General features: G+C 41.5%; 2 protein-coding genes across 5 annotated transcripts; both read right to left on the bottom strand.

The window, feature by feature from the left end:
• Nucleotides 1–35,757: 35,757 nt before the first annotated feature.
• LOC140187064 (E3 ubiquitin/ISG15 ligase TRIM25-like) lies at nucleotides 35,758–82,982 on the bottom strand. 4 transcript variants are annotated; one of them, XM_072241985.1, is made up of 12 exons: nucleotides 82,576–82,982; nucleotides 81,631–82,282; nucleotides 70,625–70,720; nucleotides 70,306–70,536; nucleotides 69,325–69,496; nucleotides 58,019–58,123; nucleotides 56,020–56,106; nucleotides 51,173–51,283; nucleotides 47,932–48,023; nucleotides 46,719–46,806; nucleotides 45,321–45,451; nucleotides 35,758–41,458 (listed from the first exon to the last, which is right to left on the bottom strand). In XM_072241985.1, exons 2-12 carry the CDS (start codon nucleotides 82,204–82,206, stop codon nucleotides 41,360–41,362), a joined length of 1,788 nt encoding a protein of 595 aa, XP_072098086.1. In that variant the 5' UTR covers nucleotides 82,207–82,282; nucleotides 82,576–82,982; the 3' UTR covers nucleotides 35,758–41,359. The 4 variants fall into 4 exon arrangements, with proteins under 4 accessions (XP_072098086.1, XP_072098087.1, XP_072098089.1 ...); XM_072241986.1 differs by having other exon boundaries at nucleotides 82,917–82,979; XM_072241988.1 differs by lacking the exons at nucleotides 35,758–41,458; nucleotides 46,719–46,806 and having other exon boundaries at nucleotides 45,335–45,451.
• A 25,549-nt stretch (nucleotides 82,983–108,531) lies between these two features.
• LOC140187170 (tripartite motif-containing protein 16-like protein) lies at nucleotides 108,532–128,535 on the bottom strand. The gene is made up of 6 exons (XM_072242188.1): nucleotides 127,768–128,535; nucleotides 121,853–121,948; nucleotides 120,612–120,845; nucleotides 118,371–118,542; nucleotides 113,767–113,862; nucleotides 108,532–109,094 (listed from the first exon to the last, which is right to left on the bottom strand). The coding sequence occupies exons 1-6, from the start codon at nucleotides 128,533–128,535 to the stop codon at nucleotides 108,532–108,534; spliced, it is 1,929 nt and encodes a 642-aa protein (XP_072098289.1).
• Nucleotides 128,536–144,179: the final 15,644 nt, after the last annotated feature.

Here is a 144,179-nt window from a genome sequence, read left to right as displayed (position 1 = left end):
GACTAACTTCACCAATATTTATAATAGTATAAAAATAATTTTTCATAACTTTGAAAAATATTTTATAGATAATATTAATTTAATATTAGTATGAGAAGGCTGTCATAAATTTGTTGCTGCTTGCTCTGCAGCATTCTAAACATTTCCATTACTACTGACAGAAGTTTTTAAAAAAAGCTTTTCTTTTCCTTTGCTCTTGAGAGAATTGTCCTCAAAATGTTTCCGTCATCTTTATGTGCATAACCCATGTGAACAAGTAAGGAAAAGAGTATCCCCAGTACATTTATAATTAAGTCCAGTCATATTCTCCTTTGAACTTTAGAGATGTCTCACAAGATAGAGATCAAGAACTTGGTCTTGATTTCTTCTATTTAAGCCAATGGCAATTGGACTGATTGCTCTGTAAACTAAAGATTAAATCAGGAATTATATACATCTGCCTGATGCAGATACTCACTAGACATATTCATTGATCTATTGACAGCGTACTGTTCTAACTTGAGAATACCATGTTTTGAAAGTTCCTGTTCTCAGGCCTAGCCAGGCTTTTGATTTCTGGAATAAAGTTTCCAAAAATACAGAGTATTCTCCAGAGCACACTTCATTATTACATATCCATTCAGGGACTACATTAAAATCCATTGATTTTATTTTTTTTCATGTAAGGTGGCCTTTTAAGAAATGTTTTGCTCACACAGAAGTAATGAAATACTTGGATTATTTTACAAGTCTCCTTTATGTTCCTAGAAAATATTGTGCACTATTTTCTGGCAATGAATTCTCCTATCCCTTTGACTTCCAAGTTCTCTGGGTCGGCAGATATTATATATGAAACAGATGACCTGTACTTTAGTAAGTAAGGTTAAGGCATGATATTTCTCTTCTGCACTACACTCTGAAAGATTTGTCTGTTTTATTCCATTGGGGTTATAAGCAAGGTAAAATGTTTCCATTTAAATTTGATGCCAGTCAGAAAAGTTTTATGCTAGAACAGGGATTCCCAGCCAGAGGTTCACAGGCCCCTTGGTTAAAGGTAGGTGTCCATAGTATAAAAAAGTTGGAAACTCCTGTGCTAGAAGAAAAGAGATATCTTTACTATTTCTATCCAAAAGGATTAATGGTATAGTTTTCGAAACACAATCCCCTGAAAAGATAAGTAAGTATCCTGATTTGGAAATCTTCCTCTATAATCTGGAAGTACTAAAAACCTCAGATTCATTTTTATGTCTTACCTAAAATGGATAAGGCTGCACAGGCAGGGTGATTAATGTGGTTGCTTCTCCAGAGTATATATGTCACATCCAATTAGTTCTCAACTGCAATCAGCACCCTGTGTCTGCCTCCCTTTTATTTGGTTTCCAAGTGCAGAGAGGCTGGTAATTTACATAGGTGGGGCGCAAGTGGAACAGGTCAAAAGCTTTAAGTTCCTCGAGGTCAATATCACAAGTGACCTGACTTGGTCCACCCAAGCAGAGTTCACTGCCAAGAAGGCCCACCAGCGCCTTTACTTCCTGAGAAAACTAAAGAAATTTGGCCTGTCCCCTAAAACCCTCATTAATTTTTATAGATGCACCATAGAAAGCATTCTTCTAGGGTGCATCACAACCTGGTATGGAAGTTGTCCTGTCCAAAACCGAAAGAAGCTGCAGAAAATCGTGAACACGGCACAGCACATCGCACAAACCAATCTTCCGTCCGTGGACTCACTTTACACCACACACTGTCGAAGCAGTGCTGCCAGGATAATCAAGGACACGACCCACCCTACCAACAGACTTTTCGTCCCTTTTCCCTCCGGGAGAAGGTTCAGGAGCTTGAAGACTCGTACGGCCAGATTTGGGAGCAGCTTCTTTCCAGCTGTGATAAGACTGCTGAACGGATCCTGACCCAGATCTGGGCTGTACCCTCCAAATATCTGGACCTGCCTCTCGGTTTTTTTGCACTACCTTACTTCCCACTTTTCTACTTTCTATTTATGCTTTATAATTTAAGTTTTTAATATTTACTAATTTTAACTATTTTTAATATCTTTAATATTTAATATTTGTAATCCAGGGAGTGTGAAGTGCAGAATCAAATATCGCTGCGATGATTGTACGTTCTAGTACCAATTCTTTGGTGACAATAAAGTATAAAGTATGAAGTTCACCCAACGCGTACTTAAACCCAAATCTGAAAAACTGCTGGATTTGAGATGGAAGTATTAGAAGAGGGAAGGGTAAAGCAGAAGACTGATGTTGAATCTTAAAATCCTATTCAATATTTCAAAAAACAAAAGGAAAATCAAAGTAAAAGCACAATATTTCCATGTCTCCTGCAAACAGAAATTGGACCTACCAATAACAACATTAACTATTTTTAAATACAGGCAGTTTCACTTTAGTATTTCACAGAATAAATGGAGGCTAGAAGTATCATTTGGGCCATATTTGACAGCAACCACACAGAGTTTAAGGTTTTCATTTTGGATAATACAACTGATTCCTCCATTGTGGGCATTCTGATCTGGTCCATCTAACATGAATTTTTTGGTCATTTTCACCATTGGTTTGGAGAGCTCATCTATTAATTTAATACTTAACCCTATCACCAATCTTTACAGGGAAGGGAGGTTACAATCTGCAGAACCTAGAAAAAAAAAATCAGCTATAACTACTTAATCCAATGTCAATACAATAAATGTCTTTGCTGTCTTACGAGGCAGTAAAAGTAATTAATCAATTTAAATACTGAACTTAATTTCAGCCTAGAACTTGCTATTCAACTCATACGCGTACATGTCTAATGGGCACTCTAATTTTACCTGTAAACATGTCTAGAGAAAAATATTACATATTCCCTCTTCATGACACTGTCCATGGAAAATACACGAACAGTCATAGTGACCTTTCCCACGGATGACACAACCCTGGACCCATTTCAGATGTATGCATTCTCTGGGAAAATGTTAACTTGAACCCTTGTTTTCAGAAGGCTCAATTGATTTCAATTTTGCTGGCAATAAAGTGCTAGGGATAGCATGGAATAGTAACAAGAATGATGAATAAGACCCCATACTCCCAGCTGACACACAATAACTTGTTGGAAATTGAACAGTTTGGTGAAAATATAGACCCACTCTGCTATGTGTCCTGATATGTCCCATAAACAACATTCTCCCAATGTTTAATTATATTAATTGGCCAAATGGGCAAGGAATTGTAGAATACTGACTACATGAAGCTTGCTGTAAGCATGATTTAACATCTTCATGAAGACAAGTTAGTTGAATCAAGATGCTAAGACAATGCAGAAAATACAACTGTTATTAGTTTCCCTGATATATTTCTCTGGATAAAACCCCAGCAATCTGAAAAAGAATAATTGCAGGAAAGATGGAGCCCATTTTATTGATCAAACTGATTCCACAAATTCCTTTCGAGTTTTGGCATTCCAGCACCCTTGGTGGGAGAGAGCAGTGTGAGACTTTTCACTAGTACAAATTTGTTTCTTGGCAGTCTTTGAATTCAAAGATACAGAGTGTGTGAAGTCATCCCACTGGTGTAATAAAATGTGCTTCTTACGATGTCGAGTTTCTGGTTAAATTGGCGGGGGAAGACTGTTTTCCATTTCAAGTGCACAGATCTGATCCAACTGTATGAAAAGAATATTCAATTTCCTAGCACTCTCATTCCCCCTTCAATAAGCATTACAGTATTTGCATAGCAAAGCATTGTTAAACAATATATAATTTGGGCTGGCTCACGTTGATTTTAAAGTTTTCAGCAAACACAAATGTTTCATTTTATTACATCCAGAAAAAGTATATCTGCTCAGATCCTACACCTTATTATTTACTGCAAGGCTCAAGATGTCACTCTCCTGGTTTTTGTCTACTTTTAAATTATCAGACCATTTTTCAAATGTTCAGCACTGAGAAACGAGTAAAGCTGATCAGAGGATCTGAACTACAGCCCACAGATATCCTCTCCATAAATTAATTTTATTTTATTAGATGGAGAAGGCATCACAGCCACTGGGGCCAGGGGTTGGGGAGGGTTGAATTGTTTGTAAGGGCTCCAGCAGAGAAATAAGCATCAGAAACATTGGTGTGGATGAACATTCAGTTACTTTGTTGGATTACGTTTGGACACTGGGGAATATTTATGCAGGGTCATCGCATGGCACATGAAATGAATGGGGTGGTATTCCAGAGACGTTAGAGAGATTCCGTGGAAGATGAAGCTATTTTTTGGATAAATAGTCTCTGTTTTTTCCGTGCTTCCTGATATCATCAATCCAAAAAGCCCACATGGAATACCAGCAACAAATCTTCACAAGCTGTCTTCCAGACCTCTCAATGGGAACTCTTCCTCAACACTACAGGAATTCAGATAGAGGATTAAGCATTACATGTGGCATCAGACATGAGCACTAGGACCTTGCAAAGAGTCCAGTCTTATCTCTGCTATTCTAAAACAAATACCCAGAGTCTCTGATGCTCTTGGTAACAATCAGGATAAGCTCTTCAATTCAAATTTGCTGTGCTCAAAATCTGCCACACATAAATACTTAAACATTTATGAAATATGAATGCAGGTTTTCAGCCGAAGAATGAAGCCTTTTTTCGTTTTAACATAGCTAATCACACTTTCTTCCATTTAGAATGAGCTGAGCGATCGGCACTGACAGAATTTTTCTTCCTTAAAAGTCTCCTCTGCTCACTCATGCTTCAGTTTCAATCTCAACTCTGCCTCTTACAGAATGGAAATGGCTTGCTAAGTAAAATTATAGTGAGAGATTAAAGATTAAAGATTAAACATTAGTTTTGTTTTGTCACGTGCACATTGAAACATCGAAACATACATTGAAATGCGCTGTTTGCATCAAAGACCAACGCAGTCCGAGGATGTGCTGGGAGATAACATGCCTCTGGTGCCAGTATAGCATGCCCACAGCTTACCACCATAACCCTTACATCTTTGGAATGTCGGAGGAAACCAGAACATCTGGAGGAAACCCACATGGTCATGGGAGAAAGTTCAAACTCCTTACAGAAAGCAGCAGGAATTAGTACAGTAAAGTATTGTGCCAACTACCCCATTACTGTGCTGCCCAACAAGCCCTTCTCTCAGACTTGAAACGTTGCTACAATTGGATTCATTTGCACCATATTTTTGTGTTCTCTATATTCTTGCTTCTAGGGTTAATAAAGCACCCATTTAAAATTGAGTGTCTGAGACTGCGTGGATCGTGAATTCCAGAACATTTGTTTTGGCTCTGCACAGGGCCAGCGCTCAGGAAGAGTATGGACACTTGCCAAGATGCACAGAGGTGTGAAACACTCTCTTTGGAAGCCAGCACCATAATTTTCAATGGTCACTGCCATCTGTGAGCCATTCATGCAGAAGACATTCTTCATAGAGCTTTTTAAGGGTGAATTAATGAGGCCTCTCTGAGCAGATTACTGTTGGGAAACTTTCTCCGCTTCTCCTCGCACCAGCCCCCATTTTAGCAAGGTACTTCTTCATCCAAGCATGCGCACTTCAACCAGAACCCAGTCCAATGATCTTCCTTCTGGTGTAACCCAGCGTAATTCCTACACTAATACCCCCAAACACTGTCCCACCCCATTCCTCACGAAATGACCATACCTTCTCAACAGCAAACCCTAACCGATACCCTGTCCAGTGTGACCCACCATGACTGGCAATCACATCCCCTGTAGCCCACCACCATTTGTTGGAGCCAGCCTTCACTCTAACTTGTCTAGTTATGTGCCCATCACATATCCCCAATCTCTCTCCACTATGACACCATCACATATCCCCAATCTCTCTCCACTATGGTTGCCTCACCCCAGCCTTATCTTATTTCCTTTACATATTCTGTACTGAGGAGCCAGGCATCAGACCAGTTCAGCGGTACACGGGGGCCTTAAAGGTTAAGCAACTGAATTTCCAGGCATTAAACTCCAGGACAAAGTCCTTACTGGCTGCAGCCAAATGACTGTTCATTTTGCCATTGCATTGAACAGATTTTGGGCTCTGGTCTCCTCACCTAGTGACCCATAATAAATCTGCAGCAGCAACAGGTCTCTCCAGCTGAGAATTGTACATCTAGGCACATTATTGGAACAAATTAAATTCTATATGTTGGACCTGGTGACCTTAGAAAGGGAATCGTAACAGGAGGGTTTGCTCAATCTGACCTGCCAGCCCTTAGAATCACAGAGTTATTTATTAAAGAACAGGCCCTTCGGCCCATTGTGTCTGCACTAACCACTTAGCATCTTTTTACAATAAATCCACAGTAATTTTTTTTTAATACTTCCTACATTCTCATCTACTTCCTCAAAATTCTAACACACATCTTAATACTTGGGGCAATTTAATCGGCCAATTAAAGCACCAGTCAACATGTCTCTTGCAATTGGGAGGAAACCCATATTGTTACAGGGAAAACATTCAAACTCCACACAGAGGGTACTGGGCATTAGTTTTGAATCTGGGCTGTTGGAGCTGTGAGATATGGCTGCTTTGTTGGTGTGGCATTTAGCGAAGTGAAAATGTTAAAGATGCAAGGTTTCAAGCCAATACATCAACAGTTCCTTTTCCTCCCACGGATGCTATGTTCCACATTCTTCCAGCAGAGCATTTGCTGCTCCAGTATGTTAAAACTGGGCGTCAGAAACCACCATTTAGAAAGCAAGGGCAAGGCGTCTCTCTGTCACAGGGTGAATGCGCTGTTGGAGGGAATCATTACTGAGGGAGAAAGTGGATGAGGCCCGATGCTTCCTGTGTGGTCAACAGAGAAGTCCTTTCATTCTTGGGCCAGAGCAAAATAAAGCCAAAACTAATTACCTCATTTCCACTTATGCTGACTGCTGTTCATGGGGTGGCCACATCAACTCTGTCCATCGGTGGACGTTGCATAGATGATGTCATATTCAAAGAGAGCTCCACTATTTTACGGCCATGGGTAGCTAAGTTGCCTGTTGAGTTCTAACACTCCCCATTCCCACACCACAATTCCTCCAGCTTTTTTCTCCAGGACCCCCAACCATTAAAATAAAATCTTTTCACATATTTTTGTGATTTGTTTTTCTCTCTTTCCCACTATTATCCACCTCTACCCTATATTCAAGACCAATAAACCTTTCCTCCTTGGCCTCACAATGAAGCACGATGTATTACGAGCAGTTCTGCAATCAAAGCACCCAAGCGGATTTTGTTCTATCAGTAGTAATTGTTTTTCTTGCTATAATTACCCTTCTTATTCCCAGATTTGAGGTTATTTCATTTATTGTTCATGCAATAAAACGTCTGCAGAAAACACTGCACAGACCCATTCCACACACGAAACTTATCTCTGTAATTGCTCGAGGGAAATGTGCATTCCATGCAGATTTATCAAAGAGCTTCCACTCTCCTCAGTTCTTCCTATCAGCACCGATAAATTGGAAGCTGCCTAGGAAAAATAATTACCTTGTTTGCAGATAAATGTTAGACTCCCACCTTCTGGTGATGGTGCTGTTTGTATTAACTACTTTCATTTCAGGCGACAACGAGAGAGAGAGAACACAGCATGTTAAAATCCATGACAGGATTATCATTAACAGAGCGTATCATACTGTCCCAGCTGAAGAGTTTATTTTAACCTTCCTTCAAATGGGAAATATGTAGACAAATCATACTTTTATTCCACCTTTGACAACAGTTTTTGTCTTGCAGAAGATCAGCTCAAATTTCAGAGTGAGAAAAGTATCTGTAGTTCTGAGTTTATCCGTAAAGAATCATCAAACAAGTATCACAGAGAATGAGTGTTTTAATGATAAGAGGTCCTCCATCTATACAACGTGCTTCTGAAAAATTTCATTATGGGATCATTCAGTTTCCAAGAGTTCCTGTGCTTCATTAATTTAGTGGACGGGAGGAATTGTAATTGTTTCATCTTTTTCTTTTCCATATCCCTGCCAAAGAAAAACATACATAAAAATTGGATCCATCTCAGTTACATGAAACGATTGAATTGTTGCTTGGCTTCACCCTTTTCAATTATGCCATAGGACTGAGTTGGAATCACCCTTAGCAACCAACAAGATGCTGGAAGTACTCAATGACTCAGACAGCGTCTTTGGAAGAAAATGGACAATTAGCATTTTGGGTCTTGATTACTTAATTATTTAGTTATTATTTTTGGGAGAACAGATCCAACAACCAGACTGTACCAAAGTTTCTGACCTTAGTTGAGGAAGTAATGAGAATTAGAATCAAGTTTAATATCACTAACATATGCCGAGAAATTTGTTGTTCTGTGGCAGCTGTTCAATGCAATACACAAAAATAATAATTATATATATTGGGTTGGTTCATTGTTCATTTAGAAATCTTATGGTACGGGGAAGAATATGTTACTAAAACATTGTGTGTGCTTCTTCAGGCTCCTGTGCCTCCTCCCCAATGAGAAGAAGGCATGTTCTTGGTGATGGGAGTCCTTAATGATAGATGCCAGCTTTTTGACACATCACCTTTTTGAAGATATCCTTGATGCTGGGGAGACTAGTGTCAATGATGGAGATGTCTGAATTTGCAACCCTCTACAATTTTTTCCAATCCTGTGCAATGGCCCCTCCATATCAGGAAGTGATGCAACCAGGTGCATGCTCTCCATGGTATAGTGCATATGTAGAAATATGCCAGGCTCTTGTGTTTTCATTCCATGTCTTCTCAATTTTGTCACATGGTGTGAGCAGAATTATCTGCAGCTTAATGTGAAAAAGACTAAGGAGCTGGTGGTAGACCTGAGGAGAGCTAAGGTACCAGTGACCCCTGTTTCCATCTAGGGGGTCAGTGTGGACATGGTGGAGGATTACAAATACCTGGGGATACGAATTGACAATAAACTGGACTGGTCTAAGAACACTGAGGCTGTCTACAAGAAGGGTCAGAGCCGTCTCTATTTCCTGAGGAGACTGAGGTCCTTTAACATCTGCCGGACGATGCTGAGGATGTTCTACGAGTCTGTGGTGGCCAGTGCTATCATGTTTGCTGTTGTGTGCTGGGGCAGCAGGCTGAAGGTAGCAGACACCAACAGAATCAACAAACTCATCCGTAAGGCCAGTGATGTTGTGGGGATGGAACTGGACTCTCTGACGGTGGTGTCTGAAAAGAGGATGCTGTCTAAGTTGCATGCCAGCTTGGTCAATGTCTCCCATCCACTACCTAATGTACTGGTTGGGCACAGGAGTACATTCAGCCAGAGACTCATTCCACCGAGATGCAACACAGAGCATCATAAGAAGTCATTCCTGCCCGTGGCCATCAAACTTTACAACTAACAACAAACAACAGGAATTCTGCAGATGCTGGAAATTCAAGCAACACACATTTACAACTCCTCCCTTGGAGGGTCAGACACCCTGAGCCGATAGGCTGGTCCTGGACTTATTTCATAATTTACCGGCATAATTTACGTAATACTATTTAACTATTTATTACTATTTTCTATTACTATTCTATTACTATTTACTATTTCTATGACTATTACTATTTACTATTTACTAATAGTAATATTACTATTACTATTTCTATTACTATTTATTACTTATGGTGCAACTGTAACGAAAACCAATTTCCCCCAGGATCAATAAAGTATGACTATGACTATCTCCTAATGAAATATAGCTGCTGATGTGCCTTCTTTGTAATTGAATCAATTTACTAGGCACAGAATAATTCTTCAGTGATGTTGAAACCCAGGAACTTGAACGTGATCATCCTTTCCACTGCTGATTCCTCAGTGACTGGTATGTGTTCCCCCAACTTCCCCTTCCTGAGGTCCACAATCAGTTCCTTGGTTTTACTGTTGTTGAGTGCAAGGTTGTTGTTGCAATGTCACTTAACCAACTGATCTATCTCACTATGAGTTGTTACATTTAACACTGTTATTACTGGAATGTGATATTGGCATGGAGGAAGACAACAGGACAAATCACATCCCATCCCTGATTTCAATTCATTTATGTCTACTTACAAAATCATGCAGGTTTCAGTAGTAGACAAAATTGGATTGAATTTGTTGTGCAAAGGCTACTGTGTTAATTGCTTGTGATCAGAATGAAGCTAAGAGAATCTGGAGAGGATGTGTAAGATAGTACAGTCAAAAGGGAGAATATCCTTGTAAGAAATGTCTTGAATTTCAATCTGTTTCAAATCATGTGAGTTTGAGCTTGGGTTGCAAACATCTTTCTTTGATCAGTGTTCAAGAACATCTATTTGGATTTTATACCAATTTTACAAATGATGCAATCGCATTCGTTAATTCCAAAACCCTTAATGGAAAACTAAAATAATTCTCAAATCCCATCCAACATCTCATATAGTATATGGTACACTTTAGATTATATCATCATAATGATGAAACTAGTATCCAGAATCTTGGATGACAATCTGTAAGCATAAACTCAAATCCTACTATGGCAGGTGAAGAATTTAAAATTAAAAAAAAGATAAACCTGGATTTAGAAGCTATTTAATGGGAATGATGGCCTTGAACCTAGCATTTTGTTGTGAAAACACAAGCAGCTTAGTCTTGACAAACAGAATCAGATTTAATGTCATCAGCATATGTCGTGAAATTTGTTAACTTCGTGGCAGCAGTACAACACAATACATATTAATATAGGGGACAAAAAGTAAATCAATTACAGTAAGTGTGTGTGTATGTGTGTGTGTGTGTGTGTGTGTATTAAATAGTTATATTAAAAATAGTGCAAAAACAAAAATAAAAAAGTAGTGAGTTAGTGTTCATGGGTTTAATGTCCATTTAGGAATTGGATAGCAGAATGAAAGAAATTGTTCCTGAATCACTGAGTGTGTACCTTCCAGCTTCTGTACCTCCTTCCTGATGGTAACAATGAGAAGAGGGCATGTCTTCAGTAATGGCGGAGAAGGAAAATTTCAATCTCTTCTCAGATATTCTCTGTATGACACCGGACCAACAACAATGTAACTAATGCTTAACTGCCCTCAAAGTGGATTAACAATCCACTTAAATTCAGGGCAATGAGGAGTTTGCAAGAAATACTGACCAGCCAATCTAGTCCACATGTTATGAATGAACAAAGCACAGCAGTCTTTCTATTGTTGGCTCTTCTTTTCAAAAAAGTAAATTCATCAGTCAAATTCCCCACTTTTAGTAACACATTCAGTCTCAGCAAGTTCAATTTTCCATGGAAAAGTATTACGCAGCTCTGAAGTCATTGCCTTCAATTCCATAAACAGTACAGGAGGGACAGGCAGTCTGTGGAGTTTACAGCTCCAAAACCACATTGACTCAAATTCTGTTATTTACTGAGAAAAAGCGTTCCCCAATAATATTGAGATTTCTGTTAGTTTACTGGTAAATGGGGCTCTGTATAATGTTATGATGAAAGTATAGTTGATTTAAGTCTACTCATACTTTGTACTTCACAATGCTCCAAAGAATAATAAATCCAATGAATTGAAATTATTTAAGCTTTTAATTCAATATTTTATCCCTTTTATGATTTCAATCTAAGAATATACCAAACAAGCACATGGTATATTTATATAGAACTGTTACATCTGGTACTGTGCCCCCTTCCAGCTCTGCCTCCCTCCCTGATGAGCTCAATTACTTCTAAGCTCGTTTTGACTGAGAGAACAAGGATGTCACCCTCAAAGCGGATCTCCCACCTGGTGAACTGCCTCCCTCACTTTCCATCTCTGATATTTGTGCCACCCTGAGCAGGGTGAATTTATGGAAGGCAGCTGGTCTGGATGGAATACCTGGCTATGTGCTCAGAGACTGTGCAGGGCAGTTGGCCGGGGTCTTCACGGACATTTTTAATCTGTCCCTGGCCCAGGCAGTTGTCCCCACAAGCTTCAAGATCACCACCATTGTGCCAGTGCCGAAGCATTCCACTGCCATGGGCCTGAATGACTTCCGCCCAGTTGCACTCACCCCCATCATTGCAAAGTGCTTTGAGAGACTGATTCTATCACATCTGAAATCCTGTCTGCCCATTACCCTGGACCTCCATCAATTTGCCTATCGCACCAACAGGTCAACAGAGGACACCATCTCCACAGCACTTCTCTCTGCCCTGACCCACCTGAACAGCCCCAACTCTTACGTCAGAATGCTGTTCATTGACTTTAGTTCGGCATTCAATACTGTGATCCCCTCCAAGCTGATCGCCAAACTTCGCCAGCTTGGTATCAGCTCATCCCTCTGCAATTGGACCTTGGACTTTCTGACTAACAGACCCCAATCAGTTAAGTTAGACAACCTCTCCTCACCCTGAACATTGGCGTGCCTCAAGGCTGTGTGCTGAGCCCTCTTCTGTACTCCCTTTTCACCTATGACTGCGTTCCTGTATATGGTTCTAACTTCATAATCAAGTTCGCAGATGACACCACGGTGGCTGGCCTGATCAGAGGGCATGACGAGACGGCCTACAGGGATGAGGTCCAGCACCTGGCCACGTGGTGTACCGACAACAACCTGGCCCTCAACACCCAGAAGACCAAGATCATTGTTAACTTCAGGCATGCCAGGAGCCACACTCACGTCCCCATCTACATCAACAGAGCTGTACTGGAGCATGTATCAAGCTTCAAATTCCTTGGTGTCCACATTTCCGAGGATCTCATCTGGTTCCTGAACTCCTCCATCCTGATCAAAAAGACGCAATAGCGCCTTTATTTCCTGCGGAGCATCAAGAAAGCTCACCTCTGTCCCAGGATACTGAACGGACTTTTACCACTGTACCATTGAGAGCATAGTCACCAACTGCATCTCAGTGTGGTATGGCAATTGTCCTGTATCGGACCGCAAAACACTCCAGCGTGTGGTGAAAACTGCCCAGCGGATTATCGGCACCCAATTGCCCAACATTGAGAACATCTACCATAAACGCTGCCTGGGTAGGGCGAAAAGCATTATCAAGGATGCATCTCACTCTAACCATGGACTTTTTACTCTCCTCCCATCTGGTAGGTGCTAGAGGAGCCTCCGCTCCTGCACCAGCAGGCACAGGAAGAGCTTCTTCCCTGAGGCTGTGACCCTGCTGAACCTCACATCACAGCACTAAGCAGTATTGCACCCATATTGCACTGTCTCAGTACTTCTATATTTGTGTGCTGTAGCACTTGTTTTTTATTCGCAGTTATTTTGTAAATAACACTATTCTTTGCATTTCTGGTTAGATGCTAACTGCATTTCATTGGCTTTGTATCTGTACTCAGTACAGTGACAATAAAGTTGAATCTAATCTAATCTACATTATTGCCCAAGTAATAATGCAAACTCCCAGTGCTGGCCTGGAAATTTGTACTCTGAAACATTTCAATGGTGTTGGTGAAACTAATCATCAGCTGTTTACATCCAATTACAAATAACTTGTTGGAGAGAAAAGTCCAACTGGGTTCTATTTCTTTTCACATTATTAACAAATGTAGGTATTTGCTCTCAGCTTCTGCTTGGGTGTGCTACCAAGAGGTCCATTGTCCAATACTTGCAGAGCATGGACGCTCTCCTCAGTGCAGTCTTCAATATTATTCTTCAGTCAACATCACAAAAACAGGTTATTTGAACATGAACATATACCTATTTTAAGGAACTTGTTGTGGGAAAATTTGCAGCTGGATTTCCTCCACTATAACAGTTTTTAATTTCCTTTGTTGTGAACTGTTTGATGTTTTATTGACGTGAATGGCCTGCATTAATGCAACCTCCTCCCTTCTTTCAATAAACAGAAATCCTGGTGAGGGGAATAAAATGATGAAAAAGATCCCCAGCAGTTTTAAAATGTATAAATATTGTCCTACGGCTCAAATGTTCAACATGATGTTTTGACAAGCCTATCAAAATGAGAAAATACTGATTTTTCCTAGATGATTACGGAGTTGTTGAAATGAATAGAGGCATAATCATCGTCTCATTGGTTCCTATAACTTCCTTTATGCAGTCATCTCAACCAAGGTCCTTTCATACATTCAGGGAAATGAGATTCTATAATCAACATGAAAATGATTTGAATAATAAAAGCTACAAATTTTTTCAACACTAAACCTTATTGTTATCAGTACTAGTTTTGATTATAATTTCCCGTACAAGTTTAGATCCTCAAACGAATGACAAAATCTGGACATGTTCCTCATCCAATCTAGTCCAATATCACTGGCTCTACCTTTTAAAGCAGAAATAATTAAACCACTCTGTCAAAAGGATTGTCTGAGAATACAGCTTCATTTTATGCTTTGATGATCTCAATCCTACAGTGCCATGTGCCTGTGCCTGCTTTTAGGAACTTTATTTTGTTTATTCACAGAACGTTGTCACCACTGGCAATGACAACATCTATTGTCTATCTCTCAGTGCCTCTGAACTGGGAGCAGAGTTAAGAGTCAATCACACTGATGAATTTAGGATCACAAGTAGACCAGAACACCAATGGATTTCCTTCTCTGAAGAACACTTGTGAACCAACAGCTTTTCTTTACATTTCAGTATAGCTTCATGTTTTTTTCTAAATGAGACAAGTTCTTTAAAAAAGCTACAATTATGTTTAATTATTTTAATTTAAAATCTTATGTTGCCGTGGTGGGATTCAAACATAGGTTTTTGGAATAATGGTCCAAAACTCTAGTTATTAGCCCAGTAGCTAAACTATACCTTTTTTTGAATTGGACTACTTGCCTGTCTTACAAATCGTATTCTTAAACCAATCCAAGGCATGTAATCTTCCTCCTCACTTCCATTGCCAGATCTTTCAATTTAGTTATGAGTTCAATTGGACTAGAGTCATGTCCGACCACATTGTTGCATTCTTAGTATTTTTTAAATGTTTCTTGGTCTGGGAAGATAGGATAGTTTTATTAAAATGGCTTCAAATAACTGGAACAGGCCAGATAAAAGCGTGAAGTGAGCACCACTTCTTTGACTTGACTGTTACCCTTTGTAGCTACAGTTCTGTGCCATTGCATACACTATGGCTTTATTCAAGTCTCACTCCCAATGCAGAACACAGGTCATTTTTCACTGAACCTCTTCAGAAAAGAAAGGTTTTTCTTTTGGCCAAGAACTTCATACACATAAATTTTGCCTTGACCTCAATGACATAAAACTGTTAGTACCCACTGGATGCTGATAAAACACAATTAATTGCCAGAAAAAAAATGCTACAGTGAACAACCTTTAATGTTAATCTATTTTTAACACACAATAAACTTTACTCCAAGCTTCTCAGCTTTGCTTATGTTCAACATCTGCTTATGCAATTTTCCAAGTTCCTTCTTTCAAGTATTTTATTTAAGCTGAAGCTTAAATTACAACAAAGATCTACCATCATTCCACGTTTTATAAAGAAAACACCACACTTTATATTTCTAAGCAGAATCAACTTGCATTTATATAGTGCCTGTAAGAACAGGAAATGAAGCAATTGTATTTGACATTGAACTATACAGATAGATTTTGGTATCGTCAACAAAATGTTGCTTTATAGAAAATCAAAAAAAAAACTGCAAATCCTGGAAGTCTGAACTAAAGACACAAAAATGCTGGAAGCATTTAGCAGATAAGAAAGTATGTGTGGAAAATGATTCTGAAATCAGAAGAGCAAAAGGGTGCTAGTGCAGGACTCACTAAAGTTTAACTAGCATGTTGAGTTGCAAATATAATGTTAGCATTCATTTTAAGAGGACTATACTGTAAAGAGTATTCTGTATACTGTAAGAGCAAGGATGTAACGTTGAGGCTTTATAAGGTGTTGGTCAGATGACATTTAGAGTATTGTGAGCTGTTTTGGGCCCCAGACCTAGGAACGGATATGCCAACATTGGAGAGGGACCTGAGGAGGTTTACGAGAGTGATCGCAACTATGTAAGCTATGTAAGGGTTACCTATGGGGAGCATTTGATGGCTCACAGCCTGCACTCACTGGAGTTTAGAAGGATTGTGTGGGGGGGGGGGGGGGGAAATCTCATTGAAACCTACCAAATACTGAAAGGTCCAGATTGAGTGAGTGGACCTGGAGAGGATGTTTCCAGTAGTGGGAGAGTCAAGGACCAGAAGGTACAGCCTTAGAATAGAAGGCCATTCCTTTAGAAAAGAGGTAAGGATGAATTTCTTTAGCCAGAGAGTGGTGAAGCTGAGAAATATATTGTCACAGAGGCTGTGGAGGCTGAGTCACTGGATATATTTAAAGCAGAGTTTGTTAGATTCTTGATTAGTAAGGGCATCAAAGGTGACAGGGAGATGGCAGGAGAATGAAGCTGAGAAGGAAAATAAATTATCCATGTTTCAATGGCAGTGCAGACTTGATGGGCTGAATGGCCTAATTCTGCTCCTATATTTTATGGTCTTTGGTCTTAAAAGAAACTGAGTTATAATTTCTGATCAAAGACCCTCATTTTAAATTGCGAAGGAGAGGAAACAGTGATTGCCAGGGGTGACGAGGGGGAAGAGATGGATAAAATATTGAGAATATCTCAGATAAGGTGAGTCCATGATTGCATGGGGATGATGTGTAAATTAACAACATCCAGTCAACAGGTTAACAAAATACAAGAGACTTCCGTTGCTGGATTCTGGAGCATCATATAAAACTCCAGAGGGTTGTCAATTTCCCTCCGTAGATGGTGCCTGACCCACTGAATTCCTCCAGGGTTTTGAGTGTTGTAACGGGTTAATGAGGGCAGTTGGAGAAAGAGAACAGAGCAGGGCTGTCGTACATGTCTATAGTTCAGTCTGTGCCAATGGAGAGAGAAAAACTGAATCAATTACACGGGAGGACTAGCCAATTCAAAGAGAAGCAGAGAAAGCAAGATTAGTATAGCCTAACATCCTGGTCATGTGCAATGCAGATAAACCTATCAGTTCAAATACAAAGCAAGATTAGCATAGTCTGACCTGCTGGACATACCTCACACCTCTGCATTTCACAACTTTTACATTACTTCACTTCTGTTCTTGCCTTTTGAAACCTTGATTTTATAGCTTATATAGTTTACTCAACCTGTTTTCTCTCTTTCCCAATTCTAATGAAAGGTCTTTGACCAGAATCACTTTTCTCTTTCCACAGATACTATCTAACACACTGAGAGTTTCCAGCATTTTCTAATTTTATTCATTTTTTTAAACAAAAAGAAATCAATTGCTAAGTGAGTGAGGTGTAGAAGCAGAGAGAATAACGTTGATTGTGGTCTGCGGAACGAAAGTTTAGTCATTAATTGTGGAGCAGACTTAACCAGGATGTACAAAAAGATAAATCCAGAGATTTTGATGGGATATCAATTCTTGCAGAGTTCTAAAAATGGAGAGGGATAAACTTGTGGGATTTGATGGAAGTTTTTACACGTTCTGAAAGGTACTCAGTTTACCACCTCCCCTGACAGAGCATTATTCCCTCACCAGTTTCCTGCGTTGCACGCTTAAGTCACTGCAGCAGGACCTGAGGCAATAACCTTTTGAGGAGGGTGATATCAACAACCTTACACTATGCTGCAGGAGGTCTGGGGGCATCTAATGTTTTCCAAGTAAAACACTCCTCGCCCATTAGAGGAATGGATTTTCTATTTTGAAGGAACCTTACACTTGGTGAAAAGTTTTATAATAACCCCAGTCTCCAGGATTTTCAATGAAGGTCTCGGCCTTTGGCCCATAACACAGCCCCAACACACTGGTTTTCATATCCACCAGAGTGCTTAATGTTCACCGGGCGACTACCTGATGTTTCACCAAATGGCCCAAGTTCTTAGAATGCTTACATAAATCAGCACTGGAGGCATCAATGTGTCTGAACCATTTCAGTTTTTGTTAGATCTAAAACCACCTGTTAGAATATTACAACCACATAAAACAACTGCATCATTAAAGTGGAACCATATCCACACCACAGCCTCTGCCATTTTATACTCAAAATATAGAGTTTGTACTTGAAAGGACGCTATGAGTTTGAAAATCCCACCCCGTCCCTCACCTCTAGACTTGACTGCTATTCCTAAAGCAGTAAATCAGACCAATTTTCCTAAACAAAATAGCATTTACTTCTATAGATTGCAACCAGGACATTAATGACACTTCAGCGATTTATTGTATCATAAATACACATCATAAAAATAAAAATTGTTGGGGTGTTGTCGCTCCCAATTTATTTATTGTCTCATTAGGTTTGGATGCCTTTGTTCTTGACATTACTCTCTGGGTCTTGTGGAAACCTGATACTTCTCACCCGTCACTTAACCATATAAATGCTTTTGAATAAAGCAAGTGCCACCCGCTGTGTAGGAGGTGATTTCAGATATCAGTTCAATGTGTTGTTTCTATTCACTGTGCAAGGTGTCCCCACTCATAAAGAATCACCACATGAGGGAGAGTTCAGCTATCAAAAAAACATCCAGTTCTAGTTGACACTGGGAGTGCCCTGTGCTTGTCTCCAGAATTACTAAAACTGCAACTAATCCTTCTTTCTTAGAAATTGTAGATTTGACTCTAGTGACAGTGGAAGTTACTGGAAACCTCCAATCAACAGTCTACCTGGCACTAGTGGTCACTTGCCAATTCTATGTCCTGGGTAATTTGCGTCTGAACCTTCAAGGTCTCCTACCAATAATGTATGTCACACCTTCTGCATTCATTTACTGTCAGCCAGATTCAGTTGGAAGCAATTTTACTTCTGACTCAGGAGACACAAGAGACTTTAGGTGCTGGAATATGGATCAAAATCTATTTTTCAATCCAGATCTCAACCCAAAATGTTGACAGTCCATTTTTCTCCACAGATGCTGCCTGATCAGCTGAGTTCCTCCAGCTGGTATTTTGTATTTCCGACAGACTGCTTCAGATCTCTGAAAAGAAAAACTCATGTTAAAGCCAAAACAAAAAACAGAACAATATCTATAATGGTGGATCTATGAACAGATGAGTGTGGTCCCAAGTGTTTTACACACTCCTTCTCTGCTCCATTCAGCACCTGTCCACTTGATTCATCATCATCATCATGTGATATGTCGGAAGATGTGGGCAATCATGGTCTTCCATCTGCCTTTAATCTGAGGTTCTAACAAACTTTTCAAACATTTTGCCTGTCCAACCCTTGATGCAACTCACAAATACAATGCACTGTCGACTGTGGCTTTTTCTTTCATCAGTTTTTCCCCCTCACAGCAAAATGTCTGAGCTTCTCTTTTCTCAGTACATGTCTCAGAAATTCCAGCCGCCTTTTCCTGGTTGATATCAGCTCTCTTCTTATTCTGGCTTTTCACAACACGTCCTCATTTGTTACTCTGTCCTTCCACGATATTTCCATCATTCTTCTCAAAAAACACATTTCTGCAGCTTTGTGTCTTCCTTCATTTTGCTTTGATATTGTCCAACATTTGCTTCCATATATTAGTGTGGAATGAACGTAGCACCCCAACACTCTGTGTTTCGTACCCATAGAAATTGTGTTATTCGTTAACATCTTGCTCAAATGCTCATATATTCATCAATCCTGATCCTCTTTCTATTTTCATTATTAACCCCACTGTCAGATGTTATCGTGCTCCCTGAGTAATTGAACTTCATTGCCCACTTTCAGTTTGCATTTTTGTATTTCTTTTTTCTTTCTGATAACCATACATTCCGTGGTCTTGGAGTTGATAGTCAATCGTCTCTTTGCGCTTTCTTTGGTGACTTTATCTAGTATTTCTTGGAGCCTCTATTTAGAAGTAGCTATCAGCACTGTTTTCTGCATGTCATAGGTTATTCAAATCATCAAATTTCACCAATTATCATGCCAAAAATATTGCTAATTTCTCTTAGAATCTTCTTGCTATAAAGGTTGAATAGGTCGGATGAGAGAACACAACCCTGTCTGACTCCCCTCTTAATCTGGCCACTTTATTACCATCTACAAAATATACTAATCAAGTGGCATTAATGTAGCATCAGAAAGCTACCACAAGGTGGGATCATTCTTTTGCACTGTGTAGCTGTGGGCCAGTTCCTCAAACGGGCACAGGCTTTGATACCTTACATTTGGTTTTGTATGCTGTTTTTCTGTAACCAGAAAAATAACGATCACTTCCAACATGTGCTATAATAAGAGCATACATAGTCAGTCTGAAGGCATGAGGACTACAGAGGCAAAAGGTCTTGCATCCACGAACACTGCTTGACCCAATGAGTTTTTCCAACATTCTACGTTCAGCGGCGAGGCTTTAATTCAAGGTTGTTGCAAACCATTAGAATGTTAACTCAACCCCCCCACCCTTGGCTACTTCTTTATTGGCCCAGTCTCGGGGTACTCCATTCCTAACTTTATTTAAGTTCTAACTACTTACAATTGTGAATTGAACACATATGCAGCCAAATTAATGTTAGGGTACTCAAGACTTCAGGATCCTTTTAGAGAACAGGGCAAGAAACAGATGTTTCATCAACTCGAAGAGTAAAGCCAATTACTAAGTCAGCTAAGCCTTGAGACTGGATTAAATTCAAACCTGATATGCACTTTGATACGGCTTACATCTTTGGAATTCAGCTCTTTCATTACCACTGCTAATCACTACCATTATGCCTGTTATGTTCTCTTGCACAGTTGTGTGGTAGCTGGCAATAATAGACGCACAATGCAACATGCTGCAAGGTACAACAAACGGGGTCAGATGCCAAGAAGACGGAGTGGATGGGGGATGGGAGGGTGGGGGCTTGCCTGAAAAATAATTAATTTTTCTCCAAAGATCTCTGCACTGCTTATAATCCTGGAGCCAAGAAGGGATTCAGATATAGCAGATTATTTGTGTTTTCAAACAATGTAGATCCAGTTTTCTTATTTTCTTTTTTTGGCTTTTAAAGTTACAAAGAAAAGCAGACTTTAACCTTGCTGATGCTGTAAGTACGGTTGCAACGATCATAAAAGGTAACTTAATGACAGGGCAGCTCTGGTAGCTAGAAAAAAAATCTGGTGGTGTTACAAGACAGCTGTCATCTTAAACCCAAGCTAATCCTGCAGTGTTGGCCGAGAGCTGACTACACTGGGAAGAGCACTGAATGCCACATGGAGCAATTGCGCCACCTACAGGTAATAGCTGTGAAGGAGGATGGAAATGTCTAAACAACAGGAATAACAATGCATCATAATGCTGAAGGGAAAAAAAACAGGAGGGGTCGGGGGAATATATGTAAAAAGTAAGATAAATAATGGCTGTATTAAAAAGACAATGATTATGCTCAGAAGTGGGAGAAGTAATTGCTATATCAAAACACTGGATAAGATAACCCCAGCCCCAAACCCAATTGTTCTGGAAACATAAGAGACTACAGATGTTGGATTTTGGACCCACAAACAATCTGCTGGAAGAATTCAATGGTTCGGACAGCATCTGTGGGAGGAAATGAATTGTCAACATTTCAGATCAAAACCGTGAATCAATCCTTTGCTCCCACAAATGCTGCCTGGCCTACGGAGATCCTCCAGCAGATTGTTTGTTACTCTAATTATCCTATCAAATACTTCAATGATATTATGGATTATGCATTTCAACTTTATCAAAAAACAGTCATGATACTTGTGTATAGCTAATGCAAATCAGGAAGTATGTCAAAGGTGCACCGTATTTACAACATACATTTAGACAGAAGATGCCAGACATGTATAATGTCAATACTTCTGTGCAGCCAGACACACTGAAGCAGAATGTAATTGAAGGGGGTTGTTTTGACAGTAGTCTAAAGAATTGTAAGCTTATCTGGCCTGCTGAGGAATCTGATCAGTTCCTTTCTGATTTTCTCAGTTCACAACCAGCAACTCCATCAGCATTAAAGTCCCCAGCCAACACTCCCACCACAGTGGTCTTCCCAGCCAATCTCTCCCTCTGTTCTAGACCCTGAACCCATTCAGCAATCTAATTCAGCACTGCTACCACACCACACCACCCAAACCTCTTAGCACAACACCAAAATTTGATCTGTCTTCAAGACACACAGCCCTACTACTGTTCATCTCTCTGTCAATGCCCTACTTCAATCCACTCGGCGGACCCTTCATCCACCCCCCCCCCCCCCAAGCTGACATGAAGCTCAGTTGTTTTCCTCCTTTGGCTTTGGACTGGGTGAGATGGTGAAGGAAAGGCCTTTGTAAGCTCAGAGGCTGCAGGACCCATTCCTTAGTAGCTGATTTCTTCATCTTATCTGATTTAGTCTGTCCAGGGTAGTCACACATAAGTGACAGAGGCTCCCTCCCAATGCTGCGTTATGTGTTCAGGCATTGTATAATTCCCAGCCTGCTGAATGCTGTTTCTCTTTCTGAGAAAGGGGAGGATAAAGATGTTAAAAAATTTGAAGCACAAAAAGTAAAGGCTGGAACAAGGTCTACAAAATCTGAAAGGCACATTCAAATTCCCAGAGGAGCTTATAAACAGCCTGATGGTCCATAACAACCACATTGCCATTATAACAAACAAGTGCAGCAACTAACACAAAACAGATCACTGTATCACTCTTCAGTCTTTAACTCTTGTACTGTATTTTAGTCCAAATCCCTCAAATTGTCCCTTTAAATTTACAGGCTAATTTCCAAACAGATTTTCCTGGGGAAAGGAAACATTTGCTGAGATCTCTCAGGTTTGCAACCCATGATTTTTCCAAACAGGTGAATTAATCAACGGAAAATTAAGTTACTCGGGCTGACAATATCCTGAAATAGGGCTTACTTATATGTACCACCCCGTAGTGCAAGCAGCCAGTCAGAAATCAATGTTATATTCTTCTCTTTTTCTAAAGCTGAGTGAATTCAATTTGAAATTATGTTTTTGACCTGGGATTTGTTGGCAGAGGCAAAGGCATTCTGTTACAAACTGTCAGCATTTACCCACATTAACACTAAAGTTTGAGACTTCAATATATGTCACCACATACAACCCTGAGATTCATTTTCCTGCAGGCATACTCAGCAAATCTAGAGAATAGTAACTGGAACAGGATCAATGAAAGATCAGTTAGAGCATAGAAGAAAACAAACTGTGCAACTGCAAATATAAATAAATAGCAATAAATAACGAGAGCAGGAAATAACTAAATAAAGAGTCCTTAAGTGATGTTCCCACAAGCAGATCACTGGTTGTGAGAACATCTCAATAGATGGGCAGGTGAGTGTAGTTATCTCATTTTGTTCAGGAGCTTGATGGATGAGGATTAGTAACTGTTCTTGAACCTGGTGTGATGAGTCCTGGGGCTCTTGTGCCTTCAACCTGATGGCAGCATCAAGAAACGAACATTGCCTGGGTGGTGAGGATTTTTGATGATGGATGCTGCTTTCCTACAGCAATGTTTCATGTAGATGTGCTCAGTGGTTGGGAGGGCTTTACCCATGATGTACTGGGCTGAATCCGCTACCTTTTGTGGGATTTTCCATTCAAAGACATTAGTGCTTAAATGCCAGGCTGTGATGCAACCAGTCAATATACTCTCCACCACACATCTATAGAAGTTTTTGATGTTATGCTAAATGTCTGCAGACTCCTGAGGAAGTAGAAACGCTGTTGAGCTTTCTTTGCAATTATATTATAAGATGGGTCCAGAACACATCTTCTGATACAGTAACACTTGGGAATTTAAAGTTACTGATTCTCTCCAACTCTGATCCTCCGATGATTTCTGGCTTAGGCCTCTGGTTTCCCTCTCCTGAAGTCTGTAATCAGTTCCTCGGTCTTGCTGAGGAGTGAGAGGTTGCTGTTATGATGCCACTCAGCCAACCACCTGTGTGGTCATTCATCATCACCTTAGATACAGGGATTTGTGAAAGGTAAATCATGTTTGATACAGTTCCCTGATAGAAGGACAGGGTTGATGGAAGGGAACCTGTAGATGTACAGGTAGTCCATTTTAGATTTCCAGGAGGCATTTGATAAGGTAAGTCATAAAACTGTTGCAAAAGAGCCCATGGTATCAGTGACGATTAACATAATTGAAGACTTGTTATCATACAGATGACTCAGAATAAAAGAGTTATTTTCAGACTGTTAAAAAGTGGCTAGTAGAGTGCCTCAAGATTTTGATTGTCAATTATTAAATAACCATATTTACTGACAAGGAAGAGGAAGTTGATGATAGTACTAAAAGTTACATACGTGGATAGAGCGTTGGCTGATTGGCAGGAAACAGAAAGTGGGAATAAAGGGATCCTATTCTGGTTGGCTGCCGGTTACCAGTGGTCTTCCGCAGGGATCAGTGTTGGGGCCGCTTCTTTTTACATTGTACATCAACGATTTGGATTATGGAATAGATGGCTTTGTGGCTAAGTTTGCTGACGATACGAAGATAGGTGGAGGGGCCGGTAGTGCTGAGGAAACGGAGAGTCTGCAGAGAGACTTGGACAGATTGGAAGAATGGGCAGAGAAGTGGCAAATGAAGTACAATGTTGGAAAGTGTATGGTTATGCACTTTGGCAGGAAAATTAAACGGGCAGACTATTATTTAAATGGGGAAAGAATTCAAAGTTCTGAGATGCAACGGGACTTGGGAGTCCTGGTACAGGATACCCTTAAAGTTAACCTCCAGGTTGAGTCAGTAGTGAAGAAGGCAAATGCAATGTTGGCATTCATTTCTAGAGGAATAGAGTATAGGAGCAGGGATGTGATGTTGAGGCTCTATAAGGCGCTGGTAAAACCTCACTTGGAGTACTGTGGACAGTTTTGGTCTTATTAAGAAAGGATGTGCTGATGTTGGAGAGGGTACAGAGAAGATTCACTAGAATGATTCCGGGAATGAGAGGGTTAACATATGAGGAACGTTTGTCCGCTCTTGGACTGTATTCCTTGGAGTTTAGAAGAATGAGGGAAAACCTCATAGAAACATTTCGAATGTTAAAAGGCATGGACAGAGTGGATGTGGGAAAGTTGTTTCCCATGATGGGGGAGTCTAGTACGAGAGGGCATGACTTAAGGATTGAAGGGCGCCCATTCAGAACAGAAATGCAAAGACATTTTTTTAGTCAGAGGGTGGTGAATCTATGGAATTTGTTGCCACGGGCAGCAGTGGAGACCAAGGCAGAGATTGATAGGTATCTGAGTAGCCAGGGCATCAAAGGTTATGGTGAGAAGGCAGGGGAGTGGGACTAAATAGGAGAAAATGGATCAGCTCATGATAAAATGGCGGAGCAGACTCGATGGGCCGAATGGCCTACCTCTGCTCCTTTGTCTTATGATCTTATGGTCTAAAATAAATGAGAGGGAGCATACTGCTTTGAGGAAATTTGGGCATACATCAAGCTGTAAATAGGTTCAGTGGAAAAGGCTTTGGCTAAAGGAACAATGTGGAAAAGTGTGAGGTCATACATTTTGATAAGAGAAATCAGAAAACTATTATCTAAGTGGAGATATATTGCAAAAGTACAGAGTACAGATGGATCTAAGTGTTCTTGTGCATGAAACACTAAACATTCCAGGCAGATACAGCAGGAAATTAAGAATGCAAATTACAGATAGGCCTTTATGGTGTGGTCACATCTGAAGTCTGTGAAGAAAATATATATTAGCATTGGAGGAAGTCTGAAAGAGTTTTGAGTGATTTCTGAGAGGATTATCTTACTGTAAATGGTTTTAAAAGTAATATCTGTATTCTGTGGATTGGTTCCTCAAGGTTGTTATAGCTGGGAGTGGTTGTGGGGACAAGCTCCCACTACCTTTTAAATGATGCCAGTGGCATGGGCCTCAAATAGCCTCTGACAACCAAGTCCAACTCCTGGCCTTCACGCGTGGCTTAGCTACTAAGCCCAGCAGAACCATTTCAATTGACAGAAAGGGCAAAGGCTGATTACCGGCACCTTAAAACCAGTCACTTGGAGCAAATGGGCTCATCAGCCGTGGTTGGCAGCTCATCAAGGAGAAGGAAAACTCTGATCTCAAACCTCTGCTGCCTTGAGCCTATACCCAATCATGGGGAAGGCTTCGGGAGTAAACCCCAAGGGAAAAATCCAGAACTGGTGAGTCTAAAACAGTTTTACATTGAGTGCAATGCTGACGGGCAACTCCTGCAATGCTGCTGGCCGCAAACTGTATCGGTCTCTGCCATCCCTTTGTGTTCATCAGATGCATGGAGAGGGAGAGCTTGCTACACGGGCAACAGCTAGCTCTCCACATCGTACTGCCCAGGCTTGTGTATCCAGACAGCTAGTATGCAATATCCATGATCAAATCTGACTGATAGAGGCCCCACTCACTCACTTACATTCTATAGATTTCAGAAAAAATTAAGAATGATTAAGAAATTAAAAAGAATTCTAAGGGGACATGAGAGGGCAGATGTTATGGTGATTCATTCATGAAAAGTTACTCAAAGAAGGGGCTTAGTTACAAGAGGAAGTCAAGATTTATAAAAAATCAAATGGAAATTTTTCTCACAGTGGGTAGTGAATCTCTCAAATGTTCTTCATTACTAGGTTGTGAGGTAGATAAAAGAGAAAATATGTCTTTGAAAAATGTGGGAATTGAGAATTACATGGAATAAGCACAGAAGAGGAACTGGGATGTGGCAGGATGAGCTTGAGAAAGCCAGATGGCCTGACTTGCTTCTATCTTCATGTGTACACTCAACAATGCAGTCCAGCTGGAAAGAACAAACCTGTTCAAAATTCCCAGGAATTTAACTGAGAATTTCTGTCACGTTAGACCTGGGACAGGAACCACAATTCAATTTTTTTTTTTGTTTAACTACAGGTTACCTTCCCATTTGACTTTTATGCCATAATCAAAAATGAAACTCAGGCGCCATCAGGCAGGCCTTCCTTTATTTCCTTTTGAAGCCATTCATCTCTCATAGATTTCTCCACTGATGGACACAATAGGTGCAGTGTCCTTATCCTCCAGTGGAAGACAGGTTAAAAGCTGTGGGGTAGTCCATCTCTCTCTGCAGGTTTCAAGTGTTGCAGTGCTGCCCTGTTTCGCCATGTCAGAGCAACAGCAGAGGTACAAAACTGATTTAGGTTTTCCAGGTGATGATTTCCCCCTCCATTCATGCAGGAAGCTGCTCATCAAAAAGTAAACATCTACAGACACTGGAAATCTAAGATAAAAACCAAACATGGTGGAAATACGTAACAACTCATGTCTACACTGACCACACCATCAAGGATGGTACACGGTGCCTGCTCTAGTCCATCTGGGTGGTCACGGTGGCAGTACTGTGTGTCTGTGTTTTCACTGGGATGCAACATTTTAAGTGCTTACTGCTTGATTGGTCACAACTCCCCAACTACTGGTGATACTCTTCTGGCAAAAACATAAGTCATTGATGTTTGTATTTATTTATGTATTGAGATACAGCATGGAATAGGCCATTTCAGCCCTTCGAGCCACACTGCCCAGCAATCTCCCAATTTAATCCTAGTGCAATCATGGGACAATTTACAATGACCAATTAACCTACCAACCAGTACATCTTTGGATTGTGGGAGGAAACCAGGAGAAAAGCCACACAGTCATGGGGAGATGTACAGATTCCTTACAGACAGCAGTGGGAATTGAACCCAGATCATCTATACTGTGAAGCATTGTGCTAACCACAAAGCTACCTTAAGTGATACATAATGTGAAGGCTGTTAAAGACTGGATTTCCAAAATCAAGATAAAATTTAACTTCAGAGTTCCAGAAGAAAATAGTTGAGGAAATGAAATCTCACTTCTGCAGAAGGTAAATTATACTAGAAGTTTAAAAAAACACTAACTTTTCCTGGCCTTATTTAACTCTGTAAATAACTTGATTATACTTTCCCTGCCATTCATTCATTTTTTTCTATTTCCCTATATAGGTTGCAACTTTAAGCGATCAATTAATGAATCTGATGTCGCTGAACTCCTACGCATTCTGTTATTAAATTACACTTCCAACAAAGTTTACTACAAAAAAATGCAATCTAAATGATGGAGGGGAAGAAAATCAAATCCAAGGAATCCCACCAACTCCCCACTCACTTCAACAAATTCCAAACCAATGCTAAGAAATTTATGTTCCCATTAGTCCACAGTTCTCTGGTGGAGACACAAAAACTATCTTCTTCTTCCTTTGGATATTTAAACTGAAGTCCTGGCAGATGTTTAAAGTCATTGTAAATGATGGCATTCCACTGTTTCAAAGAAGAGCTGTAAAGTTGTCACTGGTATCCTATTCAATAATTATTGCCCAACTAACATCACCTAAACTATTATTGAGTCATTATTGTAGTCAGTGACAGCTTTTCCTATACTACATTGTAGCTACATTTCATAAGTACAAAATTGATCATAGAGCACTTAGAGATAATATGAAAGGGATGTCAATGGTGATAAATAAGTACGTTTTATTTCTTCCCCACCGAACTTTCCTAATCATTTTTCGATAAACAAGCTAAAAACTCTCAGTCACTGAACCTGACAGCCCCTAGGGTTTAAAAAAAATATAAAATGAGATCAATACATTCCAAATGACAAATACATTTTCGTTTGTTGAGAGCAGCGCTTACTGAAAAGTAGTTGGGATGTAAGAGGTGGAAGAGTTGCTTAATTTCAAATCATGCTCAAAGCCATCAGCAGAAAAATTCAGCTCTCTGACAAAAATTTGAATGCTTTGAATATTTAATATTAATAAATTCTGTATTTACTTTCAATTAATTTGATAAAGTGTTCAGTGTCTTAAACTATAAATCAAGTAAACAAGGTCTGGGGATTTCTATCTAACTTTTTCTGTGGAGTTGCCTATTGAGATAGTTAAGCCAAGTCCTGAAGTCTACAAGAAAGATGAATGTTTTGCACAGGTTAATCATACTAGACCTGCCAGGAATAAACTATGTTACATAATATTTGACTCAAAGTAAAGTATATTGAACCATATGCAGTTGAAACATGAAGAGCATTGAAGTTTGATTGAATGCAAATAATAAGCCTGGCCCAAATGTATTGCCAGAACAAAATGAGGCTATAAACTGTCACTTTCTGTTCAGTCTGTCTACTTGCACTCTGATTTATACCATGGGTGGTTACAACATGTGTTAGTACTTACCCTAAATAAATCATTCCAGGGAGCAAACTGTATTTACTAGCCTGCTCCCAAACCTGGCATATTTTTCACCCACAACCTGCCAAGATTTTTTTTTTAATTTGATGTTTTATCTTCCAACTATCTTACATTTTTGAGACCATGCCAGCATTTTGTGAGCAAGAAGGAAAATGACTGATTGCAAAACAAGTTGTTTGCTTGTGACTTCATGTGAATTCCAGTCAGCTTTCCACACTTCACCGGCATTGAAGTTGCAATTTCAAAGGCTAACTGTGGATTCATAAGTTTCTGGAACTTCAGGTGGCCAAGGATCGCATTGAGGACCTGGTGAATGAGATGACATTTGGTTTTGTTCAACTCACTGATCCTCTGAGGGGCAGTAATAGAGCAGGGAAGCGAGGTGTGACAACTCAGCCAGGCAGGGAATTGGAATCAACGAGTGTTGAGTTGGAATTCATTCAGAATGGATGCAATTGGGCAGTACGGGCTCACTGGGCTGGAAGGACCAGTTACCAAGCTGTACCTCTAAATAAAAATTAAGACTTGCTTAGCTATGCTAGTGCAAAACAATCAACAACAGAGTACACAGAGGCCGGCAATGATAGCTGAAGCTGATATTCTGCTACTTGTTCTATCATTTTCTGGTCTAGATTCATGTTGGCAGGAACCTCCAGAGTGCTTATTTTTAAGCTCTTTTCTTAATATGTTATTCATATGTAGGGTTCTCAGTTATATTAGCCGGACTGTTAACTGTTAATCACTTATCACCAAAATGGCTTCTCGTACTGTTAACTGCTGAGCAAGGGGTTCTCTGTAACAGCAATGTTTGGGTTATACAATGTGATAATGGAAATTGTATTCATTTGCTAGCCAATGAAAGTTATGTTATGTTAACTTGAATATGTGTGCTGAGTTGAGGAGCATGGGCTTTTTCAGGAGGCGAACAGAGAGGACGGATATGTGGGGAATGGACAGCGGTTCCAGGGCGGCGGATACCGGACCTCGGGGGTTCGGATGGTGACCAGAGTCCTGGAAGGACGTTGTGGATGGAATCAGAGGCGTGAGCTCCAACGTATTAAAATATTATGGGCACAAGACTGATAAGTTACTTATGTGGTGCCTTTTCTTTTAGTTGTTGCTATTAAACCATCACCAAAATCTGCTATAAAGTATAATTCTTTACTCGCACTTGGTATATTGTTTCATATTTGTGTCGTGGCTGATCATTGGGTGCCTCACACCATATCCGCACCAAAGCATTTGCACTGTTTGACGGGGTCGATGGCTGTTCACCCTAGGCAACGGGAGTCAGTTGGGGTAAAGGCTGTTACACATAAAATACAGTTATATGCACATAACATGGTGTTAACATAGGTGGGAGGAGGAGAGAGAAGCAGCGCGCCGTGCGTGCACAGCCCTCCGATGAAAAATGATATCGTATCTGTTAAATAGGGGCCGTGGACAATTCTGATTTGATGGAGATGGATGTGAAAGCACAGAAGAACATCTGGAAAAATTTCTGAAACGCTCGTTCGCTGCTGTCATCACTGTGTGGTCAGGAATCTTTCGGAGGGAAGGCCTCAAAATCCCCATCTTTGCCTGCTGTTGGCAACCTAGAAGGTCGTCGAATCATTCGGATAGAGATGGCGCTCAGTACTCGGTGTCGGAGAGCTGATCAGAGCTCCAAGTTTTCAGATGACTCAGAGTCGGACCGTGGTTGGGCATGGCAGGGAGAGTTTTTCTTCCTTCTCTCCGTCTGCATGAGATGTGGAACATTTGAGAGACTTTGAACTTTTACCGTGCTCATGGACTTCTTCATCAAGTTATGGTATTGTTGCACTATTGTAACTATATGTTATAATTATGTGGTTTTGTTAGTTTTTTTCAGTCTTGGTCTGTCCTGTGTTTTGTGATATCACACCGGAGGAAATATTGTATCATTTCTTAATGCATGCATTGCTAAATGACAATAAGAGAGGACTGCATGTCTTCATAATCTAACTTCATTCACTGTGCCAAGCATATCATGAGATTCATGTACAACATATCAACATGCCTAATGCACCAATCCCAAGCAATCCACCAGCTTTAAGTTTCAAAGATTATTTCCCAGGATCCAGTCTCTCAGCATTGTTTGGCGGGACTCCTCAATATTGCCTTCCCCATAGAAACCTTGTGATGGCTGCAATAAGCTTCAGTAGAAAGGTACCAATCTGCAGCATTCAGTTACAAACAACTCCTTCAACTGGAAGACCAACAAGTTTCAGGCAGACCAAAATCTATTCTTTGCCGAGCTGATGATCTTCCAGCAGCAAATGTCTGCCTCAGTCTGTGTCACTAGGAACAGCCCACAGAACCGTGTTACTCAGCTGCTTGTTATGAACCTCAGCAAGGCCCATTGCACCTCTTTTTGGTCTACAAAGAGGTTGTTGAACGCAAGATATTCTGCAGATGCTGGAAATCCAGAACAAGATACAAAGTGCTGGAGGAACTCAGCAGGTCAGCAGCTTCTGCAAAGGAGAACAAACAATCAACATTTTGGGCCGAGACACTAGAACAGAAGGCGGAAGAAGCCAGAATAATAAGATTGTGGAAGAAGGAGCACAGTACAAACTGCCAGGTGATAGGTGAAGCCAGGTAAGAGGGAAGGATGGTGAATGGGAGAGGGGAGTGAAGTGAGAAGTTGGGAGGTGATAGGTGGAAGAGGTAAAGGGCTGAAGAAGAAATGTGACAGGACAGAAGAGTAGACCATAGGTGAAAAAAGGAGAAGGGACACCAGAGAGAGGTGATGGGCTGATGAGAAGAGGAGGGGTAAGCAGGGAGCCAGAATGGGGAATTGAAAATGAAAGAGGAAAAAATTACCAGAAATTAGAGAAATTTATGTTCATACACTCATGTTAAAGATTACCCACACACACTTTGAGGTTCTTCTCCAATTTGAGAGTGGCCTCATTAAGGCAGTAGAGGAGGCCATGGATCGAATGGGAATGGGAAGGAGAATTAAAATGGGCAGTAACGGGACAATTTTGCCTGTTGTGACGGCGTGAAGGTGCTTGACAAAGCCATCTCGCAATCTACGATAGATCTCACTAAAGTTGAGGAGCACTGAATGACCCTAACAACCTCACAAGTAAAGTGTTGCTTCACCTGGAGGGACTGTTTGGAGCCCTGAATGGTGGTCAGGGAGGAGGTGTAGGGGCAAGTGCAGCTCTTATCTTGCTTGCTGGGATAAATGGCAGAAGGGAGATTGGTGGGGAGGATCTCTGGGGATAAGGGAGTCATGAAGAGCAATCCCTGCAGAAAGTGGTATGTTGGGGGTGAGGAGCAGGGAAAGATGTGTTTAGTGGTAGGATCCTGTTGAAGATAGCAGAAGTTACAGAGAATGATCTGCTGGATGCAGAGGTTCATGGAGCGATAGGTAAGAACAAGAGGAACTCAATCCCTGTTGTGGTATCAGGGACATGGTGTGGGGGCAGATATCTGGGAAGAGATTGATGACTGTTTCATCCTCACCACAGTCACTTCAAGGGCAATATGTAATGAAAATTCCATCTATGCAAAGGATCTGAAATGGACTGTCCTGCCCAACGGACAAGTCAGATCTTAGTGCTTGTTTGAAAGTTCTAGTGGCATTCGACCAAATAACTTCAGTAAGTTGCTTAAAGAACCACCTGGCAGAATCCTATCCCTTTGGTTCTTGAGCAAGTTCTATACAGACCACTGATAAATTGCCATGTGGGAAAAGGTGTTTCTTTGTGCCACCATTTCTTCAAAGGGTAGATGATGGGGCACAGTAGAACTGAATGGAATATGTGCTGTGGTATGGGCCTCGGCACATAGGAATGCTTGGTTTTCGTGTATACAGACTTCAGGTATATGATCATACAGCAAAAGGTGGCCATCAGAATGATGGTGACCCTGCATATATTTTTCCTTCCATTCTCTGGAGTTGAGAGGAGGGTTGGGGGATACTATTGGACCATAGGATGTAGGAGCAGAAACGGATGCTGGATACTTACCCTAGACAAGGGCCCTTTTCTAGTCAGAACTAGAACTAGGTTTTAGGCAGGAATCTTTTGGATACAACTGCTCCACATGGTCATCAGTTATGCAGAACAAATTGTGAGGAAATGGAAAGCTTCCTGATCCAATCTGATACAGGTGAAGCCCTCTGTATTGGTTGTGTGCTGCATTAAGCCTTTTGCCTAGTCCATCAGGAAGATATGGGCACAAGAGGAAGTGAATGTGGGAGTCTGTCCTGACATTCAAATTCTAGAAATATTCCTCCTTAAAGTTAGAACTCCATTCACTGTGGAAGTGTCACAAGTAGCCTTTTGCAACACTACTCAGTAATTTAGAAACACACAATACTGACATTCATAAATAGAACACATGCCTACATTAACTAGTTTCAATCAAAAGAACTATAAATCCTGCAAAAAGAAACTTACATAGATAGACCCTCGAGGCACAAATCTGCACTAAGATGGTGCTGAAAGGAGGCATGCGTTTGATTTATTTATTAATGATCACAGGAGTCCATTATATTTATTAAAATCCATTCCCCGCCATAGTGAGAATCAACTTAATAAAGTGCAGTTTCTCAGCCTTAGAGATGCATCTCCAAATGAGGCTTACAGAACCATAGAAGTTCAGGTACTTGTTAAAGTAACCAGACACAAAGGTGAACAAATTTCTGATGGCCTAGTGTACCATGAGCAGGATCAATAGCTGCACTGCATCAGGAGGAACCCTTGAATCCACTTCACAAAAGGGGACTCTCCTTCAATCGTTTCTTGAGGAAACAATTCAGTACTAATCCCACCCATGTGTTTTGTAGCTGAAATAGTCCATTCTTCAACAAAACTTTTCACTTGGTGAGTAACATGGAGAAATGATCAATGACATTACTTTAATAAGAAACCATCAGCTCCTACGCCTCGAGTTTCACTAAAGACTAGAATCTTAATTGGAATAGTTGGCAATGTGACAGCAGTTTCGAGGACGGGGTCACTTCCTAAAAGATTGTCACGTACAATACACAATCGAGTCCACCACTCTATTTTCTCTACAACCATGACTGTGGCTAGGCACAGCTCAAATGCCATCTATAAATTTGCTGATAATGCAACTGCTGTTGGCAGAATTTCAGATAGCGATGAGAGGGCCTACAGAAGTAAGATAAATCAGCTAGTTGAGTGGTGTTGCAATACTCAATGCCAGTAAGACCAAAGAACTGACTGTGGACTTCAGAAAGGGTAAGATGAGGGAACACACACCAGTCCTCATAGGAGGATCAGAAGTGGAAAGCGTAAGCAATTTCGAGTTTCTGGGTGCTAATATCTCTGTGGATCTATCCTGGGCCCAAAATATCAATGGAACTACAAAGAAGGCACGACAGCAGCTATATTTCAATATGGGTCTGAGGAGATTTGGTAAGTCACCAAAGACACTCACTAATTTCTGTATGTAGAGAGAATTTTAACTGGCTGCATCACCGTGTGGTATGGAGGGGCTACTGCACAGGATCAAAATAAGCTACACAGAGTTGTAAACTTAGTCAGCTCCATCATGGGCACTAGTGTCCATAGTATCCAGGACACCTTCAAGGAGCAATGCTTCTAAAAGGCGGCTTCCACCATTAATGATTGCACTTCCTTGGCCTTAACATGCACCTCAAAATGATAGCTACAGACAAAGTTAGGTTCCTCAATCGTGAAATTATTCTAGGTAATCAGTCTACTTGACCAATGGTGGTCATACCCAGTATCCAACAATGACAGGAAACCTGTGCAGATTTTAAAAGCAAAAAAGCCATTGCACCGGGGCGGATCCACTCTCTTAACCCTGGAAATCCAGGTCCAGTGGTATGAGTAGTCGTCACAAGCTGGGGTCTTCTTTGGTTGCAGTGGATGACCATGATTTCTTCTGTACCTCATCATGCCCTGCACTCCCCAAAGAACATTACAGAACTGCATTCCAGGCCATGGGATCTCACTATTGAGCTGTTTGGGCAGTACCCTATCCACATCAATAACTGGATTCTACATTTCAGTGGTATGCAGTTAAACAAGTTGCTGGGGTCCCTTCAGCAGCATCTCCTAAACCAATAGGTAAGAGCACCAAGTGAAGGGAACCCATCAAATTCTCTACCAAGTTATGCACTAATCCAACGTGATTATACATTACCATTCCCTCTTTTGCCAAGGAATTAAAGTCTTTGAATTCTCTACCTGAAGCTTTGTTCAGGCATTTTCACCACATGGACTACAGTGGTACAAGATGGCTCACTTGGTTCTTTGTCACCTATGCTCACACATCACCCCATCAACTCCCAGTATCTGTAGACATCTCCACCCTTCCTTCCCCCACCTGACTCTATCTACTTATCAAACACTCTCCTGGCTCCACCTATCACTTGCCAGCTATTTCCACCCCCACTCCCACCTTTTTTTTACTGGCTATCTCTCCTTTGTAAAGATGAAGCATCTCAACATAAAATATCGACTGTCCATTTCCTTCCATACTGCCTGATCTGTGTTCCTCCAGCAGCACATTTATGTTTGCACGCAGGAAGGTGGCTCAATTCAACTTCTCAAAGTACATAGACATTAACCAGCTTTACAACAATGACAAAATCCTCAGAATAGCTGGGGCTGTAGGAGGGAGTGATGAAGTGTCATCCTTTGTAATTGGAAGTTCTCCTCTCAGCTTACAGTAAATGACAACTTGAAATTTTAAAATGTAGATTTAATTTCAAATTAAATGACAATTCATATAAACACCCCACAACAGACAATTTACAATTAAATAAACACAGTTTGCTGTATGATTTTCCCTATCATTAACCTTTTCCCTGACCATACCATTATACAAATTTTTATGGAACAAGATGGTTACTAGAAAGATTTGGTCTGATATTTTAAGTGAAGATAAGAGACATAGTACTGTAATAGCACACAAATATTTCAAACTTTCTTTTAAAGATGAACATGTTTTTGTAAAGATAATAAATGATGGCTTATTATTCAAAACTATAAAGTGTCAAGTCAATAAGTGAGTTGCATATCCCAGTCACCCAGAAGAGTCAATGACTGAGACTGCTTATCTGGAACTCATGAAACAGAGTTATGAGACCTCCATTAAGTTTTTAGTCCATGTACGGATATTCACACAAAAAAGCATTTACAGATGTCCTGCAAGAAAAAGCTGATAAATTGCCTGATACAAGAAAATATCCAAATGAAATTGGGTGAGTTTGTTTTTAAAAATGGAAATCAGAAAATGAGCAATTTTTACAGCTTCCACCTTCACCCCATATCAGAGTTGTCAAGAACTGAACTGGCAGTGATGCAGAACAGAAAACTCAATTGGAAAAAGCTAAGATTCCTACCCAAGGCTAATCTATAAAATATCTTGAAGTCATAATATTGTAGCTGAGGTAGCAGAGTTACAAGTAGTTCACTTATGTTTCTAATTCACATTAGCAAACAGACTCAGAAGTAATGAACAGACAGACAATACCAAAATGATAAAAGTCAGAACTTGTGCGAGTTAACTTTAACAAGTATAGCACCTAGGGAAAGGAAACACATAGTATTATTATTCAATAGATCTTATAACAGCTGAGCATTACTCAAAATACAATTTTGAGATACACTGAACTAAACATTCATGTCCATTCACAGCAATGCTCGAAGAAAGTAAACTTGAATCAAAATCAAAATAGAAGGTGGTATTAATAAAAATAGAAAATGTTAGAAATACTCAGCATATTAGACAACAATAGAATTAACACTTCTGGTTAATAGGGTAGAGACTAGTATAAACTAAACAAATGACTATGTCGACAGATCAGATGTAATTAACAATCCTTCACACTCTCTTTGAGAAATCACCACCAAATTTTCTTCCTAAAAGGTTGCTAGCTATGCTACCAGTTGTGTCAGGATAGAGGGACCAATTGAATGAGTGTGTCAGTAACTAACTTCTGGAGCACGCATAGCCTATAAACTCTGTGGACTACGCACTGTGATCAGTCTTCAGTACTTTCAGAAGCTACCTAGTCATGTTTTCAGAATGTGTTGCTTTAGATAACGTTAAAAACGCAATGTATTCCTTTTGCACAGATTAGCCACATGAAGATCACAGGCTTCATCTTGGAGCTCCAAATTCCATTGGTGAGGGAGAAAAAGAGTATTGTATGACCAGTAACACTCTGGATGTGCATCTGATACTGGAAAATGACTAGTGGATCAACACAATTGGATACTAATGTGCCTTGGGCAGTTAACCTGAAATAAGCTTGAATTCAACTTATACTGTGTTAAATAAACTGTTCCATGGTCTCTGCTTAAAAATAGCATTAAATCAATTTGTAAACTTCTGTGTACTGGAGGGTGATGCAATCAATTATGCCAACAGTTTAAAATAAATAATGTCTTACAGTTTTCAAAAATATGTGCATACATTAAAAAGTCCCATTTTGAAGATAGATTCCTTGGAGAGATGAATGCCAATATGGGAAATGTAAAAGACATTAGTTTTTTTTCCATTAAGTTCCAACACTTCAGCCATGCTCTCTTCTTGCTGCTGCCATCAGGGAGAAGAGCCTCAGGACTCACGGGACCAGGATCAAGAACAGTTACTACCCCTCAACCATCGGGCTCTTGAATAAAAGGGGATAACTACACTCACCTGCCCCATCATTAAGGTGTTTCCCACAACCAATCACTTTAAGGACTCTTTATTGCATTATCTCATATTTCATTATTTATTGCTATTTATTTATATTTGCATTTGCACAGTTTGCTGTCTTCTGCACTCTGGTTGATCTTTCATTGATCCTGCAAGAGCTACTACTCTATAGATTTGCTGAGCATGCTCACAGGAAAGTGAATCTCAGGACTGTGTATGGTGACATATATGTACTTAGACAATAACATTTACTTTGAACAATTCTATTTTAATGCTGTAAATAAGAATGAAGATTTTTTAAAAACCCTGCCCTGAGCCACATTAATTGTCATGAATGACCCTGGCATGTTGCCTGCCAGGTGCCAGGGTCAGGGATGTCTTGGATCAGATCCACGGCATTCCAAAAGGGGAGCGTGAGCGGACAGAAGTCCTGGTACATATTGGCACCAATCACATAGGTGAAGAAGTCCTGAAGGAAGATTTTAGGGAGCAAGGAAAAAACATGAATAGCAAGACCTCCAGAGTAGTAATCTATGGATTGCTGCCTGTGTCACACGCCAACAAGGGTAAGAATAGGATGATCTGGCACATGAGTACATGGCTGTGGAACTGTTGCAGGGGACAAGGATTCAGATTTCTGGATGATTGGGATCATTTCTGGGAAAGGTACAACCTGCACAAAAGGAATGGATTACACCTGAACCCGAGGACGACCAATAGCGGTGGGCAGGTTTGCCAGAGCTACTCGGGAAGGTTTAAACTAATTTGTCAGGGAAATTGGAACTAGAGTGATAAGGCTGAGGATGGGGTAGTTGGTTTACAACAGAAAAAGTGTGTAGTGAGACTGCTAGCAAGGGGAGGCGGGCAAAATTGCAGTCAATGGGATGAGCTGCGATACAAAAGGGGGACAAAATCCAAAAGCGTGATGAATACAGCACTAAAGTTGTTCCAGCTGAATGCACGCAGTATACAGAATAAGGTACATGAACATGTAGCACAGTTACAGATTGGCATGTATGACATTGTGGGCATCACTAAATCATGGCTGAAAGAAGATTATAGCTGGGAGCTTAATGTCCAAGGATACATATTGTATCGAACGGACAGGCGGATAGGCAGAGGGGATGGGGTGGCTCTGTTGTAAAAAAAAATGAAATCAAATCCTTAGAAAGAGGTGACATAGGATCAGAAGGTGCAGAATCGTCATGGATAGAGTTAAGAAGCTGCAAGAGTAAAAAGACCCTGATGGGAGTTATATACAGACCTCTGAACAGTAGCAAAGATGTGGTCTACAAATTACAGAGGATAGAAAATGCATGACAAAAGGGCAATGTTACGATAATCATGTTGGGATTTCAATATGCAGGTATATTGTGAAAATCAGGTCAGGTCAGTGCTGGATCCCAAGAAGGGGAATTTGTAGAATACCTGCAGGATGGCTTTTAAGAGCAGCTCATGGTACAGCCACCTAGGGGATCAGCTGTTTTGGAATGGGTGTTTGCAATGAACCGGAATTATAGAGCTTAAGGTAAATGAACTCTTAGGGGCCAGTGATAGAATTCACCCTGCAATTTGAGAAGGAGAAGCTAAAAACAGATGTATCAGTATTACAGTGGAGTAAAGGGATTACAGAATTGAGAGAGTAGCTGGTTAAAGTTGATTGTAAGGGGACACTAGCAGTAATGATGGCAGAGCAACATGACTGGAATTTCTGGAAACAATTCGGAAGGCACAGGATTGATACATCCTAACGAGGAATTCTAAATGCAGGATGATGCAACTGTGGCTGACAAGCTAAGTCAAAGCCAGCATAAAAACCAAAAGGGAGGGCATATAAAGGAGCAAATATATGTGAGAAGTTAGAGGATTGGGAAGCTTTTAAAAACCAGCAGAAGGCAACTAAAAAGTCATAAAGAAGCAAACAAGTATATCAAAAGATTTTTCAGATTTATAAAGTGTAAAAGAAAGGCAAGAGTAGATATAAATTGCATATGTCATACCGCTCTTCAAGAAGGGAGAGAGGCAGAAGAAAGTAAAATAAAGGCCAACTAGTCTGACCTCAGTGGTTGGGAAGGTGTTGGAGTCGATTGCTTAGGGTGTTGTTTCGGGATACCTGGAGGCACATGATAAAATAGGCTGAAGTTAGCATGGCTTCCTTAAGAGAAAGTCTTACCTGACAAATCTGCTGGAATTCTTTAAAAAAATAATAAGTAGGATAGACAAAGCAGAATCGATGGATGTTGTGTATTTGGATTTTCAGAAGGCCTTTGACAAGGTCCCACAAGTTAAGGGCCTATGGTATTACAGGAAAGATACCAACAAGGATACAGCATTGGCTGATTGGCAGGAGGCAAAGGGTTGGAATAAAGGGAGCTTTTTCTGGTTGGCTGCCAGTGACCAGTGGTGTTCCATGGGGCTCTGTGTTGGGACCGCTTCTTTTTACATTAGGTCAATAATTTAGATGGTGCAAAAGATGGCTTTGTGGCCAAGTTTGCAGTTGATATGAAGAAAGTAGTGTTGAGAAAGTAGAGAGGCAACAGAAGGACTTAAACAGATTAGGAGAATGGGCAAAGAAGTGGCAGTTGGAATACAGTCTCGGGAAGTGTATGGTCATGCAGTTTCGTAGAAGAAATAAAAGCATAAACTATTTTCTAAGTGGAGAGAAGATTCAAAAATCTGAATTGCAAAGGGAGTTGGGAGTCCTCCTGCAGGATTCCTTAAAGATTAATTTGCAGGTTGAGTCAGTGGTGAGGCAGGCAAATGTAATGTTAGCGTTCATTTCAAGAGGACTAGAATATAAAAGCAAGACTGCAATGTTGAGGCTTTATAAGACACTGGTGAGGCCTTACTTGGAGAACTGTGAACAGTTTTAAGCCCTTATCTAGGAATGGATGTGCTGACATTGGAGACGGTTTAAAGGAGGTTCACAAAAATGATTCCAGGATTGAAAGGGTTATCATATCAGGAGCATTTGATGCCTCTGGGCCTGTAATCACTGGAATTCAGAAGAATGAAGGAGGAGGGGGATCTCAATGAGGGAATTCTTTGGCCAGAGAGGGGTGAATCTGTGGAATTTGTTGCCACAGGCAGCTGTGGAGGCCAAGTCATGGAGTATACTTAAGGCAGAGGTTGACAGATTCTTGACTGATCAGAGCATGAAGGGATGTGGGGAGAAGGCAGGAGATTGGGGCTGGAAGAGAAATGAACAGGCATGATGAAATGGCAGAACAGGCTCGATGGGCCAAATGGCCTAATTTTTCTCCTATATTTTATTGTCTTATGAATAAGAGACCCAGAAAGTAAACATTCGCTGGTGCATCACATCAACAATCCCATTACAAGTCCTTCTCGCAGCTTTTTCTCCATAAGAATGAGACCTCTGCACTAAGCAATTCTAGACTATGGGCAACTTTTGTGGAGTGGTGGCCAAAGTCATCTGGCTTCAGACTTCACTTAAACCCTCCCTGAACTATCCAATATCTGTACGTGCTGGTTTCAAAATTGAGTCCTAGCAATAAGCCACCAATGTGATCATCAATTCTTTCATGCGGGCCTTACTGTAAACTGAACACACAGCAGCTACTTGATGCAGATTGGGCCACTGTAATTGGTGATGCAAGTCCCATCTGTTTGCTGCTCCTTATTTCTTCTGTTTTGTGGTAGATCTGGCCATGTTATTTTTCTGAAGGAAGTCCTTCCGAGCCTGATGTCTCTGTAGAACAGCTATAGCTTCATCAACCTATTTCCAGCCAGAGACCACAGAGAAAATAAACAAGGTGAGCAGAGCAACAAACTGATTGCAGTTACGTAATTTTCACAATTAAAATGCTACTTAAGTACTTTAACCATTACACCATGTTTCTGTGTGTAAATATAAAAATCTGAATGGTTTCAAAAAACTTGAGTGCACAACCAGCTGACAGGAAACGAACCACTATCACCAGCTTGATCACTTTGAACTACATGGCACTCTTTTGTTCCATTTGTGTTCCTTCTGTAAAAAGCTAAGTATAATTTATGGTTAATTTATGACTGTTCTGCGAACACTGCTTTTATGATACTCCGAGTCTGTAATCCTACTGCAAGTAAGCTTTTCACTTGTGCATATGACAATAAACTCAACTTTGATCATCACTGCTGATCTTCAAAAAGAGTCAACATACTTTGAAGCTCTTGGTATCTCCTAGAGTTTACCTGATGCAAAATGCATCAGCTCTACAACAATCATTCACAGCTCACCTCCCAATAAACTGCAAATGTTGACCAAAGTAACTTTGGGCAACAAAGGTTTTGCTTTCTGAATACTTCTGGGTGTATCGTATGGATTTTGAGCTGCTGATCATGAAAATTGCCATGAAATTTCCCTATCACACACTTTTTTGAAATCACCTAAATTTGTTATTTCAATTCATAATTCAAGTCAGAATAACTGATGCCAAGATTAAGGAAGGCATTTTTGTTGGTCCGCAAATCAACCAATTCATCAACAACAGGCAATTAGAAGAACTTCTAGTGGGAATGGAGAAACTCGTGTAGAAAGCATTCAAAGATATTACTGAAAATTTTCTTGGCGACTAGAGAGCATCAAACTATGTGCAGGTGGTTGACAATATGCTTCAAGCATACAGAACCATGAATTGCAACATATCACTAAAGATTCATTTTCTGCATTCCCATTTAGGATTCTTCCCTGAAAATCTTGGCACTGTCAGTGGTGAGCATGGTGAAAGTTTTCATGAGGACATTGTGGTCAAGACAACTGGAATTCATCAATGCTGGCTGATTATTGTTGGACACTTAAGCGAGGAGGCCACAGACACTAAGAACGAATGAAAATCATCAGCACCGTTTTGCAATTAAATGCATTATATTCACTAAATTTAATTTCTTGTTCTCTAAGTTCCTATGGTGACACAAATAGTCTGAAATTATATTTGTAATTCAGCTTCAAGCAGTCCATCATAAACAAAAAAAATTCCTGAGGCAGCAACACTTTTGAAAAAAATTATCCAGTGTAAACAATAAAATAACCAAAATGCATCAGGTCTAAAGAGTAAAAGAAAGCACGCTATGAATGCATCAAAATGTTCTTCCCAATAAGGTTCACAAGCCAGGCTAAATATTCACTTCACAACTAAATATTCATATACAAATTTCCTTCATTGGAAACATTATAATGTGCATTGAGCCTATCAAAGTTCGTTTTTTCACACGCCACATTATGCACAGTTAAGTATATTTAAGCATACCTGTGTATATTAAAAGCAAAATTACCATGGTAACCAATGCAGAAATAGGTTTAATGGTTTTTAATATTTAAGATGCAACTTGACTGAAAATCTCAAACAACATTATTACGATCTATTTCACAGGTTATTTTTTCCCCCTAGCAAAGTACTTGATGTTTTGAATGAGATCTTGGGCTAGACATGATATTAAAAATATTATGCTGGGAGTCAAGGTACATACACTTAGTGGCCAATTTATTAGGTGTCCGTTGTACCTAATAAAGTAGCCACTCAGTGTATGTTCATGGTCTTCTGCTGCGATAGCCCATCCACTTCAAGGTTCAACGTGTTGTACATTCAGAGACGCTCTTCTGCACACTACTGTAATTGTTATTTGAGTTACTGTCAGCTTGAACCATTCTCCTGGCCATTCTCCTCTGACCTCTCTCATTGACAAGGCATTTTCACCCACAGAAATGCCACTGATTGGATTTTTTTTTTTTGGTTTTCACACCATTTTCTGTAAACTCTAGAGACTGTTGTGCATAAACATCCCAGGAGATCAGCAGTTTCTGTGATACTCAAGCCACCTGTCTGGCACTAACAATCATTTCACAGTCAAAGTCACTTAGATGACATTTCTTCCCAATTCTGGTATCTGGTATGACAAACAACTGAGCCTCTTGACCATGCCTGCATGCTTTTATGCATTGAGTTGCTAACTAAATATTTGCATTAACAAGCAGGACAAAGGTACACCTGATAAAGTGGCCACTGAGTGTATATTCCAGAAACTAATTTCAGTTCATTAAGTTATATATTACAGCTGATAAGAACATTTTCTACTTTCTGCTTCCCTATTTTTTTTAAGAATACTCTTAATGCAGACACAAGTCTATGATAGAAGCAATAAGAAATTTCTTTATCCAGGCATTTAAATGGAAAGAGAAGGAAATCAGAAACTTGAGAGTTCTTGGTTCAGGATTCCTTAAAAGTTAGCTTGCAGTTGAGTTGGTAGTGAGAAAGGCAAATGCAATGTTAGCATTCTTTTTGAGAGGACTAAAATATAAAACAGCTCTGTAGCTCAAGATTGATAGATCCTTGATTGGTAATGGGATTGAGGGTTACAGGCAGAAGCCAAGAGAATAGGATTGAAAAAAAAACTCTACTGTGATGAAATGGTGGAGGAAATGGATGCATTTCAGCTATGACAGGGTTTGCAGACAATTACTTCCTGTAACATCATTAATGGTTATGGTGCTTCACTCCCTGACGAGCTGAATGCCTTTTACGCAAACGTAGGAAAAGAGAACAAAAATATACCTGTGCAGTGGGGAGAAAATGAAGACGGGTCACCTGCACTGTAAAGCATTGTGCTAACCACTATGCTACTGTGCCACCCCACCCTAACAAAGAGGGAGGGGGAGAGAAGAATAAGAAAGACAAAAATTGGCATGTTGGAAAATTGCAAAACTTGTCTCTTCATTACCTCCTTGGAAAAGCATTGTATAAGAATAGGACCAGAATTAGGCCATTTGGCCCAATGAGTCTGCTTCAGTTCAAGTCTGAAATACTAAATGATATTTTCTTCAAACTGGAGGACTGGCATTTACCCAGCTCTGCATTGTAATATACTAGGAGAATAAATGATAATACGTTTATTAGAGAAGTGAACCAACAATCATTGTTTTAAAAAAAAACAATTCACAGAACTGAGTCAAGACATCACTTGTAAATCAATCTAAAACATAGACCCAGAGTAAAAAAAGGTTCAAGTGTCTTGAAGAAAGCAGTTACATATGGAACCTGTAATACCTGTGACTGCTGCATATATGTAAAACAGTCTTTCAAAGAGGGAACCTAGTTTGGTGTACGATGTTACCAGACTTCAATAAAGAGATGATACATAATTTGCAGCTGCTGCCGTTTCAGAGTTTATTTACTATAAGTTCACAGGCCAGCTTTGTGTTATTTGTGCACAATGGGCCAAGAAATACTTACACTAGAAAATCTGCAAATGCTGGTTGCTATAATACACTTCCCTAGTTTAGTCTTAAATCCTGAGATTATCATTCCTGTCATCCTCAGGGAGTTTAATACACTAAAATACGCTAAGAATTGCATGCTTTATAACATGCTCTTAAGTTGGCTACAAGTTCTTCATTTCATTTTAATTCTTAAAATAAAATATTCCTTTGCTTTGTAATATGTTATTTTCTGTATCTTCAAGTCCAAAATTGATTTTCTCATACAATGTTGCACAAAATTACTAACAATTTCTTTATTTTGGTAATACTTTCTCCATTGAAGATTCTAAGTACAAAAGGTTTTGCCTTTTAGATTTTAAGTTTTAAAAATTCATTCCAGTATTACCTTTGAGCGGAGAGAATCTGAGCTTTCCAAGTAATGCAGCAGTTCCAAGTTATCCATCTCCAACAACATCCCAGTGAGCTTTCCCGCCAGGGAAGGGTGCATAACATGGATTAACTTGTAAAGCCGTTCGCCTGAAAATAAATGCACAGAAAAGAATGCTAAAGGATGTTAGCTTAAACAAGTTAGACTGTCCAATGAGCAAGATAGCTTGCTCTCTCACATAAGAGTTCCATTAGCTGATAAATAACAAATAAGGGTGCACGGTGTTAAGGTAAAACAAGGCAGAATTCAGATTTGGAAGCAGCTGAAGACAGTTGATCTAGGTCAATATGGCAAGGAACTCTTGCAACAATATCAAAAGGCTGAGATAACCGATCCCCAACAGCTACCGACAGACATTTTCCTCATGAAAGGCACAACTCCAACTCATGTTTATCAACATTAGTTTTACTAAGGCATCCTGGCAATAAATCCAGTCAAACGCTCCCTTCGTAAAGGATGGTTACTCTGACCTCATTCAAAGAATTAATCTCTTTGCTCCATGTCTGGAGAAAAAACTGAAATGAGAACTGAAACCAAGTGTCTTGTAAAATCCAAGCTGAGCATTAGTGAGAAGATTTTGACAAGTGGATTCAATGAGCCCAATGGCCTAATTCTACTCCTACGTCTTATGAGTAAGTTCTCCTTGGTGGCCCTGTCCATAACACTGGGACCAGGTTGAATCTGACCTTCTTTTCATAGACTGAGCAATATTTCATCCTGTTGGATACATTTTCATACTATAACTGTAGTGGAAAACCTTGGCTGGAGGTATTATTAAAATTTAAGCTCAAGTCTTCAGTGTTACAGCATATTCTGGAGATATGCAATATAGCACATATTAATTTCAACAGCAACCACTCTTCAGATCTACATATGGATTGTAGGTTGAATTTAAAATGCAGCTCAGAGCAATGGTCTTCCTAAAGCTGCATTTTAAAGTAATTTGCAGAGCAGGAAACACCCAACTGACTGAGATGTCTGCATATGCATGAATGTAATCAACACTCATTGACCAAAGATTCTGTATAGACATGAATACAACTTGGAGACAATACAATTAACACTACTTTTGGACATGTTGGTGGGAAAATCCAGATATTTAAAAAATTACATGTAACTGAAAAGAAGACTTATGAAGGCATTGTAGCTACAGAAATTGTCCTTTGTCCTTTAACATATAAAAATGTGCTGTAATACTGGATTCCTCTCCCTCGGGTATAGTCTGAAGTTTAGTGAAGTAAGGGAATAAACTGACATGGAGGTTAATGGCGTAGGACCTATCTAAATGATATTTTTCTGTCCTATCAGTTACTATATTAACAAAGCTTAATCCATGAATAACTAAATCTCACATACCCAAGAGTTGTTTCTGTTCCTTCATGGGGAGTCCTGAAAGCACGGTGGCTGTGAGAGGCTCGTCTTCCTTAGCAGACGTCCTTGAATACTGTATGAAAATACAGTGAGAAGATACAAGCAATAGAAATCTGGGATTATGGACCCACTCCACTACAGAGATCTTTCCTTTAGCAAATGCCCTTTGTGTGGGGATGCATCTTCACCAAAAATCAAGATTTTTTTTCTTTTAATAATGCTTTTTGGAATATAATTGACAACAGGTGATACATCTTATTAATGTACATCACTTCGTAGTATCCAGGATATCTTCATGGAGTGATGCCTCAAAATGCGGCGTCCATGATTAAGGACTCCCAATACCCAGGTCATGCCTTGTTCTCATTGGTACCATGAGGAAGGAGGTACAGAATCCTGAAGGCACACACTTAATGATTCAGGAACAGCTTCTTTCCCTCTGCCACCCGATTTCTGAATGGACACTGAACCCACGAACACTACCTCACAACATTTTTATTTCCATTTCTGCACTACTTATTCAAGTTAACTATTAAATATCTATATTAACCCCCAATTCTGAATCGGATTCTTCTTCTGTCTGTAAAGACACTGTTTATCAACAAAGATCCATTTCCAGTTATAATGTTTCTATGCACCACCCTAAGCTGAAGTGTAAGTTTACAATAAAGATTGTCATGTATAACATTATGCTGTAATACACCCTCTACCAGGACCAAAATGTAGCACTTCAATTTGTTTAACCCCGTAGTTCTTCAGATGACATTGCTATACATAACCAAAGTAAGTGTAGTGTTTATCACGTAGATAAAATAGTAAAATTAGAGTTAGATGAAACAATTTTAAAAGGTGCTGGAAAAACCCAAATCCACAATAGCCTTAATAGAATGTTTAAAGGTGACTCTCCTTTTTAGAACTGGTGATCGATCAGCCATGAGGAAAAAGGTACACCTTAAGAGCTTGTATCATTGCTGGCACAGTTTGGCCCATCATAGTTATCCTCCATTATACAGCAATTTCTTACTGACATAAATCCATGTTGCACCGTTGGTTAACAAACTAGTTTCAAAACAAAGGCAAATGAGAACACTCAAGGACTGCAGTTCCAAGTAAAGAAGTTAATAAATATTATGGCAATAGTAGAATAAAATTAAAATATTTATATTTCAGTAGCATGCTTAAAAGATAGTGTTCATACCTGATATCTAACCCGATTTGATGCTGGCATTGATGGTACGACAGGACGAGCACTGCATGGAGCAATGGCACATCGGCTACCCATTATGACACCTGAAATATAAAATGTTTGCAATATTACATTCTATTTAACTAATTGTTTTCTTTTTATGATTCATGGGAATATTTCTGAGAGTTATTAATACTTGCTTAATTTTATATCCTGCGTCACTAAGCATGGCATGAACTTCAAGCATAAATAACATTTTCAGAAATCTATTTACGTCACTGGATAATGCTTCTGACTGCCAAATGCAATGTTCCTTTAACTTTCAGATACAAACAGACTGTCCCACATGTGACCATTCTTCAGAAAAGTTAGGTACATGCACTCAGTGACCACTTCATTAGATATACCTAATGCCTGTTCATTAATGCAAATATCTAATCAGCCAATCATATGGCAGCAACTTAATGCATAAAAGCATGCAGACGTGGTCAAGAGGTTCAGTTGTTGCTCAGACCAAATATCAGAATGGGGAAGAAATGTGATCAAAGTGACTTCGTCTGTGGATTGATTCTTGGTGCAAATAGGGTAGTTTGAGTATCTCTGGTGATCAGTAGTTTCTGAGATTTTCATGCACAACAGTCCCTAGAGTTTACAGAGAATGGTGTGAGAATCAACAAAACATCTAGTGAGCGGCAGTTCTGTGGGCAAAAACATCTTGTTAATGAGGGTGGTCAGAGAAGAATAGCCAGATTGGTTCAAGCTGATAGAAAGGCAACAGTAATTCAGATAACCACATGTTAACTAAAATAACCATGTTACAACAGTGGATGGGTTACACCAGCAGAAGACCATGAACATACACTCAGTGGCCACTTGATTATGTATAGGAGGTACATAATAAATTGGCCAGAGTGTATTTTTATGGCAAATATTTCTTTAAACAGTTCATGCACATACTTGTAATGAAGTTCATCAAAGCCCAAGAAACATTATGAATTGATATGACATCAACCTCCACAAGGTGCTTCATGTGATTAAGAAAAGGGCAAATTTTCTGAGACCCAAAAATTATTAGCCATTTGCTTCAGTGTCAATAGTGTCTCTGCAGCCCAGCTACACTGGAGCACAGGCAGGTTTGTCACCCAGTATGAGTGGATAGCAAAGTTCTCAACATTCAGGCCCATTTGCTGTCATTGTAATTTAACGTTTGTAAATGCCTAACATTCACAAGGGACCTGTCAAAATATTAATATTTTGATATATAAAATAATCTGAATATCAATTTACAACAATGAAACTAATTAAGTGACAATGTTATTGTTCTGCTGGCAATGGACTTCGCCAATTCATACGAATTGAGGCTGCTTTGTTTAAGCTGGATTTAACTAGAATTCAGCCAGCCACAACAGAGGGGGGGAGCAGTTAATATTTCAGGTTTGGGCCTCTTTCTCAGCTCTGATGGAGGGCCCCAGACCCGAAACATTAACTGTTTCTCTTCCCAAAGATGTTGTCTGACCTGCTGAGTTTTTCCCCAATGTTTTATGTTTATTTCAGCATTTGTATTTTTGTTCACTTTTTATAGAAGTTGGTCATTTATTCTAGCCATATTTTTTCCATCAGACATTTATGAAATTCAAATTCCCCTTCAAAGTTCCCTTCATTTTGATTCTGGTTCTTTACCAATCACCTTAAAAATCTGCTCTCTAGTTTCAGCCCTACAGCTTTGGTATCCTGAAAGATCATGCTTAGCAAGTTGAGGAATTCTAAATCAAGCAGTTGTTGCAAACTTGTTCCGAGATTCTATTCTTCAGTGATAAAGCTAATCATGAGTTTTGAAATGTTAGCTAAAGAATCACTAGGATGTTCCATCAACAAAATAGTCAGCTGCAGTTGCACCACAGCTCCACAGTGAAATGAACCCTGTACAAACTCACTGAACAACGTAGCAGAGGTCAGTTAGCCCATGGTTCCCCTAGCACTGCTCACTAAGGAAACTACTCAATCCTCTCCCTGTGGCATCACTTCCCTACCCTGTCCCCAGGTCTTGCAAACATTGCCTTTCGAATTGTTATCCAATTTAGCACTAGACCTGAAGGCATTACTCTGATGCATAATACATTCCACATCAAAACAACCTCTTGGGCAGAACTTTTCTCTTCGTCTTGCCCCTGTACAGTAATTTAATTTTCTCTCATTAGATCTTTCCATCAATTGAACTAATTCCATTCGTCTGAAGGTTTTCAATGCTCTGCATGATTTTGAATACCTCTATGAACTCTCCTTTCTCTGCTCTGGGAGAGGAGATCTACAGTTAAGGATATGTGAAGAGAAGTACATTGGGAACATACAAAAAGTTAGAAACAGCTTCAGTGCAAGGATCTCAGCGGGTTGTGGGGATCTTTAGAAATAGAGCTGGGCGCTTTCCAGTCTCTTATGCTTTCCATTTAAAATTTTTCCTGTTAGAATTTTTTTTCTTTTGTCAGCAAGGACAATATGACAAGGTAACATTTGTACCTCAAGATGATTTCGAGTTTTAATCCGACTCAAGATACTTAACGACATAAACTAGGCTGATAACTCAATGCAATTCTGAAGAGGGTCAGCAGTGTAGAAAGTATTAATTTTTCATGAATATTTAAAATCAAATCTGCAACTCTTTTCTTATGTGTATGCAATAAATCACAGGACGCCACTCCAAGGAATAGCAAAGAAGGACCCATCAGCCACCACCGCTCTAACCTCATTATGATCAGATTAACTTATTATCACATACATTCAGGTGCAATTAAGTATCTTGCTCACTTGAAGCTCAGGGTGAATGGGATACTGCATGTGGTAATAATAAATAGAGACGAGCGAAGAGCAGATTGGTGGATGGGAATGCAATCTGTCGTAGTGCAAAGAAAACTCAAGTAATAATAATAGAAGAGATAGAACTAAGAATTGAAAAAAGCAGGAAGGAGATGTGAAAGCAATGATAGGTTCAGAAATCAGAGACCAGTTGGAAGAAAGCTGTTCCTGAGTCTGGGGTCCTCACCACGACAGGAATTATTGATAATATTTGTATGGATATTAAATGGGAGCTTGCCATGTGCAAATGGGTTGCTGTGATTCTTGAGTTATAACAGCAACTACATTTTAAAAGTATTTCATTAGGGTGTTTAAGATGTTGAGAAAGGTGTTATATAAATGCAAGTCTTTCACTGTGTGTTCATTGTGCTTCATTCCCCACACCAAATCCTTCCACCCTTACCCTTTTGTTGACTGGCCGAGAGTCCTCTGAAACTGAGAACGTTTGTAGCCGAGGCTGGAGGTGGCCAAGACATGAGCCTGTCAGCATTGGTTGGCAAGGGCTGGAAAGATGCTGAGAAACAAAAAACGTGTACTATTAGCAATGCTCCCCTTAAATAATTTTAGAGACAAAAATAATTTTCAACATTGGCAAAGTATAGTCAAGTACATTTAAGAAAAAGAATATAAAAGGTGGTTAAAATCTGTTAATAAAGCTTCCTCATGAACAATAGCAGAGACGCTCCTTGCTATCTGTCAAAACGATGGTGAAATACTGTTCACTGTATTATAGTTCATCAAAATTGCAAAGCAGGTATGTGTTTATGTAATTTCCACAAAATTCATACCAAAATGCTGCATTTCACATTAAAACAACTTTGTCTCCCAGGAGAATGGCAATTTGCTTTATTTACATAAGCGCTATGGAGGTTATAAATTTGTACGTAAAATTTTCAACCCAAAGTACATTTCTGGCCATGTATGGAGATTTTTAAGGCTTTTTTCTCCCCATTTACAAAAAAGAGAAAATCTGCAAATGCTGGAAATCCAAGCAACACACACAAAATGCTGGAGGAACTCAGCATTGGTAAAAGAGACAGAAGGTCATGGAAGAAAGAAAAAGGGGGAAGGAGCACCAGAGAGACAGGATGGGCAGGCAAGGAGATAAGGTGACCACCCACTTTAATTACACTTCCCTTTCCCATTCCGATATGTCCATCCATGAACTTCTCTACAGTCGTGATGAGGCCACGCTTTGGTTAGAGGAACAACACCTTATATTTCGTCTGGGTAGCCTCCAGCCTGATGGCATGAACATCGACTTCTCTAACTTCCAGTAATGCCCCCCAAACACCCACCCCTCCATTTCCCATCCCCTTTTCCTTCTCTCACCTCACCTACTTGCCCTGCCCCTCATCAGCTCCCTCTGGTGCTCCTTCCCTCTTTTTCTTTCTTCCATGGCTTTCTGTCTCTTTCACCAATCAACTTCCCAGCTCTTTACTTCATCCCTCCCTGTCCAGGTTTCACCTATCACCTGGTGGTTCTCTCTCCCATCCCCCCACCTTTTAAATCCACTCCTCAGCTTTTTTTCTCCAGCCCTGCCGAAGGGTTTCCGCCCGAAACAACTGCACTTTTTTCCCACAGATGCTGCCTGGCCTGCGGAGTTCCTCTGGCACTTTGTGTTTGCTTCCTTTTCATTTCCCTTTATTAGGAATTGCACTGTAGCTTTTGTAAATTAATCAATTTATTCCATCAGAGTACACAATATTTAGATGAAAAAAATTGTAATAATTTCAATCAAATATTCTGAAATGCGAGGATAGATGGTTTAATGTTTGTTTGTTTGTTTATTGATTTAGATACAGCACTGCACAGGCCCTTCCGGCCCTTTGAGCCACGTCGCCCAGCAATCCCGAATCACAGGACAATTTACAATGACCAATTAACCTACCAACCGGAACATCTTTGGACTGTGGGAGGAAACCGGAGTACCCAGAGGAAACCACGAGGTCATGGGGAGAACGTACAAACTCCTTACAGGCAGCGGTGGGAAATAACCCAGTATCACCTGTACTGTAAAGCATTGTGCTAACCACTACGCTACCACACCAAGATTTTAAGTAATCCTCATGTATAAAGTACTTGACGATTGAAAAAGTACCTTTTAAAAACACACAATATATGGAAGCCAAGTTATTGGGTATACTTAAGGCAGAGGTTGATAGGTTCTTGATTAGTCAGGGCATTAAGGGGCATGGGGAGAAGGCAGGAGATTAGGGCTGTGAGGAAAAAATGGATCAGCCATGAAGAAATAGCAGAGTAGCCTTGATGGGCCAAATGGCCTAATTCTGCTCCTATATCTTATGGTCATATATCCACTTTCAAAGTAGGGTCCAGGTTCAAAAGTTTGCCCATCTTAAAGGTACAGTGAATTCTGGTTAATTGGGCCATTGGTTAATCGGGGCAGCTACTTATTTGGAGCAACCCCTGAAGAACAAAAACTAATCAAGAAAATAGCCAGGATTCCCTTTGTTTATTTAGGACAATGCTTAATTGGAACAGGAGATTGCTGACGAACAGATTCTAACTAGTGTCAATCCCGTGCACTTGTGCATGGCCATTAGACACAGCACCATGCTTCAAGTAAACAGTTTTTAAATACCACCTGTTTGTGTTCAAAACACAGGGATTCTTCTCATTGATAGTTGATGAGAAATAAACAGTAAGACAATTCAGAACTGTTTTGCTCACTGCAGTTTCAGGGAACGAAAAGAAAACAATTTCACTACTTCAACAAGTTAGAAATTATGGAGAATTTGAAGGTATCCACAATCATCTTGAATGTAACAACGAAAGTGAAAATTTGGAGGATGCGATCATCGACAGCTTTGTTTGAAAGCAGCCCATTACTTGTACTAGGTGTCTGCGCTGACTTTGTTCATTTACAGTCAAAAGAACAAGACATGGATGAATTCCTCATTGTTAACTCTTAGGAACTAATGCACAGTTTTATAGTACTGGCAGTGTTCTAATTTGTTCTGCATTTTATTTTATGCATAATTTGTTACTCTGTTTCTCTTTTTTAATACCCTTTTAACTATTTCCATGAAATTTTGGCTAATTAGGGCAGCCACTTAATTGGCCAAAATATACTAGTCCCTTTGTGTCTCAATTAACTGGAAACCACTATATATCCCCATGAAACACATTCATTAGTTGAACAGTAGGCAGTATTCTTTTTCAATCAAGGGATGTGGGCTTCGCAGGCTGAGCCAGTATTTAATTGTCCATCCCTAGTTGCCCTTAAGGAGGTGGTGGTAAGCTGCCTTCTTGAGAAGCTGCAGTGCTTGAGTTGAGTGTGTTGTATGCCTACAATGCAGTTTGGGAGCTCCAAGATTTTGGTAAAAACCATGAAGGAACAGCAAGATATAAATAAGTGAGATATGGTGTAGCTGGGACGACTACATCAAAACGAATGAGGGAATGTGGGTATTTAAAGGAAAACTAGCATTGATACCCAGATCAAGACCCGAAATTCAAAAACAATTCATAGGTTTCTATTAAAAAATACCACGATAGAAGGCTATTGTGCCAAACCTGCTAGATAGCAAATTTTAAGGACGATATATTGTTAGAATCAGGGAGAATTAATAACTTCTAGAACTCAAGTTCAATATAAATCATATTATTGTGCTGTTTCAATAATTACATTTATTTTATTAAAATAAAGGTAGTTATTTAGTTGAAATAACACCTTTCAGTCTCTAACACAAACAAGAGAGAAGGTACTTGAACAATTACAGTATACTTTCTTCATTATATACTGTGCGTCATGCTCCCCCTCAAGACTCATTCTTTCCAAGTTAAATCTCTCTTTAGGTTCTACTGGAAACAGTGATACACGGGAGCTACTAAGCACTCTCTGAAATCTGAGATACTCGTTATAAAGTTGCATTTAAATTCTCTTTTGAGGTTCCATATGAAAAGCATTGGACACATTGGTGGTGTTTGTGTATGAACGCACTATGCAATGATGTATGTTATGTCCCATACTTCACACAATAACATGACATAAAGTGATGGAAAGTATAATTCTTCCCTGCTCCTTGGGACCATAGATCAACATTTTTAATCAATACTTTAACAGTAAGCACATCTGTGTTATTATGCAGAAAGTCACAAGTGACAGTAGAAAAACAAATGAGAGTATAAAATGATGGTGTACTGCTGTATAAAACAGAAATACAAAAATGAAAAATTCAAGTAAAGCATTAATCTTCTGGTTTTGATATAAAGGGAACTTTTTTATTTGAATATATTATGATTTAATTGGGTTCTCTATTCAGCAATATTGTTTGCAGATTTGTGAATAAAAGTACATTTTATTGAAGAGAATAGAGTATGTAACTATAACCATTAGATAAACCATGTCTGTAGTACATATTTAAGAAACAATATGCTGTATTGGAGGCAGAACAGAAAAATGTTATTACTTTGGTTCTTGAGCTGTCTTATGAGGAAAGATTAAGCATGTTGGGCCATTACTTGTTGAAGTTTAAACAGGGAAGGTGATGTTACTGAAATATAAAAGTTTCTGATGGGTCTTGACAGGATAGTGCTCAGAAAATGCATCCCTCACAGCAGAAAGTGAAAATGGAGGACAGTGCTACAAAATAAAAAGATGACCACTGAATATAGAGACAAGGAAGAATTTCTTCATAAAGGGTTAATGAATCACTGGCATTCTGTACCCAGAGAGCTGTAGCAACTGTAAGTCTCTATCTAATTAAGACCGAGATGAAGAGATGTTTTACCCATTGGGGTGGAAAAGGGTGGTTCACAGGACAGGAAAAATCTCCTGAATAGGACAAGAGGACAAATGACTGCACCTGTTTTTCATTTTAAGTTTATATGCCTTGATGCTTTTATACAATTTGCTCCTTTTATTTTCTATTTCACTAGTGCTCTCAAAGTAAAGCTAAATGCCAATTTGACATTTTCCATACCAACAATTATGTTGTCCATGGCAGTGAACCAATTTAATTCAGAAATAAAAAATGGTTGTTCAAGTATAAATTTCATACTCGTCAAGGAGTAAACCAAGATTATTGAAAATCAATTGAGATTGAGATTGCAAGAATGAAAGCAATCTTTATATTCACCGTGATAATTTGGATTCAAACCCACCTCCCACAAGAGAAAGGCTAACATTTTGCTGTCAGGATGACCTTCTCTACACTTGCTCCATATCTTTGATAGCAGGATACGTGCATTTAATTTACCCCCAATAATAAATGAAGACCTTCTTACCATTTAGCTGTGAAGTGCCCACTGCCCAAAGATCTGGTGAGAGCATTAATGACTGTTGAATAGGATTCAGCAGGGACTGGAAATCAGCTGCAACAGAAAAAGGTATCCCTGTCTGTTACTACTTATAAGGCTTCAAAAAAAAACTCAGGTTCAATTTAAAAGAAAACATAATTCCTGAATCAGTGATGAGAAATACAATAGTTTGGGTTATAAGTATTTTAATGTTATAACTGCAATTTCTCAACAAATTTTTGCCCACTGGGATTTGCTATTTACTAGTTTTGGCACTCCAGGTGAGGGATGAAGAAACAAGATTTATTGAAGCAGTTCACTGCAGATGGAATGAAGGCAGCATTTAAAATCCATAAATTATGGACTTACAGTCTACTATCTATATCGAATACTATGACAATTGATATGATATGGAAAATGAAGCTGAAATATTGATGCTCCATGTTGCAAGTCAAGAAGTCAGTAGATACAAAACTAAGATGATACACTACCATTACACTATGAAACGTGATAATTGTTTGATTGCTTCAATCTAATGGAAGGTAAACAACTGAAGTTCTTTCATACTTTTTGGATGCTGGCAGCCTACAATCATTTCTATCGCTTTCTATTTTAGTGCCATTTGCCTGCTACTGACTGGTGCCTCTCTCACTCTTGCTCACTGCTCCGGAGGAAGGTGCCTGCATTTGATCGGTCTTGCTCTCCCTCTCGCTCATTGCTGCCGGGGTGTTGGGTTTTAGGTAAGGTTTAATTGATGTGGTTTGTGGACTGAACTCTGTAATTCATGCTATGGTTTGTTTCTTGTTGCTCCTTTTTTACTAGCTATTTTGTTTGATTTTGATTGGAGCAGAAAGGCTCCACGGCCTGCAATCAACGAGTAACAGCACTAGATTGAACTGAACTGAGCTGAAACTGAACATTCCTGGACTCTTTCGTTAACCTTGTGGTTTGACGTTTTAGATTCTGTGTTTTGCACCCCTTTGTTGCCATTTGCACGATCTGCTCTTTTTTTTTGCACATTGGAGGTTTTATGTTTTTCTTTGAACAGGTTCCATGGCTTTCTTTGCTTCATAGTTGTCTGTGGAGAGACGAATCTCAGGGTTGTATACTACATACATACTCTGATAATAAATGTACTTTGAATCATGAATCTTCTAATTCCTTGTTACATCATTAAATCTGCTCGTTACCAAGAGGTACAATAAATGGGCTATGACATAATAACTGGAAAAAAATAGGAAAACTAAAAACAAAATTAAGGAAAAGCTATAACAACCTTGCACTCAACATCAGTAAGGGCAAGGAATTGATGAAGGGTAAGTCTAGAGAACACACACTAGACCACTCAACATTTTAGGAGCAGTTTCATCCCCTCTGCCATCTGATTTCTGAATGGACAATGAACCCATGGACACTACCTCAATATTTTTTTTCCGATCTTTTTTTGCTCTCCTTTTGCACTACTTAGTTAACGTAACTTTTAAAAAAATATAATTCTTATTGTAATTTATAATTTTTCTTAATTATTATGTATTACAATGTACTGCTGTAACAACAAACCATGACATAAGCCAGTAATATTAATTCATATCATGAATAAATTCATAAGCTGTTATAAACAAATTAATAAAATCATTCACAACAATAAGGCAGAGAGATCATTAAAGTTGGATGGGTTTGTTGAACATAGATGTACTTTTGAAATAAACCAAATGGCATATCCACTACGTAAAAGACAAATACTACTCTCAGTCGTACAAACCAGTGAAACAATACACTTTTAAGAACCTGCTGAGTTCCTCCAGCACTTCGTGCGTTGCTTCACACTTTTACAAAATAGTCGGTGTGTTGCTTCACACTTTTACAAAATAGTCAGTGTGTTGCTTCACACTTTTAAGAAATAGGCGTGCACATGTTCTCACAATATTCATCCTCTTATATAATATCGTGCTCTTCGGTGTCATATATTCCATAATAGGTTTCTTACCAGTTATTAAGGAGTTTGGAATTGGACAAAAGCCCTGAGGACAGGATGACATTAGAGGTTGAGAAGTGCTGCAAGGGGTAGCAGTTGGCATCGACTGAAGGTCAACTGGAACAGGAAATATGAGTTAAATGGGAAACAGGCAAATTATTATTTTACATAAAAATACTCCAAAATAGCATAAAACACCTATTATATGCCATTACGTTGGAAAACGCTGTACTCTGCCTCCTCAGTGGGCAGGCCCAAGAACTGGCATGAACTAAAACTTCATACTTGAACTGAATGATATCATGCAAGCTTGAAAGCCCACAATACACCCATTAAGCTGGAGGAACTCAGCAGGCCGGCAGCATCTATGGAAAAAAGTACAGTCGAGGTTTTGAAATGTCGACTGTTCTTTTTTCCCATAGATGGTGCCCGGCCTAATGTGTTCCTCCAGCATTTTGTGTGTGTTGCTTGGATTTCCAGCATCTGCAGATTCTCTCTTGTTTGTGATTTGAATACACTCATTATGTTGCTAGTAAATGAAAACAGCTCCAGATATGTACTGAATATTACTGATCACAATATCACTACAGATAAAGGAAACAAATACAAGATGATTACTTAGGTTCCTTTAATATTAGAGAATGTACACAGTATACAGCCTGAAATTGGTACTCTTCACAGACATCCATGAAACAAGAGATCCCATAGACTGAATGATAGAGCATCGAAACCCTGAAACCCCCCCCCTCCCCCTACCCTAATTATGAAACTAATATCCTATCTGGGTCAGCAAACATCCTTCAGAAAAATCTAGTACCTTTACCCAGTTTGTCCTTTATCACTCAAGGCCAACATTAATTTGGCTGACTCAAAACTGCCCTATAAAATGACCTAGCAAGTCAGCATGACAAATCTAACAGGATTTTAACCACAAGGACAACAGTAATTCAATGCAATGGTTTACTTCCACGTACTCGAAGTCCAATTATTTAATAAATAACTGGTTTCAAAAAAACATTCAATTCAATCAACGTCCTGAAATTCACCATTTTAAATTATTTCTTCTCTTAAATGATACCAATGTTTTGCTTCTTCATTTTCTGTGTTTTATTCTGACCTACTCTATCTTAGCTTTCACCTGCCAGCTTATACTCCTTCCTGTCACTCCACCTTCTTATTCTTGTTTCTGCCCCCTTCCTTTATAGTCCCGATGAAGGGTCTCAGCCCAACACAACAGCTCTCATGTTAAGTATTTACATATATGAACTTTCAATATTTTAATTCTCATTTAAACCCTTGTCCAAAGAAGAATGGGGTGTGGGAGGGGAAAATCTCACTGAAACCTGTTGGATATTGAAAGGCCGAGATAGAGTGAATTCGAAGAGGATGCTTCCTGTGGTGGAGGAGTCTAGGACCAGAGGGCACAGCCTCAGAATAGAAGGACATCCCATTAGAACAGAGATGAGGAGGAATTTCTTCAGTCAAAGGGTGCTGAATCTGTGGGATGCAGTGCCACAGATAGCTGTGGAGGCCAAGTCATTGAGCATATTTAAAGCAGAGCTTGATTGGTTCTTGATTAGTAAGGGTGTCAAAGGTTAAGCAAAGAAGGTAGGAGAATGAGTTTTAGAGGGATAATAAATTGGCCATATCGGAATGGCAGAGCAGAGTTGACAGACAAAATGACCTAATTCTATTCCCATGTCTTTCTCTTTTGATTTAAACCCAGATAAGTGTGAGGTGGTTCATTTTGGCAGGCCAAATACGATGACAGAATATAGTATTAATGGTAAGACTGTTGGCAATGTGGAGGATCAGAGGGATCTTGGGGTCCGACTCCATAGGACACTCAAGGCTGCTCCGCAGGTTGACCCTGTGGTTAAGAAAGCATACGGTACATTGGCCTTCATCAATTGTGGGATTGAGTTTAGGAGCTGAGAGATAATGTTGCAGCTATATAGGGCCCTGGTCAGACCACACTTGGGAGTACCATGCTCAGTTCTGGTCGCCTCACAAGGACATAGAAACCAGAGAAAGGATGCAGAGGAGATTTACAAGGATGTTGCCTGGATTGGGGAGCATGCCTTATGAGAATAGGTTGAGTGAACTCGGCCTTTTTTTCCTTGGAGCAATGGAAGATGAGAGGTGACCTGATAGAGGTGTATAAAATGATGAGAGGCATTGATCGGGTGGATAGTCAGAGGCTTTTTCCCAGGGCTGAAATGGCTAGCATGAGAGGGCAGTTTTAAGGTGCTTGGAAGTAGGTACAGAGGAGATACCAGGAGCAAGTTTTTTTGTTTTTTTTTTTACGCGGGGAGTGGTGAGTGCATGGAATGGGCTGCCAGCGATGGCAGTGGAGGCAGATATGATAGGTTCTTTTAAGAGACTCCTGGACAGGTATATGGAGCTCAGAAAAATAGAGGGCTATGGGTAACCCTAGGTAATTTCTCAGGTAAGGACATATTCGGCACAGCTTTGTGGGCCAAAGGGCCTGTATTGTGCTGTAGGTTTTCCATGTTTCTATTCTCTGTCAATGTCGTATCCAGTTTATGATTTCCATAAACCGGCATCGTGCAAATTTTTCACAACAGCCCCATGAGTCCTAATGGAATGAAAATATGAGCCTATTGTTGCTTTTGTTATATTGTGATCATTGTTTAGTACCGATTTTTTTCTGTACTTTTGAGGGTACTAAATGGTGAAATCCCCGCTCTATAGACCACACAAAAAAAAATCATCATATGCACTTCCCATCTTACAACCATTACTGAAATCAGGTTATTATCATAATTCTCTACACTAGAGATCAACTAATTTCTCTTCTCCGCTCTTCCTCTTGTGCACAAACGGTGCAATCCTTTCTCAGAATTAGGACTGGTAGCATAGGTGCAGCCTGAGCTGATTGCTGCACTTTGATCTCTTCAATAAATGGAACAACATGACTTGGTCAACAATGGTGGTAGAGCCAGAAACTCGTGTAACTATTAAGCTTATGAAACTATTTCCAATTAGGTTTTGAATTTGACTAATTTAATCGTTAGAAATCCCAATGCGCATTAAGAGAGAGATAAATTATTAGTTACTAAACCTGCCAAGAACTACATAATAAGTATTAGCCATTTAACACTCAAGATCTTAATGGCTTAAGACAAAGCTAACACTTCCAAAATTCTTCCATTCACTTTCCAATGTCCTTTTCATTACTTTGTATCTAAATGACAACTTCAGTCCTACCCCAGGCCCCTTCATTGAATTGAAATTAAAAATGTCATCGTGCACAATTGAGACAGGATACTGGTCTGTAAACCGGCCAAAATTTAAACGTATATTCTCCATTCAATTCAATTTTGTGCACCAGTGTTGCTTGTCAATGAGATGATATTTCTGATCTGCACTGACTGCAGTTTCCTAATGATAAAGTCAAGGATCCAGTTGCAGAGGGAGATACTGAAACCCAGGTTTTAGAGCATGTTGATTAGTACTGAGGATATGATGGTGTTGAGCATGGAGCTGTAATCAATAAACAGCAGCATGACGTAGGAATTGCGATTGTCCAGATGATCCAAGGCCAAGTGGACAGTCAGAGAAATCTGCTTTAGACCTATTCAAGGTTCTTTTGAAGACCGTGACCTGGAGTTACACTCTGACTTCGGGAATGGGATCCAGTCTCGGGGCCTCACAACTGGCCGCTTTTTGATATCCCAAGGATGTGGCCTGGAAGGCGAGCGTGCCTTCAGGGTTCCGGATCTTCATGGCTCTAGAGACGTGCTGATTCTAGGCCGGTGCCCCTGACTGAAGTGTCGCGGGTGAACGCGGAACATCGGGAGCAGCGGGTTAGCTGCCGGGGGTTGTGTGTCCGGAGAGCTGCCTTTCTGGTGCCGACTCTCTGGGCACAGAGTTCGGAAAAAGTGACACAACAGACTTCTAACATCAAAAATCAGCGAGTTGTTTGTTATGCCTCCCCTCTCGCTGTGTAAAGGCCACAGCAGATTTTACTACGAAGATAAATTTGAAAAAGAAATTGCGACATTTGACACCAGTGATGAGCTGGATGTCCGACTGATCCAGCCCAGGCAGCTGTCTGTCCCAGCAACAGGGTGGAAGCTGAACTACCCGGTGCGCCACGTTACCCCAGAAACGTCAGGGACGGCACAACAGCAAGAGGCGCAACTCCTGGGTCAACACTGCCCTGATGAAGAGGTAAAGGGACACAAGAATAGAATGTCTTCAGCTATCTGTACGTCACTCGCAGGGAGGGAGTTACATTGTTTCTACGTCACAGGTAGACAGGGTGGTGAAGAAGGCTTCTGGCACACTAGGAGTTTACATTTCAGTTGTACAAGACATTGGTAAGGGTGCATCTTAAGTACAATCGATTCCAGTCCAATTAATTGGCTGCCCAATTAGCCAGTTTCATGGAAAAAAGTAAAAAAAAGACAAACTGAGTAACAAATTATGTATTTAAATAAAATGCACAACAAATTAGAACACAGTACTATAAAACTGTGTATTAGTTCCCAATAGTTATTGACGAAGGAATTCATCCAGTGTATGCAATGAACAAGTAGTAAAATGGATTCAGCAGTGGCTGGATGGGAGACGCCAGAGAGTAGTGGTGGATAACGGTTTGTCAGATTGGAGGCCGGTGACTAGTGGTGTGCCTCAGGGATCTGTACTGGGTCCAATGTTGTTTGTCATGTATATTAATGATCTGGATGATGGGGTGGTAAATTGGATTAGTAAATATGCAGATGATACTAAAATAGGTGGAGTTGTGGATAATGAAGTAGGTTTTCAAAGCTTGCAGAGAGATTTAGGCCAGTAAGAACAGTGGGCTGAAAGATGGCAGATGGAGTTTAATGCTGATAAGTGTGAGGTGCTACATTTTGGTAGGACTAATCAAAATAGGACATACATGGTAAATGGTAGGGCATTGAAGAATGCAGCAGAACAGAGGGATCTAGGAATAATGGTGCATAGTTCCCTGAAGGTGGAATCTCATGTGGATAGGGTGGTGAAGAAAGCTTTTAGTATGCTGGCCTTTATAAATCAGAGCATTGAGTATAGGAGTTGGGACATAATGTTGAAATTGTACAAGGCATTGGTAAGGCCAAATTTGGAGTATTGTGTACAGTTCTGGTCACCGAATTATAGGAAAGATGTCAACAAAATAGAGAGAGTACAGAAAAGATTTACTAGAATGTTACCTGTGTTTCATCTCATAAGTTACAGAGAAAGGTTGAACAAGTTGGGTCTTCATTCTTTGGAGCGTAGAAGGTTGAGGGGGGACTTGATAGAGGTATTTTAAGTTATGAGGGGGATAGATAGAGTTGACGTGGATAGGCTTTTTCCATTGAGAGTGGGAGAGATCCAAACAAGAGGACATGAGTTGAGAGTTAAAGGGCAAAAGTTTAGGGGTAATATGAGGGGGAACATCTTTACTCAGAGTGGTAGCTGTGTGGAACGAGCTTCCAGCAGAAGTGGTTGAGGCAGGTTCGATGTTGTCATTTAAAGTTAAATTGGACAGCTATATGGACAGGAAAGGAATGGAGGGTTATGGGCTGAGTGCAGGTCGGTGGGACTAGGTGAGAATAAGAGTTCGGCACGGACTAGAAGGGCCGAGATGGCCTGTTTCCGTGCTGTAATTGTTATATGGTTTTATATGGAAACGGGGACACCTCCCTTTCCCATATTAGGGAGAGAGAGAGAGAACTGTGGTATGTCAAATTATCAGGTGAACAACTAGTTTTTGGAATACTGCAAGTCAGTGTCTTTATTGATGCTTGAGTGCTCACTGGAGGGTGCTGATGTTTTTTGCTGGTGGGGAGTGGGGGGCATTGCCTTGTTGCCGCTTGTGCGTGGCAGGGGGAAGCTGGGGAAACTTTGGTGTTCTAGCGTTTTAACTATTGTTCATTCTTTGGGGCACTCCTCTGTTTTCGTAGTTACTTGCGAAGAAAAAGAATTTCAGGATGTATATTGTATACATTTCTTTGACATTAAATGTATCTGCTGACCTACCTATTGTGATAGGCAGATTGCAGCAGGTCCACATCCTTGAGCACACAGGAACTGATTGTGGCTACGACCAACCTCTCAAAGCACTTCATCACAGTAGATGTGACTGCAACTGGGCGAAAGTCATTGAGGCTGCTCACTTCGTTCTTCCTACACACTGGTATGATTGTTGTCCTTTTGAAGCAGATGAGAAACTCTGCTACAGCAGTGAGATTGAAAATGTCCTTGAACACTACCACCAGTTGGCCAGCAGAGATTTTCAGTGCCCTACCAGGTATACCATCCGGGCCTAACATCTTGCAAGGGTTCACCCTCATGAAAGGTATTCTGACGTGATGGAAATCACAGGGTCACCAGTTGTTGCAGGAATTCCCACAGGTGTAGTTTTATTCTCCATTTCAAAGCATGCATAAAAGGTGCTTAGCTCATCTGGGAGTGAGGCATCACAACCATTCAAGTTAGGTTTCACACTTCGTAGGAAGTAATGGCCTGTAAACCCTGCCAGAGCTGCTGTGCATCCGATTCCATCTCTAACTTCAATCAGAATTGTTTTCTTGCTCTTAAAAAAGCCTTTCGAAGGTCGAATCTGGATTCCTTGTATAGTTCTGGATCACCGGTCTTGAATGCTACAGATCTAGCCCTCAGCAGACTACGAATCTCCCGGCTCATACACGGCTTTTGTTGTGGGTACGTCCAGAATGTTCTGGAAGCCGCACACTCATCCACATAGGTCTTAATGAAGTTGGTGACAACTGTAGCATATTCATTCAGATTAGAGATGAATCCCTGAATATTGTCCAGTCCACTGACTCAAAGCAGTACTGTAGTACTCCTTTGCCTCCCTTGACCATCCCTTCTCGGTCCTCACCACTGGTGCTGTGGTCTTTAACATTTTACAGCAAAACATCTGCTTTGTTTGATCTGTTGGCACTAATTCCCAATTGATGGGATGAGTAAATGTTCACAAGAGTTTTATCCCACTACACTGACTTAATTTTTAAAGCACTTTAGAACACACCAGAATTTCCAGACAGACACCTTCAGGAATAATATGCAAGAGAAAGAGAGAGGTGGAGAGTGGCCAGTGAAGGAGTGGAGCTTTGAGGCGGAGGACGCGCTTGCTCCCAGTGAGGTAAGGCCAGGTAAGTTTCTTTAATTAATTTAATTAACTTAGGAGTAGTTAATGGAGGCAGTAGATAGGGCAGTCCAGTGCTCCGATTGTAGGATGTGGGAAGTCAGGGACAGCACAATTGTCTCTGATGGCTATACCTGCAAAAGTCCATCCACCTACAGTTCCTGTCAAACCGAGTTCAGAAACTGGAGCTGGAGATGGATGAACTTCGGATCATTCGGGAGGCAGAGGCAGTAATAGATCGAAGGTTTAGGGAGACAGTCACCCCTAAAAGTCAGGAGACAGGTAAGTGGGTGACTATCAGGAGAGGGAAGGGAAACAGACAGAAAGAGCAGAGCACCCTTGTGGCCGTTCCCATCAACAATAAGTTTACTGTTTTGGATACTGTTGGTGGGGACGACATACCAGAGACAAGTTGTAGTGGTCGTGTCTCTGACACCGAGACGGGACCCTCAGCTCAGAAAGAAAGGAGGGAAAAGAGGAGAGCAGTAGTGATAGGGGATTCAATAGTTAAGGGGACAGATAAGAGGTTCTGTGGGAGAGATCGAGATTCCCGGATGGTCTGTTGCCTCCCTGGTGCCAGGGTCCGCGATATCGTGGATCGAGTTCTCAGTATTCTCAGGAGAGAGGGTGAGCAGCCAGATGTCGTGGTCCATGTGGGGACCAATGACATAGATAAGAGTAGGAATGAGGTCCTGAAGAAGGAATATAGGGAGTTAGGAAAGAAGTTAAAAAGCAGGACCTCAAGGGTGGTAATCTTGGGATTGCTGCCTGTGCCACAAGACAGAGAGAATAGGAACAGGAAGTTATGGCAGATGAATGTGTGGCTGAAGAGTTGGTACAGGGGACAGGGGTTCAGATTTCTGTATCATCGGGATTTCTTCTGGTAAAGGTCTGACCTGTACAAAAAGGACGGGCTGCACCTGAACTGGAAAGGGACCAATATCCTGGCGGGCAGGTTTGCTAGACCAGTTGGGGAGGGTTTAAACTAGTTTGGCAGAGAGATGGGAATCAGAATGTGAGTGTAGAGATTAAGGTAGAAGGACAAGGGTATGATGCTATGTGTTCTGAGTTGGTGAGGAAGGACAAGCAGGGGACAAAACATAAATGTAGCCAGTTAGAGGGGTTGAAATGTGTCCATTTCAACAATAGAAGTATTAGGAATAAACGGGATGAACTTAGAGCATGGATCAATATGCGGAACTACGATGTTGTGGACGTTACTGAAATTTGGCTGCAGGAAGGGCAGGATTGGCTGATGCAGATACTGGGGTTTAGATGTTTTAAAAGGAATAGGATGGGAGGTAGAAAGGTGGGGGGAGTAGCATTACTGGTCAGGAATAGCATCACGGCTATAGAAAGGGAGGACGCTGCAGAGGGAGTGACCACTGAGTCGGTGTGGGTGGAAGTCAGAATAGGAAGGGATCATTCAATGTGCTGGGAGTAGTCTATAGGCCCCCAAATAGCCCCCAGGACACCAAGGAGCAGATAAGCAGGCAGATTTTAGAATGGTGCAGGAAATACAGGGTTGTAGTTATGGTGATTTCAATTTCCCTCATATTGACTGGCACCTCCTGACTGTAAGGGGAATAGATGGGGCTGAATTTGTCAGGTGTGTTCAACAAGGATTCCTGACACAGTACGTGGACCAGCCGACAAGAGGAGAGGCCATACTGGATTTAGTTTTGGGTAATGAACCTGGTCAGGTGGCAGACCTCTTGGTGGGGGAGCATTTTGGTGAGAGTGACCACAATTCCCTTAGCTTCAGCATAGCTATGGAAAAGGATAAAAACAGACAAAATGGGAAAGTGCTTAACTAGGGAAGGGCTAACTATGAAGGGATGAGGCAGGAACTAGCAAGAGTAAATTGGAAACAGATGTTCAACAGTGAAAGCACAGAAGTAATGTGAGGGAAGTTTAAGGACCACTTGTGCTGGGTTTAGGATAGGTTTGTCCCACTGAGACAAGGAAAAAATGGTAGGAAAAGGGAACCGTGGCTGACGAAACACGTGAGGCAACTTGTCAAGAGGAAGAAGGAAGCATATGTAAGATATAAGAAGCAGGAAGCAGGAGGGGCTCATGAGAATTATAGGGTAGCCAGGAAGGAGCTTAAGAAAGGACTTAGGAGAGCTCAAAGGCGGCACGAAAAGACCTTGGCAGGTAGGATTAAGGAGAACCCCAAGGCGTTCCATGTGTATGTGAAGAACAGAAGGATGACAAGAATGAAGGTGGGGCTACTAAAGGATAAAGAAGGCAACATGTGCCTGGAGGCGGGGGAGGTTGGGGAGGTCCTAAATGAATACTTTGCTTCAGTATTCACAAGAGAAAAGGACCTTAATCAGGGTGACGTTGAAATAGAACAGGCCTGTGTGCTGGACAATGTGGAGATTAAGGAAAAAGTGTTGGATCTTCTTAAAAACATCAAGGTTGATAATTCCCCAGGGCCGGATGTGATATACCCCAGGTTGCTGTGGGAAGTGAGAGAAGAGATAGCTGGAGAGGTAGCTAAGATCTTTGAATCCTCTTTGGCTGCAGGGGAGGTGCCGGAGGATTGGAGAATGGCAAATGTAGTTCCCTTGTTTAAAAAAGGTAATAGGGAGAATCCTGGGAATTATAGACTGGTGAGTCTTCCGTCGGTGGTATGCAAACTATTGGAAAGGATTCTTAAGGATAGGGTCTACAAGCATTTGGAGAAGTACAGTCTACTCAAGGATAGTCAACATGGCTTTGTGAAGGGAAGGTTGTACCTCACGAACCTAATTGAGTTTTTTGAAGAGGTAACAAAAGAAATTGATGAGGATAGGGCAATGGATATGGTCTACATGGATTTTAGCAAGGGATTTACAAGGTTCCCCATGAGAGACTCATCCAGAAAGTCATGAGGCATGGGATCAGTGGAACTTTGGCTATTTGAATAAAAGATTGGCTTGCAGGAAGAAAGCAGAGGGTAGTAGTGGAAGGAAAGTATTCTGCCTGGAGGTCAGTGACTTAGTGGAGTGCCGCAAGGATCTGTCCTGGAACCCCTGCTCTTTGTGATTTTTATAAATGACCTGGATGATGAGGTGGAAGGATGGGTGAGTTTGCGGATGACACGAAGATTGGAGGAGTTGTGGATGGAGCTGTAGGTTGTCGAAGGTTACAATAAGATATAGACAGGATGCAGAGCTGGGCAGAAAAGTGACAGATGGAGTTCAATTTGGGTAAGTGTGAGGTGATGCATTTTGGAAGGACAAACCAGAAGGCTGAGTACAGGGTTAATGGTCGGTTACTTAAGAGTGTGGATGAACAGAAGGACCTTGGGATTCAAATCCATACATCCCTCAAGGTCGCTGCACAGGTTGATAGGATAGTTAAGAAGGCCTGTGGGATGCTAGGATTCATTAATTGGGGGATTGAGTTCAAGAGTAGAGAGGTCATGTTGCAACTCTACAAACCTCTGGTGAGACCACTTGTGTGTTCAGTTCTGGTCACCTCATTATAGGAAGGATGTGGAAGCTATGGAGAGGGTGCAGAGGAGATTTACCAGGATGTTGCCTGGACTGGAAAACAAGTCTTATGAGGCAAGGTTAGCAGAGCTGGGACTTTTTTTCTTTGGAGCGTAGAAGGATGAGAGGGGACTTGATAGAGGTCTACAAGATTATGAGAGGCATAGATAGGGTGGATAACCAGTACCTGTTTCCCAGGGCACAAACCGCAAACACCAGAGGGCATATGTACAAAGTTAATGGAGGGAAATTTAGGGGAGACATCAGAGGTAACTTGTTGTTGTTGTTGTGTGTGTTTTTTTTTACACAGAGGGTTGTGGGTGCCTGGAATGACTTGCCAGGAATGGTGGAGGAGGCTAAAAATTAGGGGTATTTAAGAGCCTCTTAGACAGGCACATGGATGAAAGAAAAATAGAGGGTTACGGGGTAGTGTGGGTTTAGTACTTTTTTTTAAAAGGAATATATGGGTCGGTACAACATCGAGGGCTGAAGGGCCTGTACTGTGCTGTGGTGTTCTAGTGTTCCAGGGGTGAGGGATTGAAAGATCACTGCGAACGAAATAGATTTGACTGTAATCTGCCAACACTCAACATGGAGACTGGTCGTCCTTATTGGAAGGCTCATGGAATGCAATCAACACCTTCCGAGGAGAAAGAGATTGGGAAAATATGAGAATAAAAAGGTAATACCATTTTCTTTACTTGCAGGCAGCTTCTCATGACAGGCTCTGCGCAGCTGCGCCGTAATATCTTTAGTCAGCTCGACAATTATGCACTTTAAATTGGAGAGCTGTTTATCAATATCAGTGTCCAATGTGGGTAAAACCTGATCTGTCTCCATTTCTTCCAGAGTTTGAAACTCCTACAAAGCACAACATCACAAGATTTAAGACATCACTTACTCTTATATAAGTTGCACAATTTCCAGTTGCGAACAATGAATGCTTCTTTTTCTCCCCAGATTCATTAACAACTAAAAGTGATCACACGGGCTAACTGGTTTGTCTTGTTGCTCCACTCATTTTCCCATCCTTGATGTTAGAAAGTGGACCTCCCATTAAAGAGAAGTGTGGGCACTAGCTCAATAAATGAGTAGCAACATCATTGCATATGCTGCCTGGACAGAGTTTCTTAAAGCACAAGATTTTCCAATTATAGGAGGATTCTAGATGATAATTAAAGGGTATTTTCTAACAGACAGACTGGAACAACTTGATTCAGGATCCACAGGCATGCAACAAACATCTACTTAAACAGAAATAAGGATCACTTCTCCCTCAACACACATAAAATGCCACAGGAACTCAGCAAGTTTGGCAGCATAGTTAACATTTGGTTACACAAGATAACATCCATCCAAATTCCATATCTAATCTAATGAGACCAACAGAGCAGACTTGCTGAATATGGAGTGGGGGGAGGAAGTTTGCATGAGGAGTTCCAGCCAATCTATTAGAAGTGCTTTGTAACTTAAGAGGCTAAAAGGTATCCAAGCTTTTATAAAGCTATCTGGGAATGAACATGATACACAAGAAGCTTCCCCATCAGCCTAGTGATACAGGCATGCACTCAAATGCATGCTCTTCAGAAAGGCATCCGCCTTCAGATTCCTTAGTTATTTGGTCACTGAGCATTCATTTCAGATCACTGTCCCATCAGGATTTTGCCTACCTTTAAGAGTTGAATGCCATCAGACTTCAAGAGCTGGTCTATTTCATCAGTTTTCCGCTTTAGTCCAATGCACCTCCGGCTCAGCCAACTCTGGATGCTGTCAGTTTGTGCCAAGGCAACAGCCTCCTCACTGTCAATGATGTTTGTTACAATGTTCTGCGACTCTTTAATGCAGTTGATCAGATCATCAAAGTGTTTGTCAATGTCAGATCTCACCCGACACGTTGTTTCCTGATTAAGGAACGGAAGATTGCAAATAGGTACACTCAGAACAGAAACAAGGAACAGAACTACTACTGTACTTTTAACTGATACTCACTTTGATAGAAGTGATATTGTCCTTTAATTTAAGAATTGCTATATTAATATCTTCAATTTGGTTTTGCCTTCTTAGTTTTTCTTCTTGAAGAAGATTCTGAATAGAGAATATAATCACATTTTTAGTATTTATCTAAACGCAATAAATGTGCCAAAAGATGTCAATTTAAATATATTAGTCTTAAATCACAATGAACTCACTAAATAAAAGCTGCAATCACCCTTTGTTTTTCTTTTGAACGATGCAGCTTTCAATGATCTAATTACCATACGAGTCACACAAAGTGCATGGAAACATTTGAAGGAAACATCGCTCAAATTTCTTATTGTACTGGGTTAGGCCATTTGCTCACTCAGTGAAGGGCTTTAAATAACTAAGCACTGTATTTTTTTGCTAGTGAAAATGAGTGATCCAAATATGTTTTCAAAGGCGTTGGAGACATGAGCAGCTGCAGATGCTGGAAACTGAAGCAAAAAGCAAAGTGGTGGAAGAACTCAGAGCAGCAAGCAGCAGAATGGATGACCAATACTACAGGCTGAGACCCTGCATCGAGGCCTCCTCTCCGATACCCAGAATATACAAGTGAGAAGTAGTGTTGAGAAAGACACTCATAGTGCATAACTAGAAATGAAAGAGGGGAAAAAACTAGGCAAACAGAGTTGAGTTAGGGAAAGAGGAGGGTGGAGACAGGGTGCTTGGTAATAAGGGAAGGGTAATGAGCAATGGAACCAGCTCAGAGGTGTTAGGAGAGTGGCATCTGTAGGTCCAAAGAAGCCTCTGTTGTAGCCAGGAGAAGGTTGTGATGGAGGAGTCAGAGCTCAGAAGGTAGGGATGTAGAAAGAATGAAAACAAATAGTTTAAGATGGTGGAGTATGCACAGGGTGGAGAGACAGGGAGACACATGAATGGTTCGGATAAAACTGCTACATCCACACTAGACCGGATAATTTTGAAAATGCCGGTTTCGCGAAAAAACAACAGGCGTCCACACTAGGCCTTTTTGAAAATACCTCTGTCCACATTAAAACGGATTATTTGGGCGAATCTCCTCCAACTGGGAACGCGCAGGACACACAGAAAACAAGCGAAGAGGAAATGGTATACTTGGTGCGCGTTTGTCCAGTTACAGACTAGAAAAACTTAAAAGGAAATTGCCAAACGAAAGACTTGGTGCGCGTTTGTCCAGAAACATTTCCTACAACCGTAGTTTCTTCACTGATGAAAGGGACGACAGCTACAACTAAATGCAATAAGGCTTGTTACTGGGCAAAAGTGAAATTTGCTGTTACCTCATTTGTTTGCCTTTACTTTTGCCATGTCTTTGTGTATTATTTTGCTGTATTTAACATGTGCAATAAAACAAGTTACTGGGCAAAAGTGACAATTGCATCTATTGAATGTTTGCACAAGTAATACATTAATAAAGCACCTTGTTAAATGTATAAAACATGTCTGCATCAGCGTTATCTTGTATTTCCACACAATGTTACATTAGGCTGTTACACATCTATTGTCAGATATTGTTGTGGTGTTGGAGGTTGCGTTCAAGAAAACAATGAAATGCCACGCTGCCACTACCATTTGTTCCGGCACGTCATGACAGCGGTTTTAAAAATAGCCGGTTACACACTACACTGGATTTTAGGCATTTTCAAATTTATTCACGCTGGAGAGCGTTTCTAAAAAGCTCTGTTTTCAGGGGCGGAAAACACCATTTCAATGTGGACAGAGGGTCAAAATGAAGAGAAAAAGCTTCAGTTACGGATTTATCCGGTCTATTGTGGACATAGCCTGAGACTGAATGAGGAATACAAATGGTCACAGACATCCAAGTTGTGCATGTGTATTTCTTTATGGCAAAGGAAGCCACTAAGCCAATCAAATCTACATTAGCTCTGCGCAATCTCATCTTTATGTATAGTTTTTCATAAACTCTGTTGTATTTCTTTATCTGTAAATACTTGCAAGAAAATGAATTTCAAGGTAGTATATGGTACTATATATATATATGTCGATAATAAATTTTTCTTTTACCAATCCAATTCCCCACTAATTTCTCTGTAACCTACAGTGCCTATAAAAGTATTAACCCACAACCTCCCCCCCCCCCAGAAGTTTTCATGTTTTATTGTTTTACAACATTGAATCACAGTGGATTTAGTTCGGCTTTTTTGACACTGATCAATAGAAATGACTCTTCTGCATCAAAGTGAAAACAGATTTCTACAAACTGGTCTAAATTTATTACAATTATTAAACACAAAATAATTACTTGCTTATTTACTTACCCCCTTCATGTCAGCATTTAGCAGGTGCACCTTCAGAAGCAATTACAGCCTTGAGTCTGTGTGGATAGGTCTCTATCAGCTTTACACATCTGGACACTGCAAGTTTTCCCCCTTTCTTCTTTACAAAACTGCTCAAGCTCTGTTAGATTGCATGGGGATCATGAGTGAATAACCCTTTTCAAGTCCAGCCACAAATTCTCAATTGAATTCAGGTCAGGCCTCTGACTTGGCCACTCCAGGACATCATCCTTGTTGTTTTTACGCCATTCCTGTGTAGCTTTGGCTTTATGCTTGGGGTCATTGTCTTGATGGAAAACAAATCTTCTCCCAAGTTGCAGTTCTCTTGCAGACTGCATCAGGTTTTCCTCCAGGATTTCCCTGTATTTTCCTCCATTTATTTTTACCTTCTACCTTCACAAACTTTCCAGAGCCTGCTGCAGTGAAGCATGATATAGCCACAGCATGCTTCACAGTAGGGATGGTGTATTTTTGATGATGTGCAGTGCTTGGCTTACATCAAACATAGCATTTAGTCTGGTGGCTAAAAAGCTCAATTTTGGTTTCATCAGACCATAGAACCTTCTTCCAGCTGACTTCAGAGTCTCCCACATGCCTTCTGGAAAACTCTAACCCAGATTTCATGTGAGTTTCTTTCAACAGTGGCTTTCTCTTTCCCACTTTCCCCATAAAGCTGTGACTAGTGAAGCACCTGGGCAACAGTTGTTGTATGCAGTCCCTCCCATCTCAGCCACTGAAGCTTGTTACTCCTCCAGAGTTGTCATAGGTCTCTTGATGGCCTCCCTCACTATTCCCCTTCCTGCATGGTCACTCCATTTTTGAGGACGGCCTTGGCAGATTTACAGCTGTGCCATATTCTTTCCACAGCTTGCTGATTGAATTAACTGTATTCAATGACTTGGAATTCTTTTTGTATCCCTCTCCTGACCCATACTTTTAATAACCTTTACAGAGTTGCTTCAAGTGTTCTTTTGTCTTCATGATGTAGTTTTGGCCAGGATACTGACTCACCAGCAATTGGACCTTCCAGGTACAGGCATATTTTTACTATAATCATTGAAATACCTTGACTGCACAAAACTGATCTCTAATCACTAATTATATGACTTCTAAAACTAACTGGCTGCACCAGTGATGATTTGATGTGTAATATTAAAGAGGATATATACTTATGCAATCAATTATTTAGTGTTTTATGTCTGTAATTAATTCAGATCACTTTGTAGAGACCTGTTTTCACTATGACACGAAAGAGTCTTTTTCTGATCAGTGACAAAAAAGCCAAATTAAATCCACTGTGATTCAATGTAGTAAAACAATAAAACATGAAAACTTCCTAGGGAGACGAATACTCTTTAATAGGCACTGTTTTCACTTACATATCTCTAACAAATTCCCGTTATTCCCTGGCACCCACCCTCACTGAGAATAATTTACAGTCACTTGTTAATTTAACAAAGGGCATATTTCTGGGATATGGGAGGAGATGGAGAGAGTACCTAGTGGACTTTACGCGCCAGTTTTAAAAAGCACTTGGGGATTGTTGGGACATTCTGCGGAGCGGGAGATTGCAGAGGGTTGGAGACAGTTCCTTGTGGGCTTTGTGCGTCAATTTTAAAAAGCAAGCACGGCTTCTCAATACTTTCTGCAGAGCAGGAGATACAGAGAGTGTTGGAGACAGTTCTTTGTGGACTTTACACAATGGTTTTAAAAAGCGAGCTGGGCATGCCGGGACTTTCTGTGGAGCAGAAGATTGCTCAGGTTATTTATAACTTAGCAAGGCTCAATAGAAAGTAGTTAGGATTAAGCAGTTCAGCTATTGTGGAAATGGCAATTGTTGAAATGGGAGGCTTTGGCTCAACAGGCAAGAACAGGCAAGAACAGGCAGAAGCTAAAGGTGCTGAGCTGCCTGGAATCATGTATTTGATTATAAAACTTATACTTGAAAAGTTAGAACCAAAGGTATAACAAGCTTGGAGAGAAAAGGCCGAGTAAGTGAACTAGGTCAGTGGTTATCAATGTGGGCCCCAGCGAGCCATGCCAGGTTTCGTAGGGGCCATAGGAGTTAATGAATGGGCCACGGTAAGTTTACAGTTTTAATGAAATATTACTGAAATATACAAGTAAGAAATAAATGAACATATGTAATTTAGTTTGAACCCTGAATGAAATGAATGGGAAAATATGCTAGTTGATGTTAAAGGCAGAAAAACAGCTTAGCCTATGTATGTGGGGAAGGGGTGGTGCATGTCAATAGTTATGTCTGCTCCTACTTGACCACACACAAAACGCCGGAGGAACTCAGCAGGTCGGGCAGCATCCGTGGAAATGAACAGTCAATGTTTCGGGCCGAGACCCTTTGTCAGGACTGTAGAGGGAAGGGGCAGAGGCCCTATAAAGAAGGTGGGGGGAGGGTGGGAAGGAAAAGGCTGGTAGATTCCAGGTGAAAAACCAGTAAGGGGAAAGATAAAGGGGTGGGGGAGGGGAAGCAGGAAGGTGATAGGCAGGAAAGGTGAAGGAGGAATAAGGGAAAACACAATGGGTAGTAGTAGGGGCAGAACCATGAGGGAGATGATAGGCAGCTGGAGGAGGGGGCAGAGTGAAACTGGGATGGGGGAAGGGAGGGAGAGGAAATTAATCACCACTCACACCCTCCAGAATGGCTTACTGTGCCCCGCTTCACATCCGCCCCCATATCACTGGTTAGACAGTGAACAGCCAGGCATGCCCCAACAGTGATTACCATTACTTTGTTATAGATAACTACATATTAATACAGAAACATCCACATCTAATTCCAACTGAAACGATGACAGAAGTTATTTTGTTTCCATATCAAAGACTTTATCAGAAGGGATTATATGGAAAGTCTGGCATGGCTCATGTTGTAGTTTTAATCTAATTAAAACCATTATGACTATCATAAAAAGACTGAAGATCGGGCAAGGCCAATCACCAAGCATGCAGCAGGAGGCTAGTTCTGTTTGCCTTCCACTGACCCATGCGTGTTAAGACTTATAAAACATGACATGAAGGCTACAGTTAGTGCAGTGGGGTCACTGTCAGAAACAGCTAAGCTGTAGAGGTGAGAACGCATAAAGTCAACCACTGCATCAGTATCAACCACTGCATCAGTATCTACCACCACAACTTCCATTAAATCCCTGATACTTATCATATTTTGAAAGAGAGTTCAATTCATTTTACTTGGTGAGTACACACTTTTTATTGCCACATAGAATTCATAGCTTCAAAGTACGTTTATTATCAAAGAATGTAAAAATTATACAACCTTGAGACTTGACTCTTATAGGCAGCTATAAAGGAAAAGACCCAAAAGAACCTAATAAAAAAATAAAGTCCAAACCCCAATGCACAGAAAAAGAGGGAAAAAAAAGCACAAAACATACAAACAATACAAGCAAGCAACAACAACGTTCCAAACCAAATTGAATAGATCCAAATTCCCGGAGCAGCCTGGACTAGGCCAAAGCCTCTGTATTCAGCTCATCATACTGGTGGGGCAAATCGTCGCAAAGTTTGCAGACACAAAGCACGGCAGCCGGGTCCAGTCTTACAGCATCAACATCATGAAGAGGGGAGCCCCCCGTCTATCCGCGCCAGTGTTTAAATTGTCCGAACAGTGAATCATACCTCGTATCAGGACCTGCACGCCGCTGTGGCAAATTGCTCTGGGCCTAGAACACACTGCCCAGCAATTTGCTTCGGGCCTAGATTTCGCTGCCAAAGAAACCATTCTCCAAATCAGCTTGGCACCTAGAGCAGTTCAACCTCTCCCAACTCTTAACAGAGTTAAGATCTTTCCAGTCTATCTGGGGCAGTGCTTATATTTGCATATATAATAGCATTTTTTAAAAATGGAAATTTAAAAAAATATTTACAACATGTATCTAAGAGCTACCTAAAAGGTAAGTTTTATTTTCACATGCATATTCAATAGATACATTTTCATGTGAGGTTGCACTTATTACAATTCTTCAATGTTTACTAGTTTTCGGCAGAGCCTACTCACACAATTGTGTTGTTGTTACTATGTGCGTATACACACATGCGCACACACACGTGCGCACACAGACACTTCTTGAATTTTTTTAATATCAGATTACTCATGGGTCCTGCAGCAAAGAAAAATATCAGCAATATTCCATTGATTACCTTGCCTGTGGTTTTATTCCATCCCCATGGGACAAAACGATGCCACTGTGTCTAATTCGTATGACTACACTTTCAAATGAAAGCATGCGGTCATGTAAAGTGAGGAAGTGCATAAGCTCAAGACAAACAACTTCAAAAAACTACTTGATAATTTTCAATCAGGGCCGACAGTACAGCAAATGTTCAGTGAAAAGGCAGCCAAGATAGAGGCTTACTTGCATCTGATGAGATTTCAAACTGAATTGCAAAAGCTGGCAATCCACATAATATAAATTTATAATATCATATAAGTAATCAATATAATATATTGATTCTGTCTGCAGCCTCTGTTGTAATTTCTACTGCTAGGAATCAGAGTGTAAATGAAACTATTTAAGCCATCCCTTTGAGCAACTCATCAGTATCAAGGAGTATTGATGAAATGTTAGATGATATGGAGAAACTACTAGTTGCACAACGGTAAGAAGTTTGCCCTGCAAATTGACGAAATCACATTACATAATACTGAAGTCTGTCTGATGACATATGTTAGGCTTCTGAATGATGATCAGGCCAGAGAGGAAATGCCTTTAACCTGAAAGCTTAAGACAGATACCAAAGACCTAAAGGTTTTTGAAGAAGTCAAGAGCTATTTCTTGGAAAACAATATTCTGCTGGAAAATATAACGGCTTGCTGAAGTAAGGAGTGTAAGCAGTCAGTGCAGAGTTGCCCTCTGTCCATTCCCCTCAGGAATAAGCATACCCCTTTGGATACTGCTGGGGGCAGGGGAGATGACCGATCAGCACACAACAGCAGCAGCCAGGCCTGTGGCACTGTGGCCGACTCTTGAGCTCAGCAGGGTTGGGTAAAGTCAGGCAGAGCAATATTAATAGGAGACTTGATAGTAACAGGGACAGTCAACAGATTCTGTGGCCACCAAGGAGAAGCCAGGATGGTGTGTTGCCTCCCATGAGCTAGGGCCCAGGATGCTTCACAGCAGCCGCAGTAGGTTCTCAAGAAGGAAGGTGAGCAGCTGGAAGTCATGGTGCACGTTGGCAGCAATGACATAGGTAGAAAGAGGGAAGCGGTCCTGTGCAGGAAGTGTAGGGAGTTAGCAAAGAGGTTGAACAGCCACGTGCTAGTCAGGGCAGGAACAGGATGGCAATACAGATGAATGAATGGCTAAGGGACTGGTGCAGGGGACAGAGTTTCAGGTTCTTAGATCATTGAAACCTCTTCTCGTTCAGGGAGACCTGTACAAGAGGAACCAATAACCTGGAAGGTTCACAGTGCTACTCAGGAAGGTTTAAACTAGTTTGGCAGGGGGATGGGAACCAGAGCATCAGGTCAGAAAGTGGAGGGATGGAGAGGATGGTAGATATCAGGGCTGGTAAAAACAAGCAGGAGCAAAGTAATAGATAAGATGAGATGGATAGCTTGAAGTTTGTCTATTTTAATGCTAGGAGTTTTATGGGTGAAGGTGATGAACTTAGAGCATAGATCAGTACACAGAACTAAAATGTTGTGGCCATTACAGAGCCTTGGTTGAGAGCAACAGGAATGGGTGCTAATATCCCAGGGTTTTCATGTTTTAGAAAAGATAGAGAGGGAGGTAAAAGGAATGAGGGGGGGTAGAGTTGCACTACTAATCAGGAACAACATCCCAGCTGAACTCAGAGGGGACATAATGGAGGGCTCATCCACTGAGTCTGCAAGGATAGAACTTAAAATTAGGAAGAGTGCAATCGCTCTGATGGGATTGTACTACAGATCCTCCCCCCCCCCCCCGACCCCCCCCCCAACACCTCCCGATAGTCACAGGAACATTGAGGAAGAGATGTCCAGGCAGATTAAGGGAAGGTAAAAAAAAACAGGGTAATTGTCATGGAGCACTTCAATTTCCCTACAATAAACTGATATCTTCTTAGTGCAAGAGGTTTAGATGGGGCAGAATTTGTTAGATGCATCAAAGAGGGTTTCTTAACTCCACCAAGAGGAGGGCTGTATTGGACCTGGTCTTGGGTAATAAGCCTGGCTGGCTGAACAGTTAGAGAACAGTGACCACACTCCTTGAGGTTTAAGAAAGCTATAGATGAGGATAAGTATAAATCTTGTGGGACAGTATTAATTTGGAGCAGGACAAATTACAAGAGCATTCAGCAGTAACTAGGGAGAGTTAACTGGAATCAGCTGATTTTGGGCAAGTCCACATCCGACACGTGGAGGGTGTTTCAAGACCAAATGCAGAGTGCAGGACAGGTATGTTCCAAACAGAAGGAAGAACAAGGATGGAAATGTAAAAGAACTTTGGATGTTGAGAGAGGTGATGAATTTAATCAAGGAAAACGAAAACTATGTAAGACATGAATAATGTTGAAGGCATCACTAAATCGTGGCCGAAAGATGATTTTGGCTGCAAACCAATGTCCAAGGATACACATTGTGTCGAAAAGACAGACAGGAAGACTGAGAGGATAATGTTATGTCGGTGAAAAAATGAAATCAAATCATTAGAAATATGTGACATGGGGTCAGAGGATATTGAATCATAGTGGTCTAGAGCTAAGAAACTGCGGAGGTATAAAGACCTCCATGGGAGTTATATACAAACCCTCAAACAGTAGTAAGGATATAGCCTACAAATTACAACAAGAGATAGAAAATGCATGCCAAAGGGCAACGTTTCAATAGTCAAGGGGGACTTCAATATGAAGGTGGTTTGGGGAAATCAGGTTGGTGCTGGATTCCAAGAGCGAAAATTTCTAGAATGCCTACGAGCTGACTTTTTACAGCAGCTCATGGTTGAGCCCAGGAGAGAATCAGTGATTCTAGATTGGGTGTTGTGCAATGAACCAGAATTGATTAGAGAGCTGAATTTAAAAGAAGTCTTAGGGGAAAGTGATCATAACATGATTGAATTCACCCCGCAATTTGAAGAGAAGCTGAAGTCAGACGTATCAGTAAAACAGTGCAGTAAAAGGGATTACAGAGGCATAAGAAAGGCCAGAATTGACTGGAAAAGAACACTGGCAGGGATGATGGCAGAGCAACAATGGCTGGAATTTCTGGAAGTAATTAAGGCACAGAATATATACATCCCAAAGAGGAAGTATTCTAAAGGCAATATGACACAACTGTGGCCAACATAAAAGCCAAAGAGAGGGCATTTAATAGAGCAAAGATTGTGAAAAGTTAGAGGATTGGGAAGCTTTTAAAAATAAAAGACAACGAAAAAAATCATTAAGGTAAAGATGGAATACAAAAGTAAGCTAGCCAATAACATTAAAGATATCAAAAGTTTCTTCAGATATATAAAATGTATAAAAGAGGCAAGAGTGGATATTAAATGCTGGAAAACGATACTGAAGAGGTAGTAATGGGGGACAAGAAAATGGTGGACGAAATGAATAAGTATTTTGCATCAGTCTTCACTGTGGAAGTCAATAGCAGCATGGTGAAAGCTCCAGGTCTCAAGGGTCATGAAGTGTGTGAAGTTACCATTATTAGAGAGAAAATTCTTGGGAAACTGAAAGGTCTGAATGTAGATAAGTCACCTAGACCAGATGGTGTACATCCCAAAGTTCTGAAAGAGCTGGCTGAAGAGATCTTGGAGGAATTAGTAATGATCTTTCAAGAATAACTAGAATCTCAAATGGTTTCGGAAGACTGCAATTGTCACTCCACTCTTCAAGAAGGGAGAGAGGCAGAAGAAAGGAAACTATAGGCCAATTAGTCTGCCCTCAGTGGTTGGGAAGACGTTAGGAGTTGATAGTTAAGGATGTGGTTTTGGGGTACTTGGAGGCTCACGTTAAAATAAATAGCCCATGGTTTCCTCAAGGGAAACTCTTGCCTGACGAATCTTTTTGAATTCTTTGAAAGAATAACATGTAGGATTGACAAAGAAGAATCAGTTGATCGTGTGTACTTGGACTTTCAGAAGGCCTTTGATAGTCCGAAGACCTTACCTGTTTACATTTCACTATCCAATCCTCAATATTTCTTGAGATAAACCTTTTTATTTACTTATTGAGATAAAGCACGGAACAGGCCCTTCGAGCCGCACCAGTGAGCAACCCTCTGTTTAATCCTAGCCTAATCACAGGACAATTTACAATGACCAATTAACCTACCAACTGTTACATCTTTGGACTGTGGGGGGGGGGCGGGAATTGGAGCACCCAGGGGAAACCCACACAGTCACAAGGATTGCGTACAAAGTCCTTACAAGCAGCGGCAGGAATTGAACCTTGGTCAACAGTACTGTAAAGTGTTGTGCTTATCACCACACTATCATACTGCCCTAACCCTGTTTGACTTATTGGTCTTTCAGCATTACAGGATTATGCTAGTCTTAAACTTTTTCGCTATTTCTTTTTTGGCAGCATCCCTGTATATGGATGAAAGAAAGTGGGACGGTTATGGGCTGTGTAGGAGGGATGGGTTAGATTGGTCATGGAGATTTATATAGGTCAGCACAACATCATGGGCTGAAGGGCCTATACTATACTGTTCTACATTTTAAATGGGATATAAGTGAGGCTTACCTTTTTCTCACCAGTCTCCTCTTCCAGGGTAATGATTTTGTGATCCCGATGTGCATGCAGGATGCACAGACTACAGATGCACATCTGATCGGTCTTGCAGAAGAACTCAAGGAACTTTGAGTGCACTTTGCATTTTCTCTTGTCCAAATCTCTGACCGGGTCAGTGAACTGGTGGTCTTGAAGGGCCTTGTCCTCAAGATGTGGCCTCAGATGGACCTCACAAAATGTAGACAAGCAGGCTAAACAGGACTTTGCTGCCTTGGACCCACTGAGGCAAGAATTGCATGTGATGTCCTGTGACAAAGTCAGCCTGGCTGCCGCCTGGCCCATCTTGTGGAACTCATCCACAATCCCACATAGGACAATATTTTTCTGCAGATTGGGCCTGGTGGTGAAGGCAGCCCGGCATTGTGGGCACAAGTTGACCGAGCCAATGGGATTCTGATCCCAAGTTTTCTGGATGCAGTGTAGGCAAAACGTGTGTCCACATGGAAGATTGACAGGATTGCTGAAGACCTCCAGGCAGATGGAGCAGGACAGCTGTTGCTCCAGGGAGAAGAGGTTTGTTACAGCCATGGTGTGGCCAGACTAGGGCTGAGGCCACAGGCTCTTAGCTTGACTTCCAGCTCATTCTTGGCTGCAGGTTGTCCCCCTGCCCAAAAGAAAAGACAGCAATTACCACCTCTTGACCCTCAAACACCCGGATCTGCTCTCCTCAACCCTCAATCAGAGATCTCTTCCTCAAACACTAAACGTTGCCCCGCACTCAGGATCTACATCCTTTCTCACTTCAGACACCAGGACCCGCACACACCCCGGCCCTCCGACACCAGGACCTCCTTGGCCCACTGACACCAGGATTTGCACCCCCTCGCCACTCGGACACCAGAATCAATCCTCCAAGAAAAAAAAAACAAACACCAGGCTTTGCTGCAACGCCCGCACCTCAGACACCGGGATGTTTCTCCCCTCGGACGCCGGAACCCTCAGACACCGGCGGGTTGTTTCTCCCCTCAGACACCGGCAGGTTGTTTCTCCCCTCAGGCACCGGCGGGAAGTTTCTCCCCTCAGGCACCGGCGGGAAGTTTCTCCCCTCAGACACCGAACCCTCAGACAACGGCTGGTTGTTTCTCTCCTCAGACACCGGGTTGTTTCTCTCCTCAGACACCGGGTTGTTTCTCTCCTCAGACACCGGGGATTTCACGGATGCTGGGATCCGTAGAAACGGGTGTGTTTCACTTGTTGGGTGCCGGAATCCTCGGCCTCTCGCCCGGCAGGAACCTTACCTCCTCGATCCCCGAAGACGCCAAGGCTCTTCCAGGTCTTTTTTCGTAAAGTTTAATGGCGGTTGGCAGACCGTCATTAGAAGCATTACCGCCACCTACTGACTGGGAGTGTGCAGCAAAGAGACAGAAATTATAACCAAATTCCCCCTCCAAAAGCACTCATATCAAAACGTCTAATGCTTTTCAGGTAATCATTATATACATTACGATGTCATATGATTTGTAAATGGACATTGAACCCACGTTACACACAAAATGTTGGAGGAACTCAACAGGCAAGGCAACATCAATGGAAAAGAGTACAGTCAATGTTTCAGGCTGAGACACCTCATCAGGACCGGAGAGAAAAAAAACTTCCAGTAATGCACCCCCTTCACCATTTCCCTCTCCCACCCATCCCCGTACCAGCCCATCACCTCCCTCAGGTGCTTCTCCTACCTCTCTCAGTTCCCACAGCCCCTCCATCAGATTCTCCCCTCTTCAGTCCTGCATTCCCCCTCAGCTCTCCACCCCATCCCTCCCTTCCCCCAGCCCCACATGCCACCCCATGCCTCTTCCTCCCCATTCTCCTCCTCAGGCCAGCTTTCATGATAAGTCCAGGCCGGGGATTTTGACTCCATAGGTCAGAGTTTTCCAATTTATCCCCTATCATCAACCAAAGATTCTGTGGACCCCAGGCTGGGAACCCCTGACATAGATGCTGCCTGACCTTATGAGTTCCTCCAGCATTTTGTGTGCATTTTTCTGGATTTCCAGCATCTGCAGAGTCTCAGCAGGCCAGGCAGCATCCATGGAGGGGCACGTAGTCAATGTTTTGGGCCAGGATACTTTATACTTTATACTTTATGTCGCCAAACAATTGATACTAGAACGTACAATCATCACAGCGATATTTGATTTGTACTCCCTGGAGTACAAATTGATAGTAAATATTAAAAATTTAAATTATAAATCATAAATAGAATATAGAAAGTAAGGTAGTGCAAAAAAACCGAGAGGCAGGTCCGGATAGTTGGAGGGTACGGCCCAGATCCAGGTCAGGATCCGTTCAGCAGTCTTATCACAGTTGGAAAGAAGCTGTTGCCAAATCCGTCCGTACGAGTCTTCAAGCTCCTGAGCCTTTTCCCGGAGGGAGGAGAGACGAAAAGTGTGTTGGCTGGGTGGGCCGTGTCCTTGATTATCCTGGCAGCACTGCTCCGACAGCGTGCGGTGTAAAGTGAGTCCAAGGACGGAAGATTGGTGTGCTACATGCCAGTGAGGGTAGGAATAGGATGCTCTGGAGGATGAACAAGTGGCTGAGGAACTGGTGTAGGGGGCAGGGTTTCAGATTTCAGGATAATTGGGACTTCTTCTGGGGCAGGTGGGACCTGTACAAGAGAGACGGGTTACCCTTGAACTACAGGGGGACCAATATTCTTTCAGGGAGGTTTGGTAGTGCTATTGGGGAGGCTTTAAACTAGATTTGCAGGGGGATGGGAACCAGAGTGCCAGAGCTGACAGTGTGGCTGGGGTGAAAATAAATGTTGTTAAAAGTTCAAGCAAATCTGCTAATAGAAAGGTTGTGAGTGGTGGTTAAAAATCTTCTGAGGTATATACATTTCAATGCTAGGAGTATTGCGGGGAAGGCGGATGAGCTGAGGGCGTGGATTGACACGTGGAATTATGACGTTATAGCAATTAGTGAAACTTGGCTACAAGAGGGGCAGGACTGGCAGCTTAATATTCCAGGGTTCTGATGTTTCAGATGTGATCGAGGCAGAGGAATGAAAGGTGGGGAAGTAGCATTGCTTGTTAGGGAAAATATTACAGCAGTGCTCAGGCAGGACAGATTAGAGGGCTTGTCTACTGAGTCCTTATGGGTGGAGCTGAGAAACAGGAAAGGTATGGCCACATTAGTGGGATTGTATTACAGACCACCCAATAGTCAACAAGAATTGGAAGAGCAAATCTGCAGGGAAATAGCAAGCAACTGCAGGAAACATAAAGTTGTGGTGGTAGGGGATTTTAATTTTCCATATATTGATTGGGACGCCCATACTGTTAGGGGTCTAGATGGTTTAGAGTTTGTAAAATGTGTTCAGGAAAGTTTTCTAAATCAATATATAGAGGGACCAACTAGAGGGGATGCAATATTGGATCTCCTGTTAGGAAACGAGTTAGGACAAGTGACGGAAGTCTGTGTAGGGGAGCACTTTGGTTCCAGTGATCAAAACACCATTAGTTTCAACTTGATCATGGACAAGGATAGATCTGGTCCTAGGGTTGAGGTTCTTAACTGGAAGAAGGCCAAATTTGAAGAAATGAGAAAGGATCTAAAAAGCGTGGATTGGGACAAGTTGTTCTCTGGCAAGGATGTGATCGGTAGGTGGGAAGCCTTCAAAGGAGAAATTTTGAGAGTGCAGAATTTGTATGTTCCTGTCAGGATTAAAGGCAAAGTGAATAGGAATTAAGGAACCTTGGTTCTCAAGGGATATTGCAACTCTGATAAAGAAGAAGAGGGAGTTGTATGACATGTATAGGAAGCAGGGAGTAAATAAGGTGCTTGAGGAGTATAAGAAGTGCAAGAAAATACTTAAGAAAGAAATCAGAAGTGCTAAAAGAAGACATGAGGTTGCATTGGCAGTCAAAGTGAAGGATAATCCAAAGAGCTTTTACAGGTATATTAAGAGCAAAAGGATTGTAAGGGATAAAATTGGTCCTCTTGAAGATCAGAGTGGTCGCCTATGTGCAGAACCAAAGGAAATGGGGGAGGTTTTAAATAGGTTTTTTGCATCTGTATTTACTAAGGAAACTGGCATGAAGTCTATGGAATTAGGGGAAACAAGTAGTGAGATCATGGAAACTGTATAGATCGAAAAGGAGGAGGTCCTTGCTGTCTTGAGGAAAATTAAAGTGGATAAATTCCCGGGACCTGACAGGGTGTTCCCTCGGACCTTGAAGGAGACTGGTGTTGAAATTGCAGGGGCCCTGGCAGAAATATTTAAAATATCGCTGTCTACAGGTGAGGTGCGGAAGGATTAGAGAGTGGCTCATGTTGTTCCGTTGTTTAAAAAAGGATCGAAAAGTAATCCGGGAAATTATAGGCCGGTAAGTTTAACGTCGGTAGTAGGTAAGTTATTGGAGGGAGTACTAAGAGACAGAATGTACAAGCATTTGGATAGACAGGGACTTATTAGGGAGAGTCAACATGGCTTTGTGCGTGGCAGGTCATGTTTGACCAATCTATTGGAGTTTTTCGAGGAGGTTACCAGGAAAGTGGATGAACGGAAGGCAGTGGATATTGTCTACATGGACTTCAGTAAGGCCTTTGACAAGGTCCCGCATGGGAGGTTAGTTAGGAAAATTCAGTCACTAGGTATACATGGAGAGGTGGTAAATTGGATCAGACATTGGCTCAATGGAAGAAGCCAAAGAGTGGTAGTAGAGAATTGCTTCTCCGAGTGGAGGCCTGTGACTAGTGGTGTGCCACAGGGATCAGTGCTGGGTCCATTGTTATTTGTCATCTATATCAATGATCTGGATGATAATGTGGTAAATTGGATCAGCAAATTTGCTGATGATACAAAGATTGGAGGTGTAGTGGACAGTGAGGAAGGTTTTCAGAGCCTGCAGAGAGACTTGGACCAGCTGGAAAAATGGGCTGAAAAATGGCAGATGGAGTTTAATGCAGACAAGTGTGAGGTATTGCACGTTGGAAGAACAAACCAAGGTAGAACATACAGGGTTAATGGTAAGGCACTGAGGAGTGCAGTGGAACAGAGGGATCTGGGAATACAGATACAAAATTCCCTAAAAGTGGCGTCACAGGTAGATAGGGTCGTAAAGAGAGCTTTTGGTACATTGGCCTTTATTAATCTAAGTATTGAGTATAAGAGCTGGAATGTTATGATGAGGTTGTATAAGGCATTGGTGAGGCCGAATCTGGAGTATTGTGTTCAGTTTTGACAGGAAGGATATAAATAAGGTTGAAAGAGTGCAGAGAAGGTTTACAAGGTTGTTGCCAGGACTTGAGAAATTCAGTTACAGAGAAAGGTTGAATAGGTTAGGACTTTATTCCCTGGAGCGTAAAAGAATGAGGGGAGATTTGATAGAGGTATATAAAATTATGACAGGTATAGATAGAGTGAATGCAAGCAGGCTTTTTCCACTGAGGCAAGGGGAGAAAAAAACCAGAGGACATGGGTTAAGGGTGAGGGGGGAAAAGTTTAAAGGGAACATTGGGGGGGCTTCTTCACACAGAGAGTGGTGGGAGTATGGAATGAGCTGCCAGACGAGGTGGTAAATGCGGGTTCTTTTTTAACATTTAAGAATAATTTGGACAGATACATGGATGGGAGATGTATGGAGGGATATGGTCCGTGTGCAGGTCAGTGGGACTAGGCAGAAAATGGTTCGGCACAGCCAAGAAGGGCCAAAAGACCTGTTTCTGTGCTGTAGTTTCTATGGTTCTATGGTTCTATGGTTTGTGTGATGTGCTGCGCTGTGTTCACGTTCTTCTGCAGCTTCTTCTGGTCTTCCATAGGACAGGACAGGACAACTTCCATACCAGGTTGTGATGCACCCTAGAAGAATGTTTTCTATGATGCTACATCGGCACTGGGGAGGAGAGGATGGAGGGGTCAGAGTTGGAGGGGGAGGGGGGAAGAAGAAGCATGGGGTGGTGGTTGGGGCTGGGGGGAGGCGTGGGGTGGAAGCTAGGGGGATGCAGGGCTGGATGGGGGGGGGAGTCTGATTGGTGAGGGGAGATTGGAGGTCTCAGGGTGAGCACCGAAGGGAGGTGATAGGCAGTTACGGGATTCGGGTCGGGGCAGGGGGGCATTACTGGAAGTTTTTTCGTTCTCCTGGCCTGATGAAACGTCAACTGTACTCATTTCCACAGATGCTGCCTGGCCTGTTGAGTTCCTCCAGCATTTTTTTGTGTGTGTGGTATTTGGATTTCCAGCATCTGCAGGTTTCCTCTTGTTTGTGATTGAACCAATGCACTCTATATATATATATATATATATATATCTACTGTAATTGATTTACTTATTTTTTTCTTTCCATATTATCATATATTGCATTGTACTGCTGCTAAGTTAACAAATTTCTCAACACATGCCGGTGATAATAAACCTGATTCTGACATCCCAGCAAACTTTCCATGTTAAACTGTGTCTGTCCCAAAGATCTCAATTTAGCAATTGGATCGCAAACAAGAGAAAATCTACAGATGCTGGATATCAAAGCAACACGCACATAAATGCTGAAGGAACTCAGCAAGCCAGGCAGCATCTACAGAAAAAAGTACAGTCGATGTTTCGGGCTAAGACCCTTCAGCAGGACTGGAGGAAAAAAGCTGATGAGTAGATTTAAAAGATGGGGGAAGGGAAGGGAGAAACACAAGGTGACAGGTGAAACCAGAGGGGGAGGGTGAAGTAAAGAGCTGGGAAGTTGATTGGTGAAAGAGATACAGGCTGGAGAATGGGGAGTCTGATTGGATAGAACAGAAGGCCCTGGGAAAAAGAAAAGAGGGGAGGAGCACCAGAGGGAGACAACGGGCAGGCAAGGAGATAAGGTGAGAGAGGAAAAAGGGCATGGGGAATAGTGAGGGGGGTTCATTATGGGAAGTTTGAAAAATCAATATTCATGCCATCAGGTTGGAGGCTACCCAGACAGAATGTTAGGTGTTGTTCCTCCAACCGGAGTCTGGCCTCATTGCGACAGTAGAGGAGGCAATGGATTGACATCTCAGAATGGGAATGGGAAGCTAAGTTAAAATGGGTGGCCACTGGGTGATCCCACATAATTTTTTTTGTAATAGGCATATTATGAATATTCAGAGTGAATATTCATAGTTCAACATAACAGTCAATGCCTAAATTGAACCAGTCTTAAGTTTCTCAGAAAAGACAAATTTGAAATCACAGTATTGCTATGATGTTTCAAGCCAACACTTTCATAATAGTTCATAATACTAGTTGAGTATTTTTTTGTCAGTAATACAAAATTTTTGTGTCCTAATTCAGAATTGGTTGCATTTGCAATAGCCACAGGGTCAAAAGCTTGCCATTCTATAAACTTGTCATCAGGAAACCTATCATCGAAATGATTACACACGTTTTGAATGAATTGAATAATAGATGTGGTATCAATGCCAGAACTTATAGATGCCAAGAGATCTTTCAATTTCTCACCCCAGTGAACAATGTTACACATGGGACTTTGTCCTGGCTAAAGTGACCAGACCACTGCTCAGTGCAGATTTGCTGTGTGCCCAAGGACTGTGAGTTGATCTTAAGAACTGCCAGAGTGTGGATGTCAAGGACTTTGGGTCATTACCCTGCTCCCCCAGTAAGTTCCCCACAACGTCTCTGTCAAGCACATGCACCACTGCATGTGAGTTTACTCGACTGCTGGGCGAATTCCCAAACCTCACTAACTCCACATTTTCCACTACAGATTAAAAACATGGGGTCGAGCACCACATTCCCACAACTGGCCCGCCAGTCCATGCCTGCGTGCATAGACTGGACAGAGAAAAGCTGGCAACCGTGAAGGCTGAGTTTGCCAACATGGATAGCCAACATGAATAGCCCCTGGGTTTCACCCCTCCATATGGTCCCTTAGTCTGATGGAGGCTATCGCCCATGTGGTGATCACTGACGTCTTAATGAGGCTACCACCCTCAAGGACATAAGACATAGGAGCAGAATTAGGCCATTTGACCCATCAAGTCTTCTCCTCAGCCCTACTCCCCAGCCTTCTCCTCGTAACCTCATATGCTGAGTCCAATCAAGAACCTATCAAGTCCTGCCTTAAACACACCCGATGACCTGGCCTCCACAGCTGCTTGTGGTAATAAATTTCACAAATTTGCCTCTCTCTGGCTAAAGAAATTTCTCCATATTTCTGTTTCAAATGGACACCCTTCAATCCTGAGGCTGTGCCCTCTTGTCCTAGACTCCCCCCACCATGGAAAACATCCTTTCCACATGTACTCTGTCTAGGCCTTTCAACGTTTGGAAGGCTTCAATGAGATAACCCCCATCCTTCTAAATTCCAGTATGTACAGGCCCAGAGCTATCAAACGTTCCTTGCATGATAACCCTTTCATTCCCAGAAACATCCTTGTGAACTTCCTCTGAACCCTCACCAATATCAACACATCTTTTCTTAGATGAGGAGCCCAAAACTGTTCGCAATACTCAAGATGAAGCCTCACCAGTACCTTATAAAGCCTCAGCATCACATCCCTGCTCTTGTATTCTAGACCTCTTGAAATGAATGCTAACATTGCATTTGCCTTCCTCACCACTAACTCTACCTGCAAGTTAATCTTCTGGTTGTTCTGCACAAGGACTCCCTATTTTCTTGGCATCTCAGATTTTTGGATTTTCTCCCCGTTTAGAAAATAGTCCGCACATTTATTTCTACTACTAAAGTGCATGGCCATGCACTTTCCAACATTGTATTTCATTTGTCACTCTCTAGCTCATTCTCCTAATCTGTCTAAGTCCTTCTGCAGCCTACCTGTTTCCTCAACACTATCTGCCCCTCCACCAATCTTTGTATCATCTGCAAACTTACCAACAAAGCCATTTATTCCATCATCTAAATCATTGATCTACACACAGCATAAAAAGAAATGGTCCCAACACTGACCCCTGTAGAACACCACTACTCACTGGCAGCCAACTAGAAAAGGATCCTTTTACTCCCACTCACTGCCTCCTACCAGTCAGCCAATGCTCTAACCATGCCAGGAACTTTCCTGTAATACCATGGGCTGTTAATTAGGTAAGCAGCCTCATGTGTGGCACCTTGTCAAAGACCTTCTGAAAGTCCAATATGCAACATCTACTACATCCCCTTTATCTATCCTACTTGTAATCTCTTCAAAGAATTCCAACAGATTCATCAGGCAAGATATTCCCTGAAGGAAGCCATGACACTTCATCCTATTTTGTCCTGTGTCTCCAAGTATTCCATACCTCATCCTTAAAAATTGACTCCAACATCTGAGGTCAGGCTAACTAGTCTATAATTTCCTTTCTGCTGCCTTCCTCCTTTCTTAAAGAGTGGAGTGACACTTTCAATCTTCCAGTCCTCTGGCACCATACTAGAGCCCAATGATTTTTGAAAGACCATACTAATGCCCCCACAGTCTCTACCATTACTTCTTTCAGAACCCTGGGGTACAGTTCATCTGGTCCAGGTGACTTATCTACCCTTAGGTCTTTCAGCTTTTTGAGCACCTTCTCCCTTTAAACAGTAACTGTACTCACTTCTCTTCCCTCTCACCCTTCAACATCTGATACACTGCTAGTGTTTTCCACAGTGAAGGCAGATGCAAAATACTCATTTAGTTCATCTGCCATCTCCTTGTCGCCCGTTATTATTTCTCCAGCCTCATTTTCTAGTGGTTCTGTATCCATTCTCATCTCCCTTATTTTTTACATACTTGAAAAAGCCTTTACTGTCCACTTTGATGTTGTTTGCTAGTCTGCTTTCATATTTCATCTTTTCCCTCCTAATGATTCTTTTAGTTGCTCTCTTTTCCCAAAGTCGATCTAGTTAGGGGCTACTATCAGGTGCTGGTGTATTTGGAGGGCATTCCCAAAACAGCAGTGATAATCCTATTTGGCCTTTTTGAGTTTTCGTGCATGACATTTGGACTGAAATATGCAACACAGACTTTCCAATGGCTAAATGACTGCATATTAAAAGACTTAGATTTTCCTTTTGTTTACCTGGATGGTATACTTGTCTCCAGTACGTCCAAATCCAAACATGTATCTCATCTCTGCGTGCTTTTCAAGCACTTAAGCCAACAGGGGTTGATTATTATCCCTGCTAAGTGCCAGTTTGGGTTGTCAACCATTGAATTTCTCAGCCATAACATCTCCAGAGAAGGTGCAAAATCCCTCCGATGAAAGGTAGACACTATTATGGATTTCTCACCACCCGGCACTACTAAAAAACTACAGGAGTTTTTAGGCATAATGTATTTCTATCACCCCTTCATTCTGCAAACTGCTGTACTTATGCTCCCCCCTGTATAGTACACTTAAAGGCAATGCCCCCAATCAAGTGCTTGACTGTTAGCAGACATGACCAGAGCATTTGATAATACCAAACGAGATCTTTCTAACACAACCCTACTCGTGCACCCACTCCCCAACTGTGCATGAACAGCTGGTAAGAGCCATGTGGTAGATGCTCTGCTTCTTCAGTCGTCAGCTCTGTCCCCCTGAAAGGAAGTACAGCATGCTTAACCGTGAACTTCTCGGTCTCTATCTGGCAGTCTGCCATTCTGGTTTTCTTCTAGAGTGTCGCCATTTTACGCGTTCGTTGACCTCAAACCCCACGTGCACTCCATAACCAAAATATCAGACCCTTGCTCTGCATGGCAGCAAATCCACCTGGCTTACATATCGGAGTTCACAATGGATATACAACATATCAAGGGGGAAAATAATGCAGCGGCCGATTGCGTCTCACAGCAGCTGAGGCCATACACATAGGGATTGATTGTGCCGGTATGTTGAGAAGGTTCCACACGGTAGGCTTATTCAGAAAGTCAGAAGGCATGGGATCCAGGGAAGTTTGGCCAGGTGGATTCAGAATTAGCTTGCTTCCAGAAGGCAGAGGGTCGTGGTGGAGGGAGTACATTCGGATTGAAGGATTATGACTAGTGGTGTCCCACAAGGATCGGTTCTGGGACCTCTACTTTACATGATTTTTATTAACGACCTGGATGTGGGGGTAGAAGGGTGGGTTGGCAAGTTTGCAGACGACACAAAGGTTGGTGGTGTTGTGGATAGTGTAGTGGATTGTCGAAGATTGCAGAGAGACATTGATAAGATTGAGAAGTGGCAGATGGAGTTCAACCCAGAGAAGTGTGAGGTGGTACATTTTGGAAGGACAAATTCCAAGGCAGAGTACAAAGTAAATGGCAGGATACTTGGAAGTGTGGAGGAGCAGAGGGATCTGGGATACATGTCCACAGATCCTTGAAAGTTGCCTCACAGGTAGATAGGGTAGTTAAGAAAGCTTATGGAGTGTTAGCTTTCATAAGTCAAGGGATAGAGTTTAAGAGTCGCAGGGTAATGATGCAGCTCTATAAAACTCTGGTTAGGCCACACTTGGAGTACTGTGTCCAGTTCTGGTCGCCTCACTATGGGAAGGATGTGGAAGTATTGGAAAAGGTACAGAGGCGATTTACCAGGATGCTGCCTGGTTTAGAGAGTATGCATAATGATCAGAGATTAAGGGAGCTAGGGCTTTACTCTCTGGAGAGAAGGAGGATGAGAGGAGACATGATACAGGTATACCAGATATTAAGAGGAATAGATAGAGTGGACAGCCAGCGCCTCTTCCCCAAGGCACCACTGCTCAATACAAGAAGACATGGCTTTAAGGTAAGGGGTAGGAAGTTCAATGGGGATATTAGAGGAAGGTTTTTTACTCAGAGAGTGGTTGGTGCGTGGAATGCACTGCCTGAGTCAGTGGTGGAGGCAGATACACTAGTGAAATTTAAGAGACTACTAGACAGGTATATGGAGGAATTTAAGGTGGGGGGGGGTATATGGGAGGCAGAGTTTAAGGGTCAGCATAACATTGTGGGCTGAAGGTCCTGTACTGTGCAGTACTGTTGTATGTTCCATGTTCTACATGTTACTGACCCAGAGGTCCAGACTTACCGAACAGCAGTCATAGGCTTGCGGTTGGCTGACATTAAGTTTTAGGAAGGTAGGTTTTCCCCCCCGAGCAATGTCTCAACCAGTTGCCCTTGCCCCATCGTGCCCGCAAACTGGGGATGGACTGTTTTCGATTCCATACATGGCTTCTCACGTCTGGGCTGGAAGGCCACACAGAAACTAGTTGCACCAAAATTTGCTTGGCACAGTCTCAGAAAAGACATACGCAACTGGACTGCCACTTGTGTGGGGTGCCAGCGGGCAAAAATTAACCATCATGTTCAGGCTCCACTGGCGCATACTGAGATCCCCGAGTGATGGTTTAACCATGTCAATGTGGATCTTGTTTTTCCTCTTCCTCTTAGGCCCCCATACGATGGACCATTATGTGTTTTTGAATGGGGAGAAAAGACTTTTATCATAGATAAGAAGAGTAAGCATGAGTGTATTTCATGCACCTTCTTACCATGGTGGACCATACCACCAGATGGCCAGGGGTCATCCCTCTAGCACCAACAATGGCTGACGACATGTGGCTCTGGCACTTTTCGGCACCTGGCTTCCTCAGTTTGGCACCCCGTCTGATATTTCCTCTGACTATGGTCCCCAATTCATTTCAGACCATTAGGATACATCACATCATTGTATCACCTGCAGTCCAAAGACCTATGCGAGTGGTTTCACCACTCCTCAAAGGCTGCTCTGAGAGCTTCCCTGACCAACGAGTGTTGGCGTGATCGCCTCCCGTGGGCCTTGCTGGGGCTCAGAACAGCTCCAAAGGAGGACCTGCAGTTGGCCATGGCTGAGCTGGTATATGGGCAGCCATTACGAATGCCAGGTGATTTCACTCCTGATGCCATGACCTCCTGGTCAGCCTTTCAACGGCTTTCCATCCTCCTCAATAAATTCAATTCCTTTTCACTTATTCCAACCTCCATTATGGTGTACAGCACCCTTGTATACCTGTTGACCTCCATTCTGCCTCATTTTTTTTCATCCACCATGACACACACCAACATCCTCTTAGGCCCCCATACGATGGCCAGTTCTGTGTTTTTGAATGGGGAGAAAAGACTTTTATCCTAGATAAGAAGAGCAAACATGAGTGTATTTCGGTAGATCACCTTAAGCCGGCCCACCAAGATTTGGAGTACTCCGCTGCCACGCCACTGGCATCACAACATGACCATGAGAGTGTCAACGCACCTCTAGATGAGCCAGACGCACCTGCAGCTCCTCCATCCATGAAACACAGGACTCAAGCTGGGCAACTCTCTGAGCCCCAGACAGGCACACAATGCTCTGAAACCCCCTTATACTGGGCGTTCCTGGAAATGCGGCTAGTTAGCCCATCGCTCACAGCCACTGGACTCCACGGTGAGAAAACTGCCTTTCTCAGACTCCGTACATCTAGGGTATATATTATCTGTGGAATTTGTTGCCACGGGCGGCAGTGGAGGTCAAGTCATTGGGTGTATTTCAGGCAGAGATTGATAGGTATCTGAGTAGCCAGGGCATCAAAGGTTATGGTGAGAAGGTGAGGGAGTGGGACTAAATGGGAGAATGGAACTAAATGGGAGAATGGATCAGCTCATGATAAAATGGCGGAGCAGATTCGATGGACCAAATGGCTGGCTTCTGCCCCTTTGTCTTATGGTCTTATGGTCTTTGGTCCTTCCAAAACCTGTGAGGTTGGGATATCTCACCCATCCAAACTCCAGTTTGTGTGAATGCTATGTGATTTACTGCCCCCCTGCAATCGCCCATTGGCAGGAAATAACAGATCATACACTGCATATAAAGGAAGAATATTTATGACTGTTAATGTAACAAAATAGTTATTAAAGAAAAGAAAGGAAAAAAAACAAAAAGAGCCCATTATAATTAAACAGTCAAACGTGCATTCTCTAGAACCTCCTCCCAATTCCACCATCCTGGTTGGCTGACACCACATTCCTAAGTTGAACAACAAAGCCCATTTTCTCAGTTCAAACCCAAACAGGCTGAAAGCAGAACAGAATGCTTTTACAGAACTGCTGAAATGAAATACCTGCAGCATGACAGTAAAAACTTTAATCGGGACGTTACAGCTGGTTTTAGTGAATTCGGGGCGGAGGGGGGAGGTTGCTGTGTAGGGTAACGTAATCGAGAGAAATGGACATAATTCCCAACCACCGACATTGAGTTGGGGTTTTGCTTTAAGAGGCTGTGCTGACATGGTGACATTATTACGTAAAAGATTTTTAGCACGCTTTTGTTGTGTATCTGCCATTTCTCAGCCCATACCTGCAAATGATCTATATCATGTTATATTCTTTGCCAGTCTTCTATACTATCCATAAATCTACCACTCTTGGTATCATCCACGAAGTTGCTAACCCACCCATCTATATTTTCACCCAGATCATTTATATACATTACAAACAGCCTAGGTCCCAGCACAGATTCCTGCAGAACTCCACTAATTACAGACCTCCTGCTCGAGTAAGTCCCTTCAACCACTACCCTCTGGTTTTTATGCGCAAGCTAGTTCTAAATCCAAACAGCCAATTCGCCACAGCTTCCATGCACCTTAATCTTCTGGATTAGCCTCCCATGAGGGACTTTGTCAAATGCCTTACTAAAATCCATGTAGACATCATCAACTGCCCTACCCTCATCAATCTCTCTAATCACCTTGTCAAAAAACTCAATCAAGTTGGTATAAGGCACAAGCCTGCTACACATAAAGCCAGGGGTCCCCAACCTTCTTTGCACTACAGACCAGTTTAATATTGACAATATTCTTGCGGACCAGCTGACCCGGGGGGGGGGGGGCGGTGTGGTAGGGTTGCCAACAGCCAAAAGTAGCAGTCAAATACGTTGTGTTTACCCCGAGAAAGACTAAGACTACAATGACCATGAAGCCTTGCGTGGGCACCTGTGTGCACATGCGTGCCTTGCGCATGCGTGTATGTACTGATTTTTTTCTCTACAAATCGTTTTTGGCGATTCTGTTCGGGGGGGGGGATGTTAATCACGACCAGAATATAGGTGATAAGTGGCTAATACACTCAATTTCGTTTCAAAAAGGGTTTATCTAACAAATTTAATATTAAACACACAGTGCATATTTTCCTCTCACGAATATAGCGGTTAGTCAATTATCAGGGGAGGACAGGGGAGCTTGAAGTAAGTGTTGAATGAACTTCCAGTAGAAGTGGTAGAGGCAGGTTCGATATTATCATTTAAAGAAAAATTGGATAGGTATATGGACAGGAAAGGAATGGAGGGTTATGGGCTGTGTGCAGCTCAGTGGGACTGGGTGAGAGTAACGTTCGGCATGGACTAGAAGGGCAGAGATGGCCTGTTTCTGGGCTGTAATTGTTATATGGTTATATAAGTCACTTATAAGTCAATAGCATCATAACATTTTAAGTAACGTTTGGATATTAAACACACAGCACATATTTTCCCCTTATGAACATATAAAATCATTGCAACACACCAATATCGCTGAATCAGTGGGAGCCCTGGGCTTGTTTCCCTGCAACAAGATGGTCCCATCGAGGGGTGATGGGAGACAGCGATACTCGAAGGGGGTTCCTGATGTCCAGTCTATTCTGCAATTTAGTTTTCTTACATTCATTGCAGAGATATGTTGGAAATGGAAGCAATGTTTTTGGTGCTTTCGTGGCTATCTCAGGATATTTAGCCTTGACTTTGATCCAGAATGCCAGCAGAGATGTTATGTCAAACATACTTTTCAGTCCGCCGTCATTTGCAAGCTCGAGAAGTTGATCTTCCCACGCTGACGTGGATGACGCGTGGGTAATGACCTCGCGTGCATTCAAGCTCAACTGTGCGTGACAGGGAATGAGGAAAGGTGCAGCTGACTCATGTCGCCAAATCATATCATTTCCTTGCGGCCCAGTACTGGTCCACAGCCCGGTGGTTGGGGACCGCTGCATAAAGCCATGCTGGCTCTCCCTAATTAGGCCATGGGTATCCAAATGCTCATATATCCTATCCCTAAGAATTTTCTCCAGCAATTTCCCTACAACTGATGTGAAACTATAGTTTCCAAGATTTTACCTTGTTCCCTGCTTAACTAGAGGTAAAACATTAGCCACTCACCGGTCCTTCGGGACCTCACCTGTGGCTAAAGAGAACACAAAGATACTGGTCAAGGGCCCAGCAATCTCATCTCTTGTCTCCTTCAATAACCTAGGGTAAATCCCATTGGGTCCTGGAGACTTATCCACCTTTATATCATTAAGAGGCCCAACAATTCCTCCTCCTTGACTTCTAAACACTCTAATGCATTTATACACTCAGCACTGATCTCTTGTTCCTCCATATCCTTTACCTTGGTAAATACTGAAGCAAAGTACCCATTAAGTACCTCACTTACATACTCTGTATCCAAACAAATGTCCCTTCCCCCCCGCCTTTATCCTTGAGTGGTCCCACCATCTCCTTCGTTATCCTCTTACTCTTTTGCATGTATATACCAGTAAATGGTTTTATGTATGTCTCTCCCAATTACGTTACCCTGCAAGGTGAATGGGCAGGTGTGGCACTTTTGCAGGAATAAGTGCCAGGATGGAAATTAGTGAAGAGGGATGAATGGACAAGGGAACTATGGAGGGAGTAATCTCAGCGGATAGTGCGGAATGGGGTGGAGCTAATGACGAGTTTGGTGATAGGGTCCCATTGAAAATGGTGGAAGTTGTGGAGATTAATGTGCCAGATGCAGAAGCTCATGGGGTGGTAGATGAGGGCAAGAGGAACTCTATCCCTATTAAGGCAGTGGGAATATGGGGCAAGGTCAGTGAAAATAGGTGATTTTAACTTTCTACATATTGACTGGGACCTACACACTGCAAAAGGCCTGGATGGGTTCAAGTTTATCTAAAGTGTTCAGGAAATTTCCCTTATCAGCATAGTTCCCTCTAAGCTGTGCGCGTGTGCGCGCACACACGTTTTTCAACCAGTGCACAAAGGTAATTAATGTGTGCACAAAAAGTTAGTTACCTAAAATAATGTAGTAGTCAATAATTATACTTATTGAAAATAATCTTTTAGCTAAATGTTTCTGTTAACTAGTCAGTCAGTTTTTCAAAACCACAATGCACGTCACTAAGTTACATCACCTCACCTATCCTGTTCTGGTTTGTACAGTTGCATCACGGTGGCTGCCATGTTTGGTGGACAGTGTTCATATCGTAAAGTTTACAAAGATCTGTTTCAAATCCTGTAGATAGCTTACTAAGTTTTAATTAGAAAAAATATTGATTCACTTTGTCGAATTCAAAAGAAGCGAAGGGCGTGAAGCGCAAAAGAACTGCAAATTTGTTTGAAGTTGAATGGCTTAACAGAATAGTAGAAACTGTTACATCGAAAGCTCATGAGGTCATGAATGTTCAGCTGCGAGAAATATTTATGTACCATTCAGAAACTGGAGCTATCTGTTTGTATTGTTGTGATGTGAAAGTTGCTGGAGAATTTGCTAGTGGAAAGAAGTGGGATGATATTTGGAAACTTGACTTTTTGAAGCCTCATTTGGCAAGTAAATCGCATTTGGATGGTGTACAAAAACTCAGGCAACAGAACCCGTCATTACCCGTTACAGGAGTGCTACACATATTATGGTTGAGTGCAGATGTTGGAGAGCGAAAACGATCAAACCCAGAGGAGATCAAAGTTGAGGTACAAGAATGGTCAGCTTTTGATTTCTCCACAATTGCAGACTGTGACCTCACATTTGGCGATGAACAAGTTAATGTCTTATGTATAAAATATCATGATTTTCTAGCTGAAAATATTGTAATAGTTAGACAGTTTAATGATTTCAAATTTTCCATGCAAGAAAAAATTAAATCCAAACTGATTTCAAACTTTGCTCAAATGGTGGCATTTGTACTTCAAAATGAACAGTTTTGTGACCTTGCACAGTTGATGGACATTGGGGGAACCTTTCTTGCGTCTAGTGCGGACTGTGAACGCGGTTTTAGCCTAATCACAAGATCACAAGACAAAGGAGCAGAAGTAGGCCATTTGGCCCATCGAGTCTGCTCCGCAGCTCCCCCATGAGCTAAACTATTCACCCATCTAGTTCCAATTTCCGGCTTTTTCCCCATATCCCTTGATACCCTGACTAATTAGATACCTGTCAATCTCCTCCTTAAACACCCTCAATGATCGGGCCTCCACAGCCATATGTGGCAATGAATTCCACAAATCCACGACCCTCTGGCTAAAAAAATTTCTCCTCATCTCTGTTTTAACTGGGTACCCTCTAATTCTAAGACTATGGCCTCTTGTCCTGGACTCACCCACCAAGGGAAACAACCATTCCACATCTACTCTGTCCAACCCTTTCAACATTCGAAATGTTTCTATGAGATCCCCCCTCATTCTTCTGTACTCTAATGAATACAGTTCAAGAGCTGACAGACGCTTCTCATATGTTAGCCCCTGCATTCCAGGAATCATCCTCGTAATTCTTCTCTGAACTCTCCCCAACATCAGTATATCCTTTCTAAGATAGGGGGCCCAAAACTGCACACAGTATTCCAAATGAGGTCTCACTAATGCCCCATAGAGCCTCATCAACACCTCCTTACTCTTATACACTATTCCTCTTGAAATGAATGCCAACATAGCATTCGCTTTCCTTACCGCCAATCCAACTTGGTGGTTAACCTTTAGGGTATCCTGCACGAGGACCCCCAAGTCCCTTTGCACTTGCGATTTTTGAATTTTCTCCCCATCTAAATAATAATCTGCCCGATTATTTCTTCTTCCGAAATTTGTCAACGTTGTATCTCATCTGCCATTTCTTTGCCCACTCTCCTAAACTGACGAAGTCTCTCTGCAACCTTTCCGTTTCTTCAACATTTCCTGCTCCTCCACCTTTCTTGGTGTCATCCGCAAACTTGGCCACAAAACCATTTAATCCATAATCCAAATCATCAATATACATCGTAAAAAGAAACAGCCCCAACACCGAACCCTGCGGAACACCACTAGTAACCGGCAACCAATCAGAATAGGATCCCTTTATTCCCACCCTTTGCTTTCTGCCTATCAGCCAATGCTCCACCCATTTCAATACCTTTCCTATAATTCCATGGGCTCTCATCTTATTAAGCAGCCTCATATGCGGCACCTTATCGAAGGCCTTTTGAAAATCCAAATACACAACATCCACAGCCTCTCCCTTGTCAATCTTATTCAAGATTACCTCAAAAAATTCCAATAAGTTGGTAAGGCAGGATCTTCCTTTCATGAAACCATGCTGGCTTCGGATCAACTCAAAATGAATCAACTCAAAAACAAACTGAGAAACCATTTAGATGAATGTCATCTGGATATGTTAATGAGAGTCAAAAGCTATCAATGGGATGGAAGTTCTATTAGTCGAGATAGAGCTTACAAAGAATGGGTAAATGCCAAAGACGGGAGAGAGAAAAAATAACTGTGACTTAAATATGATAAAAATTAAATATCTCCAAACTGATGGCATAAAAATTGACTTCTCTAACTTCCGTTAGTGCCCCTCCTCCCCTTCGTACCCCATCCCTTATTTATTTATTTATTTATTCATTCATTCATTATTATTATTTTTTTTCTTTCCCCCTTTTTTTCTCTCTCTTTTCTCCCTCTGTCCCTCTCACTATAACTCCTTGCCCATCCTCTGGGCTTCCCCCCCCTTTCTCCCTAGGCCTCCCGTCCCATGATCCTCTCCCTTCTCCAGCCTCGTATCCTTTTTGCGAATCAACTTTCCAGCTCTTAGCTCCATCTCTCCCCCTCCTGTCTTCTCCTATCATTTCCGATCTCCCCCTCCCCCTCCCGCTTTCAAATCTCTTACTATCTCTTCTTTCCGTTAGTCCTGACGAAGGATCTTGGCCCGAAACTGTACCTCTTCCCATAGATGTTGCCTAGCCTGCTGTGTTCACCAGCATTTTTTGTGTGTGTGACTTAAATATGTATGTTATTTTGTTGTTCTGTGCGGTTTTATGTCAAATATTTTGTAAACCTAGTTAAACTATCCCATGTGTGCACTCAGCGCGCACATACTTCTGTCACAGGAAAAAAAATTGCACAACATAAGATTTTTGCACACACTGACTACTAAAAATTAGAGGGAACATTACTTACCAGTACTTAGAGGTCCCAACAAGAAAGAGTGTGATACTAGATCTCCCATTAGGGAATGACATAGCGTAGGTGACAGTAGTTTGTTTAGAAACACTTTCCATCTAGTGATCATAATACCATTAACTTCAAGATAAAGATGGTGAAAATCCTCAGGTTGAGATTCTAAATTGGAGAAAGTCCAATTTTGATAGTATCAGAAAGGATCTGGTAAGTGTGGATTGGACAGGTTTGTATGTTCCTGTCAGAATAAAAGGCAAGTGTAACATGTTTAGGAATCCTTGGTTTTCACGCGATATTGAAGCCCTAGTTAACAAAAAGAAGGAGATGACCGGAAGGAGCAAATGAGGTATTTCAGGAGGACAAAAAGAAGGTATTAGGTTGCTCTAGTAGACACCATGAAGGAGAATCCCAAGGGTTGTGACAGATATATTAAGAGAAAGAGGATAGCAAGGTACAAAATTGGTCCTCTGAAAGATCAGATCTAAGCATGGAGCCAAAAGAGAGAAGGGAGAACTTAAACATATTATTTGTAGCTGGGTTTTCTTGGGAGATGGACACAGTCTAGAAATGAGACAAAGCAGCAGTGAGTTCATCGACCATATACAGATTACAGAGGAGGAGGTGAGGCAAAACAGGGTGAACAAATCCCCAAGGTATGACAAGGCATTCCCTTGGATCCTGTGGGAGGCTATTACAGGGGCCCTAGCAAAGATAATTAAAGTGTCCTTTGCCACAGGTGAGGTGCTGGGGGATTGGAGGATAGGTAATGTTGTTCCGTTGTTTAAGAAAGGCTCTATGAATAAACCAAGAAATTATAGGCCAGTGAGCCTGACATCAGTGGTGAATAAGTTATGGGTAGGTATTCTGAGGGACCAGATACGTAAGTATTTGGATAGACAGGGACTGATTAAGTATAGTCAATGTGGTTTTGTATGTGGTAGGTCAGGTCTAACCAATCTTACAGAGTTTTTTCAAGGAACTCATCAGGAAAGTTGATGAATGTTGTCTACATGGACTTTAGCAAGGCCTTTGCAAGGTTCTGCATGGGAGGTCGGACAAGAAGGTTCAGTTACTTTGCATTCAAGATGAAGTAGTAAATTCGACTACACAATGGTTTCATGGGAGAAGCCAGAGAGCAGTAATAGATGGTTGTCTTTCTGGCTGGAGGCCTGTGACCAGTGGTGTGCCACAGGGATTGCTGCAGGATCTGTTGCTGTTTGTCATCTATATCAACCATCTGAATGATAACCTGGTAAACTGGATCGGCAAATTTGCAGATGACAACAAGATTGTGGGTGTAGAGGACAGTGACAAAGACTATCAAAGCTTACAGCAGGATCTGGACCAGCTAGAAAAAAGAGCTGAAAACTGGCAGATGGAATTTAATGCAATCAAGGGAGTAGTGTTGCACTTTGGGAGGATAAACCAGGGTAGGACTTGCATGGTGAGCGGTAGGGCACTGAAGAGTTTGGTAGAACAGAGGGATCTGGGAATACACATCCATAATTCCTTGAAAGTGACAATACAGGTAGATAGATTTGTAAAGAAAGCTTTTGGCACATTGGCCTTCAGAAATCCAAGTACTGAGTACAGGAGTTGGGATTTTATGTTGAAGTTGTATTGGAGAGGCCTAATTTGGAGTATTGTGTGCAGTTTTGGTCACCTACCTACAGGAAAGATGTAAATGAGATTGGAGAAGAGCAGAGGAAAATTTACAAGGATTTTGCCATGTCTTGAGGACCTGAGCTATTGGAAAATGTTGAATATGTTGAGAATTTATTCCCTAGACTGTTGAACATGATGGGAGATTTGTTAGAAATATACAAAATTATAAGGGATATAGATAGGGTAAATGCAAGCAGACTCTTTTCCATTGGGGCTGGATGAGACTAGAACTGGAGGTCATGGGTTAAGGGTAAAAGGTGAAATGTTTAAGGAGATCATTAGGGGAAACTTATTCACTCATAGGGTAGTGAGAACATGGAACAAGCTGGCAGTGCAAGTGGTAGATGTGGGTTGGGATTTCAACACAAGAGAAATTTGGATTGGTATATGAATGGGAGAGATGTGGAGGACTATGTTCTGGGTGCAGTTCAATGGGACTAGGCAGATTAATAGTTTGGTATGTACTAGATGGGCTGAAGGGCCTTTTTCTGTGCTGTAGTGCTCTTTAACGCTATGACTCTTAAGTTATGCTGGTTTAGGAGACTGATGGCTGAAGGGTAATAGCTGTTACTGAACCTGGTGGTTCTTTCAGTAGTCAGCTCAAGATATCACTCACCTTAAAGGGTGTCCAGCCACTGTTCAAACCAAAAGGCTGCAGGTTAACTGATCTAAAAAAAAATTATCTCAATGATCCGATGGCGGTGGTGGAGGCAGAAACGATAGGGTCTTTTAAGAGACTCCTGGATGGGTACATGGAGCTTACAAAAATAGCGGTCTATGGGTAAAGCCTAGGCAGTTCTAAGGTAGGGACATGTTCGGCACAGCTTTGTGGGCCAAAGGGCCTGTGTTGTGCTGTATGTTTTCTATGTTTCTAATCTGGATTGAGGGGAAGAAATCAGCTGGAATCTCATTGAGATAGAGTTAGGACAGGGTCAGGCTGTAGTGTCTGACAGAGTGAGATGGGGTGCAGGCTCTGACTGTCCAGGACCCTGTATGAAGAATAGCCACTTGGGAATAGATAGAGATGTACCACTGGAATATGTTGAAGCCACATCCAAAATAAAATTACTACTCAGAGATAAAAGCTGTCAACATGAATTAATGAAAGCATACAGTTTGGATGTGGTTGATCCAGTCCTACTGCCTGAACTGCCTCATATCTCCATCTGTGGAGTTTAGATCGCTGGCCGTCTGCCCCTGGGAGTGAGCAGCCAGACCTGAGGTGATAGAATGCACTTTGCCCACCCTCAAACCTGATAGGGCTTTCACAGCCAGCAAAGGTAGGCCAAGCCGTCATTGATTTTAATGACTTTTTAATGTCTCTAACTTCCATTTAAAAGCTATCAACAATGAAATAACATTATTAATTGGAATGAAATTATTAAAGATAATTAATTATATAAAAAGGTTTAAAATATTAAATTAAATTCTTTGCCTCTGAATTCACAGGTTAGAATCCTCATTGAGCTCTGTGGGTCAGGCAGTCTACTGCTGGTTCAACATCAGAAAAATGAGTCATTTCCAGTAAGTCCTGACTTCACCTTTTGGTTGCATGACAGAGTGTGCTGCAGATGAAGCAACAACATCATGAGCTGAATCCCTGAATTCCAGCCGGAGAAGCATGCGAGCAAAATGCTGGGACTTCTGGATGTTTGAACACCAGCAAAGCTCAATGATATTGCTCCACTTCTTTTTAGACTATTTTTAAATTCCAAAATATTCACTTATCAGAAAGGTTTATGTGATGAAAATTACTCAGTGAATATAGTTGTTAAATTAATCAGGGATTAATAACTGTCACTTAAGAGCTGATTCTTCAGTTCTAATAAAACTTTAAATTTCATGCTGTAACATTCTACATGGAATTTGGTCTGGAACTATGTAAATATCAAGTATGCAGTACACATGCATTTAAAAGAACAACATTTGATTAGACAGCAGCATATGGGTATGAACTTAGAATTTTAAAATTTCAGGTATCCCACATCAGCTGTGTTATTTTCCCACCCTTCTGATCCACTGAGGTTCGTTCTCCCATTATTCACCTTTCCAATTTCCATCTGGCCATCATCCACATGGGTTTCTTCTCCCCCACCTACCATTCCTAACCCTCCCCCCATCTAGTTCCAATCTGTCCATTATTCCTCTCCTGACTGTTTTCACTTAGCATTTTCCAGCTCAGTCTCTAACTTCCACACCAATCCTACCTCCTTCCCACCTCCCAACCACCTAGCTCTGTCTGCCAACTCTTTTTCTTATCTGTTTACTCCTATCACCAGTCTCTAAACTACTCTCCCAACTACCTATCTCTGTCTACCCATCATCTCCCACATCACTGTGTTTCACTTATTACCTACCAACAACTGTCTCACACCCCACCTCAAAGGTTCAAAAGTTCATGTATTATCAAAGTGTACAACTCTGAAACTCTTCTTCTTCAAATAGCCATGAAACCAAGAAAAGAACAGCAGTATGATCATTAACCTCCCTCCCCAAATCCCTCCTCACTGCAAAAAAAAATTAACAAAAACAGAACAGGCAAATCAACCCCCAAATCCCCTCCCCTGCACAAAAAAAATTTGAAGGATCGGGGGGGGGGGGCGCGGAATCAGAGTATAAAAAATTATAATCATGAAAAAGGAACTCTAGAGTTCCAAGTCCACATCCAAAATGCAGAAAACCTGGGTAACATTCAACAGGCCCAGCGGCAACCTCTCCCCTTTCCGATAGCAGAGCGATCCACCAGCAATCAAAAGGCAGGCAACTGGTGCTCACCTCTATGTTTCAATTTCACCTTGTTGCCTCTGTATCATCCCTGTTTCAATCTCACGTCCGTATACTGGCTATTGTCCCTCATTGCTCTCAGTACTAATGTAGGATTATGACCTGAAACATCAACCATCCCTTAGTGTCTACAGATGCTGCTTGACACACCAAGTTTTTCCAGCAATTTAATTGTTTGCATTGAGTGACATAGTTACCCTTCAAGAAATCATTGTTATCTTAAGTAGAATAACAATTTAAAGATAGTTTTAAACAAGCAAACCTTACAGTTACTTATTTTAATTGTGTTGTTATCTTAGTTAAAGGAGAAAAGAATCTGGGAAAAAAAATACTGATATCCAGTGGCTTAAATTCATTACCGCCATGTTTTGATGCTGATAGTACTGTTAATTCAAAGGCTGTTTCTATGCAGGGTATAAATCTGCTAATTAAAAGCATTCCTTGACTTTTATCTCTCCACGATTTATTATTCTGCCCTTTTTCCTATCTTTTGTCAAAAAAGGTAATTTATCAAAAATGTCAGATTTTACAGCCTCAGCAAACCCACATGTGCGTCTCATTTGGGGGTCAATGAGTTTTAAAAGCCTTGCTTCCTGATCTTGAAGGTTGAAAGACTGATGAGAAGTTCACTGAGTGATTGAGGAAACAAAATCAAAGTTGAAATCAACATTACCCAACTTAGCTTTCCCACCCCAATCATGCATCAAATTAGCACAAGCTTACTGGGACATTTGAGGATGGCTCATTTTACAAAAAAATATTATAAGCTGTTTCTATTGCAGAAACCTGTGGTGGTTATAAAATTTCAACAAGGATTCATTTGCATGTAGCAATGCCTCCAATAATCATTGTACTTTTCCAGCGAGTATTCAGTGGATATCGGGGCTGCTACAGTGGTCCTGGTTTCCCTGGCTGTAGATTAGAAGGTCAACCGGGCATTAAGCACCTCAGTGGTATATAGTGAATCCTGCTGAATGAACTGATACATTATGTATCACCAGAGCTAACTTGTTTTTTGTGCTTTCTACATTTGATAAATAGAAATGCAAAATATTGATGAAGAAACTGGGAAAAATCATTATGTTGATGTTAGACTGTCTAATTGTTTCAAAATTATCATTATAAAACTGCTGAGACAAAGCAAACTGTATCTCCAAGTAAGAAAATGGAAACATTGATTTGACAAGTATCAAGTGCTGTGGGTACAATAGTTCATCAATATTCTCTTTTCTATTAATCAAATGTAGAAAGGGTTATGTATTTAATCTTTCAGTAATATTTGAGTAATATTGTAAATATGCTGTTGATTAAGCTTTCATTATTTGTTTAAATAATTCATTGTGTGTTATATGTAAAATTAATGTGATGCTGTCAGAACCACTCCAGTAGTTCCAGAGTCAACTCCGACAACCACCACAAGGAGGCCCTAGAATCTGAGATTGTTTCACAGCCGCAAATCTCACCTGCCAAGCAAAGTGATATCCCTTGTCAAGAAATGCGTTATCCCACAAGAATAAGGAAGCCTCCACAGCAATTAAATCTTCAGGCCTGAATGTGACAATTTAAAAATTTACTATGCTGTCAATGTCTGTGTAGTGGTTGTATTCTATAGTATACTGTATATATAGTTGAGATGCTTTCTGCATTGAGTTGGAGTTTATGACTAAGCAGGGAGGAGTGTTGTATATTTAATAATTCAGTAATGTTTGAGTAATGTGAGTATGCTGTTGCTTAAGCATTCCTTATTTGTTCATGTAATTTATTATGGATTAAATGTAAAAATACGTGAATTGCGTAATGATATTACCACATAATATGTGCGTGCCTAAAGTAAAAACTTAAAGTAAAAGCTTTTTAAGTTAAGCTCGCACTTCAGACTCTCTGTCTTTTCCTTTTAATTTAGTTTTATGTTTTGGAGTGACAAACCATAACAGAAAGCACAAAAATCACGTTAGCCCTGGTGGTACATAACGTATCAGCTGATGCAGCATTAGGGTCAGGGTTAAATACATAGAACTGAGGTGTTTTATGAAGATGATGCGTCAGGCAGAACAGCTTCAAAGTTTGAGTGGCCTACTACTGCTTCCTATTCAATTTATCTTACCTTCAGACTTCCATGTTAAACAATAAAAAAAACAAACTATCATGGGCCCAAGTATCGAGAGTGTGTTTTCATACCTGTCATTTGTGGCAAACTGACTTGATGGCCTTTTACACTTGATGGCCATCACTCGTCACACTGATTAGGTGAATGAGAGCCTTCAACATGGACTTGAACACAGTCTGTAATATCACAAAGAGACAGCGCTACAGTGTTACATACAGTCTCAAAGATGATTTTATTCAGTTTCAATTTTCAATGCATCTTCTTTAAGTACACGCAGAGAAACTGATGCTTCTTTCTTGGGAAGATAAAATGCAGGATATAGTGGTTCTGTGAATGAAGATTCAAATTGATGTATCAAGATCATGGTGTCTGCCACTCCATAAAAAGACAGAATCCTGTTTTGATAGTCCAGGTATACTCCAATCCGGCTAAACTTCTCAACCTTCCCTGGCACTTCCACATCGCCATGCCAAACCAAGAATTCCTTACCCGTCCACTGTATGCACCAGGAAAAATCATTCCCTGTGATACAGCCATTGCTCTCAGCTCCTTTTCTGTCAATGCTTTTGTAAGTCATGCCAACATAAGTCCCTTCTGCATGGATCTCCACCTCCCAGTAGCATCGGACCATGTAAAAACTCTCTGTGCACAACACCTGCCGCCAGTGTTCAAACCTCTCTGGGTGATCGGGGTAGGGGTGAAGCCACGGGCAAGTGTTGGAAACTTTGCGGTTCTTGTTTACCAAGCGAAGATACCTGTGAGCTGTATTTGGGTCAAACACTAGCGTTGCAGCATCTGGAAATTAAAACAGATCTAAAATTAACACAAGGAGGAAGAAATCACTTTTTCCCTTAAGTTAGTTCTACAGTTTTGCAAAGTTACATTTTTTGCACTTCTCCACATTAAGGTAAGGAAATTAAATACTTTAGTCATCATTCCCTGATACGGTGATATTTTAGTTACATTACTACACTGAGTGGTTAAGGCATTGGACTAGCGACCTGAAGTTCGTGAGTTCGAGCCCCAGCCGAAGAAACATGGTGTGTCCTTGAGCAAGGCACTTAATCACATATTGCCCTGCAACGACACTGGTGCCAAGCTGCATGGGTCCTAATATTTCCCTTGGACAACATCGGTGTTGTGGAGAGGGGAGACTTGCAGCATGGGCAACTGCTGGTCTTCCATACAACCTTGCCCAGGCCTGCACCCGGAAGAGTGAAGACTTTCCAGGCGCGGATCCATGGTCTCGCAAGACTAATGGATGCCTTTACTTTACTACATTAAGTAATAAATCTAGAGATTTAAGTTCAATTCCCATCTTCCCAGGCTTTTATTTTTCATTTCAAGGGAACTGGGTGTTACTGGTAAACCCAGCATTTCTTGCCCGTCCCCAAATGCCCCTTGGAAAATGCTGGGGAGCCATCTACATGAACCACTATAGTCATGTTGGCTCAGGTGCTCCAAAGTTTTAGAACCACTGATGATGGAGAGTGGCAACACAGTCTGTTTCCAAGTCAGAATGGTATGCAGTTGGAAAGGAATCTGTGGGTGGTGGACTTCCCTTCCACCTGCTACTTTTGTCCCGTGTGGTACAGAATGCGGGTTTGGGAGGTGTTGTCCAAATAAAATAGTTGAATCTCTCCAGTACGTGTTGTGATGGTGCGTGCTGCCTGTCCTTTGTTGGTGGAGAGAATGACTGTTTACATAGGTTAATGTACGGGATACCGATTAAGCAGGCTGTTTGCCCTGAATGGCATTAATTTTCTTGCCTGTTGATCAGCAACTGGGGGAGTATTTCCTCATGGTCCTTACAGATGGTGGAAAAACTTAGGTGTGTAAGGACGTCAAATGTTAATCTGTGCTTATAACCAAAACATTTATGCGATCAGTGGTGCCCCCTATTCTATAACCCAACCCCCCCCCCACCACCAAAATGTTGATGGTGAGGTACTTGGAGATGTTACTGTCTGAGACAGAGAGGCATCAGTGCACGAAGAAAGTATGCACTCCAACAGCAAGTGATCCTCACAGTCGCTTTTCTCGTGATCGTGTTGGAAATTGATGGTGTGGAACTCAAGTCCAGTTCATTGGTTTATTAGCCAACGGCAGGGGAGCTGCAGAGTCTTCGTCGTAACAGGGACTAGGCTTCAAGCCGCGATACTGCCTGTTTGCCGACACCCAGGCGGAGTCAGGCATTCCTCCGGAGGGCTGGAGGTGGTGGAGTGCGGTCTCCATACTGGAGTCAGTGCTGCCCCCAGTGTTCACTTAGCAGAAAACAAACTGTATTGTGTTCGACTGTAGACTACAGCAACATTCACGGACTCAGGGATTAGGGCCACTTTCTTCCGTGGCTACATTTTACTGTTATCCAATATGTGCTATATATGCCTTGTACTGTTGTACTGTGTATGATTTGGTACTGTGTTTTGCGTCTTGGCTCCACTGCCAGAAAGAGAAAAAGGAATGCCTTTGGTTGCAATACAATTAAATTCAGGTCCGAGAATTGTTAATATATTCCAAATTAGAATTCAAAATTTTGCCTACGTTTGACAACACTGAACTTGCTGCCTGATAAATCTGGTCGACTAATAACCTCACTCACTAAGAATAGGAAGGAAATAGCATCCCAATTTCCTGCATCGTAAAGAAAGCTTGTTTGATTCTTCCAAACTTGGCTGACAGTACAAAAGAGAAATACATGAATGATGTTGACATACACAGCCTGTTTGATTCTATCCAAGCACAGAAATATGGCATTTGGATTTAAAATAATAAATCTCAGGGGAGATGACAGCTAAATTTGCCAATATGAAACAGACCTCTAGGAAAATCAACAGATGATATATTAATGCTAAGAAAAAGGGAAGAGAATAACATCCAATCTCCTTCAGTCGTTGCTATACTTCTCTTGTACATATTACACAGATCCTTAAATCTCCCTATTTGTAGATCAATACTAATTAGTAATTGATGTTCATATAATACCGTCTCCTTTATCATGATTGCAAAATAATTTTACACATCGGAATTAATTAGTTTACACTCAGATTGTGATGAATAACCATTCACCTGGTGTCAGGCTGCAAAATGACTCATCTAGATGAGTAAGTTGATATATCTTTGGAGTGCTTCAGTGGGAAACAATATGGATTAAAGGAATGAACTGCCGAAATTCATATTATTGCAATGTTCATGCACCCTCAGTAGCACGATAAGCATTTCTTTTTTTTTGTAATTTATTTTTTATTGAATTTCATCACCAAATAATTAAGCAAGTATGTACATAGGAGGAAGAATTATTCTTGGACCATGAACACCAAACACATGTGAGTCAATGTTATTTACTTTTTGCTCATTTTAACACCACCAAAGGCAATGGAACATGACCTCTATATGAGGTACAACCAGTGATTACAATTCTCACACATATTTAGCAACAGTTACCAAAAATAATCTTAACCAATTTCAAAATCCTGTTTTCTCAGATTCATTGATCTAATCAAACTAAGCACCAAAGTGCAGAGCCAAGAAAATTTCCCCATTTCCTAGCAAACTCATATCGCCCATTTCTAAAAAGGTAATTTCTGAAGTAAGTACATGCTCGGCACTGCATTGTGGGCCGAAGGGTTTGTATTGTGTTGTATATTTTCTATGTTTCTATGTTTCTTTGATGTCACCTCTCCTGCTAACAAACATTATAAATCACACTGTTATTAGTACACCTTAAAGGAAAGCACTAATTTCAAAGAGCTGCTGCATTTTGGAGAATTCACTCAATGAGCAGTATTGTTATGCAAATTTAAGCAGTTAAACTGTAGTTGAGCTAAACACATTCGTGTAAATAATCATTGGCATGAAAAGCACAAAGCATCAAAGATAATCTAAGATGAATGTATCAATAATGGACTGATACTTTCAAAGTGTTTAATTCTGGTTTATCCTAAAGATTAAGAGACAAAGATTCAGAGACAAAAGAATCAGAACGTTTAAAGAACTCAGAAGTCAAGTAGTTTCTGTGGAGGCAAAATGCGTAGGTTGATGAAGAGAAAAGGAAAGCAAGATACTACATACCTGTATGAGGAGCAGGCTGGATAGAGGCAGATAGGTGACAGGCAGATTGGGAGGGGATAAGGAACAGTGAGGGAGGGAGTTAAGCAGAGAGGGAGAAAGGACCAGTGAACAAAGGGAAGAAGACTCAGTGGACAGGTAAGTGGATGTGGGGGGAGAGCACAGAGGGCATAGATTACCTGAAATTGTAAAGTTCAATATTCACAGTTGAAATATTATTCTTCCAGTTTGCATTTGGCTTTTCCATAACAATATGCAGACAGGTGGGATTGGAAGTGTGAAGGAGAGTTAAAATGAAATCCAACCAGAAGCTCAAGATAGCCACTACTGACTGACTGGTGGGAAGATGTAACTAGTGGTGGGATCATATTGAAACTAGTGAAAAATGGAGAAGGATTTTGGATTTGGTGGCAGATTGGGTGAAAGGTGAGGACCAAGAACTTTTGAATGTCCTTTGCAAGGAATTTTCCACACAGCCAACTAAAAACCAGATGTAGCTATGGTCATTGTGAGTGTCCATTGGTGCTTTTTTGATCTGCAGAAAGTGGGAGGATCATAAGAGAATTTTTGAGGGTAAAGACAATTTCTTCCAGGTAGATGAAAATATTAATGAAGGGGAACTGGTTGCTTTTGTTCAAGAAAGAAACAGAGGACCCTAAGACTTTCCTGATGTGGGATGGAGGTGTACACAGACTGGCTAAGATGGTTCATTTGGGACTAGGGAATTGCTAGTTAATTGAAATGGTGGTGAAATGGTGGGTGTCTGAGGTGTGGGGAAAGACTGGATAAGGGGAGACAGAATAGAGTCCAGGTATGAAGAGGTAAGCTCAGGAGGACAAAAGCAGGCAAAAATAATGAAGCTAAAAGGGAAGTCCTAAGTTAGAAATAGAAGCGGGTGGCACAATGTTGGGACAATAAGAGGTTGGAGGCTGCGAAGAGGTGTCGTATATAATGAGATTTGTAATAGCCCAGGAGGTGATGGCCTGAAATTCATTAGTGGGGGTCAAGGTCCAGAGGAATGTATGAGGAGGTGTCATCACCTACCAGCCTATGTCCCACACTTTTCCCACACCTGACTCCAATTGTCTATCATCCTCTCCCCATATCACCCAACAACTTCTATCCCATCATTCCCATCCCTAATAATGATATATACTGACTATCATTTCTCTTCCCTCCCAGTGCTGATCCAGGGTTTTACTGTTGACTTACACCCTTTGTTTCCACAAATACTGCCTGCCCCATTATGTTCTTCCAGCATTCTGGCATTTTGTTCCAGATTCCAGCATCTTTGTTTACAGTGATATCCCCTCCAATCAGCATTATGTTGTAAGCAACTTTTAAAACAAAAAGAGCCAACTATTTAGTGCAAAAGCAAAGTCAAGTTTAAGGTTCTTACATTTCAGAAATTCATTTCTTGTTTTTGGTTGTTTTTTCATAAGGCAGCGTTTTGAACCACGAATCACAGCAACTGTTGTTTTGAATCCCAGTTTATCTAAAAGGACAAAATAAAATAACCAGATGGAACTTTCATGATTATTTGAAATTTCCCAATTAGATCTTCAATCCCACTGTTTGACTTCATAATTTTGCCGTTATATGAAAGCACTACTGGTCCTAAAGCACGGCCAATGGAGAGACCGAAGCATTCAGACACAAAACCAGGAGGGTAAAGGGAATGAAAATTGATCTTAGTAGATATTAATTCCTACTAAGCAAAAGTCTTTGATGACAGCTGACAAATGCACACATCACCAACAACTTGATCCAAAGTTTCACATCTCAATATCTGTATGCGTGCTCCAGTGTTTCACATATATCTGTACTTTCATAAGATATAATATAGTCTGAGAAATTAATTTACATGGTGATTATTTTTCATTGTGCTATATGAACAAAAATTAATTTGAACTAAATGATATACAGTATGTGATTATTTTTCAGTTATATCATTCCATATGGAAAATTCAACAAGTATAGGCATCAGTCCCCCTTCAGCTCAATGCAATTTCTATGTCATTTCTGACATCACAGAACATAGTACATAGAACAGTATAGTACAGTACAATCCTTTTGGCCCACCATGTTGTGACAACATTCTAACCACCTCCAAGATCAATCTAATGTTTCCCTCCTATGCCGCCCTCCATTTTTCATTCATCCACACCTATCTATGTGTATCTTAAATGTCCCTAAAGTATCTGCCTCTTCAACCATCCCTGGTGGTGCATCCACCACTCTCCATTTTAAAAAAAAAATTACCTCTGACAACCCCCCTATACTTTTCTTCAATCACACAATTATGCCCTCTCATAGTAGTTGTTTCCACCTTGGGAAAAAGATGCTGGATCACCACTCTTATCAATGCTTCTTATCATCTTATACACTCTATAAGTCACTTCTCAACCTCCTTCACTCCTAAGAGAAAATTCCTAGCTTGCTCAACCTTTACCGATGTGACATGCTCTCTAATACACACAACATCCTGGTAAATCTCCTCAGCACCCTCTCTAAAGTTTTCACGTCCTTCCTAAGCTGAGGCAATCAGACTCCCAAGAGTTTTATAGAGCTATAATATTATAATATTATCTTGTGGTTCTAGATCTCAATCCTCCAACTACTGAAGGCTAACATACATACACCTTCTTAACCACACTATCAACTTGCGCGGCAACTTTGAAGAACCTATGGACATGAACCCCAAGTTCCTTCTGTTCCTCCACACTACTGAGAATCCTGCCATTAACCCTGTAATCTGCCTTCAAGTTCGACCATCTAAAGTGAATCACTTAACACTTTTCCGGATTGAACTCCATCTGCCACTTCTTAACTCACTCTGCGTCCTATCAATGTCCCATTGTAACCTACAACAACTTTCTACACCAACCACACCACCATAAACGTTTGTGTCATCTGCACCTTTCTCTTCCTCATCCAGGTCATTTATAAAAATCAAAAAGAGCAGGGGTCCAAGAGCAGATCCCTTTGGAACACTACTAGTCACTGACTCCAGGCAGAAAATGCTCCATCTATTGCCACCCTCTGGCTTCTGTGGACAAAACAATTCTGAATCCATAAAGCCAGGTTTGCCTAGATTCCATGCTTCCTGACTTTCTGTAGGAGCATCCCATATGGAAACTTGTTGAATGGCTGACTAAAATCCATATACACCACATCAATTTGGTTTGTCTCTTCCTTGAAGAGTTCAGTCAGGCTTTTGAGGCACAATGTGACCATCGCAAAGTCATGCTGAGTAATTTTAACGAACCTGTGCTTTCCCCAAATGCTCCTTAAGGCTGTCTTGAAGAATCCTCACCATTAGTTTGAACACCACTGACATAAGACTCATTGGTCTATAATTCCCAGGATTATCCCTATTATCTTTCTTGAAAAGGGAATGATACTTGTCATCTTCCAATCTTTTGGTGCTGGTAGTTGATGACACCTCCTCATACATTCCTCTGGACCTTGAGGATGCCACTGAGGATGCAAAGGTCTTCTCCAAAGTCACAGCATAGTCGCTTTCCATAGTAACCTGAGGTATATCCCATCTGGCCCCAGCGATTTATCTGTCCTAATGTTTATAAAAAGTTCCAGTACATCTTCTTTTTTAACATCAGCATGTTCCAGCATATTAGCTTGTTCTACGCTGTCCTCACTTTTGTCAAAATCCCTCACACTTGTGAATACTGAGGCAATGTATTCATTAAGAACCTTGCCAACCTTCTCTGACAACAAGCACAAGTTTCTTTTTTTTAATCTTTGCTCACTCCTGTCATCCTCCTGTTATTCTCATATGTGTAGAATTCCTCATTAATCATTTTTGCCAAGGCCTTCTTATGCCCCCTTTTCGATCTCCTAATTCCCTTCTTATGGTCCTTCCTGGCTACATTATAACTCTTCAAAGCCTTCTCTGATCCTTGCTTCCTAAACTGTAAGTATGCTTCTTAGTTCCTCTTGACGAGATGTTCCATATCCCTTGTCAATCACAGTTTCTTCAGCCCACCATCCTTTCCTTGTCTTAATGGGAAAAACCTATTTCTAACCCCATGCAGATGCTCCCTAAACAAACTCCAGATTTCCGTTGTGCATTTCCCTGAGAACATCTATTCCCAACATCAATCCCCTTGCAATCTTTCAATCCATGGATGGTCTCCCTGATCTGCAATGATTCTGCTGGCCCAATCCCCATAGGATAAGCTGTAACGGTATCCCAACCATAGCCTCAATAAGAATACCAGGCGGGTTATTTTTGATCAAGTGCTGCACCAAATAACTTGCTAGAAGTCCTTAGGGGGTATTGCTGTTCTAACATAATTTGACTGCACCCTTTGGGTTACACTGGAAATAAAAAATAACAGTCTGAAATGATTCTAGACAGCAATATATCATTAAAGAAAGCTTTATAAACATGAAAATCCTGTAAGAATTTACAAAACAAATTGCACAAAAAAGATTAACATGAAAATTGGGCACACCCTGTGGCAATGCTATTTTTCTATGAGTCCCAATAGACAATGGCTATTGATTCCTTGCTTGCGCAAAGGAAGAAGGCCTGCTTGTCCTCAACAACCTATGCCCAGGGCATACCCAGCATTACCTTATCTGAGAAATTCCCTCTCTCCTAATCATCCCTTAACACCTAGCCTCTCTCTGTATCTTAAAACAAACCACAGCAACACACACAAAATGCTGGAGGAACTCAGCAGTCCTGGCAGCATCTATGGAAAAAAATACAATCAATGCTTTGGACCAAAACCCTTTGGCAGGATTGCAGGATTTTGGGCTGAAACTAGTCCTGCTGAAGGGTTTTGGCCCAAAACGTCAACTGTACTTATTTCCATTGATGCTGCCCGGCCTGCTGAATTCCTCCAGCATTTTGTGTGTGTTGCTCAGATTTCCAGTATCTGCAGATTTTCTCTTGGTTGTAGTTAAAACAAACCTATTTTTTTCTTGTTCCCAATTCTTATGAGGGGTCTCAGAGGTTGAATAGTCCCCGGGTACAATAAGGTAGACTCTTGATCTCACAATCTACAGTACTTCATTACGATCCTGTATCTTATTGTCTACCTTTGTAGCTGTTAAATTTTATTCTGCATTCTGTTTTTGCTTTGTACTACCTCAATGCACATAATAATGAGTTGATCTGTAGGAAAAGTATGCAAGACAAACATTTCACTGTACCTCAGTAGATCTAACAATAACAAAGTAATTACAAGTCCAATTCCAATTCTGTTTCTCTTTCCATGGATGCTGCCTGACCTGTTAAATGTTTCTGGCAATTTTTGTTTTTATTTCAAGAGGAAGAACCAGATTTAGATAGGAAAGAGTGAAGGCTTTTATGGTTGGCAAGTAATCTCCCACATACATTAAAGGGACAAGTGGAGTACAGGACTTTGGTGGAGGGATGGGCTGCCAATCGATAGCTTTAGCTATAACTGTAAGACAAGAAGCCAAAGGATCAAGAGTCGAACGCTTCAGCCCAATGATGTAAAATAAAATCTAAACCTGAGATGCCCAGATCCCGCAATTTCCAGCCCATTGCTACTGAAAGTAATTATTTATCTAGTTTTTTTTTATATAGGCATCCATTAGTCTCTTGAGACCATGGATTCGCGCCTTGGAAGGTTTCCAGGGCGCAGGCCTGGGCAAGGTTGAATGGAAGACTGGCAGCTGCACATGCTGCAAGTCTCCCCTCTCCACGCCACCGATGTTGTCCAAGGGAAGGGCACTAGGGCTGATACAGCTTGGCACCGGTGTCGTCGCAGAGCAATGTGTGGTTAAGTGCCTTGCTCAAGGACACAACACACTGCCTCAGCTGAAGCTCGAACTAGCGACCACGTCAACACTACTTATCACTATTTATCTACTTATGACATAAATTTCATTCAGCGCTTCTTGGGGGTGGGGGGAAGAGTGGGAAAGAGAATAGTTTGCACACTGAGTAGCACCAAGCAAGCATAATATTACATGTAGGCAAAAGCAAAAGAAATAATGACTGACCTTCTCTTGCAAATTCCTTTAGTTTCTCTTTGTAGGAGGTCTGTAGCAACTCCAAGATGGTCTCTGTTGATTCCGAAACAGCCGCACTAATTCCAGCAAGTTTGTCTATCAGCCCAATGTATACACTGGGCAGCTTATCATCTGGCACATTTTTCTTCCATTCACAAAATTCCTAAAATGAGTCATTTCCACAGAACATTGAAAAATCTTAAATATGCTAAATGCAATAAGTATACAGAGAATTGTGTGATAAAGTTCAGCTGGTTTCTTTAAGGATTTTGATGTGCTTGGACTGGAAGAATCCTTGCATTTTTATCTGCATCTTCATGGAGTTCATCAATTAGGAAGAGAGCTGTTGTATCTGTCTATCTCTTACCACAGAAACCTGCAAGGTGACAAGATTCCCTGCCAACCTATAAAAAAGTTTTCCACAAATACTTAGCTATCACTGCAATATTGATTTCTCCATTATGAACAATAATTTGTCTGATGTCATCTTCAGTAGATATGCAGCGTTCAGCCAATGTGATCTCATCAAACAGACTGAGCTGCTGATCAAACTCACTCCAACAGCGAATTACTCTAAGAAAATACTCTAATTTTTTATTTATGTTACCAAAGGTGACATAAAATTTAGGCCAAATGCATGAGTATCAGTTACAAGGTGAACCAATCTTACAATAAATAAAATTCTCTTTGTAAGGTATTTTTGAATCATGGGCCTGAAACTTGTGTTAGGATGACACAGCACTGGATAGAGCCCAGTTTCATGTAAGGCCGTGAACGAGTTAGTTCAACAAGCAGGTAGTCTGCTGCATGAGCACATTCTCCCACTATTGTGGTCGCCAACAGCTGATTTAGAACAGATTTGGTATCTGAGTGATGATATTGGATACAGCGATATTCCTTGGTGAGATAGGCACACAAGGCAGGAACCATTGTGGTCAGAATACCCCACAAAGAGGGGTAGGAGTTGTCTTTAAGAAGGAAAGCAGCATGATCATCTATAAAAATCCTATAGTGTCTTTCTCTCTTTGAGTTCCTGAGAGCAACTCTGTTGAGAGAAGTTCTGTAAATCACTCTGCAGCTGGCCTTAGTATTTTAAACATAGCCAATTTCTCAGCCTGAGGCCCATGCCTTTCACTAAGCATATATCTGTTCTAGAGTATCATGGCAACAATATCAACCTTGCATTGGATAAGCATAGATGTGGAGGGGTCTTGGGCCAGAAGGTATGGCCTTGGAATTTAGGGACATCCCAACAGAGATGATGAGGGTTCATTTCATTAGCCAGAGGTTGGGGAGTCTGTGGAATTCATTGCCACAGATGGCTGTGGAGGCCAAGTCATTGGGTATATTTAAAGAAGAGTTTGGTTGGTTCTTGATTAGAAAGGGTGTCAAAGGTTATGGGGAGAAGGCAAGAGAATGGGGTTGAGAGGGATGATAAGTCAGCTGTGATGAAATGGTGGAGAGCACTTCATCCTGGTTGATTTACTTTCCCCCTCGATCCCATTATCTGATTCGATGAGCTAATTCTGCTCCTACGTCTTATATCGGGGTGGCCAACGTTTTACATTCCATGCGTCAATTTTTTCACTCACGAGTTCAGATGCGCCATACAACTCTTGTACCCCCATTCAATTCTTGTAAACATATGTTAATATAGAACTCATGCATGAAAAAATCGCATCTGAACTTGTGCATGAAAAAAATTACATCTGAACTCGTGCGTGCAAAAATCGCATCTGAACTCGTGCGTGAAAAAACTGACATATGGAATGTAAAAGGTTGGCCACCCCACTGCTTAACAAAAAACATCATTTGCAGAAGTTGTTATAAGTTTTACTGTATAATAGAAGCAAATCTTTGCAGTTCTGCAAACAATACAATTGTGCTGTATTTAATTATAAATAGTTTTTTATGTAGAACAATAAATTAAGATTATTACTTCATGAAAATCAAAAAAACGCATTTCAGCACAGGAACAAGCCTTTTGGTTCAAAATATTGGTAGTGTTTAAGCAAATATATTTTATTTTTAATTGAGATGGAGAATTAACTTCATATTTCTATTCCGTCTTTCTTAATAACTGACTCAACTTTATCCACTGATGACAACAACAGGCTAATTTTTTTCTGGTATCTCAAAGCAGGAAGAATTACCAGCAAGTATCAGAGTGTAATAAGTGTTCAGACATAATTGCCGTTGTGAATCCCAGACCACAAATCTGGCCCCCCTCACCTGTAAAAACTGCACTGTGTTCCTCTGCTTCATCAGTGCTTCAACCTGATCCTTCGTCCTTTGCAGCTCAGCACACTTCTGTTCCAGGTGAATGCGAATTCCATCTGCCTGCTTCAGTGAAGCACACTGCTCGTTCTCCAAAAATTTGAGCACCTCTTTCTGTGCATTTTGAACAGCTTCCATGAGGTCACTGAACTGTCTTTCAATATTGGGTTTCACCTCTGACACTGAATTCTAGAACAGATAATGCATTTAAACAAATAAAAAGATCAAAGCATTAAAATCAAGTATTGTTGACTTGCCTCATAGAATATGCCTATTCTGCACCAGAATATGTGATTTGAAAGATGGGTGCCTATTGCAAATGAACAAACAGGCTAAAATAGATCTTAAAAAAAGTTCTGCCTGTGACATGATTAGGAAAAATACCCTGCACACACTATAAATCCAAAACAAAATCTAATATTGCTGGAAACTCTCAGCAGAGGAGCTGAAACATGAATTTATCTGTCCTCTATGCAGATGCTTGTGGACCAGTGATTTTATGTCACAATTAGCAGGCATTTGTTCTGATGACATTGATTGTGGTACATTGCTCACTGTAATTCGCTACAGAGTGGGAGGTTTTCTATGAGACATGAGTGAAATTGGTTATTATCAAAACGTGAAGCAGCAGTATCATCACATTAGTGTCATAAGCAGCACTCACAAGAGCATCAGGATAGAGATTGACAGAGGACATGGGCCTTGTCCTTTGATAGGATGATAGTGTTACATGTGGCTGTAATGTTCCTAGATCAGAAAGGACAGAGTGGGACTGTACATGATGGAGAAACAAACTGAGTTCCCATTCCGAACTTCTGCTTAAAGCTTTCTGCTTGGAAGTGTATATGGGTGAATATGGAGCATGAAGGGAATCAGGCTTGGCACTGTCACTATGCAGTATTGTTCTTCTTAGGTTGAAGAATAGGGGTCAACTTGCATGAGTGCCATTCTACCACAGCAGATAACTGCACCTTTAGGAAAGGACTTCAGAAAAAGCCCAGAAGGAAAGGTGTAGATATTAATTCCAGTATCTGGTAATATGGTTAAGTCATTCTCAGCATTTAATGTTGGGATGGTTCTCGCTCCCTGTGAAATGAAAGTTTCACCACAAATGTTAATCTCCTATTATGTGCTGATGGTTAATGTCAAATGCAGATGGTGTGAGTTATGAGATAGGAGAAAGTTTCTTGACTTACTACAATGGAGGTGGAATTATTCTGGAGTTTCTCAATTGCATTCTTTGCAACATTAATTTTCTTGTCAATTTTAAGTTTCGTTTCCCGGAGTTCATTCTGGAATAACAATATGAGAAATAAGAGTTATAATATGGGGCAAAGGACACAGAAGACAAGGGGCATCTTAATGGGAATTTATAGCACCTAATCATATCAAATTTTTGACTAATCTGTGATTGAATTATCATATTTGGTAGGTTTTCCTACTCCACTCTTTAGACATGGCCAGCATGTAATGTCAGGGACAAAGCTCCCAAAGCATTTGGCTTCAAAGAGTGGATTTTGTCTAAGTACTATATTGAATGAAGTAGCATAATATGGGGAGCAAGGACATGGCAGACCAATTGAATAATTACTTTGGTTCTGTCTTCACTAAGGAGGACATAAATATTCTTCCAGAAAATAGTAGGGGACAGAGGGTCCAGTGAGATGGAGGAACTGAGCGAAATACATGTTAGTAGGGAAGTGGTGTTAGGTAAATTGAAGGGATTATAGGCAGATAAATCCCCAGGGCCAGATAGTCTGCATCCCAGAGTGCTTCAGGAAGTAGCCCAAGAAATAATGGATGCATTAGTGATAATTTTTCAAAACTCGTTAGATTCTGGACTAGTTCCTGAGGATTGGAGGGTGGCTAATGTAACCCCACTTTTTAAAAAAGGAGGGAGAGAGAAACCAGGGAATTATAGACCGGTTAGCCTAACGTCGGTGGTGGGGAAACTGCTGGAGTCAGTTATCAAAGATGTGATAACAGCACATTTGGAAAGCGGTGAAATCATCGGACAAAGTCAGCATGGATTTTTGAAAGGAAAATCATGTCTGACGAATCTCATAGAATTTTTTGAGGATGTAACTAGTAGAGTGGATAGGGGAGAACCAGTGGATGTGGTATATTTGGATTTTCAAAAGGCTTTTGACAAGGTCCCACACAAGAGATTAGTGTGCAAGCTTAAAGCACACGGTATTGGGGGTAAGGTATTGATGTGGATAGAGAATTGGTTAGCAGACAGGAAGCAAAGAGTGGGCATAAACGGGACCTTTTCAGAATGGCAGGCAGTGACTAGTGGGGTACGGCAAGGCTCAGTGCTGGGACCCCAGTTGTTTACAATATATATTAATGACTTGGATGAGGGAATTAAATGCAGCATCTCCAAGTTTGCGGATGACACGAAGCTGGGCAGCAGTGTTAGCTGTGAGGAGGATGCTAAGAGGATGCAGGGTGACTTGGATAGGTTGGGTGAGTGGGCAAATTCATGGCAGATGCAATTTAATGTGGATAAATGTGAAGTTATCCACTTTGGTGGCAAAAATAGGAAAACAGATTATTATCTGAATGGTGGCCGATTAGGAAAAGGGGAGGTGCAATGAGACCTGGGTGTCATTATACACCAGTCATTGAAAGTGGGCATGCAGGTACAGCAGGCGGTGAAAAAGGCGAATGGTATGCTGGCATTTATAGCAAGAGGATTCGAGTACAGGAGCAGGGAGGTACTACTGCAGTTGTACAAGGCCTTGGTGAGACCACACCTGGAGTATTGTGTGCAGTTTTGGTCCCCTAATCTGAGGAAAGACATCCTTGCCATAGAGGGAGTACAAAGAAGGTTCACCAGATTGATTCCTGGGATGGCAGGACTTTCATATGAAGAAAGACTGGATGAACTAGGCTTGTACTCATTGGAATTTAGAAGATTGAGGGGGGATCTGATTGAAACGTATAAAATCCTAAAGGGATTGGACAGGCTAGATGCAGGAAGATTGTTCCCGATGTTGGGGAAGTCCAGAACGAGGGGTCACGGTTTGAGGATAAAGGCGAAGCCTTTTAGCACTGAGATTAGGAAAAACTTCTTCACACAAAGAGTGGTGAATCTGTGGAATTCTCTGCCACAGGAAACAGTTGAGGTCAGTTCATTGGCTATATTTAAGAGTGAGTTAGATATGGCCCTTGTGGCTAGGGGGATCAGAGGGTATGGAGGGAAGGCTGGTGCAGGGTTCTGAGTTGGATGATCAGCCATGATCATAATAAATGGCAGTGCAGGCTCGAAGGGCCGAATGGCCTACTCCTGAACCTATTTTCTGTGTTTCTATGTTTCTATCTGTGATTAGTATTACAAGGAAGTCAGCAGTTAAGCTATATATCAATAGTTAAACTGTCCCATGTTACACAGCAGCAAGCCAACAAATACCTGCCTAATTGTATGTTGTTATGACAAAGATTCTAGAACCAGTATGGCTGACTACAGATTTCAAAATGCCTTTTACTCAAGATATATGAAACAGGTTAAGAATTATGGACACCCCATGTACTTTGCAGACCATGTAAGTTTATGTATCTATCTTCCTACCCGAGATTTTGGAAGAATGAGTTTTGAATCCAAATCAGTGCAAGATGGTGATTACTCTATAATCCAGCTAAGGTCATGGTGAGTGGGAGAAAGTGAGCAGGAAATAATAATCTTCAAAGTGTCTGAGCAGGAAATGGAGGTGATGAACAAATGAAGAATATTATTATTGGTTAGAGTAAATCATTTGCATCTTGGGGAGTGATATAAGCTTTGAACCACTGGAGAGAGTAGAATGCGATTGAAGTGTGAATCAATAGGTAGAGAGAGGGCCAAGAGGCCTGGAGCAATAGGAAAAGGGAGAGTCAAAGGAGAAGTGGTCAGACCATAGTTTGAACATCTAAACCAATTGAAAAGAGGTAAAGTGGGCAACTGGAAAAGTGGTTGGTTGTGGATACACAGTCATAAGGCCAAACCACAACACAGCCACATCGAGATAAGGCAATGTATTTTTGGCTCTTTTGAAAGGGAGATTTGCAGACCTGGTCTGAGAAATGCCATTAAAATGAGAATCCATTTAAATTGCCTCATCTAAACAGGGTTACACTAATATTGTAATGTTCCAGGGGAATGATTTGCTATCTACTGGAACAGGGATTGTGAAAACACTTATCTGCCTATTACAAAGATTTTTCACAGAAAACGAAGATATAATTTAATTATTGAAAATGGACTTAAATTTTGTCACTGTCCTATGGAGTTAATAATCATGAGTTTTCACGAAGATGCCTCCTGTCTTGGTTCTACACATCTGGATAATCTACTAGATAAACCCAAGATCTTTATATTTCCTTGTCTGCATACTGTAATTAAATACAAAATAACAACAGAAAATGCTGTAAACACTTGGCATATTCCATTTCCATAGATGCTGCCTGGCCTGAAATTATTGTTTAAATTTCAGATTTCCAGCATCTACAGCTTTTTTTCATCTTCTACCTTACTGCAATTGGATACTAAACTCTTCAGTTCAGAGACATTCCAATCATTATATGAAGCAGTTCTCCATCCCAATAGGATTAGCAGTGTGTTTGAAATCTCCCAATGATTTATATTTGCTTTTTGTCAATACCAACATCTGTTTTAGGTGGTTTGAGATTTTGAAGGTTTAGAGCTTAAGACCATAAGATATATGAGCAGAATTAGGCCATTCAGCCCATCAAGTCTTCTCCAATATTCCATCATGGCTGATTTATTATTCCCTCAATTCCATTCTCCTGCCTTCCCCACGTAACTTTTGACACCCTGTTCAATCAAGGATCTATCAACCTCCACTTTAAGTATATTCAGTGACTTGGTCTCAACATGCAATGCCCTGTAGTCCTAGACTCACCCACTATAAAAACAGCCTCTCCACATCCACTCTATCTAGGCAAGATCCCCCCCACTTCTTCTGAACTCCAGTGAGTACAGCCTCAGAACCATCAAATACTCCTCATATGTTAACCTCTTTATTCCCAGAATCATTCTTGTGAACCTCCTCTGGACCGTCTTCAATGCCAGCACAGATTTTCTGAGATAAGGGGCCCAAAACTGCTCACAATACAAAATGTCATTTGACCAATGCCTTATAAAGTCTCAGCATTACATCATTGCTTGTATATTCTAGTCCTCTCAAAATGATTGCTAACATTGTATTTGCCTACCCTACCACTGTCTTAACTTCAGACATCCCACCCTGCAAAAACCCATTTCAGGGAGGTAGCACCACCAATTTGCAGGAGACTTCCGGGAGAGGTAGGATGTCTGCAATAGAGTAGCTCCTTAGCAGCTGGCCAGCTAGTTTAAATAACGTTAGCTATGCTAATTAATGAATGACACCTGTTAAACTCACCTCAACATGTCTTTTACAGTCTTAACCCACCATGGGCAATAGAAAAGTCACTGTTGCAAACAGTGCAGCGAGCAACACTGTCATTATTTTGACCCCTATTAGGCAGAGGTACACTTTAGTGTAGTCTGGGGTGACGTACATTTTATATTTTTTTGGAACACTCTGCCATGGCGCGCTCTCGCTCACGCTCTCTCGTGGTCGCTCGTGTGCTCTCAAGCGCTCTCGCTTGCTTTCTCTCGCGCTCTCGCTTGCTTTTGCTCTCGCTGGCGCTCTGTCTCGCTCGCTTGCTTGCTCTCGCTCTCATGGTCGCTCTTGCGCTCTCTCTTGTTTTGTCTTGCTCGCTCTCAAAAGGATTGATTTCCGTGATATTGTATATAATTTGTGGGCATCAGGGAGCCACTATTAATATGCAGGAGACTCCCGGAACTTCCGGGAGGGGTGGGATGACTGTAACTTGCAAGTTAACCTTTAGGGAATCCAACACAAAGACTCCCAGGTCCCTTTGCACCTTTGGTATTTGAATTTTCTCCCCATTTAGAAAATACTCTACTCCATTGTTCCCGCTACCAAAGTGCTTGACCATACAGTTCCCTGCACTATATTCTATCTGCCAATATTGTCCAAGGAAGTTTAGCATTAATTTAGCCAAAATTCACTCGGTGTTTTCTGAAGACAATTCATTTGGCAAAGTGTCAAGAAGAATTCCAATGTATATGATCTTTCTTAAGCATTTTAAGTTCTTGTCAGCAAAATGTGGGACTTCGTAAAATATCTATTCAGAAGGTTAAACCTATTTATGTTTCAAACATGTTGCTTCTAAGGCAGAAGGAAAGTAGTTCATATTTCAAGTCCAGGCCCTTATTCAAAACAAGAAGAAACAAACCCTCCCATTGCCTTAGGTCAGGTGTCCCTTAGCCCTCAGAAAACTTGCTTTAATCAGCCCTCTTTCATTACTGTAGGACATCCCAAACTGTTTTATGGCTGACAATATGGGTCACTGTTGTAATGTTGGAGTCTCAATCATTATTTGCATAAAAGAAGTGCACGTAAAGAATAGTAAGAAAATGATAAATTATTTTTAAGGGGATTTGTGATGATTATTGGCCAAGATAGCAGAGGAACTGTCCCTGCATTCCTTTTAAGTAGTGCTTTTAGATCTTTTGCCTCCACTTAGTTTAGCAGCCAAACTGAAAACAAAATGGAGAAGGGAGGATTTTGGAATTAACTGATTTAGATCTTCTCCAAAAAATGTATTCAGCATAAACCTGTCAGATGTACATTCCATGTGTACTAAGTCATGCCCAAACAAATACCATTAAAAAGGAAGTATTTACAAAGAATAAGAAATGAAACCTCCGGCTCTGAATTATCATCCCAGAAACCATTAGTAAAGGAAACAGCACATTTCACTGTGATCATATTGATCATTTAAATTATGATTTGATTTTGATTCAGTTTGGATCTAGATTTCAAGTTAAATTCTTAATTGAAATTCCTTTTTATCCAAAACTACAACAGGGACCTTTTGATGAGTTTGTATTGAAGTTTAAATTAAACAGAGTGTGTGTAAAAAGGCTCACTGTTAATTGATTAAATTGTTGTGAATGAGCTCATTTTCTGGGTTTTCAGGTTTTCAGAAAACTGAAGCAGATCAATTTGCTCATTCTCCCTGTCCTCTCTGCCCTTCAAGAGTTTCTCACACTGACCTCTTTTTCCGTCTTTGCCCTTGCAACAGGAATTATTTCATGATATTCATGTTTGTCCAGTGTGCATTCCTTACAGACGCAGCTCTGATCATTTTTACAGAAGAACTCCAAATACTGGTCATGCAGACAGCATTTTCCCTGTTCGATGTCTTTCATGGGGTTGATCAGCTTGTGATTCTTGAAGGCAGTGTTTTCAAGGTGAGGTCTCAGATGAGCTTCGCAGTATGAAACCATGCAGATCAGACAAGACTTTGCAGCTTTTAATTTCTTGTCAATGCAGGAATCGCAGAGAACTTCATCAGGATCAGTGAGAGGATTGTCTCCTTGCTCGTCTTTGATTGCGTTCTCACTTTCCAACTCAGCGTTCGTTTTCACCTCAGCTTCCTCCTGCGGTTTACAAGCTAACTCTTGTTGACAATCCTCACCTCGTCGTAGCTCGGCCTGCTTCTCCTCGCACCCTGACTGACATTTTTGTTCCTCTTCAGTTTCTTGTCCAGCTTTGCACTCAGGCTCCTGTGACTCTGCGATGTCCTTTTTCCATTTTTCCACCAGGCCATTTAAAGTCGCGTTCTTCTGTAGAGGTAGATTCGGGTCGAAGGTTTCTCTACATTGCGGGCAGCTGTGAATATGGATCATTTCCCAGAAATGCTCAAGGCAGTCTTTACAAAAGTTATGTCCACAAGATGTAGTCACCGGAGATCTGAACAAATCCAAGCAGATAGAGCAAGTGAGCTGCTGTTCGATTGTTGAGGAAGCAGGACCAGCCATTGAAAAGCAGTTTATGGGCACCGTCAGCTGTGAGTGAAACCCGACAAAAGTGAGCCACACCTGGAATATGCAAGAAGCAGAATGTCAGGACATAGTTAACTCTTTCCATTCTGGTGACTTCTTTATAAATGCAAAAAATAGCTCCAATTGAATGCCTGAAATCATGGAGAATGAAGCGTAAAAATAATAGGCACGTACAAAATAAAACTTAGGCCCCCTGTCCTTTAGTACTCAGCACCCAAAGTAAGAGTTACGTTTCTCTGACAGATTAACAGAAATAAATTAATTATTTTGTTCTGTTTCCTGAATGCATTCACATTTAGGGTTGTAAATTAAAGTAATGTTTCAAATTCAAAGCTATGATGAATACTGTGGTAACCTCACTACTCTGAAGTTGGAATCTATCACTGTGCAGATAAAGAAATGGACGCGTTATTGAGAAGATTGTAGACCCATCTTTCTCCTTTTCACTTTTTTGTTTGGCCCCACTTGGCTTTTCTTATTAATACTGACATTTAAATGGTGACCTGATAGCTAGTTCTCCCTCTTCCTCTCTCTCTCCACACACTATATCTACACTTCATATTAAATTGCATTGTTAGAGTTGTAACACATTAAAATCATTTATTTTGAATTATAACGGTAAATTTCCAGGCTCTGCTCACAAGAGTGCTGTGCTTGATTGGAAAGGAGACTGAAGATTCAAACTACATGATGTTTATTGTTTGAGCATCAAACAATCCACAGCTTTTAAAAATGCAAACACGAGGAAATCTGCAAATGCTGGAAATTCAAGCAACAGACACAAAATGCTGGTGAACACAGCAGGCCAGGCAGCATCTATAGGAAGAGGTACAGTCGACCTTTCGGACCGAGACCCTTCGTCAGGACTAACTGAAAGGAAAGCTAGTAAGAGATTTGAAAGTGGGAGGGGATGGGGAGATCTGAAATGATAGGAGAAGACAGGAGGGGGAGGGATGGAGCCAAGAGCTGGACAGTTGATTGGCAAAAGGGATACCAGATTGGAGAATGGAGAGGATCATGGGATGGAGGTCTAGGGAGACAGAAAGGGGGAGGGGAGCACCAGAGGAAGATATAGTGAGAGGGGCAGAGGGAGAAAAAAGAGAGAGAAAGAAAGGGGGGGAATAAATAAACAAACAAACAAACAAACAAATAAATAAATAGATAGATAGGTAGATAGATAGATAGATAGATAAATAAGGGATGGGGTATGAAGGGGAGGAGGGGCATTAATGGAAATTAGAGAAGTCAATGTTCATGCCATCAGGTTGGAGGCTACCCAGACGGAATATAAGGTGTTGTTCCTCCAACCTGAGTGTGGCTTCATCTTGACAGTAGAGGAGGCCATGGATAGACATATCAGAATGGGAATGGGACGTGGAATTAAAATGTGTGGCCACTGGGAGGTCCTGCTTTCACTGACGGACAGAGCGTAAGTGTTCAGCGAAATGGTCCCCCAGTCTACGTCGGGTCTTGCCAATATATAGAAGGCAGCGCCAGGAGCACCAGACGCAGTATATCACCCCAGCCGACTCGCAGGTGAAGTGTCACCTCACCTGGAAGGACTGTTTGGGGCCCTGAATAAAACACTTTTTTTCACTCATTCTATTAATGTAGGGGTTAAGCTTCATATGGTAACATTATCACCAATAATTTTGACTGAAGGCTCATGTTTTCAAGGTAGCCAATGCTGAGATATGAGGTATTCTGCAGGGAAACCTGTGACTACTCCCTCATGCCTGGATTGTTCTCTCCACGGAGGACAAGGTCGCATCGACACTCAAGCTTCATGCCAGAGATTCTTTCCAAGTGGCTGCAGAAGATCCCTCAATTTGATTCTCACTGTTCAATCAGAAACATCACCCAGGCTCCGTATTCACAGAAAAATTAATTAACTGACATTAATTTCAGTGAGGAACAAGTAGCATTTTGGCACTAAGATTTTCTAGACTCAAGAAAGATTACAGCATAAAAGCAAATCACTCAGCCTATCAACTTGATACTGGCTCTATGATGCACCTAGTCCCCTTCTAATGTATTTTATCTATCACTCTGCAAATTTTTTTATCTACATCCCTTTTGAATTCTACATGAGAATCAGCCTCCTCTTGCACCTCTCACAGTGGGCCCCAGACCCTTACCACAGGCTGTGTCAAAAAAAGTGCTCCCTCATGTCATCTTTAATTCCTTTTTTTTAATGATTTATTTATTTAGAGATAAAGCATGGTGCCAGGCCCTGCTGGCCCAACAATCCCATGCCGCCCCATTACACCATGTGACCAATTAACCTATTAACCCATCTGTCCGTCTTTTGGAACGTGAAAGGAAACTAGAGGACCTGGCGGAATCCCTCACAGTTACAGGGAGAAGTAGAAGCTCCTTACAGACAGTGGTTGGAGTTGAACCCAGTGATGTGCCATCAATCACTCCAAAAGACTGGAAGTAGAGTAAACACTGAAAGGCTTTTATTAGCAGTAAAATGTGACCTCCACCATGCTGAGTATCTGCCCCTGGACTGAGAGGAGGAGCAATGGCGCAATCGCCTTTATTCAGGGAGTGTGGGAGGAGCCACAGGAGCAGTCAGCAGAGGGGCGTGTCCAGGCAGGTAACCCAGTTACAACATATATATGGTTTACCACACCCAGGTCCCTGGCATGCTACAGGCTGGTGCTATCCACTATGCTTCCACGCCACCCCTTTTCCTAATTAATCTGTCCTATTTTCTTGATTTCTCTGCCAATACAGAGTTTCCCTCCCTCAACTCTGCCTTTCTCATCATGATCACAAATACATCCATCAAATTTCCTCACTTGTTCTGCTTCAAGCTGAACAACCTCAGCTTCTCCAGAGTCTATCCGCACAACTCTATTCTCTCATCCCGGGATTAATTTTAGCAGCTATTCATATCAACACCTCCCTGCAGCCTTTTTAATTAAACAGTCTCTAAGCTTTTACATCTTTTCTTGACACAATATAGTTGATTTGAACTGTATTTTGTAAGTGTTCACTACGAGTTCTAAACACCAGTGATTCTACAGATGCTGGAAATCTTGAGCATTGCACACAAAATGTTGAAGAAACTCACCAAGGCAGGCAGCATCTATGGAGGGGGATAAATAGTCAAAGTAGTTTCCAACCTAATGGCATAAACATCAATATCTCTAATCTGGTAACTTCTCTCATTTCCCTCCTTCCCTCACTTCCCTCCCTCTCTATTTTTCCATTCCTCATTCTGGTTATCCTCTCTCCCCTTCCCTTCTCCTCACCTGTCCATCACCTCCCATGGTCCACTGCCCTCTCCTGTTACATTTCTTCTTCTTCAGCCCTTTAATTCTTCCACCGATCTACTCCCAGATTCTTACATCATCCCCCTTACCCACCCATCCACCTTCCTCTTCACCTGGACTCAGACCTATCACCTACCAGCTTCCCCTCCTCCCAAATTCTTATTCTGACTGCTGCCCTCTTTCTTTCCAGTCCTGGGGAAGTGTCTAGGCCTGAAACATCGACTGTGCATTCCCCTCCATAAATGCTACCAAACCAATTAAGTTCCTCTTGAATTTTGCGTGTGTTGTACTTTGATTTCTTCAGTCTTATAAGCTTTAGTTTTATCATTAAAGTTGAGGGTTCCCAATACTTTTAACCACTCCCTCAACTTGTCCTGTTGCGTTCACTAAAACACGTACACATACCTTAGATCTCCTGATTCTTGCACCAAACTAAACTTTGTATTGTTAGCAGGCCTCTTTTACCCCAAGTTCCTTTTACACACCATGACTATATTCCCACTCTTCAATTAAACTCTGCAGGATTTTGCTTCCCTGGCTGCCTTATATAGCTGGGCCATGTTTTTTGTGTTCCTTTATTCACTGATTTTCCCTGATCCCTCTTAAGGTCACCAAATTCTCTCACTCCTTTTAAACTCACAGCACAACTTTGTCTACACATGTTTTACTTACCAGTCCCTACTCCAGGCACCTATTTAATACTTAGAGTCACACAGTCATAGAGCATGACAGCACAGAAACTGGTCCTTTGGCCCATCGAGTCCCATGTCAGCCTGTTTTTGTGACTAGTCTGATATACCTGTACCCAGACAATAGCCCCCCATACCCTACTTATCCATGTAACAATCCAAACTTCTCTTAAATGTTGTGACTGAGCCCACAGCCGTCATTACCGCTGGTGAGCTGTCCTGTTTATCCAAATATATATCATGTCCCTTCGAGTATCTTTCAATAACTTACCCATGACTGATCTCAGCCTCAGCAGCCTGTAATGCCTTGGCTTATTCCTACAGCCTGTTTTGAACTTACATGACTATGTCTTATTCCCTGAGCCTTTCTTTCTTGCACTGGGATTCTGGTTCCCATAAAGTGATGGAGGAACTCAGCAGGTCAGGCAGCATCTATAGAAATGAGCAGACAGTCAGCGCTTCGGACCAAGACCCTTCTTCAGATGCTGCCTTATCTGCTGAGTTCTGCCAGCATTTTGTGTATGTGTGTGTTGTTTTGGATTTGCAGCATCTGCAGACTTTTTGTGTTTCTGTTTCCCATGCCATTTTGAGCATTTGCTGTATGTCCCATTTCCTGTCGTTCATGCCAGGACTCAATTTCCCACAGTGCTTTTCTTCACTGGAGCTCTGTCACATGAACCTCATTTCCTGACCGGCACTGCTGTCTCCTGCTCCAGTTCTCCTTACAGAAGCGATAACGCGGTAGGTGTCGTGGGCAGCATCACGCTACTGCAGCACCTGAAACCTTGTTTCAGTTCCATCGCTGTCTGTATACAGTTCGTACATTCTCCCCGTAACTGTATGGATTTCCTCCAGATGCTCTGGTTTCCTCCCACATTCTAAGGACGTACGGGTCAGTAGGGTAATCGGCCACATGGGTGTAATTGTACAGTCCGAAGAGACTGTTAAAGTACTGTATTTCTAAAGAAATAAAAATAAATAAAATAGATTTCTTGTGTAACGCCCTGGGAAAGGTTCCACCGTTAATGTCATGGTCTTTCTGTCGAAGCACTGCTAATGTAATGGTTGTTCTGTAGCAGCAGTGTTTGGGTTATGGGTAGAGATAACCGGGGCTTTGGAATGTGTGCCGTCCAATGAAGAGAATGTATTTTTCTTGTTGTGTGCCTGACACCGAGGTGATCTGGGTCTTTGGTTCAGTGGAAGATGGAGAGAGAAGATGCCAGAACGGAGAGGTCGTAGACACCTGAAAGGAGTTGCCTTGGAGCGGGGACAGGAGTTGATGAAACCCGGGGAAATCGATGGAGGATCGCCGAAAGGGAAACCATGAGCTCCAGCATGTGCACATCAGACTGTTTCATTAAAATGGGCCCTTTTCTTTTTGTTTTACTTTACTAACCCTCTAGTCAAATTAAGAATTGTAAAGCTAAATCGTTTAATTGCGTATGGTGTGCTGACTGCCATTTCGTGGTACTGATTTGTAACAGGGTGACACATCACGCAGCACCCACACAAACGGGAGGGTCTGCACCTCAATCTCACACGTTTGGTGGGGCCGGAGATCGTCTGGACTTCCCTGGACTTACACAGCCGACATATCCTGAGGGTTACACTTGCAACCCGTTTATGATCAGCTGGACTCTGTTCCCTCTACTCCAGTTACTCAGTGGGGTTCCGTTCTCCATGCCCCTTCTGAAAAGACCAGGCCTCTGTTTACTGCACCGTTTCCATTCTACTGGCCTTCACACGTGATTGGGAGGCAGTTCGAAGTGGTCCCTTGATGAAAAAGGTGAATAACCCAGTCTGAGTTGACTCTCAGGCCATTTCACAGTTTTTTATTGTGGCCAGCCTAAATGGATGTTAGCTTTAAAATCAGCAATGAAACTTCCATTGGCTTGGAATAGGTGACGACATTACTGTAATCATGTAACACAGCTAATAACATGCTAGCCAGCTCTTTTCTACCTCTGGTGATTTACTTCCATGTCAGTGGGAGGAGATCAATAATCAGCCATTACCTAGCCATCACTCTCTTTCCATTATTTAGGCTGTGAGCGTCCATATCCATCCGCCCTCCCCCCTCCATCCCCACCATCAGGTCAGTAACGCCCATACAGATTGCCACATATTTGCAATGTTACTTCTGTGGGGAAATGTGCACAGAAACAAGTGGCAAAATCTCAAAGACCAAGGGATTGCACCAAGAAGGAATAAACTCCAAAAAGAAGTCAGAACTCAATTCATATGCTGCCTTTCTATGTTTCCTTCAGGACAACCCAATGAACCGTGAAATGAAACTGCATGTTGCAATGTAAAATACAAGGCAATTAACAAATTAACACAAGGAGCAGTGTGTTAAAGGTCAATTAATATTGTTTTGAAATAATGTTGGTGGAGAAATACACTTATTGGCTACAGGAGTAAAACCTCGCGTTGTTTTTTGCTGCTGTAACCCATTCATTTCAAGGTTCGAGGAGTTCTGCATTCAGTTATGCTCTTCTGCACATCACTGTTATAATATTTAGTTATTAGAGTTACTGTCACCATCCTGTCAGCTTGATCTAGTCTGGCCATCCTCCTCTGACCTCTCTCATTAGCAAGGCATTTTTGTCCACAGAACCACCACTCACTGGATGTTTTTTGTTTCTCACACCATCCTCTGTAAACTCTAGAAACAGCTGTTCGTGAAAATCCCAGGAGATCAGCAGTTTCTGAGATACTCAAACCACCCCGTCTGGCACCAACAATCATAGGTAGTCAAAGTCACTTAGATCACATTTCTTCCCCATTCTAACAACAAGTGAACCTCTTGACCAGGCCTGCATGCTTTTATGCATTGAGTTGTTGTCACATGATTGGCTGATTAGATATTTGCATTAGCGGGCAGGTGTACAGATGTACCTAATAAAGTGGCCACTAAGCGTATATACTGGCCAGAACACCAAAACAGTTCCGTGGGATCTTGCACCAATCAGAGAATAAGTGGAGTTTTGTTTGGCTTCATCTGCAAAGCAGTGTAGCAGTCACCAGTGATGCAAGGCTAGGTCTTTATTCTCTGGAACAGAGGAAAAAAAGAAGTCAGATCTCTAACTGGAGATGCAAGAGGGACTGCAGATCCTGAAAATCTGAAGCAGCATACACAAAATGCTAGAGGACCTCATCAGGTCAGACAGTATCTACGGACGGAAATGAACAGTTCACATTTCAGGTTGAGCCCCTTAATCAGGACTGGAAAAGGAGAGGAGAGAAGCAGAATAGATAGGTAGGGAGAGGAGGAGCAACATGATCTGGCAGGTTATGGGTGAAGCGAGGTGAGAAGGGGAAGCTGAGGAGATAAAAACGAAATTATACAAGAAGCTGGAACATGATAATTGGAAGAGGGAAAGGGCTGAAGAAGAAAGCGGATAAGATAGTAGACCATAGAATTGAGGGAAGAGGGAACGATTCCTCCTCCTCCTCCCCCTCCCTCTCCCCTTTTTATTCTGGCTTTTGTCCTCTTCCTTTCCAGTCCTGCTGAAAGGTTTTGGCTCAGAACTTTGACTGTTCATTTCCCTTCATAGATGCCTGACCTTCAGAGTTCCTCCAGCACGTTCTGTGTGTAACATCAGATCTCTAATTAAAGGCCATGTTACTACTGACCTACTGTAAATAAGACCATCTCCTTGTTTGCTTTGTGCTTGAACTAGTGTGCAGTATCCAGTGTTCAATGAGCCAGATTTTCCACCACCATCAGATCAGAGATGCCCATACAGATTGCCACATATTGTTCCTGGGGGGAAATGTGCACAGAAACAAGTGACAAAATCTCAAAAACCACGGGGGCCGGGGTGCAGAAAATCAGAACCGGGTGAATTTAAATGTTTAATTTAAGCATGTAAGATCCATAGATTTCATGGTTATTATACATCTGCTGATGGGGCTGGAGATATTTTCTGCTATTGAGGCATGATAATGACATGGACCCAAAGCCAAACCTCAGCCATAACTGATAGTCTGACTGCCAGAAGGAGTCAAGGCAAAGAGCTGAGACCATCTCTGCCCTCTGCAAAACTTCCTGCATTGTTTACGAAGCTCTCTTGCATCTGTGGAAGATCCTGAGAATCTTCTGGAGAAGGGGGAAGATCCCAGAACAGTGGAGAGTGGCTGAAGGGGTGTGGATCCTGAAGGAGGAAAATGCCACCCAGATAGATCAGTTTTGCATCATCTCTCTGCTGTGTGTCAAGGCGAAGATCTTCTTCAGTGCAGTTTCCAACCGGTTGTGCATCTACCTAGCAAAGAACACCTATATTGATACATCAGTCCAGAAGGGTGACATTTCAGGGATGCCAGGCTGTCTGGAACACATTGGTGTGGTGACACAGCTCATCAGGGAGGCCAGAGAGAACAAGGGCTGTGTTGTGGCTGGACCTGGCAAATGCATATGGCTCCATTCCACACAAGCTGGTGCAGCTCACACTGACTAAATATCACGTCCCCAGCAGAATCAGAGACCTTATCGTTGATTATTACAGCAACTTCAGGATGAGGGTCTCTTCAGGAGCAATTACATCAACCTGGCACAAGGTGGAGGTCGGCATCATCACAGGGTGCACTACCTCAGTGACACTGTTCTCCCTAGCCATGAACATGCTCACTAAGTCTGCTGAACCAGAGTCCAGAGGGCCCAGAATGAATTCCGCTCAATGGCAACCACCTATCAGGGCATTCATGGATGACCTTACAGTCACCACAGAATCAGTCCCAGGCTGCCGGAGGATTCTGCAAGGGCTCAAAAAGCTAGTGGAGTGGGCCCAGATGCGTTTCAAACCTGCCAAATCAAGATCGATGGTGCTGAGGAAAGGGAAGGTGGAGAACAAGTTCCGGTTCAGCATCGCAGGCACAGCCATCCCAACCATCACAGAAAAGCCAGTCAAGAGCTTAGGCAAAGTTTTTGACAGCTCTTTAAGGGACACAACATCCATTCAGGCAACCTGCACCGAGTTGGATGGCTGGCTGAAATCTGTGGACAAGTCTGGCCTACCTGGGAAGTTTAAAGCCTGGGTGTATCAGCATGGCATTCTTCCCAGAATCCTGTGGCCCCTCCTTGTCTATGCAGTTCCGATCTCAACAGTCGAAACCTTAGAGAGGAGGGTTAGCAACCACCTCAGGAGATGGCTGGGGCTGCCAAAGAGCCTGAGCAGCAACGCACTCTATGGACACCACAACAAACTGCAACTGCCCTTCAAATCCTTGGAGGAAGAATTCAAGGTAACAAGAGCCAGAGAAGTGCTACAGTATAGGGACTCAAGTGACCCGAAGGTGGCTGGAGCAGGGATCCAAGTACTTACTGGCAGGAAGTGGAGGGCAGAGGAAGCTGTTCAGGAGGCAGAGGCGAGGCTGCGTCACAGGAGGCTGGTGGGAGTGGTCACACAAGGCCGAGCTGGACGAGGATCCTTTCCAACTCCCCAGATGGACACCAGAGGGAAGGAAAGGCGCTGTCTAGTTCAGGAGGAGGTGAGGGCAGTAGTGGAGGAGATGAGAGCCTGCAAGGCGGTGGGAATGAAGCAACAGGGAGCTTGGACAAGATGGGAGAATGCGGTTGAGAGGAAAGTGACCTGGGCTGATCGTTGGAAAGCCGAACCACACTGCATCCAATTTCTCATCCAGGCAGTGTACGATGTGCTTCCAAGCCCATCAAACCTGCACACATGGGGCAAGGCAGAGTCATCTGCGTGCCCACTGTGCTCCAAGCGAGGAACCCTGGAGCACATCCTCAGCGGCTGTGCAAGGGCACTTGATGAGGGACGGTACAGGTGGAGGCATGATCAGGTCCTGAAGACCATCACTGAAGCTGTCAGCGCAGGAGTTGAGTGGGCGAAGCAGTACCGACCCTCCAAGCAGACCATTGCCTTTGTCAGAGCTGGGGAGCAGCCAATACCCGCCAAAAGAACATCTGCAGGCATTCTGACCTCTGCAAGGGACTGGCAGCTGTTGGTGGACCTCGAAGGGCAGCTGAAGTTCCCCAACCATATCGCAGCCACCACCCTGCGACCAGACATTGTCCTAGTGTCTGAGTCTACTAAGCAAGTGGTGCTGCTGGAGCTGACAGTCCCATGGGAAGATAGCTTGGAGGAGGCCTTTGAAAGGAAGCTCTCCAAGTACGCAGGACTGGTCAGCAACTGTCAGCAGGCTGGATGGAGAGCGAGGTGTCTCCCAGTGGAGGCTGGTTGTAGGGGATTCGTAGCCCGTTCTTTAGTTAGAGCCTTCAGCATTTTGGGCGTCGAGGGAGAGAGGAAGAGGAAAGCCATCCGCAGTACCACTGATGCGGCAGAGAGGGCCTCAAGATGGCTGTGGCCATGGAGTCATAAGTAGCTAGCCATCTGGACACAAGCTGGGGTCTGATCAGCCCCGGATGGGTCACCTGGAGGAGGTTGTATGATGTTGAAAGACCCAAAACACCCGATGATTCCAGGAACATCACTGAAGGTGTGTCCAGAAGCATCAATAGATGTATGTACACAGGTGCTTTACTGGCTGAGGCTAATTCCAGGTATGTGAATCATCAGTTCTGAGCATTGTTTTAGTAATTTAATCTGTTCTGTCTTGTTACAGATTTAATGCAAATTCCAAAATTTTCTTCAGTCTAAGGATTGCTACTTTCCTCCTATTTTACGTTTATAAATCATTTATTGAGACTCCAAACAGACCTCTGAAAGTTATTTAAAGACTATATTGTGATGGCCTGAGGTTTTGATTTGATGTATTATGACATCTTACAGCACTTCCTAGCCAGTTATATATAAAAATGCATTTGAAGCAATAACTCCATATATTATGTATTATGTGCAGAGACATTCACCAAGGGAATAAAATGGTTACTATGCAGGAAAGTGCCGATCCCTTCCCCCACAATAATCTGGGAAGTTAATGGATGTAAGGGAGCCTTTTTCACTCAAGGAATGGTGAGCACTCAGTATGCACGGCTGGAGAGAATGAGTCACTGATGGTCCTTAAGAACTGTCTAGATAAGCACTTAAATCACAGTTACAGAAGGCAATGAGCCAAATGCTGGCAGATGGGCTCAATACGGATGAATGTCCACTGGTGGTATGCAGGAGCTTGAATGGTCCGACTCCATGCTGTATGACTCTATGTGCATACATTCCACCTGAACATTTTGAGGATGTGCATGAGCACCATATCCACCATAAGCCATACATATATCCGACAGCATAATCTAATAGAAATTCAAAATATTGGATCATGTTGTAGCATGGGTACAGTGTGTGGTACCAGGAGGGAGCAATGTATCAAGCAGACACAGACTGGTGACTGGACCAAAATAAATTAATAATGCATCATTATGATTGGTGAAGCCCATGTCCACATATAAGAGTACTGTATTCGTTTTCTTATGAACAGAAAATAAACAACCAACCACAAGGAACAAGAAGATCCACTGGAATCTCAATGCTTTAGAAGACTCAATAATTGGTCGAGGGAGCTCAGCACGTAGTAGTAGCGAGTGGACTCCAAGGTTATCTGCCGAATGTGGAATTGTGCTTCAGCCTGTTCAAACCACAGACGGGGTCTCAGCGGCCAAAAGCTTGGCAGTTGTAACGAAACTGCGTGAACAGAAGTGGCGTCGGTCATCTCTGGCCCAAATATCGTTTGGGCCGTCAGGGGCACCAATTGTAGCGGTGTGCTACACACAGTGCTAAAATAACCACACGTAGTCGGTGAGTTGGAGTTGCGATAAAAGAGATTTATTCAAACTTCGCGGCCGGCTTTAAAGCCTTCTAGTTCCCGCCCTCCCTGGGCGGGACTGCTGTGGGGAATGCATATTCCCAGACCCTTTCCGCGCGCGAGATTTTCCCTCTGCTGGTGAAGATGGCCTGGCGCCCCTTTTGGGGCCGGCCTCTCTGTCTGCGTGCGCTGTTTCGTGAGCTGGTTTGTGTGTGCTAGAAAGTGGGTCGCCACAGGGCAACTGAAAACACAGGTTCAAAGCATCAGAGAATCATGATGTAATGCCAATGGGAACGTATTTCAGGAATGGAATATCTGCACATATTTCAAGGTGGAAATAATTCTGAAAGTGTGCAGTCAGGTGGCTGATGGTTGGGTTGAGTTGTTCTCCAATCTTAGCAACCCAACTATATTTCAAGATTCCTAGAGGTTCTTCCTACTCGCCATGCAGCATTCAACCAAAGTAAGTCACCTGAAGAATGTGTAATAGCTCCCCTCAGCATAGGAATATCAGAAAAATCTTTTATCCCTAGCACTGTCATGATAAAAAGACTTTGTAGTTTATAACGGGAGACAGCAGAGGCTGGAATCTGGAGCGAAAAAGAAACTGCTGGAGGAAGTCAACAGGTCAGGCAGCCTCTGTGCAGGGAGATGGACAACTAAAGCTTTGGGCCGTACCCCTTCATCTGGACTGAAAGAGTAGAAGGGAAATGGCCTGGATAAAGAGGTGAAATGAATCAGAATCAGGTTTAATATCACCAGCAAATGTTGTGAAATATGTTTCCACTGCTGATTCCTCGGTGGAGACTGATGTGTGTTCCCTTGACATCCCTCTCCTGAAGTTCACAGTCAAATCCTTGGTCTTACTGACATGGAGAGCAAGGTTTTTGTTGTGGCTCCACTCTACCAGCTGACCTTTCTCACTCTTGTGCACCCCTTCATCACCATCTGAAATTCTACCAGGAGTGGTTGTGTCATCGGCAGATTTATAGGCGGGTTTGAGCCGTGCCTAGCCATACAGGTATGGATGTAGGGAGTGTAGAGCAGTGTGCTAAGCACACACCCATGAGTTGTGCAAGTGTTGATTGGCAGCAAGGAGGCAGTGTTACTTCTAATCTGCACTGACTATAGTCTCCCGATGAGCTGGAAGGCTGAAGCAAAACGTGACAAGTGATAGGTGGATCCAGGGGAGGAAGGGTTTAAAGTCCAAAGTGCATTTATTATCAAAGTATAAATACTTTATACAACCTTGAAATTCGTCTCCTTGCAGGCAGCCACAAAACAAAGAAACCCAATGGAACCCACGATAACAAAAGAGGAACACCTTTTGTGTTTTGATTGGCAGGTGGAGTCAATTTGGGAGTGAAGGTTGGAGATAGCTGGTAGGTGATAGGTGGAGACGGCAAAGGACTGAAGATAATGGAATCTGATAGGAAAGGAATTTAAATAATGCTGTGACACACCACTCTGAGAAACAAAAATCAAATCAAAACATCTCCACCTTCCTTTGCTGTCATTTCAGTCACTTGCCGCTCTATGTTGCTCCTGCCATCCTCTCCCCCACCAGTCATCACCCTTCATCATCTGGATCTACCTAGCGCTTGCCCCTCCCTTCCTCTTTATGACTAGCTATCTTCCACCTACGCTTTCTGTCCAAATGAATGGTTTCAATCCAAAAAGCTGGCTGTCCATTTTCCTCTACAGATGCTGCCTGGCCCGATGAGTTCCTCCAGCTGGTTTTGTTTTGCTCTTCTTTTGTGATCCTGCTAATAAAGTAGGTCACGTTTCAAAACACTTGGGGCTCATGCAGTGCAGCGGCAATTCTACAGCATTTCCATGAAGAGCTGAAGATTTCAAAGGAGGAGCCAACCTGTCGATCACCAGCTGAGACAGATGTTCATTTGAGCACGAGTACCAGGAAGTAACAGAGCTACATCTGTCATAGGGCAGGGTTCACACATCTTACAATCGAAAACTGAAATAAACCTTCAAAATGTTGATAATCAAATATGTGCAGATTCTGTAAATTTTAAACAAAAATAGAAAATGCTGAAAACGTTCAGAATCAGATTTAATATCACGGGTATATGTTGTAAAAATCAGTATTTATCTCTCTTTCTAAGAAAGCTGGAGCAATAGAATGTGAATTACATAGGACGATAAGCTTAATGAGTCATAAGAATTTTGATGACAAGAGCTAAAAGTAAGATACAAGCTGAAATAGGAAAAGAACAATGTGATTTTGCGAAAGACAAAGTTACAAGAAATGCAATATTGATGTTAAGGGTACTATCGGAATGAGCTATTCAAGTGCAAAAAGATTTGTTTGTTTTATCGACTACACAAAAGCATTTGATAAAGTGAAGCACAATAAGTTATTTGAAATATTACAGAAAACTCTCGATCTAGATTCGAAAGACCTCTGCCTAATCAGAAATCTGTACTGGGAACAACATGCCGCTGTAAGAATAGATGGAGAAGTGAGTCAGTTTGCGAAAATCAAGGGAGGCGTTAGACAAGGGTGTGTTTTCTCCCCTGATTTATTTAATGTGTACAGTGAAACAATATTACAAAAAATAAGAGACATCTTGGGAATCAAAGTTGGCAGTGAAAACATCAATAATTTCAGATATGCGGATGACACTGTGTTAATTGCAAGTATGGAGGAAGAACTACAAAACTTAATTGATATAATTGTTGAAGAAAGTGCAAAAATAGGTCTATCTATCAATTGCAAAAAGACAGAATGTATGGTGATATCCAAAAGGAAGGAGAATCCTATCTGCAGGCTGAGAATAAATGGGGAAATAAATACAGAACTTCTGCTACTCAGGACTTGGCATCTGTGACTTGGACATCAAAAGAAGAATAGGGATGGCAAAAGGCACCTTTATGAGAATGAAGAGTATACTGACCAACACTAAACTAGGCATGACAACCCGCCTCAGAGTACTGAAATGTTACATTTATCCTGTTATGTTATATGGCTCAGAATGTTGGACAATATCTAGTAACATGAGGAAATGAATTGTAGCAGCAGAGATGTGATTTTTGAGGAGGATGCAAATAATATCATGGACGAAGTGAGTATCTAATGAGGATGTCATGAACAGAGCAAACACAAAAAGAGAAATAATGTATGAGATCATGAAAAGGCAACGTAACTTCATTGGACATGTGATTAGGAAAGAGGAGTTAGAATGCACGGTAATTATGGGAAAGATTGAAGGGAAGAAAGCAAGAGGAAGACAAAGACAAACTATGATGGAGACAGCAGCCAGAGGACTGGAAAGGAACACCAATGAATTGATCCACTTGACCCGAAACAGGAGTGTGTGGGCCATGGCAGTCAAAGCTCAAACTGGCCATGGTACCCGATGATGATGATGATGATGTTGTAAAATTTGTTAACTTTGTGGCAGCGGTACAATGCAATACATGATAAATGTAGAAAAACCTGAAATACAGTAATTATACACAGTGTATGTATATTAAATAGTAAGTTAAAATAAGTAGGGCAGAAACAGAAGTAAAGGAAATTTAAACAAATTATTGAGATAGTGTTCACGGGTTCAATATCCATTTAGGAATCCGATGACAGAGGGGAAGAAACTGTTCTTGAGTCGCTGAGTGTGTGTCTTCAGGCTCCAGTACCTTCTTCCTGATGGTAACAATGAGAAAATGGCATGTCCTGGGTGGTGGGGTACTTAATAATGGATACCATCTTCCTGAGGCATTTCTCTTAAAGATGATTTGGATACTACAGAGGCTAGTATCCGTGACGGTGCTGATTAACTTTACATCTTTCTGCAGCTTACTACAATCCTGTGCAGTAGCTCTCCCCACCCATACCAAACAGTGTAACAGCCAGTCAGAGTGCTCTCCACAGTACATCTGTAGAAGTTTTCCACTGGTCAGCAAGTCA

Source organism: Mobula birostris, chromosome 24, assembly GCF_030028105.1.
Source record: "Mobula birostris isolate sMobBir1 chromosome 24, sMobBir1.hap1, whole genome shotgun sequence".
NCBI classification, from domain to species: Eukaryota; Metazoa; Chordata; class Chondrichthyes; order Myliobatiformes; family Myliobatidae; genus Mobula; species Mobula birostris.
The sequence above is the reverse complement of the archived record's forward strand: the minus strand, read 5'-3'. Positions and strand labels throughout refer to the sequence as shown.

Bases quoted from the DNA above. Each gene is read 5' to 3' on its own strand.
- LOC140187064 (XM_072241985.1), bottom strand. From the start codon at position 82,206: ATGGCTGTAACAAACCTCTTCTCCCTGGAGCAACAGCTGTCCTGCTCC. The intron at 56,107-58,018 runs GTAAGAAACCTA...TTTCTGTTGCAG, and splicing joins TCCAAACTCCTTAATAACTG to CTGATTTCCAGTCCCTGCTG. The intron at 48,024-51,172 runs GTAAGGGTGGAA...TTTATATTTCAG, and splicing joins CTCGGCCAGTCAACAAAAGG to GTGTCATAATGGGTAGCCGA.
- LOC140187170 (XM_072242188.1), bottom strand. From the start codon at position 128,535: ATGGCTGGTCCTGCTTCCTCAACAATCGAACAGCAGCTCACTTGCTCT. The intron at 118,543-120,611 runs GTGAGGGGGGCC...GACTCATTTTAG, and splicing joins ACACAGTGCAGTTTTTACAG to GAATTTTGTGAATGGAAGAA. The intron at 113,863-118,370 runs GTCAGTCATTAT...TTGTCCTTTTAG, and splicing joins AAAGGAATTTGCAAGAGAAG to ATAAACTGGGATTCAAAACA.